Source organism: Jaculus jaculus, chromosome 3 (genome assembly GCF_020740685.1).
Source record: "Jaculus jaculus isolate mJacJac1 chromosome 3, mJacJac1.mat.Y.cur, whole genome shotgun sequence".
Taxonomy (NCBI): Eukaryota; Metazoa; Chordata; class Mammalia; order Rodentia; family Dipodidae; genus Jaculus; species Jaculus jaculus.
In genome coordinates, this window is record NC_059104.1 from 175,968,253 (window position 1) to 176,100,754 (window position 132,502).

Consider the following 132,502-nt stretch of genomic DNA (forward strand, 5'->3'; position numbering starts at 1 on the left):
ATTCTTGTGACTGACTTGAGTAGTTCCTTGTATACTCTGGATACTGGTCCCTTTGTCTTCTATTCTTTTTGTTAAGTAGATTTTTATTTTATTTATTTGAGAGTGATAGGCAGAGAGAGAGAGGGAAAGAGAGAGAGAGAATGGGTGCACCAGGGCCTCCAGCCACTGCAAATGAACTCCAGATGCATGTACCACCTTGTGCATCTGGCTAACGTGGGTCCTGAGGAATCGCCTCAAACTGGGGTCCTTAGGCTTCGTAAGCAAGTGCTTAACCATTAAGCAATCTTCCAGCCCCCTATTCTATTCTATTTTATTTTATTTATTTATTTGAGAGAGCGAGAAAGGGAAAGAGGCAGAGAGAGAGAGAGAAAGAGACAATGGGTGCACCAGGGCATCCAGCCACTGGAAGAGAACTCTAGACTCATGCATCCATCTGGCTTATGTGGGTCCTGGGGAATTGAACCAAGATCCTTTGGCTTTGCAGGCAAATGCCTTAACTGGTAAGCCATCTCTGCAGCCCTTCTATTCTATTTTGTGGGTTGTCTTTTCACTTTATTGGACAAATACCCTTTGAATAAAATAATAAATGACTTTTTTGAAGTGTTTAAACTTGCAGAAGTCTCTTTTTTTGGGATGTCCTATATCACAAAGATTTACAGTTTTTTCCCTAAGAGTTTTATAGCTTTAGCTATCATACTTTCAATCCATTTTGAGTTGGTATTTACATATGGTGTGGGCTAGGATCCAGCTTTGTAGTCTTTTGCATGTGGACAGCAAGTTGTCCCACCACCCATAACTAAAGACTTATTTCCCCCACTGAACTGTCTTGGAACCCTTGCCAAAAATCAATTGACCAAAAGTGTGACAATTTATTTCTGGCTCAATTTTATTTTGTTTGTTTGTTTGGTTTTTCAAGGTAGGGTCTCACTCTAGTCCAAGCTGACCTGGAACTCAACTATGTAGTCACAGGGTGGCCTCAAACTCATGGCGATCCACCTACCTCTGCCTCCTAAGTGCTGGGATTAAAGGAGTGCAGCACCACACCAGGCTTGGCTCAACTTTTAAAATGTATTTATCTATTTGAGAGAAAGAGGAACAGAGAAAAAGGCAGGGATGGAGAGAATGGATGTGCTGGGGCCTCCAGCCACTGCAAACAAACTCCATATGCATGTGCCACTTCGTGTATCTGGTTTACATGGGTCCTGGGTTATTGAACCTGGGTCTTTTGGCTTTGCAGGAAAGTGCCTTAGCTGCTAAGCCATCTCTCCAGCCCCTGACTCAATTGTTTTTAATGTTTTTATTTACTTGAGAAATGGGGAGAGATAAAAAAGAAAAAAGAAAGAAGGAGAGAGAGGGAAGAAGGGAAGGAGGGAGAAATATGGGCATGCCAGGGCTTCTTGCCATTGTAAATAAACTAAACTCCAGACACATGGGCCAGTCTGTCTGGCTTTATGTAGGTATTGGGGAATCGAACTGAGGCCTATAGGCTTTACAAGCAAGCACCCTTAACTGCTGAGACATCTCTCCAGCCCTAACTCAATTTTATTTCATTGATCTTTACATCTACCCTTACACCAATACTGCTCTAACTTGATTACTATAGTAAGTTTTGGAATAGGAAAATATAAGTGTTTCTTTCCAAGTTTGCTTTGGCCTAGTCTGTGTTCCTTGGATTTCCATCTAAATCTTAGGATCAACCTACTTCTTTCTGCAAAGAAGCCAGATGGGATTTTGGTAGGGATAGCCTTGAGCGTCTGGGTCAGCTGGGGAATAATGTCATCTTGGAAAAATTAAGTTTTTTGGTTCATGAACATGGGATGTCTTTTTATCAGTCTTTTCCCTCTTTGAAAGATGTTGGTAATTTTCAGAGCATACACTCTGTACTTCTTTTGCTCAGGGTTTCTCAGTGTTTTGTGCTTTATGATACTATTGTAAGTGGAACTTAATTTGCAGTTTGTTTATTATGACTCCATAAAAATACAACTTATTGTTTGCTTTTTTTTTTTCAAGGCAGGGTCTTATCTAACTCAGGCTGGCCTGGAATTTATTCTGTAGCCCCAGGCCGGCCTCAAACTCATAGAAATCCTTCTACCGCAACCTCCTGAGTGTTGGGACTAAAGAAGCATACCACCATGCCCAGCTTGCTTGATTTTGTTTTAAACAGGATTTTAAATTTATTTATTTATTTATCGGGCTGGAGAGATGGCTTAGCGGTTAAGCGCTTACCTATGAAGCCTAAGGACCCCTGTTGGAGGCTCGGTTCCCCAGGTCCCACGTTAGCCAGATGCACAAGGGGGCGCACGCATCTGGAGTTCGTTTGCAGTGGCTGGAAGCCCTGGCGCGCCCATCCTCTCTCTCTCCCTCTATCTGTCTTTCTCCCTGTGTCTGTCACTCTCAAATAAATAAAAAAATGAACAAAAAAATATTTATTTATTTATTTATTTATGTGAGAGCAAGAAAAAGAAAGAAAAAAAGAAAGAGAGAGAGAGAGAGAGAGAGAGAGAGAGAGAGAGAGAAAGAGAGAAAGAGAGAAAGAGAGAAAGAAAGAAAGGGGAAGGTAGAAAGAGAGAATGGGGCTAGGCCTGGTGGCACACACCCTTAATCCCAGCACTCTGGAGTCTGAGGTAGGAGAATCACTTTGAGTTCGAGGCCACCCTGACACTACAGAGTGAATTCCAGGTCAGCCTGAGCTAGAGTGTGATCCAACCTCAAAAAAAAAAAAAAACAGGAAAGAAAGAAAAAATAAATAGAGAATGGGTGCAGCAGAGCCTCCAACTATTAAAACCAAATTCCAGATGCATGTGCCACCTTGTGCATCTGGCTTATGTGGGTCCTGAGAAATTGAACCCAAGTCCTTTGGCTTTGCAGGCAAATTCCTTAACTGCTAAGCCATCTCTCCAGCCCTCTTTTAATCATGTATCTACTGAACATTTTTAAAATTAATTCTAATAGGGTTAAAAAAATTGAGACAGGATCTCATATAGCCCAGGCTGGCCTCAAACTTACTCTGTTGCTGAGGATGACCTTGAATTTATGTTGCCCCTGCCTTGAGCTCCTGAGTTCTGAGGCTACAGGGATGCATGACTCTGATTTTTGTTTTTTGGTTTTTCAAGGTAGGTTCTCGCTCTAGCCCAGGCTGACCTGGAATTCTCTATTTAGTCTCAGGCTGGCCTCAAACTCACAGTGATCCTCCTACCTCTGCCTCCCAAGGGCTGCGATTAAAGGCATGCATCATCACACCTGGCCTGACTCTTGTTTTTTTTTTTTTCTTTTTCCTGTTTTGTTTAAATCATCTGCAAATAGAGATAGGTTTTTTTTTCCTATCTAGATGCCTTTTATTTAATTTTATAGCCTAATAAGCTCTGACTTCCTTTTGGAAATCATTTATTTGCTAGGCTCTTTTGTGTCCACCACACACCAGTAACGCAGGGCTGATGTGCTTATTTCATACGCAGAAGGAAATGAGGAGGGCATAGTGTGGGTGTGGGGACCTGCTACGGCTAAAACTAAAACTTACCTCTCACCTTTGGTATCCAGCAACATTACTAAGTAAAAAAACAAAACAGAGCCGGGTGTGGTGGCGCACGCCTTTAATCCCAGCACTCGGGAGGCAGAGGTAGGAGGATCTCCAAGAGTTCGAGGCCACCCTGAGACTACAGAGTGAATTCCAGGTCAGCCTGAGCCAGAGTGAGACCCTACCTTGAAAAACCAAAAAAAAAAAAAAAAAAAAAAAAAAAAAAACCAGCCCAAGGTCATCACTTATTTATTTTATTTTATTTTTGTTCATTTTTATTTATTTGAGAGTAACAGAGAAAGAGGTAGATAGAGAGAGAGAAAGAATGGGTGCGCCAGGGCTTCCAGCCACTGCAAACGAACTCCAGACGCGTGCGCCTCCTTGTGCATCTGGTTTACATGGGTCCTGGGGAGTTGAGCCTCAAACCAGGGTCTTTAGGCTTCACAGGCAAGCGCTTAACCACTAAGCCATCTCTCCAGCCCAAGGTCATCACTTATAATTACAAATTCAGTGAAGTAAAATTTTGCAATCAAAACTGAGCACCAAAATTTTAATTCAACCTTCTGATTGCTTTCTGCTAAACAAAGTCATTCAAAGCCACATGGTCTCAAGATGCTAAAAGGCTGAGCTGAGCAAGTTGCACAACCAGGTGACCCTCAGTGGTGGCCAAGGTCACTCAATTCCAGCTCCCACCAGAGGTGCCTCCAAATCCCCAAAGTGAAATAAAGAGGCACAAACACAAGACCAGAATTTTCAGAGTCTTGCAAGGCATCTTGGGTACACGTTTTGTTATACCAACGGGGGGCACGTGCTGGTGACATCACTAAGAGTTCAAAGAGCTGCCTGACCAGTCCTGCCAGCGGGCAGTGGGCTAGGGAAGATACCACCTGCTCTGGCCAGGGGATGCTTGGCCTAGCTATAAGGCTAAGGGATGTAGTAAAGAAATCCATTCAACAGAAACCAGTCTCTGGAGAATTAATTCGGTTACAATAATCCAGTCTATGCCATCGGAGCTAAAGGTCAGAGCCTATAATAAACCTTTTGGAAGTTGAGATCGTTGCAATCCCAGCCTGAGGGCCACCAGGGGAAGTGTCCAGGAAATGATTCACCCGGAAGGAAACTGCAGGCTTTATTTTCAGTGTCAGTGACCTGGAATCCCAAGGCTTCTACTAAGTGCACCAGCCACTGACCTTCCTTGTAAGAGTGTGAAGAAAGGGAAGTGCACAACAGCGCAAGGGTGTGCTCACAGGTGAGGGTGAACCTGTGAGCACAAACATACACGCCACCCCGGATGTCAGCCAGGCTAAAAGTACCAGTCTGTGTTTCAAACTAAACTGAACCCTGAGGACCATGAGGACTAGGGGTCATCCCTAACGACTCTTGTTTCCTTGAGCTTTCGACCCAATGCTTCACCAAGCCCTGTCAGTCACCACTAAGCAGAATCTATTCCCCTTGGGGCTGGAGAGATAGCTCAGTGGTTAAGGCACTTGCCCGCAAAGCCTGCAAAGCCTAAGGACCCAGGTTCGATTCCCCAGGACCCACGTAAGCCAGATGCACAAGGTGGTACATGCATCTGGAGTTCGTTTGCAGTGGCTGGAGGTCCTGGTGTTCCTGTTCTCTCCCTCCCTCTCTCTTTCTTCCTTTCTCTCTTTCTTTTTAAAATATTTTGTTTATTTATTTGCAAGGGGGAAAGGGAGGCAGGGAGGGAAAGAAAGAGACAATGAATGAATGAATGAATGAATATGGGAATGCCAGGGCCTCCAGCCACTGCAAACAAACTACAGATGCATGAGCTGCCTTGTGCATCTGGCTTACATGGGTCCTGGGGAATCGAACCTAGGTTCTTTGGCTTTACAGGCTAGTGCCTTAACTGCTGAGCCATTCCTCAAGCCCTCTCCCAATCTCTCTCTCTTAAATAAATACATTTTTTTTTAAGTCAAAAAGAATCCATTCTCCCTCCTACAGCACCCCAGGCCATGCTGCACTCATCTGCCCTGTGGCTACTAACTGGGACACTCACATCCTTCCTCAGTGCAGTGAACAGGTCACTCTTCTCCAGGAAACCCTTCCACAACTTCTAGGGCTCTGAGGGGGAAGGTACAACTGTGTCTTGTGTCATTGTGACCCTGCACAGTTGGGACCCCCAGCCATGAGACAGCAAAACCTCCCAGAAGCAGCGGGTTCCTGAGGGCTCACCATTCACCTGGAGTGCCTGCGTCTCCAGAAAACTATCTTGCCGTTCCTGCTCAATCACTACAACGCAACCAATGGAGCGGATCTGTGTGCTGTTCTGTGTGCCGTTAAATGGTTCAGACCTCTCCAGACAATGCTGGAAGCCAAGTTAAGACAGCTCTGGGGGGAAAGTAAATGAACATTGTTGTCTGCCGCCCGTGCATGCCAATGTTTCATTGGAACAAAAGACGACACAGATGATTTTTAGACATCAGTAAGACAAGCTCTGCCAGAATGCTCCCTGCAAACAAAGACAGGGCTGAGGTGCAGCTCGGTGGCTGAGCACACACAACATGCTCTAGGCCCTGAGTTCAATCTCGGCAACATAATAAGAAAACAGGGGGCTGGAGCGATGGCTTAGCAGTTAAGGTGCTTGCCAGCAAAGCCAAAGGACCCAATTCCCTAGTACCCACATAAAGGTACAAGGTGGTACATGCATCTAGAGTTCTTTTGCAGGGCTAGAGGCCCTGGAGCATCAGTTCTCTTCTCTCTCTCGCTCCCTTTCTCTCAAATAAATAAATAAAATGTTTATTTATTTATTACAGACAGAGAGAGGGTGAGAAAGAGAGAATGGGTACGCCAGGGCCTCTAGCCACTACAAAAGAACTTTAGACCGCTAAGCCATCTCTCCAACCCTAAATAAAATATTTTTAAAAAGAAAAGAGCTGGGCATGGTGGTGCATGCCTTTAATCCCAGCACTTGGGAGGCAAAGATAAGTGGATTGCTGTGAGTTTGAGGCCAGCCTGAGACTACACAGTGAATTCCAGGTCAGCCTGGACTAGAGTGAGACCCCTATCTTGAAAAACCAAAATAAGAAAGGAAGAAAAAGAAAAGAAAAGAAAAAATGGCTGGGCATGCTCATGTGTGTCTGTAACCCCAGCATTTGGGAGGTAGAGACAGGCAGATCCCCAGGGCAAGCTGGAGCACGAGGTTAGCCAGATAGTGAACTCTGGGTTCAAGTGAGAGATTAGGTCTCAGAAAGTAAGGAGATTTGGGTTGGAGAGGCGGCTTAGCGGTTAAGCCGCTTGCCCAAGAAACCTAAGGACTCAGGTTCGATTGCCCAGGTCCCATGTAAGCCAGATGAACAAGGTGGCACATGTGTCTGGAGTTCATTTGCAGTGGCTAGAGCTCCTGGTATGTCCATTTTCTCTCTATCTGCCTCTCTCTCTCTCTCTTATTCTCTCTCTCATAAATAAATAATATTTAAATAAATAAGAGTGCTAGAAGGAGACACCCAACTTTGTCCTCCACATCCACACACAAGCAAATGTGCCTATAAACATATAGATGCTTTAAAAAGTAGAGGGCTGGGGAGTGGCTTAGGAGTTAACGTGCTTGCCTTCAAAGCCTAAGGACCCATGTTCACCAGATCCCACGTAAGCCACATGCACAAGGTAATGCAAGTGCTCACACAAAGTGCCAAATGCATCTGGAGTTCAATTGCAGTGGCTGGAGGCCCTGGTGTGCCAATTCTCTCTCACACACAAACACACACACACACACACACACACACACACACACATAAATAAATAAATAAATAAATAAATAAAGTAGAAGACAAGTTCAGTCTTCTTGCATTCACTACAAATAAAAATTCACAGCAGAACGGTAGGCCTTCTTGGATTCTGGAAGCTACACATGGCACTCCAAGGAAATTTCATAGAAATTCATAGACACAGAAAATGGCCAGTTTGAAGTGGAACCTTGAATGGACAAGGACTCTACAGGGGGTGCAGGTAGCTGGGCACATGGCCTGGCACTGGGATCTAAGATCCAGCAGCCCCGAGGTGCTGGACATGTCAGGGAAGGGTAGAGATGCAAAACGGAGCTCCTTGTGTAAGCCCCAGACAGAGAGTGACTCCGCAGCAAAGCCAGGCTGTCTAACGAGTGGACTGATTATGCGCCTCTTGTGAACAAGCTCCTGGAGCATGAGCATGCCCTTGACTCTCAAGAGGCAAATGTCCAAATCTGCCCGTTATGAACTGGGTTCCGTCAGACCTGCCAACGTGGAAAGGGTGGCCGAGCTCATTCTGTTACCGATGGATCAGCTTGGTGTGTGGGTGGAAGCCGAATGGACAACGGCTGCCTTGAAAGACAGCAAGTGAGCGTAGCTGTCTCCAGACAGCAGTACTGCTAACGTGCGCCTGCTTCCTGAGGAAGAGGCACGCACAGTGAGCCGTCCACATTCCCAGGCAGGACCAGTGAGCACTGTAATCCTGGCTTTTTAAAATTTCTTTTTAAAATTCTAATATATTTTATTTATTTGAGAGAAAGAGGCACAGAGAGAGAGAGAATGGGCACACCAGGGCATCCAGCCACTGCAAACTCTAGATGCGTGCACCCCTTTGTGCATCTGGCTAACATGAGTCCTGGGGAATTGCAGGCCAATGCCTTAGCTGCTAAACCATCTCTCCAGCCCTGTAATCCCGATTTTGAATCAGAAATATCACTTCCCTGGCTAGCCAGAGGGCAGGAAGGAAAAGGTCCTGCAGCTCGTGGGCAAGAAGATTTGACGCAGTGGCCTGTGGGTAGACACTAAAGATTTTTGTTTCACGCAGTGACACCCAGCAGGAAGCAGTGCCACAGAAGTGGGGAGAGTAAATGACACAGTGCTTCATCCCTGACCATCCTGGCTCTGGGAAAACCAACATCACACAGCCCAGGGTCTTCAGCAGATTAGAAGAAGAAGAAAGGAGTGGACAGTCCTCTTCAAGAATTTTTTAAAATATATTCAGTTTTTCAGAAAGAGGCAGAAAGAGAGAGAGTGAAAGAGAGAGAAAGTATGGGCCAGGGCCTCTAGCTACCACAAACTCCAGATGCATGCACCACCTTGTGTATCTGGCTTTATATGGCACTGGGGAATTGAACCTGAGTCAATAGGGTTTACAAGCATGTGCCTTTAACTGCTGAGCCCTCTCTCCATTCCCCTCCCCTAGCCCAGTGAAATGTTTGGAAATAAGGCTTATGCGTCCCAGGCCAGCCAGCCTCCAACTTGCAATGTCGTCAAGAATGACCTTGAACTTCTGATCCTCCTGCTTCTCCCTCCAGAGTTCTGGGATTACAGGCCACCTTGGCCCGATCACTTCGTTCCAGGAATTATACCCAGGGCTTCCTATATGCTAGGCAAGCACTCTTACCAACTCAGCCACATATCTAGCCCTAATATCAAAACTAAATTAATTAAAGGGCAGTAAGACTATTGTGTTTATAGATGCACGTCTGGGTGATAGAATAAAATCGAGGAAAGGAGTCCTATGCACATCCCGAAGATGGGAGGCAGTCAGCTGGGACAGGGAGGGGACGGGATGTGGAGTGGGGGGGGCAGCTGGCAAAGTTCTATTCTTGAGCTGGGTGGTGATCACAAGGGTGCCTACTTTAACAATTCTCTGAGTTTCTCTGCTTGTTTGCTTGCCAGAAATCTCGAGTGTGGGAAGCACGGGCTCAGACAAGGGGCAGCAGCTGGTGAAGAGCTGCTGGAAAGGCCGCCTGCGCCCCGCACAGGAGGCGGCAGTTCCATGCTACCGAATGGGTCGGTTCCCTCACGTCACACATCATTCCAGAAAGGACCTGCGGTGATCACAAAGCACAGTAGAAAGTGAGACACTCACAGCTGTCGAGAGCAGACGAGCCCTCATCTATGAAACACACTCAGACCCACCCTCTCGGCAACATCTGCTAGAAAGGGTACAAGCTCCTCTTCTGGGCAGCTGACTCAGGCCACCAACATCCTTCTTGAAGCACACAGCTGAGTTCTGGGTGCCTACCTCTACGTCACAGAGCCATGGCCCACTGGTCAGTTGGACAAGTGAGACCCATTAGCACGCTGAGGAATCTTAAGTAGTGTGAGCACCGGCTCAAGTATTTGGTGCCTAAAAGCTGAAAGCAGATGAAAGAATAGACTCGCAGGTTACCCAAATGATACTCTGCCCTGCCCCTGCGTCACGTGGCTCACTTACCGGAGAGCCTGACGGGTGACTAGTCATGAGCTCAGCAGTGACTCACGCAGGCCTCATTATCCAAGACACTGCCAGGACCCTCACACTCACCTTCAAGTCCCACCTTCGTAACACCTACACCCAGAATGAATTATCAGTGCGATGCTTTTAGATAGGAAGAAGGAAAATAGAGTAGAGGAATAAAAACGGACTGATGGAACAGTCTGGTCTTTTGGAGTGATTAGAGTAGGTCTTTCTGAGGAAATCTGAGTAGAGAACTGAATCAAACAAGGGTGTGGTTGTCAGTGGAAAGGTCACAGACTTACTTATGGTAAGTAATTCAGCTTCGCGGAGCCTCTATTTCCTCCCACAACTAGGAGAATGTGTACTTACTTGGCCTGCACTTAGGAAAAGGAAGCGGTGTATTGATAAAGCTGGGTTTTAAGCGACTCTTCTTGCTTGGCCAGACAGTCTCCCCTCCTGTTTAGAGGCCGCAGCCCTCTCTCCCCCAGCTACCACCGCTGAGGACGGTGTGTGTAGCCCGCTCACGCCCCCTGCTGGCTCTCCCGAAGCCTCCCTTCCCTCGTTTCTTCTGCCTTCCCGGGCCTGCGGTGCAAGGACAGAGATGGACAAAAGGACATCTCTGTCCTGGAGGAGCTCAGTCTAGGGGTGACCCAACATGAGGCAGGCAACAATGACCCAGGGAAGAGGCCCAGTATTTAAGAACCTAAAGAACCAAGATGAGAGAACAGCCAACTCCCAAAGTAAACCTCATACGCAGTGAGCAGGGAGTGAGTGAGGGGAAGGGATATTCCAGACAGAATAAAGCCTCACACAAAATCAAGAAAGGGCAAAAGTGGGTCAGACTGCTTTGAGGGACTCTATTTGGTCAGGCCATACATCTAGAACTTCCTGCCAAAGGAAAGTGATGGAAAACTAAAAGTGTGGCTGATTCCCAAAGTCCTGCCATCCCTATCAGAAAAGATGACCCTTCTCTCAAGAAAGGGCTTTTCCACAGAAATCAATATTTTACACAATCATTGTATGCCAATAAGCAATCCCCCCCCCCTTTGAGGGCATACAGGGTCACCTGTGTTCCTGTACTATCTCCCTAACCCTCTCAAGAAACAGCCCAGCCTGTCAATCTCTTCCCCTCTATGCCACAGTCCCCTCTTTGCAGTATGAGGCTAATCTCTTTCCACATCCCTCTTAAAAAAAAAAAAAAAAAAAGCTGGGCATGGTGGTAACTCCTTTAATCCCAGCACTTGGGAAGCAGAGGTAGGAGGATCACCATGAGTTCAAGGCCACCCTGAGACTACATAATAAATTCCAGATCAGCCTGGACTAGAGTGAGATCCTACCTTGAAAAACCAAAAATAAATAAATAAATAAATAAATATATATATATATATATATATATATATATATATGTATATGTGTGTATATATGTGTGTGTGTGTGTGTGTGTGTGTGTGTGTGTGTGTTTAAGCACTTGCCTGTGAGGCCTAAGGATCCCAGTTCGAGGCTCGATTCCCTAGTACCCATGTAAGCCAGATGCACAAGATGGCACATGCATCTACAGTTCATTTTCAGTGGCTAGAGGCCCTGATGCACCCATTTTCTCCTCCCTCCTCTCTGTTACTTTCAAATAAATAAATAAAAATAAACAAAACAAAAAAATTATTTACCTATTTGAGAGAGAGGCAAGTAGAGAGAAAGAATGGGCACATCAGGGCCTCTAGCCACTGCAAATGAACCCTACAGATGCCTGCACCACCTTGTGCATCTGGCTAAGTACTGGGGAAGTGAACCAAGGTCCTTAGGCTTTGCAGGCAAGCACCTTAACCACTGAGCCACCTCTCCAGGCCACTACCCCTCATTAAAAAATTTTTTGTTGTTGTTTTTTGGTTTTTCAATGCAAAGTCTCACTCTAGCCCAGGCTGACCTGAAATTCCCTAGGTGCTCTCAGGCTGCCCTCAAGAGTCACAGTCACCCTCCTACTTCAGTCTCTCAAGTGCTGAGATTAAAGTCGTATGTCACCACACCTGCAGAGTTAAATATTTTTATTTATTTATTTGCAAGAAGAGAGAGAATGGGCATGTCAGGGTCTCCAGATGAATGCACCACTTTGTGTATCTGGCTCTGTAGGTACTAGAGAATTGAACCCAGACCACCAGGCTTTGCAAGCAAGTGCCTTAATCACTGAGCCATCTCTCCAGCCCCACATCCCTTTTTATTTTTTTTTAATTTTTATTTATTTGAGAGTGACAGATACAGAGAAAGAGAAAGAGGAAGGGAGAGAGAGAAGCACGCCAGGGCTTCCAGCCACTGCAAATGAACTCCAGATGCGTGCACCCCCTTGTGCATCTGGCTAACATGGGTCCTGGGGAATCGAGCCTCGAACCTGGGCCCTTAGGCTTCATAGGCAAGCGCTTAACCACTAAGCCATCTCTCCAGCCCCCCGCATCCCTCTTAATTAGCTGCATGAGTTAGCACTATGACAGGTCCAGGTGCCACAGAGGAAAGGACCAAAGAATACCAGGCCCTGGGACCATCATGGCAGTCCACAGCCAGAGCTGGTGCAGAGAGGTGAGGCACTGCCAGGTTCTCACAGGCAGAGCATGCCGCATCCTCCACCATCCACTGCTCACAACCCCCACAAAAGTCAGTGACCCTGCAGCTTTGTTCAGGTGTTTTATTAAGTGGGCCATACTGTAGCTGGTTTCTAAGTTGCAAAACAACATAAATGTAACAATAACACAGCCAGTTAGATTGTGACAAGCTTTTCCTTTTCTTAAAGAAGAAAAAGAAAAACAAATACTTAAAACACACAATGGAGGATTAAATAAATAAGATAGAAGAAGAAAAGAAAAACCTGTTAAAACATGCTCATGTTTACTTCTGTGCAACCGTGTGCCAACAGGAAACGTGATTTTTCCACACGATGATGGCACAATGACATGTCCCAGCACGCCTCCTTCCCAAATAATACTGACAAAAAAAAAAAAAAAAAAATGCGGGGCTGACCGCTCAGTACTTGCTACGGGCACTGCTAAAAATCCCTTGGACTGCAGCATGGGACTTCCTGCTCAGCACACCTGTGTGGCCTTTGAAAGCCAAAGACCCAGAATAATGTTAATATAGAAAACATTAGTTTAAAAACGATGTGGAATGGCCTCAGCGACGTGACGGGGCAGGATGGGGAACAGCCCCACAGGCTCCCAGCGCACGGCCACGCGAGGGCGGCGCCAGCTTCAAAATAAGCGGCCCCAGCCCCCGCTCCCTCTCCCATCACTCTTTCACATGAAAGTGTGTAAAAAGCAAATCAGCAAATAAACTCTAAAATAGATTATTTTTTTCCAAAAATCCTCTAGTTTTCTTTTTACAGTAAGTGTACATCTCCTCTCTGTCCCGCACGACTTGCTGAGGTCCCTTTGGGAGGAAGAGGCAGAGCTGAAGGCAGTCTTTCTGGCCCTGCTGCTGGTGGTGCCGGGACGTCAGATGTCGATGCCCTTAACCAGGGAGGTCTCCAGCGTGATGTTGAACTCCTGCAGCGTCTGCAGCACGCGGATCAGAGAATTGACGAGCGTGTGGTCTTTGATCAGGGCCACGTCCTCGTACATGTGAGCCGTGATGGGGCAGTCAGCCAGCAACGCGATCCAGTGGTGCAGGAGGTGGTCTCTGGTGGGGTGGAGTGGCCCCAGGAGAGGGAAAAGGAAAAGAACAAGGGGACTCCTGAATCGTATCTGAAGCTGACGAGGCTAGTGCCTCCCCACATCCCCCCCCCACAACAGGAGCCACCAACCCAACTTCTCCACAGCCTCCCTCCTCGGCCTTGACAGCCTCACCACGGAGCAGACATGTGGCTCGGGTCAGCGCTACCGCTAGCAACGGCCCTCCAGCTTCTCTCCTCCCCACAGCTGCCACCACCATTACTAAGCACTAACTCACACAGCACTTCCCATGTGCCAGCACTATTAGGCGATCTGGCCTTCAATACAACCTAGGATATCATTATCCCTGCTTTGTCAATGAAGGTGAAATAGCCTGCCCAAGGTCACAATGACTGGCCTGAGATGTGACTCTGGTGACGCCGACTCTAGGGTCTGTGCTTTCTTTCTGCGACCACCTTCCTCACATCTGCCTGCTGCTCCCTTCTAAGGCTCACCACAAGTACCACCTCCTCCTGAAGCTGTCTCTGAACCTCCCCGCCACATCTCAGCCTATCTGATGAGTGGTACTATTTTTGTTTTATTTACTTATTAGAGAGAGAAAGAAAGAGGCATTGAGAGAGAGAATGGTCACACCGGGGCCTCAAGCCACCACAAAAGAACTCCAGATGCATGTGCCACCTCGTGCCTCTAGCTTATGTGGGTCCTGGAAAATCACACCTGCATCCTTTGGCTTTGTGGGAAAGTGACTTAACAGCTAAGCCATCTCTCCAGCCTGAGGGGCATTTCTTTAATGGGTTCCTGCAGCCTTCTAAATTCTAAATGGCAGAGACTGTTTTATTTAGTTCTCTTTTCATCACTTTCCATAAGGCCTGCCACATTCAAATGTTTACCTAAGAAATGACTACATATATTGTTTCAAATTTCCCCAGAGGTTCAAAACTACTCCAACCTTCCTATCAAAATGTGGCCCCACAACCACATATATAATCTGTCATATATATCACCTGCCAACTATATACAACCCCCCCCAATAGGTGCCTACATGTGCACGGGATTTAAGAAGGAAATTAAGAGCCTATAGGAAGCCCTCCGAGAGTGCCTGAGCACCAGCTGGATCTGCACCACACCATGTCACTGTCTGCGCGAAGACTGCCATGCACTCTGGGCTTGGGGTCAGCAGTACCTGGCTCCCAAGCACACCAGCATCTGAAACTTGCCATCCTTGCCAATGTTGCGTGGATTGTTGTTGATTGCAGTGACAAACCGGCAGAAATTCCGGGCCCTTGTATGCCAGTTTTCCTCGGGGACGACATCGTTCTGCTCCAATGTCTCATAGTAGGTTTGTGCTTTTTCTGTGAGAGTAGAAAAGCCTGCCAGTGCCAACGGCTCTCAAAACCCACCTATCCCTGAACGTCCTGCAAGTTGCTTAATGTGGGCACCTCCAAGTTCATGCAGGTGACTTCAGGAGAGTAACACAAGAATGCTGACGGTCAGGGATCCTATTTTAAAATGACCCCAACTTTTAAATTTTTGTGGCCCTTGTTATAAAGATGGTTTTCCCCCTAGTCTGAAGATATAAGAAAAAGCTGAAGATGGTTGTCTGCATAAAAATTCTCCAATTGCATATCACACAGGGTTTAGACTCCAAAACAAACTAACCTTTTGTGGGGGTTGGAGTTTAGCTCAGGGACTTGGGTCCTGAGTTCAGTCCCAGCATTGAAAAAAGAAAAGTCAACTAGCTTTTTGGCTATGTGAGGAGAAGGCATGAGGACTTAGGGCTAAGGCCATTCTAGATGACAGATGCTTAGCATCACCTCAGTTCGCAGGAGGTGAGGGCTCGACAGGAGGGGCAGGTGTCAGGAGTTTCCAGTTATTCCTTTTCGAGAAAAACCAGGACAAACACTGGATCTGCCTTGAGAGTTACTGATTTGTATTCTGTAACCTCACCCCAGGGGCTGGTGCCCTGTTCTGTGTGAGACCCCTGCGTCTCCATGTGTGAGACCCCCAGGTCTTTGTGTGAGACATCAGGTCTCCATGTGAGAGATCCCCACGTCTCTGTGTGAGAGACCCCAGATTTCTGTGAGACCCCACGTCTCCGTGTGTAAGACACCACATTTCTGTGTGACACCCGCAACTCTGCATGCTTTGCCTGGCCTCCTGCCCTAGCCCAACTCACCCAGGAAATCCCAGATGAAGACATTTTTGAAGAGTCGGGGTGATTTAAACCCATGCTGGAAAGCTTGTTCCAGGGCCGAGACGAGACCACACTCTCCACAAAGCAACAGGGTCAGACTGCCCCGCTAGGTAAGAAAGCAGGACAAATGACAGGCAGAGGTCAGCTGTGCTGCCCTCCCTCCACTGGGTGCCCAAACCCAAGCCAGAGCCAGGAGGCAGCCAAAGACCAGGGGCCACAGTGCTGGCTCCAAGAAGCCGTTGGTGAAGAGCTGCTGAAGGGACCTATGAGGGCGCTAGGTCCCAGGGGAGTCATTATGTGGGAAGGCCCAGGCAAACCCAGAAGCAGACAGGAACAGGCACTGTTCACTATGCCATCAGTGTGCAGGGAAACCAAACAAGCGAGGAAGGTGTCTGCTCCATCCCCAAGTAAAGAACACCCTACACAAGACTGCTGGGTGTGGTAGTAGCCGGTCATCCCAGGATAAGGCGAGAGGACTACCATCAGTTCAAAGCCAGCCTGGGCCACACCGCATGGACTTAGAACATAACCAGTGTGACCTTCTACTCAATGAGAGGCTCTGGGTTAGGGCAGGAAGACTCACCTCTTTCTCAGGCTTGTGGAAGTGCTTCACAATACCATTGACTGCCTCCCCGATGGACTCCTGGATCTGCCCGGTGTTCAGCTCTGATAAAATCAAGCAGACAGCCCTGAGCAGTACCAGAGGGTGACGGTGCCTCCTGATCAAGCATCGTGAGGACACCGGGAGGAAGGCTCCCGAAGAGGCAAGGCAGTGGGATCCAGGAAGCCGAGACTCTTGCTCACCCAACTTTACAGAAATAGCTCTTCCAAAATCTTGGGGCGAAGCCAAAGCTAACAGAGTCCCTTCTCTAAGAGACGCTGGTAAAGCTGACTTTCCATGTTACCCTGCAAGTTCTGGCCTTGTGCTTAGACAAGAGGGGAAGGCCAGAAGAGAAAACCTTTCTCTGACAGGAACATGAACAAGTTGGGTAGGGCACAGACGCTCCTTCCACCTGCAAAGGTGAGGGTCACGTGCCCTCACTGGCCAAGTCAGGAGGGGGCTGTGTCAGCAGTGGTGGCTCCTACACGGGCTGGGAATGCACTCCCAGAGATCTGCCCATCCCCAGACTGAGTGGCACGAGGACCCAGCTCCTTCTCTCACTTACTGGGCTTGTTGTTGGGTGAGATGGCTACAAGCCTCCGGATGACACTGGGGGACTGCTGCAGTGGCGGGGTCCGGCACGGCCTCTCGTCTACTTCAGGCAGGGATGTGAGCAGCTCCCCAACGAGAACCCGCTCGAGGCTTCCATCGTCCATGCCTTTCCCCAGCCATCGGCCACATGGGAACCTGCAGGTAAGGCAATGGCCTGTCAGAGCTGCCTGTGCCTCCAGTCTGCCTCCCTTTGCTGCTCAGCAAGAGCCACCACAAAGCTGTCATGACAGGCTACAAAACCAGGGTGAGGCTCCCAAAGCTCCGCTTATCCTATCATTTGTCGCCATAGAAACTACCTCAGAGGGCCTGGCATTGTGCTGCACACCTTCAACAGCATACAGGAGGCTAAGATAGAAGGATCACTATGAGTTCATGGCCAGCCTGGGCTAAAGTGAGACCCTGCCTCGAGAAACCAAAAAAATAAATAAACAAACTACCTCCATGGCATGGTGATCTATGACCTGTGCTCAGAAAAGCCACTCTTCCTCATCTTGCCTTTTTTTAAAAAATTACTTTATTTATTTTGGTTTTTTAAGGCAGGGTCTTGCTCTAGCCTGGCTGACTTGGAATTCACTTTGTAGCCTCAGGCTGGCCTCGAGCTCACTGTGATCCTCCTACCTCTGCCTCTCAAGTGCTGAGATTAAAGGCGTGCGCCACTATATCTGGCCTGCCTTTTTTTTTTTTTGGTTTTTCAAGATAGGGTCTCACTGTGGTCCAGGCTGACCTGGAATTAACTATGTAGTTCCAGGGTAGCCTCAAACTCACTGTGATCCTCCTACCTCTGCCTCCCAAGTGCTGGAATTAAAGGCGTACATCACCATGGCCAGCTGGCCTGCTATTTTTTAAGCTTTTGTTTATTTGCACCAGAGCTAGGGCCTCTTGCCCCTGCAAATGAACACCAAACATCTGTGCCACTTTTTGCATCTGGCTTATTTAACATGAGTGGTTTGAGAACTGAACCAGGGCCATCAAGCATTGCAAGCAAGCCCCTTTAACTGCTGAGCTATTTTCCCAGGCTTATCTTCATTCAGAAACCCTCCTCTTGGTTTTCAAGTGCACAAACTGCCTGGCCTAGGAAAGCTCAAGATATTCTGTGAGGCTGGCCATACCCCGTCGTCAAGGACAGCCCTGCAGGTGAGAACACTCACTTGTAGGTGTGTCCTGTGGTCTCATTTCTGACCATCACGTACTCCACCAGCCACTTGGCATACAGCCCAGAATTATCATGGCCAATCTGGACAGTGGTGAGCTTCCCCAGGTTCTGGCACTGTATGGAAATAGAAAAGAAAACAGATCAGGAAAATAGAATAGGCAATCCTAGAGGCACAAATCTGACTGACCTGCCACCTGGCCCCGTGGTGCCTGCAGGGGCAAAGCTCACAGCTCTGCCTACTATGCCTGGCCATACAGCACTACCTCCTGAGCAGCCCTGGCTAAGGAAGATGTTAGTACTCAGAGGAAGACCAGGACCTGGGTACAAGCCAAGCCTGCAGGGTCCTGAGGTCGCCAGAAACACCTGTTCTCAACAGTTCAAAGAGCTGTGGGGAATTCCTCAATACCCTGGGCACAGGGAGGCATACAAGTCCTGACAAGTAAATGCCTCTAGCCAACAATTAATGGCATAGCACACCCCCTACCTCAGGGCCAATCCTCGGCCCTGGCCTCAGACCATCCCATACAGGTCAAGTAGCTATGATGCCACTTAACACTCTGTAGAGCGAGACCTCCATAAGTCCTACAGAAAGTTCCCCAAAGTATCTGTTGAAAACTCAGGTCCTCACAGAGCCTGGATTGTGATGCCAGACAGCACATACCTCAAAGGTCATCTCCAGCACATTTCTGGGGATCTGTAGGATCTGTGTTTCCCCCAGTTCTCCCGAGATACAGATCCATGGGTTGGCGGTGAACATGGAGCCCCCCAGCTTCTTGCTCGGGACAATCAGAATGTGGTACGGGATCACTGTTTAGACAAAGCCAAAGAGACACTGAGGATTTGCAATCCTCCCAGACCTGACGGGCACCGATCTGCCCCAGGTATGGTCACAGCCCTGGTAGGCTAGTGCCAGCAGAGTCCGGAGCAGCAGAGGCTGGCTGGCTGGCTTAAAATATTAGCCAGATCCAACCAACCAACCAAACAAACAAAATACTCCTGAGCAGGGCATGGCAGCACATGCCTTTAATCCCAGCACTCAGGAGGATCGCCATGAATTCAAGGCCAGCCTGAGACTACATGGTGAGTTCCAGGTCAGCCTGGAATATATAAATATATATATATTAGCCAATCCACCCCTCACTCTTACTCCTTCCAGGGTCAACACCTAAAATATCAAAAATCCAAGCTCTTCTGCAGGTTCAGCTTTAAGAGCCATAAGATCAATGTTTTTCTATGTATTTATTTGTATGTGTATGTGTGTGGGTCACGTATGTGTCATTCATATGCTACTTCACATTCAGTTTTACACAGGTGCAGAGGAATCAAGCCTGTGCCAACAGGCATTGCAAGCAAGTATGTTTAACCACTAAGCCATCTCCCCAACTCCCATGAGCCCCCAGCACCGCTCAATACAATTTCAGAGTATCTGTCCATCTCTCACCCCATGAATCCTAATGAAAAAAAAAAAAAATGGTAACACCTGAGACTCCATAGTGAATTCCAAGTCAGCCTGGGCTTGAGTGAGACCCTATCTTAAAAAAACAGAAAAAAAAAAGAAAAGAAAAAAACAGTAACCATCTCAGGACAGGCCATACAGATATCGCCTCTCTTCCACGGCACAGAAAAGAAAATGCTTTACCTGCGTCTTCTACATTTCAGCTCAGTACCACTTCTATCTACCAGGCCCACAGCCCTAGTGTCCAAGAGGAAGGTGGGCTGTCAGAATGACTCGTGAGCACATGCTGCTGAGGCAGCAGCGTGGCTGTGAGAGAACTAGCTACAGAGCAAATTCTGAAGCTCCCCAGGAAAGAAGCCTAGCTTCAGAGGAAGAAGATCAAAGGGTCCACTTTCTCACTTAGGTAGGAAACAGGGAGAACAGGCCCACGGCAGGGGTGAACTCTGCTCACACACATGCAATGAGGGGTACAACCAGCTTGGAGTCAAACCTCCCACTGCCGGGGGGGGGGGGGGGGGGGGGCTCTTTCTTCCTTCAGGAAGAGCTCTTTCTCCCTGGGGACAGCTCTAAAAACTATGATGCTAAGAAGCTTCTTAGATCAAAACGAAAGGGAGAATCTTTGCAGGGATACAGGGGGAGGTGACTGCACCATTTTATCTGTGTGGGCTCTGGAGCAGTGCCTGGGACAGACAATATGATGGGCAAAAGGACAAGAACAATCAGAGACAGCCCAACCTCTGGGGCAGGGAGATGGTTCTGTGGATAAAGTGCAGTGTCAGGACCTGTGTTCAAATCCGCAGCGCCCACATAAAGCTGGACACTGCAGCATAAGCATCTATAATCCCAGCAAGCATACAGCAAGATGAGATGACTAGATAGAGTCTCCTCAGAAGCTCTCAGGCCAACTAGTAGCCTGGCAAATGCAGACAGCCCGTCTCAAACAAGACAGAAGGTGAGTGCAAACCCTCAGATTATCCTCTGACCACATGCACATCGTGATGCATATACCTGCACTCACACACAAACACATACACACACACGAACACACACAACCTCTTCTAGGCACACGCCTTTAATCCCAGCACTCAGGAAGCAGAGGTAGGAGGATCACTGTGAGTTTGAGGCCAGCCTGAGACTACACAGTGAATTCCAGGCCAACCTAGGTTAGAGCAAGACCCTACCTCAAAAAATTAAAATTAATATTAAATTAAAACACACACACACACAATCTCTAAGAAAGGAGCTGCTCCTCCTTGCCTCTCCCCATAAAAGCAAAAGGCAAATAGAAACTCTAAGGGAAGCTGGGAAGGGAGGCGCACACCTGTAATCCCTTACAAGGATTGCCATTGTGTTTAAGGCCGACCTGAGCTACATGGTGGGACCTTGTTCCAAAAATAAATAAATAAATAAGGCTGGGAAAATGGCTCAGCAGTTAAAAGTGCTTGGCTGCAAATGCCTGCTAACCTGGTTTTCAATTCCTCAATACTCCAATAAAGGTAGATGCACAAAGTAGTGCAGGTATTTGGAGTTCATTTACAGTGCCAGGAGGCCCTGGCATGTCCATACTCACTCTATCTCTTTATCTCTATCTCTCTCTCAAATAAATAAATATTTTTTAAAAAGAAGAAAAATAGGGTAGGGGCAGAAGGAGGGAAGGAAGGAGGGAAAGGAAAAGTTCCAGGGATGGGGTGGGTTCGAGAAGACGGCCTACAGGCCGTGGGAGCAGAGGTACTCACGGATTGTGGTGAAGACGTTGGTGAAGCAGAAGTAGTCGACGGCATTGAAGGAGAGCAGGTGGTAGAGGAACTGCTCCTTCTCATCATCGCAGCGCAGGAACGCGTAGCGCTTGTACAACTTCCTGTTGGAGAGGAGGAACACGTCACTCCTCGGCCAAAGGCAGGAGAAAGAAGCTAGAATCACTCAGTTCCAGAACCGATGGTGAAGAGAAGCACAAGACGTCAAGCCTTGAGCTCCTTGGGTCTTTATAAAGGTTCAGGCCAGTTCCATAAGTGAGGCTAAGGAGAAAGTGGCTCAAGCCACAAGCGGTCTAACAGAGCAAACTGCGCAGCGAGGCTGATGCTGGGGCACTGTCGAGTGGGACAGGTCAGAGTCGCCTTTCCTAAGCCGAGGGCTGGACTGAAAGTCTATCAGGGAGGACACCAGTCCTCTCAGGCTCCTCCTCAGGTTGTCACGCAAGTGTACAGTCTGTGAGTTCCAACAGCAAGAGGTCTGTGCTGACAATTCATCAGCAGGCAGTGTCAAACCTTCAGCAGAACACTGCTTGAGGCAGCGTAGGGCAGGCCTCTGCTCCTGCCTTGGGCCCTTAAGGAAGAGCCGTGCAGACCATGCCCTTCTCCTCCCAAAGCTCACTCCCTTCAGCCCGCTGGCAACTCCTCAAGGGCCAACTTCTTTGCCTGCAATCCTAGACCCTCACAGCTTCATAGCAATGACACCTTCCCCGTATAAAGGGACACAGTCAGATGTACAGGTTCCCCTAAGAATGAGACATCAAAATAGTAGGACTACTTGGAAAGAAAAGAGTTTTCAAGGAAATCGGGGGGGGGGGGGGGACAAAAAAAAGTACCAGTAATAGGATAGGAATACAATTAAATTACAGTGTGTGCATGTATTAAAATTCTTAATAAAAGCTGGGCATAGTGGCACATGCCTTTAATCCCAGTACTTGGGAGGCAGAGGTAGGAGAATGGCCAAGAATTAAAGGCTACTCTTTGAGACTACATAGTAAGTTTGAGTGAGACCCTACCTTGAAAAACCAAAATAAATAAATAAACTTGGGCTGGAGAAATGGCTTAGCAGTTAAGGCGCTTGCCTGTAAAGCCTAAGGATCCCAGTTCAATTCCTAGGACCCACATAAACCAGATGCACAGGGGGCACATGCATCTGGAGTTCGTTTGCAGTGACTGGAAGCCCTGATGTGCCCATTCTCTCTCTCATAAATAAATAAATAAACACATTTTTTAATGTTTTTAAAAAAATAAAGAAATAAACTTGAACAATGTGCAGGTCCCCACCTAAGAGAAATACAACCAGACAACTGTCCCGGTTGCCCACGCTGCAATCACCATGGCCGGAGATGTTTATCCAACGACAGTTTATTTCCTTGTACAGGCAATGCACTGACTGAGGCTTACTACATCCAGGTGCTAGATAGAAGTCCTGTCTTTAAATATGGCTAAGTGATAGAATAAACTGGAAAAGGGCTACGGTATAAAACTAACTATAGTGAATAACCAGACGGAAGCTCTTTCTGGGAACTTAAAAGACCCACGAACTGCAAAGTCCTGAAGAACAAGAGGGGCCTGGAGGAGAGCAAAGCTTAAACAGCTGTCATACAGAATGAAGGGCAGGTGAACAACGTTTGGTTAAGACGCACAGGTGATGTATGCCAAAGTCACACATGCACACAAGGTAGCGCATGCGTCTGGAGTTTGATTGCAGTGCCTAGAGGCCCTGGTGTGCCCATTCTCTCTCTCTCTCTCTCTCTCTCTCTCTCAAATAAACAAGAAAAAATGTCTGGCTAGACTTAAGGGCTCACAAGACTGATCAGCTAGGGGCTGGGGAGATGGTTCAGTGGTTAAAGGTACTTGCTTGCTATAGTCTAACTGGCCAGGTTCGAATCATCTGTAACCACATAAAGCCAGATGCACAAAATGGCACATGCGTCTAGACTGCATTTGCAGCAGCAAGAGGCTGGGCACACACATTCCCTCTCCTCACAAATAAATATACGTTTTTTGAAGTGAACAGCTAGCAATAAGGTTGAAAAGTTAAGAGTGAAATAAAAAAAGATGCTAAATCTTCATGTTAAAGACTGCAATTTGTTCTTTTTTATTTTTGGTGTATGGGGGCATGCACATGCACGTGTAGATGCACACTCACCCTGTGCACACGCATGAAGAAGCCAGAGGAAGGCACCAGGTGTCCTCCTTTATAGCTCTTCCCCCTTATTTCCTTGAGACAGTCTCTCACTGAACCTGGAGCTCAAACTGTTTGTTTGACTAGACTGACTGGCTATGGAGCCCCAGCAATCTTCCTGTCTCTACCCCACTCAGTGTTGGGGTTCCAGGATACATGGCTATACCCAGCTTTCCCACAGATGCTGAGACTGGAACCCAGGACTACACAGCAAGCACTCTTACCAGCTGAGCCACTTCCCTATCCCTGCAATCGGCTTCGTTAAGTAACAGGTTTCTACAATTTACCCTAGAAGTAAAGGGAGAGCTGTGGCCAATTTCAAGCAATTTAAAGTAAGTTCAGTAAAGAGTGAAAAAAAAATAGGGTGAAAATATGGTAGACCAATCTGGACGTGGTGGTGCACCCCCTTAGTCTCTGCACTTGGGAGGCAGAGGTAGGAGGATATAGCCGCAAGTCTGAAACCACCCTAAGACTACATACTACATAGTGAATTCCAGGTCAGCCTGGGATAGAGCAAGACCCTACCTCAGGTTTAAAAAAAAAAAAAAAAAAAGGTACACCACTAAAAACACAAGGCATTTGGGTGAAGGAAAGGCCAAGGACAGAGCAGCTATGTGTGGGAGGTAAAAGAAAGCAAAGAATTCAAAACTGATTTCAAATTTGGATTAAAGATGGGGTGGGGGCTGGAGAGATGGCTTAGCAGTTAAACGCTTGCCTGTGAAGCCTAAGGACCCCGGTTCGAGGCTCCATTACCCAGGACCCATGTTAGCCAGATGCACAAGGGGGCATACACGACTGGAGTTCGTTTGCAGTGGCTGGAAGCCCTGGCGCGCCCATTCTCTCTCTATCTATCTGACCCTCTCTCTCTCTCTCTCTCTCTCTCTCTCTCTGTCACTGTCATATAAATAAGTAAAATGAACCAAAAATACTAAAAAAAAAAAAAAAAAAAGACGGGGTGGGGAAGGGTGCTCAGAGAAGGGATGACACTGCAAACTCTGGAAAGGTTATTCGAGTAAAGACTGTGAGTGACACTTGCTTTTATTCTCCGGAGCCACAGCTAAGACGTCTGAATGGAATCAGGGAGGGGGGTCACAGAAGAGCCATCAGAGGGTGGAGCCACCTGCTTAGAGGTGACAGAAGCACAAGTGAGTGCATGTGGAGAAATGACACAGGAAGGGCATGTATGCAGACACCAGAGGACTGCAGAGCTGACAGCCTGCAGCAAGCAAGGAGAGGCAGAGAACAGGGAGGTGTGGGGTCATGAGAGGGAGCACACGAGGAGAGATCAAGAGAAACACTGCGTTCCCTACACAGGAGCTAACGAATTTGTTCCTTCGGGAGTTAGATGACTCCCATGAAGTCTTGACTCCCTCTACCTTACACTATTCTCTAAGTTGCAAACCATCTGGGAGTGAGCTTGGAAAGCCAGAGAGTCAAGAACATTCTATCAAGATACACTCTTCCAGAGCTGGAGAGATGGCTCAGCAGTTAGGGTGCTTGCCAGCAAAGCCAAGAAAAAAAAAAAAAAAACCCAGGTTCAATTCCCCAATACCAAAGTACAGCTGGATGCACAAGGTGGCACATGCGTCTGGAGTTTATTTGCACTGCTATAGGCCCTGACATGCCATTCTCTCTCTCTCTCTCTCTCTCTCTCTCAAATATATGTAAGGTTTTTTTGTTTTTTTTTTAAATTTTTATTTATTTATTTGAGAGCGACAGACACAGAGAGAAAGACAGATAGTTGGAGAGAGAGAGAATGGGCACGCCAGGGCTTCCAGCCTCTGCAAACGAACTCCAGACGCGTGCGCCCCCTTGTGCATCTGGCTAACGTGGGACCTGGGGAACCGAGCCTCGAACCGGGGTCCTTAGGCTTCACAGGCAAGTGTTTAACCGCTAAGCCATCTCTCCAGCCCTCAAATATATGTAAGGTTTTACAAGGGAGTCTTGCTCTAGCTCAGGCTGACCTGGAATTTACTATGTAGTCTTACAGTATCCTCAAACTCATAGCAATCCTCCTACTTCTGCTTCCCGAGTGCTGGGATTAAAGGTGTGGGTCACCACACCTGGCAGATTTTTTTTTTTTTAGAAGAGAAAGAGAGAATTGGCATACCAGGACCTCGGCCACTACAATCAAACTCCAAATGCTTGCACCACCTAGTGGGCATGTGAAACTTTGCAACTTGCTTCACCTTTGTGCACCTGGCTTACATGGGGTCTAGAGAATCAAACATGGGTCCTTAGGTCTCTCAGGCAAGCGCCGAGCCATCTCTCCAGCCCTCTCTTTTCTCTTTTCTTTTCTTTTTTGAGGCAAGCCCAACAGACTGGCCTTTTTTTAATGTGTGAGAAAGAATTTGCACGCCAGGGCCTCCAGCCAGGGCAATCAAACTCCAGATGCATGCACCACCTTGTGCACATGTGTAACCTTGTGCTTACATCACCTTGTACATCTGGCTTATGTGGGATCTGGCAAGTCAAACATGGGTCCTTAGACTTTGCAGGCAAGCGCCTTAACCACTAAGCCATCTCTCCAGTCCTCTTTTCCTTGTTTCTTTCTTTCTTTTTAAAAAGACTTCTAGTATCCTTTTATTTATTTGAGAGAAAGAGGCAGACAGGACTGGAAAGATGGCTTAGCGGTTGGTGTTTCCCTGCAAAGCCAAAGGATCCCAATTCAATTCTCCAGGACCCGCATAAGCCAGATGCACAAGGAGGTGCGTGCATCTCTCTCTCAGAGAGAGAATGGGCACACCAGAGCCTCCAGCCACTGCAAATGAACTCAGACACATGTACCACCTTGTGCATCTGGCTTACGTGGGTACTGGGGAATCAGACCTGGGTCCTTAAACTTCATAGGCAAGTGCCTCAACTGCTAAGCCATCCCTCCAGCCCCTCTTCTTTTCTTTATAAAGCACCCAGCATTAGATACTCTATAATAGCAATGCAAATTGGACTGACAGAGAGGGACTAATCCAGAAGTACCCTTTGGGGGCTGGAGAGATGGCTTAGCAGTTAAGCGCTTGCCTGTGAAGCCTAAGGACCCCGGTTCGAGGCTCGGCTCCCCAGGTCCCACGTTAGCCAGATGCACAAGGGGGCGCACACGTCTGGAGTTCGTTTGCAGAGGCTGGAAGCCCTGGCGCGCCCATTCTCTCTCTCTCCCTCTATCTGTCTTTCTCTCTGTGTCTGTCGCTCTCAAATAAATAAATAAATAAATAATTTTAATTAAAAAAAAAAAAAAAAAGAAGTACCCTTTGCTCTCCCCCAAGACCCCACAGTGCCATCTGTGGAAGCAAGTCTCCAGTTTTCCATTCAATGGAGTAACTGAGGGGTCAGAATGCAGGGGAAAGAAAGGCCTTTAATCCCAGCACACCAGAGGCAAAGGTAGGAGGATCACCATGAGTTTGAGGTCAGCCTGGGTCCTACCTCAAACTGAGTCCCTACCTCAAAAAAAAAAAAAAAGAATATGAGGGAAAGGTATGAAAGACTAAGTAAGTTCAGAGCTGATCACCTCTAAATAGAGATACAGTTTTAAAAAACAAGATTAGAACTGAGCGTGGAGGAGCACACCTTTAATCCCACCACTTGGGAGGCAGAGGAAAGAGGATCGCTGTGAGTTCAAGGCCACCCTGATACTACATAGTGAATTCCAGGTCAGCCTGGGCTGGAACGAGACCCTACCTCGTAAAAACAACAACAACAAAAAAAAAATAGGCTGATAGCTCAGTGGTTAAGAGCACTTGCATTCAAGTATCAGGACCTGAGAGGGCCTGAGACCACAAAAAGCCGGGTGTGATTATGCACGTCTGGAACCCCAATGGCAGGGGGAGATGACAGAGACTCCCTGGGACTTGTTAAACAAAACAGCAGCTCCTGGTTTTAGAAGGAACTGTGTGAAAGAAATACGCAGTAGAGTGATAGGGAGGAACCCCAAGTTGTGCACATGGCACATGCATCTGTACACACACATGCATACGCTACACAGGCATGCACAAAACTAGGACTGCAGAATGTGGATCCGTGTAGAGTGCTTACCCAGCATGCACGAGGCCCTGGGTTTAATGCTGAGCACTAGCAAAACACCAAACACACCACCACCATCACCATTAAACAAAAAACAGCTATCTGCTAACTTCTCAGGTGAGCTCTCTGTATACTATCAAGTTTGTAAGCCTAAGTAAACAATCTAAATAAGTTACATTTCACCTTGAGGAAAGCCAGATCTTTAATCTACTGGCTTACATATAAAATAGGAATCCTATGGAGATCTCCTTTAAGAAAAAAGTCCAAGAAGAGAAACATGTTATATCTGAAAAAACAGCTAGGTGGGTCATCCAAGATCTAGGAAAGACAACATTATTTTCCTCTAGAAGGTAAGGCACAAGAAGAACGTAGGGGGAAAGGACAGTACGGTTAGTGGCTCCTGGGAGTGTGAGGGCCTTGGACTTCCGCCCTGTCTGGGTGGTAGATGTGGAGGAGAGGCTCTAAGGGTGCAACCTTAGAGACTCTGGTAGTGGCCAGAGAGAAACAATAAGGAAACTGACTGCTTTGGGCTGGACTTAGGCTCAGGGGAGAAGAGAGAACTTGGAAGTTTCCTTTGAATTACTCTCCAATCCTTTGCTCCTCAGGACAAGACACAGAAAACATGCCTTTGACCTATAAGGTTCACATGTCACCTGAGCATAGGAAGGATAGGAGATCTGACAGTTTCAGGTATGCACTTTGAGAAGAAAGAGAAAGCAAAGAGAGCAGATGTGTTCTTCTACAGATAGAGAGAGAGAAGAAAAAAGTACAAAGCTTTATCTGCAACGAGCTTGGCTGAAAGTGGCCGTGCCATGCTGAATGCCCCTCCCACACTGGGCTCTCCAATCTCATCGATCCTGAGGACCCGGTGACGCACTACATGGTGACACTCCAGGTCGAGTGGCCTTACTTGGTGAGCTCATGGTCTGAAAGAAGCTGCTTCAGATGTCTGGAGAGTAACTTTTTCTCCATGGACAGTCGCACCCATGCTCTGGCTTTTCCCACATCGGTCTTGATTTCCCCGATGTTCTGGATGTGCCTAAGGGAGAGTAGGGAGGGAGGTGAGCTCACTGTCAAGGTTTCACCTTTCAAGCCAAAGGAAGCTGGGGTGGAAGCGCTGTCCTACCCAAGGACTGCATCTGTCTGTGTCTGTCTCTGCCTGTCTCTTTCTCTCTCTCTCCCCCTCAAACTCACTTTTCCATGTGGCTTTGCTATACAGGCTCCCCACAATTTGGGTGCAAGAAAAACATTTTGACTTCAGCAAGCAAGACAACCCCAACCCCGGGGCTGGAGATATTCTGTCTCTTCACTTAGTTCTTACAGTTCTCCAAAACTGCCAGGAGACCCATTACTTACACAGCTATACAAAGGCATCCTGAAACACAAGGCTGAAAAGAAGGGCTTCCTAGTTAGCTGAGATGCCATAACGACCACCAGTATCCTGTCATTTCAAGTTGATACCCAAGCAACAACTAACAGAGTTTAAGAGGCTTGCGACCTGTGAGCCCAGACTGACCTCATGTCCTGAATCAGGGAGACCCGCAGAGGAGACATGACTGCACCGGCATCAGATTTTCTCCGTTCTGAATCAAGAAGTATTCCTGAAACAAAAGTTCATCATCTCCAGAGAGACCTGAATATCCAAATAGCTAATCACGCTCCTTCATGTCAAATCACAAATTTTCTGTAGGAAACTGTTGGCTACATCAGTAATACCATAAGTAATCTGATCAATCAATTTCTCTAGTTCCCACTAGAGATCAGAATTGTTGTTTGTTTGTTTGTTTGTTTGTTTGTTTGTTTGTTTGTTTGTTTTTTGGGGGTCCAGTCTCACTCTAGCTCAGGCTGACCTGGAATTCACTATGTAGTCTCAGGGTGGCCTCGAATTCAAGGCTATCCCTATACCCCTGCCTCCTGAGCACTGGGATCCAAGGTGGGTGCACCACACCCGGTTCTAGCATCAGATGGTAATCTCCTCTAATTCTCTAATAATTTGCAAGGTAGCCAAACAAAGTAGAGTCTCCTCATTTCAGAGAGGGGGAAACTGCTTTGCCTGCGTCATCCGGGAGCAAGATGAGAACCGCAGCACCAATACCCGCCCATCCACCACGTGCACATGGAAACAGTACTTCCACCTGCGGCACTCACATCCCACTCTGCCTTCAAAATGGGCGAGAAAAGAGCCAAGAGAACGTGTGAAGAACTTGTTCCAGAACGCAAGGCCCTGTAGGAATAGGGACATAGTGATATCTTTATGTTGTCAGGCCAGGGTCCATGCTTAAAACTTTGGATTCTGTCAGGCATGGTGACACACCTTTAGTCCCAGCACAGAGGCAGAGGTAGGAGGATCTGTGTGAGTTCAAGTCCAGCTGGGAATAGAGTGAGCTCTAGGTCAGCTAGAGCTAAAGTGAGACCCCACCTTGAAAATAAACACCACTTAGGATTATATCACTAAGCTTCCAAGATGGTTCATGGAAGTTTATCACTTAGCAACAATTTCCACAGCCTTCCTGAGAAGACATTTTGCTCTCACCTCCACAAAGAGGAGCAAAACCTCTCCATGTGGCTACCTAGGAAACTTCTGTCCTTGGTTTTCAGCCAATTATATATCAGTGCTAGCTGAGGACTAGTTCAAGACAAAGAGTTCATGCCCATTCTTTTTATTCCACTTGACTAATCTTTACCATTAGGATAAAAATACCTAAAAATCCTGAGACTGCATAGTGAATTCCAAGTCAGCCTGGACTAGAGTGAGACTCTACCTCGAAAAATCAGGAAAAAAAAAAATCACACTGGCAAAGAGGAGAAACAAAGAACAGAGTAAAAAGGAACCACAGCCAAGAAGTAAAGGAGAGACTAGAAAGGATACCATAGGATGGCATAAGGAATGCACACTCTATCAGGACACAAGAGGTCTGCCCCTAGTCTAGACTCTTTCATTAATTCACTGCATGATCTGACTTAAATTCTATTCCTCTCTAGACTCAGGTTCAATTCCCAAGTACCCACATAAGTCAGCTGTACAAGGTGGCACATGAATGTGAAGTTCATTTGCAGTGGCTAGAGGATCTGGTGCACCCATCCCCCCTCCCCCCCCCCCCCCGCTCTCGCTCTCTCTCTTTCCCTCTTTCTCTCTCTCAAATAATAAAATAAAATATTTAAAAAATAAAAATAAAGGGGCTGTCCAGGCATGGTGGCACACACCTTTAATCCCAGCACTCGGGAGGCAGAGGTAGGAGGACTGCTGTGAGTTTGAGGCCATCCTGAGACTACAGAGTGAATTCCAGGTTGGCCTGGGTTAGAGTGAGGCCCTACCTCAAAAAAAAAAAAATAAAATAAAATAAAAAATAAAAGCATAAAAAATAAAGGGGCTAGACTAAATGATCCTGAAGTCTCTACAAACTCCAATTATTTTTAATTAATTTTTTAAATTTATTTATTAGAGACATAGGGAGAGAAAGAGGTAGATTAATAGGTGTGCCAGGGCCTCTAGCCACTGCAAACAAACACCAGACGCATGTGCCACCTTGTGCATCTGGCTTACGTGGGTCCTAGAGAATCAAACCTGGGTCCTTAGGCTTCGCAGGCAAACGCCTTAACCACTAAACCATCTCTCCAGCCCTCCAATTATTTTTGTTGTTGTTCAGTGTTGAGGACTGAACACAGGATGGTGAGCATTCCAAGGTTCTACCAGTGTGCTTCACCCCACCCCTGATGTGTTTACTAAATTAGAAACAGAAAGGAAATATGAAAGATCATTCACACCAGGCCCTTGACTTTTGAGTTTCAAGAACATACACTGACTTGATGGACAAGGTAATCTCCATGTCTGTGTCAGAGGAAAGAAAGACTCAAAAAATAGCTCCTTGCAAACAGAGGATGACAGCACCATCGTTAAACCCAAAACCACTTTCTTATGATTCGTTTATAGCCCACTCTGAAGCTGAAACAGGACTACTAATTTTTATATCGTGCTGGTCACATAATGAAAGCAAACCCATGGTTTTGGGATGCTGTGTGGTTCAGAGCCGGTGGCTCCGCATTTAAAACAGGAAACATTCCAGAGCAAAGGCTTCTCTGGCCTGAATAGTGAGCTAGAGATGATCACTCTGGTGAGGCCTAGGGAAAATGGCCTGAGATTGCTCTGTGCAGAGACCACCTTACCTGAGGTACTGAGGCTCCCTGATGTGAGCTTTCTCTGCCGGTTTTCCTGATAATGTAACAGATGAGACCACAGGGCTGATTTCCCCTGGAAACAGTGACAGAAGAACAGCTCTCAGCTCAGTATTCAGAAGTGCTGGCTTTCAACACACAGACACAGGCTTTGCTAACGAGTGTCTGCTCTGTTTCTTGTTTCAATTCCTTCACGCACGCACACACACACACACACACACGCCCTTACATGGCTTTCAACATACAGACTCAGGCATGTGTTAAAGAGTGTTCTGTTTCTTGTTTCAATTCCTTCACACATACACACACACACACACACACACACACACACACACGCCCTTACATGGCTTTCAACATACAGACTCAGGCATGTGCTAAAGAGTGTTGTTTCTTGTTTCAATTCCTTCACACATACACACACACACACACACACACACACACACACACACACACACACACACCCTTACTAAAACCTAGAGAAACACCCAGAAGAAAAGAAGAGGGCACCCTCTACAGTCTGGTGATGAAAGGTCAGCCTGATATTCACAGCATGATGCACCCAGAAGCTAGCCCACATGATAGCTTCTATTTTCCTAAAATATTTATTTATTTTTTTACTTATTTATTTATTTGCAAGATAGAGAGAAAGAGAGGCAGATAGAGAGACAGAATGGGCACACCATGGCCTCTGGCCACTGCAAACAAACTCCAGATGCAGGCACCACCTTGTGCATCTGGCTTACATGGGTTCTGGGGAATCAAACCAGGGTCCTTAGGCTAAGCCCTTCCTAAAATTTTTAAAGGTATACCTGTCCTTAGTTGCAGGCTGGGAAAACTAAGTCATTATGATGAGGATTTACTATTGAAGGTCAAGTTCAAGTCTGCACGGAAGGCTGGTACTTAGCTGCAGGGCCAAAATAAACTACAGTCAATATACCCAAATCCTGACATTTATAAACACTTTGCAGGTCTGAATATTTTGTTTTAGTTAATGCTTCTGATAATTCTACAAGGCAGACACCTCTATTCTCATTTCCCTTAGAAAAGATCAAACTGAGGATCAGAAAGGTTAACCTACAAAAGGTGATTTGTAAAAGGTTATACTACTAGTTAGTGTTGGGACTCAGGCTTAAATCTATTCACTACCAGAAATTTCCTCTGAGTAATTATGCTGTGAAGACTGCTTCTTAAAGATCATTACACTTTTAAAGTTATATTTTCTACCAAAAATTTGATGCACTGAAATAAATGTGAAGATTCAATACCTCAAAACATCCCATGACCAGGTGTAGTGGTACACCCTTTTAATCCCAGCACTGAGAAGTCAGAGGTAGAAGGATGGCTGTGAGTTCAAGGCCAGCCTAAGACTACATAGTGAATTCCAGGACAACCTGGGCTAGAGACTCTACCTCAAAAAAAAAATAAAAAATAAAAAATCCTGGGCTGGAGAGATGGCTTAGCTGTTAAGCGCTTGCCTGTGAAGCCTAAGGACCCCGGTTCGAGGCTTGATTCCCCAGGTCCCACGTTAGCCAGATGCACAAGGGGGCGCACACGTCTGGAGTTCGTTTGCAGAGGCTGGAAGCCCTGGCGCGCCCATTCTCTCTCTCTCCCTCTATCTGTCTTTCTCTCTGTGTCTGTCACTCTCAAATAAATAAATACATTTAAAAAAAAAAAAATCCTGCTGGAGAGATGGCTCAGCAGTTAAGGTGCTTGCTGGCAAAGCCAGAGCCGAAGGACCCAGGCTAGGTTTCCCAGGACCCACATAAGCCAGGTGCACAGGGGTGCACATGCATCTGGAGTTTGTTTGCAGTGGCTAGAGAGAGACCCTAGCAGCCCATTTTCTCTTCTGTCTCCTTTCTCCCTTCCCTCTCCCCCCCAAATAAATAATTAATTTTGTTTTAATCCCACCATGGGGCTGGAAAGATGGCTCAGTAGTCAAAGGTGTTGCTTGCAAAACCTGATATCCTGGTATCCATAAACCAGTACCCACATAAAGCCAGATGCACAAAGTAGAGGATGCATCTCGAACTTGTTTGCAGTGGCAAGAACCCATGGCATACTTTTACCCCACCTTTCTCTCAAATAAATAAATTAAAATACTCAAAATCCCACTATGCCTATGAGAAAACAGTTTAAAGAAGCCAAGTACTTTATGTAGTGAGACATAATTCACATTACCATAAAGCTTACACTTAAGCTGTACTTTTCTGCACACATACACATCTCAAACTTTTCTGACTTTTAGTGTATTTACAGAGTTGTACAACCATTAATCTAATTTTAAAGCATTTTCAGGGCTGGGGATATGATCAGCAGTTAAAGGCACTTGCTTACAAAGCCGGCTGGCCTTGGTTTGATTCCTCAGTGCCTATGTCAGGTGCGTGAAGCGGCATATGTGTCTAGAGTGAGTTTGCAGTGGCAAGAGGTCCTGGCATGCCCATACCCTCTCTCTCTCAAATAACTAAATTAATACATTTTTGTTAAAAAAAAATTGGGGGGGGGGGCCGCTAGAGAGATGGCTTACTGTTTAAGGTGCTTGCCTGCAAAGCCAAAGGATCCAGGCTCGATTTCCCCAGGACCCACGTAAACCAGATGCACATGTATCTGGAGTTTGTTTGCAGTGGCTAGAGGCCCTGGTGTGTCCATTGTCTCTCTCTCTCTCCCTCTGCCTCTCTTTCTCTACCTCTCTCAAATAATAAATTAAAATAAAAATTTTTTTAAATTTAAAATAATGTAAAAAAATTTTTTTTGATCACTCCTACAAGAAACCATACACACAGCCGGGCGTAGTGGCGCACGCCTTTAATCCCAGCACTCGGGAGGCAGAGGTAGGAGGATCACCGTGAGTTCGAGGCCACCCTGAGACTACATAGTGAATTCCAGGTCAGCCTGAGCCAGAGTGAGACCCTGCCTCGAAAAACCAAAAAAAAAAAAGAGAAGAAACCATACACACAAACACACAGCAGTCATTCTTCAGTTCTCTAGCAAGCCTCATTTGATTTTCTATGATCTGCCAATTCTGGACTATCTATAAATAAGAGGATAAGACATGTGGCTTCCTTCTGTGTCTTTATGTTTTCAAAGTTCATCCACATCGTACCACGTAGTTGTACTTCATCCCCTTTACTGCTGAATCAATGCAACTGTCTGGATATGCCACATCTTGATTATTCACTCACCAGCAGTGAACTTTGGGTTGTTTGCACTTTGGGCTATTATGAATAACACTGCTTTTAACATTTGTGTGTAACTTTTGTGTAGACATAATGCTTTCATTTCCCTTGAGTACCTATCTGTAAATGGTCTTGCTGGGTCACATAACTAATATTCTGAGGAACTGCCAGACTGTTTTCCAAAGTGGGCACAGCATTTTATATTCTCATCAGCAACAAATGATCCCAATTTCTCCACCTCTACAGTAGTTTGAACATGTGGCCCCATAGACTCAAGTATTTTATTAAAACTAAGCTTTGAACTTCAGGCCCTAGCAGGCAGATTCCTGCTATGGGGGGGAGGGGGATGTCACTGGGAATGGATCTGAATTTCAGACTACAGCTGTGTAGAGAGAAAGTTTGAGCTTTTGCAGCGTGTGTGTGCTTGCATGTATGTGTGCTTTTGGTACTTGCTGGCTGACTGGCTCGCCCTCTGCAGCTGCTTCTGCCATTACTGGAGCTACCCTGGGTCTGTAGCCTGAAGTGAACCCACCTCGTCCCTCAACTGTGTCTGGCTGGTGGATATTCGTCCAGCAACGTGGAACTGACTATAACAAGCTCCTTCCAAACACTGACTGGCTGTAGGAGGTGGAGAAAATGATGACATCAAAACAGAACAGTAACTAGTTGGAAAGAAGGGGCTCAGTGGAGGGGTTTGGCAGGGGACGAGGGGGTTATTATCTTGTATACTGTGTATGTGCATGGAGACTGTCAAAGAAATTTTAAAAACAGCCAGGCATGGTGGCACACGCCTTTAATCCCAGCACTCAGGAGGCAGAGGTAGGAGGATCGCCGTGAGTTCAAGGCCACCCTGAGACTACATAGCGAATTCCAGGTCAGTCTGGGCTACAGCGATACCCTACTACCTCAAGGGGAAAAAAAACGCATCACATTTATTTGTTTAGCTATTTCACAAGTCCTTGTGCAAGTGCTGTGCACCACTTCAGAAGGCAAGCTGACTGCTGAGGGGGGGGCTAGCACATGAAACCAGAGGTCGGACCCCATTACCTGTTTCACTTGGAGCCCATGGCTCCAGATCCTTTCCAGGAGGTCACAGAGGCTGGCGATGAGAGTGTTCTCTTCCACACCAGTGATGTTCACCTCCCCGTGCCCAAGCTCCACGGCCTCACGGCCCATCTTCTCCACCAGCATCCTCTTGGTCTAGGAGTCAGTGAGCAGGTTAGACAAACACCGTGAGCAAGATCACCCGGACTGCGGAGCACATCTGCTGAGCCGGGAAGGACAAGATGACTCAGCCCCAGGGACAGTTTATTTATAGCCACAGAGGTCAGGTTATGGGGAATGCTTTCAAGGTTTAGTGAAGAAGAAGATGAGAACACAGCCTTCTCTAGATGACCCTTAGCCAGTGACTGCATCACTCCTGGAAACAGACTTCTGATTTCTGAGATGAAAAGAGTTGAATAAAACCCTTCGCTCATGCCCACCTCTGAGATCCTCTCAGTCTCACTGCTCAAATAAGCTTCAAGCATACATATAACCTAGAAATAAAATATCTGAAATAACTCTCAAGAGTACAAAAGAAGTGCTGAGGATAATTTTAAAATCCTCAAAGGCTTAATGTAAAGCTGTAGCCAATAAGTCAATCAATCAATAAATAAAGGCTGTAAAGTGTTTGTCACAGTTCCTATTAACTGTGAGTCAGGCACTTCAGTAAGTGTTATGTCACTTCCTCTACAACACCTAAAGTGTCTGAGAGAGAACTATACTATAGTTCTCAACTTACCAACGAGGAAATTGAGAATGTAAGTAATCTGCCCAAAATATCACACAACAAAGAAGAGCTGATCTAACTTCGAACTTTCTTGAAATCATAGCAAACCACCTACTTCAGCCTCCCATACTATGATTAAAGGCATGTACCACCACAACCAGCAGATCTACCTTTTTTGAATTATTTTATTTTAGAGAGAGCAAAAAAGAGTGAGAGAGAGGAGAATTGACACACCAGGGCCTCAGCCACCACAATTGCACTCTAGATGCTTGTGTCATCTAGTGGGCTTGTGCAACCTTGTGCTTGCCTCACCTTTGTGTGCCTGGCTAATACGGGATCTGAAGAGAACATGGACCCTTAGGCTTCACAGGCAAGTGTCTTAACCACTAAGCCATCTCTCCAGCCCAGATCTAACTTTTGAACCTACATCCGCCCAAGTCTTGAGTCCAACTTCTTTTGGAGAGGGGACATAGGACTTTGTGAGACAGGGTTTTGCTAAGTAGCCCTGACTAGCCTGGAATGTGCTATACAGACCAGGCGGGCCTCAAACTTCTAGTGATCCTCCTGCTTCTACCTCCCAAGTGCTGGTATTACAGGTACACACCACCACATATGGCTTGAGTCTCAGTTCCTAAGTAATATCTAATTATGCTATAAATTTATGACATATAAAATCTTTAAATCAGGAAAAATAACCACTGCTAACTTGAAGAAGCAATAATTCAACCTCTTGGCATATGTCCAATGTTACTTTATTGTAAGACATATCACATGCACATGTACGGGGAGCACCTAGGCTAAGAAATAGAACACTGACCACCTGAAGCGCTGGGGCAACTCTAGCAGTGACAACTTACACAATAGTGCTACAGAAAACAAAGGCTTCACCACCTGTATTCGTATCCTTAGACAACACAGTTCTATATTTAGCACACCTTTAATCCCAGCACTTGGGAGGCAGAGGCAAGAGGATCGCCATGAGTTCAAGGCCACCCTGAGACTACATAGCTATTTCCAGGTCAGCCTGGACAGAATGAGACCCTACCTCAAAAAAAAAAAAAAAAAAAAAAAAAGAACGCAGTAATATCAGGCTGGAGAGACAGCTTAGCAGTTAAGGCACCTGCCTACAAAGCCTAAGGACCCAGGTTCGATTCTCCAGGACCCACATAAGCCAGAAGGACAAGGTGACACATGTGTCTGGAGTTCGTTTGCAGTGGCTAGAGGCCCTGGTGCAACCATTCTTTCTCTTTCTCTCTCTCTCGCTGCCTCTATTTCTCTCTCAAATAAATAAATAAAAATTTTTAAAGATTTTTATTTGATTTTATTTGCAAGCAGAGAGAGAGAGAGAGAGAGAGAGAGGAGACAGACAGAGAGAGAATGGGTGTGTCAGGGCGTCTAGCCACTGCAAATGAACTCCAGACACATGCACCCCCTCATGCATCTGGTTTGTGTGGGTACTGGGGAATTGAACCTGGGTCCTTTGGCTTTGTAGGCAAGCACCTTAACTGCTAAGTCATCTCTCCAGCTCAATAAATAATTTTTTTTTTAAAAATTTAAAAAGTAGTAATTTCTTCTATAAGAAAAGATGTATTTTATTTCCTTCTACAAGTTAACTAAGCACAATGTAACAGAGACCAAATTACCTGAACTGTTGTGACAATTATGATATGCTGATTTGGTTTAAAGACTTACTGGAAAAGATATTAAATAAAAAAGACATTAAATTAATAACTTAAGCATTAAAATTACTTCTTCTCTTGAAGAAGGGATTCAGTGGGAGGATGGGTAGAAGAGACAAAGGAGGGTGGTGAACAGGGATTATGATCATGGAATATTGTCAATAAAAAGTTTAAAAAATTAAAATTAAGCCAGGCATAGTGGCACACATCTTTAATCCCAGCACTCAGGAGACAGACGTAGGAGGATCGCCATTGAGTTCAAGGCCAGCCTGAGACTACATAGTGAATTCCAGGTCAGCCTGGGCTAGAGTGAGACCCTACCTCAAAAAAAAAAAAAAAAACAGACAAAAGGAAGGAAGGATGGAAGGCAGGCAGGTCAGACTGCTATAAAATTAAAACAGAGACAAAAACATTTTCATGTATAAAACTGATCTGTGGAAGTCAGTGACAATTACTCTGCCAAAGTATGTCACGGTGGGCTGAAGAGATGGCTTAGCAGTTAAGGCACTTGCTGGCAAAGCCAAAGGACACAGGTTCAATTCCCATACACATGTAAAGCTGGATGTACAAGGTGGCGCATACATCTGTAGTTCATCTGCAGTGGCTAGAGGCCCTAGCATACCCATTCATTCATTCATTCTCTCTCTCTCTCTCAAATCAATAAATATTATTTTTTAAAGTATGTCAGGGTAGAGAGATGGCTTAGTGGTTAAAATGCTTGCTTGAGAAGCCTAAGGACCCAGGTTTGATTCCCCAGGACCCACATAAGCCAGATGCACAAGGTGGTGCATGCATCTGGAATTGTTTGCAGTGACTAGAGGTCCTGGCATGCTCATTTTCTCTCTCTTTCTATCAAATAAAAGTAAATTTTTTAAAAAAGTATGTCAGAGTGAACATGAATCTGACTTAAAGTAATATAAGATGTCTGTCAGTTTTAAAGAATATATGTTAAGTTTGTATCAGGCAAAGAATGCTTACCTCTCAATTAATGGTGTAGGCTACATTTAAAATATATAGAATTAATTCCCAATTAGCAGGATTTTGAGATTAGTACCAACCCATGATATTAACAATAATTTTCAATCAAGGCCAGAGCCCAGCAACGACTTCCTTTCTGCTGCTGGGGAAACAGCACCGTGCCAGCATCCACAGCTCACCTTGTTGCGGCATTCCTTTAGCAGACCCTCTACAAACTTCCAGTTGGTTTGGGCAATGACTGACGGAGAGAGGTTGGACAGTTTGGGCTGGCGGATGGTGCTGCCCATATTCCTGGCTTCTTGCACGTACTTCTATACCAAACAGAAAAAGCAAAGATCTTCAAGGTTCACACACACACCACAGGAGCCCAATACTATCAAGCCACAGCCACAGCTCTGCTGTGTGGTTTATTACAGACCCCACATAGTGCAGAAATCAGCACATGGTCAGCTTGGATTCACGAGCAATAATTTCCCTTTCTCCATATTTACTAGAGCAATAGAACTCTGTCCCTATTATGTCTGGCCCCCTACGTTATCTCTACTAGCAAACCATGAGGGTAGGGTTCAATTCCTAACACTTGGACTATTGCCTCCTGCCCTCTAACTATCCAGCTATATTTCCTGAGCTGAAGAGATAGTTCAGTGGTTAAACAAAATTGCTTGCAAACCCTGACGGCCTAGGTTTGATTCTCCAACCCACATAAAGCCAGATGCACAAAGTGACATATGCACCTAGAGTCTGTTTGCAGCAGCAGGGGACCCTACTGCATCTCTCAAATAAAATACACAAATAATAAATAAAGCAAAATATCCTTCTCCTAGCCTGCTTTATACAACACGCATCATGATTTAGACCCACATTCCTTTCCTCTATTCCAAATGGTGTTCTCGGCATGCTCTCACAGGCAATGCATGACCTCGTCAAAGGAATCTTCTGATTAAGTCATCTGTGCACTTGCTTCTGCTCCCTCAATCAACTGGTGCTCTCTGCGGACAAGGCTACCTTCTCCATCTTTCTATGTCAAAGTGCTTACCTCCGTGGTTTGCATCCAACCAACAATGCTGAAAGCACTAATACTGAGGTGAGGCAGAAGATACAGGGGAGACTTAAAATGCTCACAGAAAGCCCAAGCACAGCTGTCTCCCAAAACCGCGCAGTTCATGATTCCTAGCCACACCTTGCAACAAACACTGTTTTGTGTGGAGTAGGAACCAGACTCTCGCTCTTACACAAGCTAGGCAAGTGCTGTACTGGCACTGAGCTAAAACCCCCACACCTAAACTTTTAACTTATTCCTTCAAAAAATAGCAAAGACAAAACATGTCATTTGTTTTCCTCCTCGCTGAGGTGCCAGACACACATGCAAACGGTGTGCTTTACTGGGTTCTATGGGCATAAGATGAACATTCAGGGTCTTTTCAGAAGTTCCTGAAAAGTCTCTGAAGATAAAACCCCATTTTCACAGTAGCTCTAAAGCAGGGTCTCCAATCTGACATTTAAAACTATAAAGTCAACTACATAGTAAATCCAGGTCAGACTGGACCACAGTGAGACCCTACCTTGAAAAACAAAATAATAATAATAATAAATAAAACTAGAAAGTCTACACTAGAACCTGTTACAATATCACAGAGCTCAGCCTGCAGCCAGTACAGGTTCAGGCAATAAGTCCAGCCTTCCTCTGTCCCCATGTACCGGACAATACCCCACCTCTCCTCATTCCTCAAGAACAAAAGTCAAGACCGCTTGTAAGACACAGGAAAGGCCGGGTGTGTTGGTGCACACCTTTAATCCCAGCATTCGGGAGGCAAAGGTAGGAGGATCATCGTGGAGTTCAAGGCTACCCTGGGACTACATAGTGAATTCCAGGTCAGCCTGGGCCAGAACAAGACCGTACCTCAAAAAAAGAAAGGAAAAGAAAAGATACAGAAAGGAGAGGAGAAAAGGCCCCTCCTCCGCTTCGAGAGCGGCGGCGGCGTCACACCACTCACTCCCTTCCTCCGTCCTCATACAATTAGCTCCTCTCCTACCACGCCACCACGCAAAGTCCAATGTTAAAAGAATTCCTCTTCAGGTTCAGACTTCCATCTTCTGACATTTCTGTTGCACTGACCAAGGAGTGTACTACGCCTGACTGAGGGGGAGAAAGAGGACCAGCCAGCTTGCGGCCACTGCAGAAGTATGCTACATCCTGACATCCCTTCTTTATGGGGCGTGGTCGTTGCTGGGACAAATGAATGAGATCAGCCGCGGAGGAAGTGCTAACAAGGAGCGCGTGCGGCGCGGCAGCAGGGCGCCTCAGCAGGCATGAGGACCTCACCTCTCTCTGGTCATTATCCAAGCGCAGGTGCTCTGTGTGCTGCTTCTGCCGGTCCTTCCGCCTCCACTGGGCAGGGGCGTTCCTTTTTGTCCACCTGACAATATCAAAGCAGGCACTTAACAATGTCCACAAGAAAAACAAGGTCAACTGACAAGAGAAACATGAATGTCTAGGGGCAATGCTGAACACAGGAAACCACCAGGAAGTTTCCAAAACCAGTTCAGAATCCTTGAGGCTGGGCAGCCTCAAGAGCAGTGACTGAACAAAAGGAGGGAATTCCCAGGCTGGGGAAATGGCTTAGCAGTTAAGGCACTTGCCTGCAAAGCCTAAGGACCCAAGTTTGATTCCCCATTTCCCATGTAAGGAAGACAAACAAAGTGGTACCTGGTCTGGAGTTCATTTGCAGTGGCTAGGGGCCCTGGTGTGCCCATTCTCTCCCTCTCTCTCTCTCTCTCCCTCTCTCTCCCTCCCTCACTCCCTCCCTCCCTCCCTCCCTCCTTCTTTCTCTCTCTCAAATAAATAAATAAAAATATTTTTCAAAACAGAGGGAACTCCTCAAGGAACAGGCAGTCATTAACTGTCTTGAAACATCCTCAGAAACTTCACATATAGCCAGGAGTGGTGGTGCAGGGCCTGGGAGGCAGAGGTAGGAGCATCACTGAGTTTGAGGCCACCCTGAGAATACAGAGTGAACTCCAGGTCAACCTGGGCTAGAGTGAGACCCTACCTTGAAAAAACAAAACAAAAAACAAAACTTCACATGCAGATCCAAAACTCGGTCTGGACTTCTATCTATGGTGGCGCACGCCTTTAATCCCAGCACTTGGGAGGCAGAGGTAGGAGGATTGCCTTGAGTTCAAAGCCACCTTGAGACTAATTCCAGGTCAGCCTGAGCTAGAGCGAGACCCTACCTCAAATAAAAAAAAAATCCAGCTAAGTTACCTACTTTCAGTCAAGGCTCCAATTATCTAGCTCAACCACCACTTTCTGAGGCCGTAAGATAACAGGTGTCATACCAGATTCATAGATGACTTACCCCATCAGCAGACTGGCTGTGCACATGTTCTGAGAGGAAGCCTGGAAGTTGACAGGCTCTCTGACACCTACGTACTTTGAGTCTTTCTCACACTTGCTTTACAATCTGAGGTTTCTACACAGACTCGCTTGAGCTCTGATGTTAATGACTCTGACCACCGCTGCAGGTGGTCAGGGGAGCACTGGAGTTGACTCACTTGTTGCTGGCTGGTCCAGTGGAAAGTACATCAGACTGCAGCTTAGGGAAAAAGCCCGGCTCGTACTTCCCTTGCCCAATCTTCATGTCAAGTAGGTGTGGGTGAACCGCAGTATGGTCAATTTTTGCCAGGCGCAGTTCAATTGCTTTCTCTGGATGAGATTTTTAAAAAAGAGAGAGTTAGGCATTCTTTTAAGAAGCAGCTACCCTTTTACTTCCAGCTACAGTGAAGTAAAAGGGGACAAGTTTTACTCTCGTGTCTGAAATAACAGGGTGTGGGAGCAGGCTAAACCTATAATACAATAGATTTAAAACACTGGACAATGAGGAGTAATGGTGCCTGCAAAAAAAAAAAAAAAGACAGATGAGGTAATTCCTCTGCTAACTGCCCTAAGAGTTTCCAGGAGGTGGCACAGGAGGGCGTAATCAATGGCAGTACCTTCCCCTGATGACAGAACAAACCCTTCTCCTGAAGAAGCTCTGTGACACTCACTGTCCTGAAAGGAGCCTTAAATGAGGGTCAGTAAATCTTCTCTTATTTCAAGACAGCCCAGGCTGACCTCAAACTCACTATGTAGCTGACAATGAACTTGAACTACCTTCACTGTCTCCCTGGCATGTAAGATGGTCACGTAACCTGACTTTGGACGGAAAAATAAGTTGTAAGTTGTAGAGAATTTCTGGAAAAACTTGCACTTTCTGATAAAAGAGCAAAAAATACAACTGCATCAACTTTCCCCTCTTCTTGACTTGAATGTGAATATAAAAGGCCTCTTGTGGGCTGGGAGGAGGCTCCGCAAGTAAAGCATTTGTATGCGAAGTTCAGTCCTCTCCAGCTCCCCACATGAATCGGGATGCAAAGTGACATGCGTACCCGTGACCACAACCTGCACTCACAACAACGGGACGCAGAGCCGGGTCAGAGAGAATGGCCGTCAGAAGAGCATAGACCTGTCAGGGTGGTCCGCTGGCTTCCACATGGTGGCATAGCAGCCATGCAGCCATAAGCACACGTGGTCCTCTGACTTCCACAAGATGGCATGGCAGCCACATACCCATATGCACACGTGTGCACGCGCACGCACACACACACACCCCTACATATATACACAAACATAAAAATAAATAATTTTCTAAAGTTTCTTGTAAGCATGAGAGAACATTATGAACACAAAAGACAACACACTAAGAAGAGCTGGGAAGAAAGACAGAATCTCAGTTCCTCACTGCGCTGCTGAGAGGCTGAGCAGACACCAACTACCACCAATTCTGCACTTCTTGATACTTTGAGAAAAAAACAAGCCCCTATTTGCTTAGCCTACTGCTATTTAGATTCACTGTTACATCTGTGGCCCCCATTCCTAACTGAGGTGCTCTTAAAGAATGCAAAGACTGAAAGCCGGGCATGGTGGCACACACCTTTAATCCCAGCACTCGGGAGGCAGAAGTAGGAGGATTGTCGTGAGTTCAAGGCCACCCTGAGACTCCAAAGTGAATTCCGGGTCAGCCTGGACCAGAGTGAGACCCTACCTTAAAAAACCAAAAAAAAAAAAAAAAAAGAATGCAAAGACTGTCCGCAAAACCAACACGGAAAAGCACTACCTGCGTGACAATGCGTACAAAGACAGGAACGGGGAAGGAGGCAGACATGTTTGGGAACAGGGATTTGTTCCTGACAGGGTCCAGCCCCAAGGAGGCCTTACCTGCTTCGTCCACAGTGGTGCACTTCTGGTACATGGATGTGCGGAGAGTAGGTGTCCGGACATTCAACAGCCTGATCTTGTCTACCCGGGAATCAAAGACCCGGAGCGCAGGGTCTTTATCATCGTCGTCATGGCACACGATTTTGTTGTCAATGAAAGAGGCAAACATCTGTGTCTCCAGGAATCTTGAGAGGAAGGGCAGGTAGGGCTCAGGCTGATCTGACAGGAAGGATGCCTGGTGGGACCAAAATGGAATGGCTATTGAAGAAGTCAGCCTGGCCAGCAAGGGCAACACACCCCAGGACAAGTCGCAGCAGCTCATTCTTCTCGGGGGGGGCCTCCTGGGTGGTCTTTGTGATGGTTTAAGCTAGGTGTCCCCCATAAACTCCTGTGTTCTGAAGGATGGGTTCCCAGCTGGTGACACTTGGGAGGTGGAGCCTTGCTGGAGGAGGGGTGTGCTGAGGGTCGCTTAGGAGCTTTCTATCCCACTCCCCCTTTCTAAAGTTCAGCTTGCTCTCTGCTGCTGTTTTCCATCTGCTGTGGCACAGGCGATGCCCAGCCTCTGCTCGTGCCATGCTGCCCCTGCCACCATTCCCCTCGAGATCAAACAAAACAGAAACTTTCCTCCCATTATCTGGTTTTGGTCAAGTGCTTTGTCCCAGCAATGAGAAGGTAGCTACGGTAGTCTTTGTGAAAAGCAAGTTATAAAATCCCTTCACCTTTCTCTTTTTCAAACTCTCATTCAGGTCTTTACAGGACAGGGGAAACAGCTCAGTGGTTAAAGGTACTTGCTTGCAAAGCCTGCTGGCACAGGTTCAATTCTCCTGTATCCACACAAAGTGGCACATCTATCTGAAGTTCATTTGTAACAGCAAGAGGTCCTGGTGCACCCTTTTCCCCTCTCTCTCTAGCAAATACATTTTTTTTAAGTTTCAAAAAAGTTCAGACTTTCGAAGTTCTGACACTAGAAGAAACTTACTCTGGTAACCCACTAATACGCAATCGGTCCTGATGGTCCACTTACACACACACTGCTGCCTACAGGGTTTTTGCCAGCAACTCCAAGACCAAAAAAAAAAAAAAAAAAAAAACCCTCTTTGGAGCTGGGTGTAGTGGCACACACCTTTAATCCCAGCACTCGGAGGCAGAGGTGGAAGGATCACCAAAAGTTTGAAGCCAGCTTGAGACTACATAATGAATTCCAGGTCAGCCTGGACTATAGCAAGACCCTACCTAGAGGGAAAAAAATTGTCTTTGGCTAGAGGTAAATCACTTGACAGTAATACCAACATCATGAAGTTTGTTCTAGTGGTACAGGAAAGGGCATGGCAGGACAGGAGATGGCTATAGACATGGCTCAATGGTAAAGTATTTGCCACACAAGCATGAGAATCTGAGTTCAGATCCCCAGCATCCATGTAAAAACACTGAGCATGGTGGCACACATTTGTAATCCCAGTACTAGAGAGACAGTGACAGGCAACCTCTGGGCTCACTGGCTAGCTACTCAGTGAGAGACCCTGCCACACAGAGTAAGATGGCAATCTCAAGAGCAGTACCCAATGTCAACCTCCATCCCCACAGCCCTGTGCCCACTCACTGCATATGAGCATGCAGACATGGATGCACACCACATGCATGCATGTGCATTCTCAGTTACTTCTTCAAGGCATAACTGATGCTCTCATTCCTTGCTACCCCCAGCAGGGCTGCACTCACCTTATCAAAGTTTTGCATCTGCTCCCTGTTGGTAAACCAGGATTCCTTATCCTGGCTGGGCTGAATGACAAACACTTCATAATCTGCAAACATCTGAGTAAAGCGATTGGCAAAAACTTCCCGGATCTGAATGTTTAGCTGGTAAATCCTGAGTTCTTCTTCATCACACTGAACCTTGAGGTCTTTGTTGCTGCTGGGCTCCTCACGCACTTCCAGCTGCAAGAAAGAAGGAACACTGAGAATACTGAAATCCGTACTTTGACTACAGAAATACAACTCATCTGAGTTTTCCCCCACTGGTCTTATTTAAGAGCAAACAGTGAGAGAGTAAGGAAAAAGAAGAAAAAATGGGGACAAAAATAAAAGAAAGAAAGGGATTCTGGGGCTGGAGAGGTAGCTTAGGGGTTAAGTGCTTGCCTGTGCAGCCTAAGAATCCTGTTTCGAGGCTCAGTTCCCCAGTACCCACATAAGCCAGGTGCATCTGGAGTTCGTTTGTAGTGGCTTGAGGCCCTAGTGCGCCCATTCTGTCCCTCTCTCCCTCCTCTCCTCCCCTCCTTCTTTCTGCCCGTGTATCACTCTCAAATAAAATAAAAAATAAATATTTTTAAATAAATAAAAGAAAGAAAGGGATTCTGGGGGTAAGAGATTTAGTTGAGTGAGTCTTGCATAGTAAAGCAGGAGGCCCAGGGTTCAACTGAGGTGGGGCAGGCCAAGGGGGAACGGTGATGTGGAGGAAAGATACAGAGTTCTATTTGAAGGTATCCAGCAACTCAAGATCATTATAAACAGAGAGCAATTTAGCCACAGAAGAAAAGTGCTAATTACCAAAGGATTAGGAGAAAAGAGGGAATGTAGAAAGAAAACAAGGATGCAAAGCAACAGACCAGACGCTGGCTCTGCATGCTGACTTTTTTCCACAACACTTCTTATCTTTCTCCTAAGAGAAGGGGAGGGAACGGGAGAGTAAGAAGAGGAGAAAGAGAAGGGAAGGGGCCTTTTTACTCTCCTTAAATAGTTTCCTTTTTTTTTTTTTTTTTTGAGGCAGGGTCTCACTCAAACCCAGGTAGACCTGGAACTTACTCTGTAGTCCAGGCTGACCTTGAACTCACAGGAGTCCTCCTACCCAGCCCTTCCAGTGCTGGAATTAAAGGCATGAGCTACCTACCACATCCAGCCTTGATTTCTGTTCTTTTCCTTTTTGTTTTGTTTTTCAAGGTAGCGTCTTTGCTCTAGCCCAGGCTGACCTGGAATCTACTCTGTGGTCTCACGGTGGCCGGGAACTCACAGCAATCCACCTACCTCTGCCTCCCAAGTGCTGGAATTAAAGGTGTGCGCCACCATGCCCGGCTTTCTTTTTCTTTTTTTAAAAAAATATATTTATTCATTTATTTGCAAGCACAGAGAGAGAAGAGAGACAGACTGAGAGAATGGATGCACCAGGGCCTGCAACTGCTGCAAACAAACTTCAAATGCATGCACCACCTTGTGCATCTGGCTTTACGTAGGCACTGGGGAATCAAACTCACGTTGCTAGTCTTTGAAAGCAAGGGTCTTAATCCCTAAATCATCTTTCCAGCCCTTATTTCTTTTTATTAAATATGCTGTAGTATGCAATATAAAAAGCATAATGGTTCACCGTAAATAAAGAAAGGAAGGGAGGGAGGGAAGAAGGGAGGAAGAGAGGGAGGGAGGGAGGAAAGAAGGAAGGAAGAAAGGAAGGAAAAGAAGGAAGGAGAGAAATGTCCACAGCCAGGCATGGTAGTGGATGCCTTTAATCCCAGCACTCTAGAGGCAGAGGTAGGAGAATTGCCAAGAGTTTGAGGCCAGCCTGTGACTACACAGTGCACTCCAGGTCAGCTGAGCTAAAAACAAGATGCTACCTCAAAAAAAAAAAAATTATTAACTTACAATGTGAAGGGAAAGCAAAGGGATAGGCTAACATGTACAGAAAGCTTGGTTTCATCAAAATCAGAACATGGAAAGCCAAGTACATCCCTTGCAAGATCACAGCACTAGAATTCAAGAGGACCAGCTCCAACCTCAGCTGAGCTCCTTGCTAGGCACTGAATCTTGGACCAAAAAAAAAAAAAAAGCTTAGATCTCTAAGCTTTGGTTTCTTCAGCTACAAAACAGTTAATGATACCTGCTTTACTAGACTGCTGAACAACTCACAGGGCAATGGATCTGAAAGGCCAGGACAAAAGACTACCTCTGCCTCCCTCCCAATCACTCTGCAGCAGGAGAATGCTGGAGGCACCTGGAAGGCCACCACATTTAGTAAGTAGCGTTAGCTAGTGTACCTGCTAGATAGAGCTGAATCAGCCTCACATAGGAACACTCCTCTACTGCTCACAAGTACACAAGTACTGCTCACAAGTCCTGGTACATCTTTCCTTTATTTATTTATTTTGAGAGAGAGGCAGAGAGAATGGGCACAACAGGGTCTTCAGCTGCTGCAAACTCTACGCATATGGGGAATAGAACCTGGGTCCTTTGGCTTTGCAGGCAAGCACCTTAACTGCTAAGCCACCTCTCCAACCTGCAGGTGATCTCTCGTCCCACATCCAACTTGACCAGCACCACACTCTAACACAGACCAAATTTGTCAGAGCCCCATTTACAGTATCTTACTTTTTCCAAACTCACTCCAGTTCTCTTCACCAAGGCTTGCAACCGGGCAATGGTTTCGTTCTCCTTGAGGAGCTCGTAGGAGTGCAATGGGGAGCCAGCAATGTTGCCATTCCTCTTGTCTGAGACGAGCTCAGAGGCCCGCAGCCTCTTCAGCTTGGAGGCACTCTCGCTGCAGTGAAGGTTTCCTTCCGGGGGAATGCCAAATGCCATGAGGATCTCAGAGACTTCCTGGACAAACTCCAACTTGTTGGGAAATTGAGGCAAGTCCTCTGGCAGCTCAATGAAGTGGTTGTCAACATCCACAAAGCAGAGGTTAGCCTGGAAATCACAACAGGATGAGAGGGCAAAAACCCCAGAGCATCAAGGAAGAAGTTTGAGAAAGGACAACAAACCAGGCATGAGGAAGCTATAGATAGAAGTGGGTACATGTGTGACATGGTATAAGAAGATGGGCTTCTGCACATGCCTTCAGCCATGGAAGATGAGCAGGAGAATCCAGAAGCTCACGGCCAGCTAGCTGGGTACACAGAGCAGCAAAATGAGAGAGACTGTCTCAAAGAAGATAGAAGGAAAGGGCGGACTCCCAAAGGGTGTCCTCTGGCATCCACACACAAACCATGACACACGTGTGCCCTTATACATACACATATATATAACCACAAAAAAATCTAAAAAGAGAATATTAGAAGATGGGGCTCAGACACATGTTCTCTCTCATATGTGGATCCTAGCTACAGATGACTGGGCTTCTGCATGAGAATGAAAATACTTAGTAGCAGAGGCCAGTAAGGTAAAAAGGAGACATAAAGGGTAGAGAAAGGAAGGGAGGAGGATACTTAATAGGTTGATATTGTATATATGTAATTACAAGGATTGTAATGGGGAGGTAATATGATGGAGAATGGAATTTCAAATGGGAAAGTGTGGGGGTGGGAAAGGAGGGAATTACCATGGGATATATTTTATAATCATGGAAAATGTTAATAAAAACTAAAAAAAAAAAAAAGATGGGGCTTAGAAGGGAGATGGCCCTAAGTTCCAAGCTCCCCTGCCACTTTCTAAGTGTGCAACCGTAGGATAATGATACAAGCTCTCCACTCTGCATTGTACAATGCTACGACAGCACTTAGAAAGTAGTAAGGAGCTGGGTGTGGTGGTACACACCTTTAATCAATCCCAGCACTCAAGAGGCAGAGGAGGAGGATCGCCATGAGTTCAAGGCCACCCTGAGACTACATAGTGAATTCCAGGTCAGCCTGGGCTATAGCGAGACCCTACCTCGAAAAACAAAAAAAAAAAAAAAAAAAAAAGTACTAAGGATATTATGATGCTATAGAAGTTAAACACCTAGGGCTGGAGAGATGGCTTAGTGGTTAAGCGCTTGCCTGTGAAGCCTAAGGACCCCGGTTCGAGACTCAGTTCCCCAGGTCCCACGTTAGCCAGATGCACAAGGGGGCGCACGTGTCTGGAGTTCGTTTACAGTGGCTGGAAGCCCTGGCGCGCCCATTCTCTCTCTCTCTCTCCATCTGTCTTTCTCTCTATGTCTGTCGCTCTCAAATAAATAAATAAAAAATGAACAAAAAAATTTTTAAAAAAAAAGAAGTTAAACACCTAATATTAAAGTTCCACACATAGTAAATGCTCATCAAAAGTTTGACAAATTCATGAATTCTTCAGTCAGTGAAAAGAATTTAAGCAGAGAGGGGATCCCTGGGGCAGGCTGGCTGGCTTAGACCAGCTGAGTTGGCAAGCTCTAGGATCAAGTGAGAGACCCTGTCTCTGTAAAATTAAGAGAAGAGGTGACATCAACCTCTGACCTCCACATGCACACCCACCCACACACATGCGCCCACATGCACACACACCACACACAAGCACAAAGACTGCCTCCAGGAAGAGGTAGAGCTAGCACTGGCATGATGCTAAAGGGCAGCTAATCAGAATTAGAATCAGCAAAGGCCTTGACACCACACAGCCGTCACTATGTTACAGAGAAAACGGACGCAGCGAAGCCATGTGTGGGGTCTCTCTCTTGTTACTCCAGCACTTGGGAAGCCACTGCAAGAGGACTGCTGGGAGTTCTAAGCCAACCTGGGCTACCAAAAAGCCATGTTGCAAAAAAGCAAACAAACAACAACCAAAAAGAACCCAGCCAGGTATGATGGCACTTGGGAGGCAGAGGCAGGAGGATTGTGGTGAGTTTGAGGCCAGCCTGGAGCTACAGAGTGAGTTCTAGGTTAGCCTGAGCTACAGTGAGACCCTGTCTCAAAAAAAAAAAAAACTAACACAGAATAGTAACTAGTAGTAGAGCTTGATTTGAACTCAGCCTGATTCCAGTCATCCCCTACTCTGCTGACCCTTCAATCTGCTGCTGTTCAGAGGCCTTGCATATTTCTTGTTTGATGTGACTTAACAGTTTGTAATTCTTGTCCCTGTTACATAGTCTTGCAGCTATAAATTAAAGGAGATTTTTAAATATTTATTTATTTAAGAGAGGAAGTAGGGAGGAGGATGGGCACACCAGGGCCCCTTGCTGCTAAATATGTACTCCAGAAGCATGTGCCATTGGCTCTATGTAGGTACTGGAGAATCAAACCCAAGCCATCAGTCTCTGCAAGCATCTCTCCAGCCCCAAGAAGTTATTATATGCTGTCTCATAGCCATTAACCTATTCTAGATAACACTGCTTTCATTGCAATAGATTAAAAGGCTAAGGGTGTGTTTGTCTCAGTTCCATAATAGGGATAATATGTTAGAGTTGTTTTGAGAATTAAGTAAATGCCAGGAACATAACCCAGTGCCAGGTAGAGCTCATAACATGAACAAGCAATTTTCTCGCACAGTTACTAAGCAGCCCTTCCCTGGCAAGGCATCCCACTGTGCATCAAAGCGCTATTCCACTGACCTATGTGCATCTTCCTGGGTCATTAAACTTTATTCTGAAAATAAGAGACAAGAGGACAACGTGATCAGCCCAGCTGACATAACTGCACGAACACTAGGTCTCTTACACGTGCATGTTGTAATAGGTCTTGTGTGGGTCCTTCAATACACATTTCCTGAGTGCATACATTATTCTATCAAACAATAACTAAAGAAAGCTTTCCTGTCTCAAAAACTGAAAGACTAAAAGAATCATCCTAAACTTTCTGAGTTCCTCCACTAGATAACACTTTGGAGTCCTGCCTGAGTTGAAGGCCAATAAATGTTTAGCACCTAAAAATATGCTTCTTTTCGCTTATTCCATTAAGATTTTAAAATTATAAATGCTCTCACGCCAACTGGTTAAAAGGAAAAAAGATCCTACCCTCATAATTAACTCATCTCATGTGAAGATCACCTGCCTCAAAAGCCCATGCCAGCAGAGCGCATACTGCAATCATTACCCCTTGGCTCACAGTTTCTCCATAGGAAGCACAGAGGTGACTAAAAATAGCTAAACCCCCTCAAGTGCTTCGTTGGCTTTGCTCCCACTGCCATGAGCCAAATATAGTGTCTATAAAGAATTTGTAAACTCCAAATTCTCTGTCCACATCTGAGGGCTACCATGGTCAGGCACGGCCGAAGACAGAAGGCAGCTCGGACACTCTCTGATGAGCTGGATTCAGGTAGGACAGGAACCTCCAGGCAGAGCTCACTAGTCATTCTTTGCACAATTGGGCTGAAGGAGGGAAGGGTGAGAAGGCAAATAGAAAAGGCCATTCAAGTTTTAGGCCTATAAAAGAGCCTCATGCTGTTTTCTTCCAGCACACAGATGGATCTGGCCAACAAAAGCAATTTACAAACCAACCATTAACTTCTCAGGCACCCCTTCCCTTAGCAGAGAAGAGGCCAGCTCCTGCACAACAGCCTGGAAAAGATACTGACTTCCAAGAGATCCGAGTTCCCCTATTAACCCTCACCTTGCTGAGAGGGCCCATGGAGACCTAGCTAATCCTGAGGGTAGTATCCACAGAATCCTCCAAATTCCCTTTCCCCCCCCCCCACCAAAAAAAAAAAACTCCCAAACTCTTCCTTCAGAGTCACAAAGCCCTTTCCCAGCCAAATCACCACCAAGCCTCCCCGCCTAGTTTGCCTTGTCACTGAAGGGGGGCTACACACACAGGATACTGGGTGAAAGCTATTTAGAGTTCTGAGAAAGGACAAACAGAAGAGAAGAAAATAGGAGAGGCCAAGGAGAAGAGGTGACCCTGGTTCCTTTTCTAATACCCTGGCTTACTTCTTGACATGCCTGTGGGCTCAGAAAACAACTCCCCAAAGAAAAGCAAGGACAAAGGACGCCCACAAGGGCAGCTCAGCACTCACTTGCTCAGGGTCGTTGAGCTCATGAGTTGGTGTAAAGAACAAAGGGCTTTTTATAAACTTTTGATGGCCACAGATGGGACAGCAACTGATGAATTTTTATTTCGGGGGAAGCTAAGAAATTTGCATCCTCTCCTAAAAGTCCTTTTTATAAACCCACCTCACTATCCTGATGTGCCTGGTGCAGGCCCAGGCCCAGGTGAACACCCCTTAGGACCTCATGCTGCCTCAAAGCTCCTTCTAACAGCACAGCTTGAAGATTACCGTACAGTTTAAAGATGTGAGTCCAAATGCTAAAATTAAGTTGTCTCTGAGTAACAAACTTTGAAGTAATTCTTTACTTTTTTTCACTTAGAGTGAAAACTGAAACTTGTGTTTCAAAAACACTGTCACTCTCAATTCATTATACACCCTTTGCTCCTTTTAAAAAGCCAGGTCAAAAATACTATAAAAAGCCAGGCATGGTGGCGCATGCCTTTAATCCCAGCACTCGGGAGGTAGAGGTAGGAGGATTGCCATGAGTTCAAGGCCACCCTGAGACTACATAGTAAATTCCAGGTCAGCCTGAGCTAGAATGAGATCCTACCTCAAGAAAACCAAAAAATAAAAAATAAAGAAAATAAAAATATAAATTTGGGCTGGAGAGATGGCTTAGCAGTTAAGGTGCTTGCTAGCAAAGCCAAAGGACCCAGGTCCATCACCACATAAAGCCAGATGCACAAGATGGCACATGCATCTGGAGTTTGTTTGCAGGGGTAGAGGCCCTAGCGTGCCCGTTCTACCAGCTTCTTTCTCTCCATCTCTCTCAAACAAAAATAATAATAAAATTTAAAAGGAAATTATCCTTTTGGACTAGGCATAGTAATACATGCCATTAATATCATTCAGGAAGCTAAGGCTAGAGGATCACCATGAGTTCAAGGCCAGCCTGGACTACAGAATAAGTTCCAGGCCAGCCTGGGCTAAAGTGAGACCCTGCCTCAAAAACAAATGTTTTATTCTTTTGCATACTTTATAATTTTACATAATAAAATTTCTACTAAATTTCCCTTAAAGGTGCAAATGGCATACCTGAAAATAACACTTAAGATTGTCCTCTGGTCTCTACATACACATGCATACACACACACATACTTGCACAAAATAAGAATAATAAAAGTCCTTTAAAGTATGTATAATACCATGTTGGGAAAAATGTGTATAAAAAATACAACTCATAAAAACAAAAAAATCTTGATGTATGTCAGGTAGTAAAGATGACAATTACCTCTGGAATGAAATAAATTGAATTAAGGGTTCACTGTACTTTTTCCTAAAGAAAAGTACATATCTATGTTTCTCAAAAACAAACTAACCAAAAAGCTTAGTGACACCATTCTGGGCTCCTCCCAAAGCCCTGTCTCCCCAGAGCTGGAGGAGGCGAGAGGCACAAGCCTCAAGTTCTCACCTCCTGAGGCAGCTCCAGCTTTGACCGGTCGTCCAGCCCGTTGGAATGCAGGCCCATCAGGTACGGAACGGGGGCATCTAAGAAATGCAGAAGGGAAGCCGGGAGAATGGGAACATAGACGTGCTGCCACTGGAAAGGAAACATGAGCGCTGTAATGGTCTCCGCCACGGTCATCAGCCTCTGGTAATCTAGGTCAAAAGGAAGAAGAGTCACACTCAACAAGCCGGCCAGAAGAGGCACTTGCTTCTCAAATGCAAAGTTCAAACCTGCAGCTCAAGTTCACATTTAGAGGCCTGAGTGGCTCCCTAGTGGATGTCGGACAGACTCAGACCCTGGTGAATGAAACATCCCTCCCTGTGTACACACAGAGACCCATCTAGTAATAAAATTTAATATCTAGAAATACAATAGAAATAATAAATGGGAGCCGGGCGTGGTGGTGCACGCCTTTAATCCCAGCACTCGGGAGGCAGAGGTAGGAAGATTGCCGTGAGTTCAAGGCCACCCTGAGACTACATAGTGAATTCCAGGTCAGCCTGAGCTACAGTGTGACCCTACCTCAAAAAAAAAAAAAGAAAAGAAAAAAGATCTTTCTAAACTGGTGAGCACACTGACAGGTGGTGGACGGTGGGGCACCCACAGACAGCACAGAGGCTCCAGACTCTTGTCCCATATCTTGCCTGATGAGTCTCTTCTGTTTCGCTGCTCCTAAACTATATCTTTGAGAGAAAGAGAATGAGAGAAATAGAGAGAGAGAATGAGCGCACCAGGGCCTCCAGCCACTGCAAACAAACTCCAGATACATGCACCACCTTGTGCATCTGGTTTACATGGGTACTGGGGATCAAACCTAGGTCCTTAGGCTTCACAGATAAACACCTCAACCACTAAACCATCTCTCCAGCCATGGACTGTATCTTTTATAATAAATGAAAAGAGTAAGTAAAATATCATTCTGAAATTATCAAATATGAAGCATGAGCTGTGGAAACCCCCCAAATATTACCCAGTGAGAAGTACAGGTGACCAAGACACCACTGACATCTGAAGTCGACTGAGCCTGTCCTGCTGGGTCTGAGCTAATGCCACATAATTCATGACAGAAATTAACAGTATAACACATAGAAGTGTCTAGAAAATCAGAGGAAAAAATTTACATGTGAAGTCTGAATGTTGTAGTTGAAGCATACCAGAATTAGTAATTCAAATAAACAGAAATTGATGCTTAAGATTATTTAAAACATTTTGAATACTCTATGAAAAATTGCCTACATGCACTTGACAGATCAGTGATATGAGCAATCAGTGGGAACACTGATCTCAGAGATCCTGATGGTGCGGGCCACTCAAGAAGCTGAGGTAGGAGGACTGCTTGAGCCCAGGAGATGGAGGCCAACCTGGACTACAGGAGAGGTCTATCAAGAAAAGAAAAAGAAGGGCTGGAGAGATGGCTTGGCGGTTAAGGTGCTTGCCTGCAAAGCCAAAGGACTCAGGTTCAATTCCCCAGGACCCACGTAAGCCAGATGCACAAGTGGGCGCATGCATCTGGAATTTTGTTTGCAGTGGCTGGAGGCCCTGGTGGGCCCATTCTCTCTCTCTCTCTCTCTCCCTGCCTATTTCTGTATCTCTCTCTTTCTCTCCCCTCTCTCAAATAAATAAAATATTTTAAAAAAGAAGAATAGTCCAGGGTTAGGGTCATTGGTAGAGTGCTTGTCTACCATACATAAGAATCTGAATTTGATACTCAACATCACAAAATAAATAACCAAAAACTGGGCTGGAGAGATGGCTTAGCAGTTAAGGCGCTTGCCTGCAAAACCTAAGGACCCAGGTTCGATTCCCCAGGACCCATGTAAGCCAAATGCACAAGATGGTGCATGCATCTGGAGGTTGTGTACAGTGGCTGAAGGCCCTGCCATGACTATTCATTCTTCTCTCTCTCTCTCAAATATATGCCAAAAAAAAAAAACAATCCAAACTCCTCACTTGGGAACTAAGGAAGAAGACTGCCATGAGTTCAAGGCCAGCCTGAGTTAGAGTGAGTTACAAGTCAGCCTGGGTTAGAATGATAGCCTGCATTGAAAAAGAAAGAAAGAAATCACAAATAACCAAAAACTCAGTGAAGAAGCCTACCCCCATACTAACAGAGGAAAGGGAAAAAAATATCCAAATCATAAAAATGACTCATCCAAGGATCAAATTAGATAATATACATATCATTTCAAAAACTTCATTTAGTCTTACATGAAAGAAAGAAAAAACTAAATAAGGGGCTGGAGAGATGGCTTAGCGGTTAAGGCATTTGCCTGCAAAGCCAAAGGACTTTGGTTCGATTCCCTGGGACCCATGAAAACCAGATGCACAAGGTGGCATGGACATCTGGAGTTCATTTGCAATAGCTGGAAGCCCTGGCACGCCCATTCTGTATGTGTGTATGTGTCTATCTGTCTGTCTGCCTCTTTCCTTCTCTCACTCTCTCAAATAAATAAATAAATATATTTTTTTAACTAAAAAAATTTAGACCATCCCAAGTTCTACCTCTGTTTCTTCTGTAATGCCTAAGTTCTATGGGAGCACTTGGATTCCTCTGCTTATTAACCGGCTTTTGCTACAATTCTCTCACTCTGTTGCTCTAACAATTATTACAAAGAATTCTAATGATTCTCAAAGTAAGATTTCATTCATATTTTCAACATTTTTCTGGATATGAATATCTATAAATAAACCATTCAAAAGCAAAAATGCTAAGAGTCTCCAACATCTTATTCAAAGGAAGAATCAAAAGAATGTTAAATCATAGGCGGGGGTTAGGGGATCAACTGATATTGAAATCTAGTCCTACTGTGCCTAACATGGGCCTTAAACATACTCTAAAGAAATATTCCACAGAATAAGCCCGATATGAAAGAGACAGAAAGGAAGACAGAGAGAACAAAAGAGAGAAAGGTGGAAGGGGGGTGGATATAAATCAGAGGGCTTTTTCTTCCTCCCTTAGCCAAACTCAGTGATGCAGGTACCACCACTTTATGTGGCTGGCATCTCTGACAGGCCTGCTCAGGGATGACATTCTACAGTAAACCAAAACATACCAAAGGCAGTCTGAGGTTTTCCTGTGCGTGTGTGGGTGGGTGCATGTGTGCGTGCGTGTGTTATTTGTTTACTTGCTTTTGAGGCAGGTTCTCACTCTAGCCCAGGCTGATCTGGAGCTCACTCTGTAGTTCCAGGCTGGCCTCAAACTCACAGCAATCCTCCTACCTCTCTGCCTCTGAGTGCTGGGATTAAAGGTATGTGTCACAATGTCAGGCTGTATGTAAAGTTTTCTACACTCTATACCTGCAACCATCTACTTGATCACAAGACAAGACAAGGCATGTTAAAGAAGGACTTTCTGTGTTCTATGAAAGCAGGGTTCCTTTTCCTTTCTTTCTTCTTTTTTTTTTTTTTTGAGGTAGGGTCTCTATGGTAGTTTGAATAGATAGCCCCCAATATATTCAGTGTTTTATTAATTTGTAGTTTGCATCTGTAGCCACCTGGCTGGAGGCAGTGTTACTAGGCGGATCGATATGCAGTGTCCTAGCTGGAGTTCCTGAAGTGTGCTGTGCTGTATGCTCTGTGGCTTTTGGCTTTTAGGCTTGTACTTCTTGATGTGTTTGATCCTGTGAAGGCAGGCCAGCTTCTTCTGCCATTATGGAACTTCCCCCAGATCTGTAAGCTTCAATAAATCCCTTCCTCCATAACTGTGCCTGGTCTGGAAGTTCATCCCAGCAGACCTGAAGTGGTCTGCTAAAATCTCACCCGAGACCAGGCTGACCTGGAATTCACTATGTAGTTTCAGGATGACCTTGAACTCACGTGATTCATCTACCTCTGCCTCCCACCCGAGTGTTGGGATTAAAGGTGTGTGCCACCACACCTGGCTCAAAGGTAGGAGTCTCTTTTTTTTTTTTTTTTAAAGGAACTTTATTTATTTGAGAGAGAGATAGAGGTAGATAGAGGAGAGAGAATGAGTGCACCAGGGCCTTCAGCCACTACAAATGAACTCCAGACACATGTGCCACTTTGTTTATCTGGCTTATGTGGGTCCTAGGGAATCAAACCTGGGTTCTTTGGCTTTGCAGGCAAGTGCCCTAACTGCAAAGCCATCTCTCCAGCCCAAAAGCAAAGTTCTTAACAGTATAGAAATCTATGTCTAGCCAAGCGTGGTAGTGCACGCCTTGAATCCCAGCATTCAGAGGTAGGAGGCTGGCCGTGAGTTTGAGGCCACCCTGAGACTACATAGTTAATTCCAGGTCAGCCTGGACCAGAGTGAGACCCTACCTCAAAAAACAAAAAGGAAAAAAGAAAAAGAAATCTATATCTATTTTTCTCCTCTTCTTCAGGATGAATCTCATCTAGCATCTGAAACTCAGGCTACTAGTTTCTCATAGAGTAAGTACTTTTATTTCCCTCAGATTCAGATGTCTGAAGAATTTTGCAGCGTTTTTGAAAATGTGGCATTCTTAGAAATAAGACTCTGGAGAGATAGCTTAGTAGTTAAGAAGCATGCCTGCAAAGCCTAAGGACCCAGGTTCAATTCTCCAGGTCCCATGTAAGCCAGATGCACATGGTGGCACATGCGTCTGGAGTTCCTTTGCAGTGGCTAGAGGCCCTGGCATGCCCATTCTCTTTCTTTCGCCCCTAAGCCCCCCCCCCCACCTCAAATAAATAAATAAATCTCAGAAAAAAAGGAAAAAAAGACTCTGGGAGTAAAAAAAAAAAAAAAATCTCACTTTCAAGGCTATTCATTTTTCCACATAATTTATGAGGGAAATTTGAGTTCTCTGAACTTCCTGGACTGTGTGAGTTGTGGGTTTCCTTCCTCTGCCTTTTTAAAAAATATTTTATTCATTTATTTTTATTTATTTGTTTGAAAGAGAAAGAGGGAGGGAGAGAGAGAAAGAGAGAATGGGCACACCAGGGCCTCCAGCCACTGAAAACAAACTACAGATGCGTGCACCCCCTTCTGCATCTGGCTAACGTGGGTCCTGGGTAATCAAACCTGGGTCCTTTGGCTTTGCTGGCAAATGCCTTAGCTGCTAAGCCATCCCTCCAGCCCTTCCTCTACCTTTTTTTTTTTTTTTTAAAGCAACAGCCCACCTTGAAGGATGGCCTAATAATTCCTCAGGAATCTAGATTCTGTGGTATTCACGGGGATGTTAACCTCCAAGAGCTGTCAGCAAAGTACAAAACCCTTTTGTGTACACAAAGATAAAATCAGGGCCTCCTTTGCCAGAGCCAGTGTGTGCTCAGCGTTCCAAGCCACTCAAAATCAACTACAGACACTCGAGCTCCAGGCAACTGTCTGGATCCTCTCACTGCTCCCATCACATTGTAATGAGCAATTACTTTTAACAATAGGAGATAATGCAAAAAGCCCTGTGGGAGTATAACCACCACCAAGACGGAATGAGCCCATTTTAGTGACTGTTGTGTACAGAGAATGACGACTTGGGATCACTCTGCAGATAAGCCTACTCCTAATAAACTACAAGGCAGTATGTTCATTACAAAATGAATTTTAAACTACCCTTGCACACTTTCAGGAACATTCTTAAGGTAAAGGATGTTTCTCACAAGAGTCTTTGTTCTTAGAAAAATCTGTGTGTCTTCATGTATGCACTGAAAAGCACAAGGTGCAGAACAAAATTAGTATGCAGTCACCTGCTCTTTCAACTTTCCTCTGTATTATTTATTTATTTAACAGAGAAAGAAGGGGGGAGAGAGAGAATGAGCACGCCAGGGCCTCCAGCCACTGCAAACTCCAGAAGCATGCGCCCCCTTGTGCATATGGCTAACGTGGGTCGAACTTAGGTCCTTTGGCTTTGCAGGCAAACGTCTTAACCGCTAAGCCATCCCTCCAGCCCTGTATTATTTATTTTTAAAAAACTATTTTTTCAGCCAGGTGTGGTAGTTCACACCTTTAATCCCAGCACTGGGGAGGCAGAGGTAGGAGGATCGCTGTGAGTTCGAGGCCACCCTGAGACTACATAGTGAACTCCAGAGCCAGTGTGTGCTCAAAAAATATACTGTATATATTATTTTCACTAATGATAACTGAAAACTTAACCTTAAGCACCATAGGAGGGAGAGCAGGGAAACAGAGTTCATTTTATTCCCTTTCGAATTGTTTTGAGTTGATGCCTGAGTACGCATTTTTGCAATTAAGATAAGCCAGGTTAGGGCTGGAGAGATGGCTTAGCAGTCAAGACGCTTGCCTGTGTAGCTTAAGGATCCATGTTCGACTATCCAGAACCCCACATAAGCCAGATGTACAAGGTGAAGCAAGCACAAGGTTGCACATGCCCACTAAGTGGCAAAAGCATCTGGATTCTGATTGCAGTGGCTGAGGCCCTGATAAACCAATTCATTTTCTCTTTCTTTAGCTCGCTCACTCTCTCTAAAATAAAAATTTTTAAATTAAATATTAAGTCACAACTGATTTCTTCCTAACCTCTGTGTCGCTGCATTTGTTGATACTCCACATTCTCATGAAGCTTGTATTGTTCCCACTCACTGAACTGCCTAATGAGTCAGTTACTGGGGCTGTAAAGATGGCTCAGCAGTTAAGGTGCTTGCCTGCAAAGCCTAAGGACCCAAGTTTGATTCCCCAGAACCCATGTAAGCCAGATGCACATGGTGGCACATGCTGGGGTTCACTTGTAGTGGCTAGAGGCCCTGGCACACCCATGCTCTCTCTCTTTCTCCTTCTCTCTCAAATAAATAGTTAAAAGTCAGTTACTGACTGAGTTTTCAAATGTGTACTATGTAAGCTTACTACTTGATACACAGTTTAATCAATGCCATTATATACAAATATATAACTGGTTAAATAGAAAGGTAAAAAGAATAGTTGTTTATCTAAAAAAAAATTAAATGTTTAGAAAACAGACTTGGCAATGCTAGTTTGACAAAATATACTATAACTGGGCTGTAGAGATGGCTTAGTGGTTATGCGCTTGCCTGTGAAGACTAAGGACCTGGTTCAAGGCTCGATTCCCCAGGACCTACATTAGCCAGATGCACAAGGGGGTGCATGCATCTGGAATTTGCAGTGGCTGGAAGCCCTAACACATCCATTCTCTCTTTCTCTCTCTCCCTCCCTCCCTCCCTCTTTCTGTGTCTGTCACTCTCAAATAAATAGATAAAAATAAACAAAAAATATACTGTACCTGCATGAAATGAATATCACGAAGCAATTAAGGAGAAAAAAAATCCTAATGGAAATTGCAAAAATCTTTAAATGGAGCCAGGTGTAGTGGTGTATACACCTTTAATCCCAGCACTTAGGAGGCAGAGATAGGAGGATCACCATGAGTTTGAGGCCACTCTGAAACTACACAGTGAATTCTAGGTCAGTGGGGGCTTCAGCAAGACCCTACCTCAAAAAAAAAAAAAAAGAAAAAAAGAAAGAAACCTCAAATGGTTAAGGTGTTGCTGGTAAAGCCAGATGCACAAAGTGGTTCATGCATCTGGAATTCATTTGCAGTGGCTAGGGGACCTAGTGCAACCATTCATTTTTTTGCTCTTTCTCTCTCTCCCTCTCTCAGATATTTTAAAGTAAAATAAATAAAAATATTTAAAATTAATTAAAATAAATTTTAAAGCCAGGTGTGATGTTTCATGCCTATAGTCCCAGAACTCAAAAGGCTGAGTGGTAGGAAGATTGCTGTGAGTTTGTGGCCAGTCTTGTCTACAGGGTGAATCCAAGTCAGCCTGGACTAGAGTGAGACTCTACCCCAAAAAAAAAATTAAATTAGCCTGGCATGGTGGCACACACCTCTAATCCTAGCACTCAGGAAGCAGAAGTAGGAGGATCTCCAGGAGTTCGAGGCCACCCTGAGACTACATAGTGAATTCCAGGTGAGCCTGGGCTAGAGCAAGACCCTACCTTGAAAAACAAATACTTCTACTCTGGAAAACATCAAGGCTCTGGCATCAGAATGATGTCATTCCCTCATACCCATCTTTCCACTTTAACCTTAGTGCAGCATCTTCTAAAGCCCCAACTATCCAAGGTGGCGGCTTCTTTGTTCTGTTCTAAACCAGACAAGTTGCACCATTCATCCAAACTCTGTTTTCAAGTTTGTTTATCAAACTGTATCCAAGAAAAAGTAGCCACGAAAGGAACCTGACTTGTTCAAAGCTGCTTTCTCCACAGACCTAAGTCTGTAGTCCATACGGTATAATCACATGACTGTTAATGAGGGGATGTGGTCTGAGGAAATCGTCACTAGGTAATTTTGTATTTGTGCAACATCAGAATATACATTCATTTTTTTTCTTTGAGGCAGGGTCTCCAGCTCACCCAGGCTAGTTATGAACTCATGGCAATTCTCCTGCTTCAGCTTCATGAATGCAGGGATTAATGGTGTGTACCACCACACCCAACTCAGAGTGGACTTTCAGAGTGTACACAAACTAAGACTGCTACGACCAGGTGACACAACCTTGGCGGGGGGGAGGGGCACCTCTGTGTGCACACCATTTCACACGTGTCCCACTTTCTGGGTCAGCCCTGGCCATCCACCTCATCTTGAGGCAGTCTCTTGTTCATGTTGTTCAATGCTGCATACACCAGGCTGGCTTCCAGGAAATTCTCCTATTTTGTAGTAGGCCAATGAAATTATAGAAGCCCGCCACAGCTGCCAGCTTTTACATGAGGTCTCAGGACCCAAACTCAGGTACCTCACACATGCACAGCAAGCACTTTATCCACTGCGCTGTTGTCCCAGCCCCTGGTAATGAAATCTTATGGAACCACCGTATGCAGTCTGCCATTAACCAAAAGTCATTACACCAGAAGTCACACAGGGAAACCTCAGGAACCACACTGTTTGGTCTTAGTGTTTGGCAAGAACACTGTGGTCAACATTCAAATCCACAGATTTCATCTAAGAAAGTTTGAGTCCGCAGGGAAACTGCCTTCCCGCCAGAAATGATTGGAATGAATTGACTGTCTACTTTAGCAGGATATAAGTCGTGTCATGGTGTGGTGGCTCACACCGGCAATTCTGGCACTTGGGAGTCTGAAGGTGAAGGACTACCTAAGGCTCAAGGTCAGCAAGAGGTACAAGAGACAGGAAAGATGGCTCAGTGGTTAAGTGCACTTCCAATGCAAGCATGAGGGTCTGAGGGGGGCTCGAGACCACCCAAGCACAGTTGCACAGCACCCACGTAAACAGCCGGTTGTGGCCACATGTGTGGCCATCCGTACTCCTATGGGGAGCAGAGACCAGGAAATCACTGGGACTCATGAAAAACAGCAAGCTCCAGAATCAGTAAGAGACCCTGTCTCAAGAAAAAACAGGACAAGTGATGGAGAAAGGGACATCCCTGGTGTTCTCCCCTTGTTCCACGATGCAAGCAATGGGCACCTAGCAGCATATACACATGCACACACCACACATCACATACTACACACATGCAAAAAAAAAAAAATCTCCTCACAACTTACTTTCTAATTACACATAGAAAAACAATGGCATTGCATTAATAAATTTAGCAGACTGTGCTCCCAGCACTTGGGAGGCAGAGGTACAAGGACTGCTGTGAGTTCAAGGCCACCCTGAAACCACAGTGAATCCTAGGTCAGCCTGGACTAGAGCAAGACCCTACTTTAAAAAAAAAAAAAAAAGGCCAGGTGTGGTGGCGCACGCCTTTCTTTAATCCCAGCATTTGGGAGGCAGAGGTAGGAAGATCGTCATGAGTTTAAGGCCACCCTGAGACTACATAGTGAATTCCAGGTCAGCCTAGACTAGAGTGAGACCCTAACTCAAACCCCCCCCCAAAAAAAGGGAGGGAGGCTGGATGATGGCTTAGTGGTTAAGACACTTGCCTGCAAAGCCTAAGGACCCAGGTTTGATTCCCCAGAACCCACATAAACTAAATGCACGAGGTGGCATCTGCATCTGGCGTTCATTTGCAGTGGCCAGAGGCCCTGGCATGCCCATTCTCCACCCCTGTCTCAAAAATAAATAAATAAAATGTCAATGCAGGGCTGGAGAGATGTCTCAGCAGTTAAATGCACTTGCTTGCAAAGCCTGCCGGCCCAGGTTCAATTGCGCAGTACCCATATAAACGCAGATATACAAAGAAGTGCATGTGTCTGGAATTCATTTACAGCTGTAAGAGGTCCTGGCATGCTCATACTTTCTCTCTCATTCTTTCTCTCTCTCAAATAAATTTTTTTAAATGTATGTTTTAAATATCAATGTCTAGGCTAGAGAGATGGCTTAGCAGTTAAGCGCTTGCCTGTGAAACCTAAGGATCCTGGTTCAAGGCTCAATTCCCCAGGACCCACATCAGCCAGATGCACAAGGGGGTGCACGCATCTGGAGTTTGTTTGCAGTGGCTGAAGGCCCTGGCAAACCCATTCTGTCTCTCTTCTCTCTCACACTGCTTGCAAATAAATAAATAAAAATATTGCCAGCCGCTGGGTGTGGTGGAGCATGCCTTTAATCTCAGCACTCTGGAGGCAGAGGCAGGAGAAGCGCCATTAGTTCAAGGTCAGTCTGAGACTACACAGACAATTCCAGGTCAGCATAGGCTGGAGTGAGACCCTACTTCAGAAAAAAAAAAGTCGAGGCTGGAGAGATGGCTTAGCTAAGGCACTTGCCTGCAAAGCCTAAGGACCCAATAGGCCATCTCTCCAGCCCCTGCATACGGTTTTAATTACTCCTCTTGTCCCAATAAAATGAGTTCTACTATAGAAAGGATTTTTCTTTATTTTTATCCATCACTCTTACCGCCAGCCCTTTGATCAAGGCCTAGCACACAGTATGCACACTCAATAAATAAGTGTTGAATGAATGAATTGTAAGTTACCTGACTGGTCATTTAATAAGCATGTTTCCTTTTGAATTTTTTTTGGGGGGGGATGGTTTCAGTATATAAAGTATAGATCCGGGTAAGGTGGCACACGCCTTTAATCCCAGCACAGGAGGAAGAGGTAGGAGGATCGCCATGGGTTCAAGGCCACCCTGAGACTCCATAGTGGATTCCAGGTCAGCCTGAGCTAGAGTAAAACCCTACCTCAAAAACAAAGTATATGCTCCATGAAGCATAACTGCAGAACAATAGAATGGAATTGGACCATCCTTCTGGTGACCATCACCTCCCACCCCTCTTTTCAACTTCAATCAGAAGGGATTTCAGAAGACAGGGCTCCCCTTTCCAAATAGCAGTCCCTACCAGAAGGCCACAGCAGCCAGTCAGAGATATACCATCCATTTGCTATCCACCACCTACCTGTAGAGTCCACTCCACTATGTGTGAATATGGGAAGTAGGGAGGCCCTATGCAGGCAGACAGGCAGAGAGCTCTAGTAAACATGGACTTACGCTGTGAGTAGAGCAGAATTTGAAACTCCAGAAGGGCACAGGTAAAAAGCTGAAACACATTCTCCACTCCAAGCAGTTCAAAGACCTCTCTGACAGGAAAGTCAAATAAAGGAAGCTCATTGGTACTTGGTCTCTGGCAGATTATTGGCCCATAGACCCCAGAAAACTTCAAGGACCGGCCAGGGGGAGGGAGTGGCACCTCATAGAGTACGTTGTAAATGTAGCTCTCAAGGGGCAGAGGCGGGGGCTGAGGTGAAGTGACTGCCTGGTGGAGCTGTTCCAGGACATTCCGGCATGCCTTCATGAAAGACATGGGCGTGATGAGGCAGATGCACTTGGAGACGTACAGTGTGTCCCGGCTAATGTCATAGGAGTTAAAGCGCTGCAGCTTGGTCCCAGGAATGCCTTCAACATCCTCCATGCCACTCTGGTCTGCGCCATCAGCAAGGGGAGCATGGAGGACATCATACTCTGCATTGTGCATGTGGTAGAGGGTCTGCATTGCGCTACAGATCTGCTTGCTGGTCACTTCTTCATAAAATGTGAGGGCAAACCCAAATGTCCGAGAGCCATCCTCCCTTGTGATGATAAAGGCATGGAACTGAGGCTCCCTGGGATCGGCCTGGGTCTTGAATGCCAGCCCTTTGGGCATGCATAGCTGCAAAAAATAACAAGAAAATAGACAATGAGAACATAACTTGAACACCTATCTAGCTAACTAGAATCTCTGCCCTAATCCTCTCCCATGAGAACACAGCAGACATAAGTAAACAGAATGACAATTCAAGGATGGAGAAATAGCTTAGCAAAATCAGGTCAGGTGACATACACTTTTAACCCCAGCACTTGGGAGACAGAGGTGGGAGGATCGCCATGAGTTCAAGGCCACCCTGAGATTACAGAGTGAATTCCAGGTCAGCCTGAACTATAATGAGACCCTACCTGGAAAAAAAACCCAAGAAAAGAAAGAAAGAGAGAGAAACAGAGAAAGAGGAAGGAAAGGAAAGGAAGAAGGAGAAGGAGAAAGGAAAGGGAAAAGAAAGACAGAAGGGAGGGAGGGAAGGAGGGAGGGAGGGAGGGAGGGAGGGAGGGAGGGCTGGCTTAGCAGTTAAGGCACTTGCCTGCAAAGCCTAAGGACCCAGGTGAGATTCTCCAGTACCCACATAAGCCAGATGTACAAAGTGGCACATGCGTCTGGAGTTTATCTTCAGTGGCTGGAGGCCCTGGCACGCCCATTCTCTCTCTATATATATCTGCCTCTCTTTCTCTCTCTCTCTCAAATAAATAAAATAAAACTTAAAAAAAAATAGCTGGGTGTGGTGGTGCACACTTTTTTTTTTTAACTGAATGAAACTTTTATTGTGTTTTTTAAACCACAGAAGTCATACATGAATATGGTGCACACTTTTAATCTCAGCACTCGGGAGGCAGAGGTAGGAGGATCACCATGAGTTCGAGGCCACTCTGAGACTACATAGTGAATTCCAAGTCAGCCTGGACTAGAGTGAGACCCTACCTCAAAAAAAAAAAAAAAAAAAAAATTACAATTAATGACAATTCAGTCATTAGGGCCACATGGAAGTATAGGCAAAGCACCTGACAACACTGCCTGAGAACATCAGAAAAAGCTTCAGAAATGAGGTCATGCTAGAATTCATCAGGTAAACAAGGGAAATAAAGGCATTTCTGGGACAGAACAAAAATGTACAAAGATAGAAAGTGAAAGAAACCTTGGAGGATTCAGGAAAATGTGGGGGGGGGGGGGCAAGCAAGACGGTGTGACAGTAAGACACGCATTATGAGATGATGCAAGAAATAGATCCAAAAACCACAGAGCTGCAACTTCATAGCTAAAAATAAAATAAACTTGTAAATAGTTTCAGGTTCTACCAGCTCACAAAATTCTGTCATTAATAAAACCTCTTCCCACATCAAAGAAAGTTCTCATCTCATCTAAACCAAGGAGATGACATAATCAGGATAAAGACATCCTTGTTTCACATTAACTCATATGCATTATATAAAGAAACTCAGACAGTTAATCAAACTGACCTGAATCAATCAGTCCCCATTTTCCAGTTTTATAGGAACCTGGCTGTACAAATGAAATGCTAATAGGATGGGTTAATGCAAGGACCTACATTAATCTATGTAAAATTCTTGTCATAATACCTAGAACAAGGTGAATACTCATTAAGGTTAATTTACAAGCCATCCTATCCAGAATGATGATGATACAAAAAGATCCATTTCTGTCATATTGCTCAGATATATACCATGCAGAACAAAAGAACACTACTTTAAGCTTCACTCACCATGTGATCTCAATGCAATAATCAATCAATAGCTCAGTACTCCAAAATAAATTCACTGACTCAATCTACATCTTTGGCAAGATAGAAGCATGTGACTTTCAGTGTATCTGATGTATTCTAAATGCTTACATACTGACTACAATGCACAATGCTTCTTCAAAAATTACTGGTACTTAGGGGCTGGAGAGATGGCTTAGCAGTTAAGATGTTTGCCTGTAAAGCCAAAGGACCCAGGTTTGATTCTCCAGTACCCACGTAAGCCAGATGTTCAAGGGGGTGCAAGCATCTGGAGTTCATTTGCAGTAGCTCTGGTGCACCCATATTCTCATTCTCTCTTCCTCCCTCCCTCCTTTCCCTGTCATATAAATAAGTAAAAATAAAATATTTAAAAAAAAAAGAATTACTGGTACTGAGGCCTCGGGTATACCCCAGCGCTGCCTGCCTCTAGCTTTAATACCCAGTGCTTCAAAAAGAGAATACAGGGGGCTGGAGAGATAGCTTAGCAGTTAAAGCATTTACCTGCAAAGCCAAAAGACCTAGGTTCAATTCTCCAGGGCCCACGTAAGCCAGATGCACAAGGTGCCACATATACTTGGAGTTCATTTACTGTGGCTGAAGGCCCTGGTGCACCCATTCTCTGTCTATCTACCTGGCCCCCCTTCAGATAAATAAAGTTAAAAAAGAAAGAAAAGAAAAAAGGATTAGAGGGATGGCTTAGCAGTTAAGGCATTTGTCTGCAAAGCCAAAAGACCCAGGTTCTATTTCTCAGGACCCATGTTAGCCAGATGCACAAGGGGGCGCATGCATCTAGAGTTTGTTTGCAGTGGCTGGAGGCCCTGGTGTACCCATTCTGTCTGTCTGTCTGTCTGTCTGTCTGTCTGTCTGTCTGTCTCTGTCTCTCTCTCTCTCTCTCTCTCCCCGCCTCTTTCTTGGTCAAATAAATAAATAAAAATAAAATATTTAAAAAAGAAGGGAGATTACTGGTACTTAGTGAAGCACCGCTACCACATCCTAAACTCATAACCACACTGTAAATTACCCTGTAAACAATCTCATACTCAGAGCTAATAGATACTAACCATTCCCACTGCATCTTGATCAAAGGGATTCCATTCTACATTCTCAGGATATCGGGCAAGGACCTTAGACTTGAATGTTCGTCTCAATGGTGTCTGCTCAAAATTTTCTCCTGTAAGAAAAACAATGAAGTAAATCATCTCCACAAAGTCCCTTTAAATCACAGTCATGAATATCAGAGCTTAGTAGTCCAGCAAGGTACAGAAATAAAGGCAAGAGAGTTAGTATGCCAACCATTTAAGAGTAGGAGAAGCTTTAAAAGTTATTATGTCAGTAAAGAAGCTGAAAAAGTGTAGCACGGTTAATAGGAGACACTGCTGCCTATCTTAGCCTCTCTCTGAATTGAAATTATTATAAACTTGATGGTTAATTTTTTTTTTTTTTTTTTGGAAGAGGGAACAAAAACACAAGGAATGATACTGGACTAGCCATCTTTTCTTTTCTTCTCGAGGTAGGGTCTCACTCTAGGCACAGGCTGACTTGAAATTCACTATGTAGTCTCGGAGTGGCCTCGAACTCATGGTGATCCTCCTACCTCTGCCTCTCAAGTGCTGGGATTAAAGGCGTGCGCCACAACGCCCAGCAGGACTAGCCATCTTTTCCTCCTGAAAAATCACATTTAATTTGCCCAATGTCAACTACTAAACATCACAGAAGTATAACATTTTAAATTTAGAATAAACTATACATTTCTGTGATAACAAAAATATACAAGACACTAAAAGATAAAAGAACATTAAGAAAGACTTCAGGGTATACCTAATGGGCTATATTGTCAGTTCAGAAACATCTGAATTCTGAAGAAGGGAAACTTCCTTCTCCTCCTAAAAGCATGAGAAGATACTGAAAAAAGTAAGGAGGAAAAAAAGAACCAAAGAGCCCACGGCCTAGACACACAAATCTGCAAAATCTACTTGTCAGAAAAGGAACTAGAGGTTAGGAGGTCAAAGGGCACAAAATGCCACTGGAGAGACGCGTGTAAGAATCGCCAGGAAGCTTTGGGTGTTCTCAGTTGTGTTGTATTTTTACCTTCAGTCGTACTTGAAATGAAAGTGCTGGCACCATCCCTGGCTTTAGAAGCCTGAATGTACTGGCATAATGCTATATGGTAAATGAAATAACAGAGTATTACAATAAAGCAGTGGTATTCAAACTTTTTGACCATGACTTTGGTACAAAATAAATTTTACATCACAAAGAAATGAACACATATATCCAGGTGTATATCTTATTTACCCAAAATAAACGTTATACAGAACGATACTTACAAACCGGGCTTGGTGGCACACGCCTTTAATCCCAGCACTCAGGAGGCAGAGGTAGGAGGATTGCCATGAGTTCAAGGCCACCCTGAGACTACATAGTGAATTTCAGGTCATCCTGAGCTACAGTGAGACCCTACCTCAAAAAAAAAAAAAAGATACTTACCCTTACTATATGTGTTGTTATTTCCTATTTTCTATTCTGTATCATTAAAACAAAATATAATGATTGCAAAGCCAGGTGTGGTGGTTCATGCCAGTAACAGCAGCACTCAGAAAGCTGACTGCCTCATGCTCAAATCAGCCTGGACTACACAGAGACTTTGCCTCAAAATACCCACCTCCCCCAAGTTGACTGCAGACCTACATTTAGACACAGTTCATAGTTTGAAATCCCTAAGTTAAAATAAAGACACAAAATTACAGACTGGGGTGCTGGCACACTCCTATAATCTGAATATTTGGCTTGGTTTGATAATTGTTGGTTTTCTGAAACAGGGTCTCATGTACCCCAGGCTGGCTTTGAACTAGCTATGTCACTGAGGCTAGCCTTGAGTTCCTGATAATCCTGCCTTGTACCAGAATTATAGGCAAATGCCACCATGCCCAGCTGTAATCTCAACCCTTGGGAGGAAACAGGGGGATCAGTGGGTCAAGGTCATCCTCAGCTACATATTTATTTTCTTTGATACATTTATTTATTTCTGAGAGAGACAGAGTATGAGTGCACCAGGACTTCCTGCCACTGCAAGCAAATTCCAGATGTATGCATCACTTTGTGCATCTGGCTCATGTGGGTCCTAGGTATCAATAGAGTAGGGGCAAATTAAATGCACCTAAACAGCTCAAAGAAATAAATTTGGTAGGTGTCATGGAAAAAACATACAGTAAACATGGTCAAAAGTATTTCAGTGGGAAGCCGGGCATGGCAGTGCACGCCTTTAATCCCAGCACTCGGTAGGCAGAGGTAGGAGGATTGCAGAGAGTTTGAAGCGACTTTGAGACTACATAGTGAATTTCAGGTCAGCCTGGGCTAGAGCAAAACCCTACCTCGAAAAACCAAAAAAAAAAGAGTAATTCTACACTTAAGAATTTACAGAGTAGGGCTGGAGAGATTGCTTAGTGGTTAAGCACTTGCCTGTAAAGCCTAAGAACCCCAGTTCAAGGCCTGATTCCCCAGGACCCACGTTAGCCAGATGCACAAGGGGGTGCACGCGTCTGGAGTACATTTGCAGTGGCTGGAGGCCCTGGCGCACCCATTCCCTCCCTCCCTCCCTCCCTCCCTCCCTCCCTCCCTCTCTCTCTCTCTCTCTCTCTCTGTCACTCTCGAAATAAATAAATAAAAATAAACAAAAAAAAGGAATTGACAGAGTAACCATGTTTTTATATAGGAGACAGTGGTACTATGGGAGTTAGAGATAAAAAGCACCTACAGCCAAGAATCTTACAGTCAAGCGTACAAGAAAAGAAAAACACACAAGTCGGGCATGGTGGTGCACACCTTTAAACCCAGCACTCAGGAGGCAGAGGTAGGAGGATCACCATGAGTTCAAGGCCACCCTGAGACGCCATAGTGAATTCCAGGTCAGCCTGGGCCAGAGTGCCTCGAAAAAAGAAGAAAAAAAGAAGTAAAGAAAAAAAAGAGAAACACAAGTAACTATTCACAAGGAACCTTTTCTCTGGAAGGCTCGTGTTCAGCCACACGGTCTAACCATGAGGGCACAACTGCACAGGATCTTTTTGTATGCACTCACTGACAGAATTCTGTTCCAACAGAATTTCAGTATTTCTGAGGTGGTTTAGAACTCTAAGAGGTTGAGATGTGCTGTATATCATTACAGGATGAGATGGACCCAAAGTCAGAAGGCTCCTCACCCCAAATCATCTCAGAGGCACCTCATAGGTTTCTTTTTAAAATGAAGATTTTAGCAAGGCATGTTAGCACATGCCTTTAATCCCAGCACTTGGAAGGCAGAGGTAGGTAGATTACTGTGAGTTCAAGGCCAGCCTGGGACTACAGAATGAGTGCCAGACCAGCCTGCTCTAGAGACCCCACCTTGAAAAATTAATAATAAACAAAAAATAATAAGAGTTTATAGCAATCCTAAGGCATTTGTTCCAAAAAAAAAACAATAGGTGAAGTTAAAGCTACTGCTTTTATTAAAACCTCTCCCCTGGGGCTGGAGAAACGGTTAAGGCGCCATGTAGCCAGGTGCAAAGTGACGCAAACAAGCAACGCCACACATGCGCACAAGGGGCACACACATCTGGAGTTCGTTCACCGTAGCTAAAAGGCCCTGGCCGCATCCATTCTGCCTCTCTCTCTGCTTCTCTCTCTCTCTCAAAAAATAATTAAAAAATAAAAACAAAAACCTCTCCCTTCTTTACTCAGAATTTATATCTACCCTCAGAAGCAGCAGCTTACTTATTCATAATTTTCAACTTCTGACAAAACACAACCTTCTTTCCTTTAGTAAAACCACAATTTCATTTCCTCCCAATCTCTTCTTCCAAATCGATTCTCCTGAATCATTCTTTCTTAGAACATTTAATCTCACAAAATATATTTGGTAATCTTCATTCAGGAAGACTGGCAAAATCAGCAGGCAGCTGGCAGGAGCTACATCAAAGGCGCAGCGCTCATGTCGAGCCGGCCTCTGCTTTCAGCGCACCTGCTGAGAACTGCCCATGGCCGGCCTGCACTAGAGCATGAAGTAATCCAGCAAGCAGCTGACATGCCGATCCTGGCTGCAGGCTGGGATTCTCACCATGTATTTTTAAGCTGCCTTCAGTTCTGAGAGAAGATAACTATTTCTTGCTCCCCTGTTTCTTCACTGTTGGATGTTAATCATTTCTTCCTCACTCACCTAGAAGAATCCCCTCAATAAAACCCAATGGCTGAGCACACACAGGCAGCAGGATGGCTGTCACCATCTTCTGTGAAAGCTTCTGGAGAAATCGACACTGTCCTAAGGTGGCTATGAGGTGCCCTATGACGTAATGAGCATTCTGAGGAAGGATTAAGGACCAGGAGGGCCCCAGCTGCCAATGGACTCATGAATGGAACCAGGGCTGATGCAGTGTGAGTGAAGAGTGAGAGGTCATGACTCCCAGGAAGAGGTGGCCCTCATGTGCCTCTGTCCTCTCCGCCACCTCTCCACCTCTTGCCCTTCTTTCAACAAGGGAAGCAAGTCTTGGGAAGAGCCAGGTGCTAGTAGTGAGCTCTCTCAGGTGAAGCCAGTGAGCCAGACTGGGCGAGCAGCAGGAGCACACACACTGCTACCAGTGCAAGGGGGGGAGGAGATAACAAGAGACCAGGGTCCTGGGAAGAAAACGCATCCGCATCTGCCACTCCATGAAAAATTAGAAGCCCTAAGGATACAATGCTTCAGAAACACCTACACAGATCTACTTCCTGAAACGCGTGGTACAGGTCCCTTAATCCCTCAATTATGCAGCCCTTCAGAAACAGGAATATGATGTCCCAGTGTTAAGTGTCCTGTTGTATTATAAACCTGCCTCTAGGAAAATACGGTTTGGAGAAACCATAACTTTTATTTTTTATTTATTTTTTTTGGAGGGGGGGCTTTTCAAGGTAGGGTCTCACCGAGCCCAGACTGACCTGGAATTCACTATGTAGTCTCAGGTGGCCTTGAACTCTCGGAGATCCTCCTAGCCCTGCCTCCTGAGTGCTGGGATTAAAAGCATGTGCCACCACACCCGGATCATGACAGGTATTTTTTAAAACCTGCATGCCTTGGGACTTCCAGTGGGTTCTTCGTGTACCTATTCAGCTTTTTTTTTTTTTTTTTCCAAGGTAGGGTCTTACTCTGGCCCACTCTGTTCAGCTTTTGCCACATCAAAAACAAACTAGCGGGCTGGAAAGATGGCTTAGAGGTTGAGGCATTTGCCTAAAAAGCCAAAGGACCCACATAAACCAGATGCACAAGCTGGCGCACGCGTCTGGAGTTCGTCTGCAGTGGCTGGAGCCCTGGTGTGCCGTTCTCATTTTCCCGCTCTCGCTCGCTCACTTGCTTTCTCCCTCTCTCTCTGCCGCTTTCTCTCTCACTCTCTCAAATAAGTAAATTTTTTAATTTAAATTTTTTTAAAAAAACTAGCATTTGCACTGCTACTAGTGTGTATATCACATTGATCTGAACAGCCCTAAATGAGGGGCTGATGCTGGAAAGTTTCAAAGGAACCCGTGAATTTTCTGAAATGATTTTACCAAAATATTTCATGGCAATATGACTAGTTTTCTGAGAAGAGAACCACAGTTCTCATCAGATTCTCAAAGGGCCCACAATTCATGAAAGTCAGAAAGCATCCCTCCCATTTTGGGTAGGCAACACTTGACTATGACAGATTAACCTACGTGGGCAGCATAACCACATGCACTACCGCGTACCTGCTTTCCAGGTCAGCAGTGACCCACATTAGGGCAACGTTATTGTCTCCTTTCCTGTCACTAGAAGCCTACATTGAAGTTGATATGGTGACGAATGCTTGTAACCAGCACTTGGGAGGCAAAGGTAGGAGAATTAGGCTGTTTTTGGCTCCATAACAAATTTGAAATCAGCCTGGACTACATGAGGCTGTGCCTTAGAGAGAGAGAGAGAGAGAGAGAGGAAGACAGAGAGAGAGAAGGCAGACACACAGAGAGAGGGGGGGAGAGAGAGAGAGAGCGAGAGAGAGAGAGAGAGAGAGAGAGAGAGAGAGGGAGAGAGGGAGGGAGGGAGAGAGGGAGAGAGAGGGAGAGAGGGAGAGAGGGAGAGAGGGAGGGAGATAGAAAAAGTTAACACAAGTAAAACTACGTTGGTAAAGCTCTACTTCTAGTCAGAATGCCAGAGCAGCTCCTACCACATCAATTTTCCTGCAAACACCACGGAACTTGACAAAATATTTTTTAAAAACCAACTACTTGAAGTACCATAGAACAAAAAGCAGGCAGATTTTAACAGAGGAAAAAGGGCCAACACTTCAAAGAAGATAATGGCTCTGGGTAAATTTCCCTTTTTATGGCTTCTAGCCAAACAAGTCCCAGTCTGCCATGAAAAGTGGCTAAAGCTCAGACAAGGAAGGCCACAGTCCTCCAGTTTAACTAGAGGGAAATTTTAAGAGACCCCACAGCAAGGGAAGGAGAACCCAAAAATCTGTATATAAACCCTGCCTACGTTTTTGGCCTACCCCTATATCTCAGAGCCACACATACACAGTGCAGGTACCAAGCAGCCAAGTTAAGAAACCAACAAAAAGAAATGCTCTTTGGAAGAAGAAAACAGAATCCAGACCCTGTCAATATGTGACACTCAAGCTCAAGAACACAATCTAGGGCCACGCATGGTGGTACAACACCTTTGATCCCAGTACTCAGGAGGCAGAAGTAGGAGGATTGCCGTGAGTTCAAAGCTACCCTGAGACTACATAGTGAATTCAAGAAAAAAAAAAAAAAGGGAGAGGATTTTGATCAAAATACATTTTGTATATTTATGAAAAGTTTCAATAAAAATTTTTTAAAGTTTTTTTAATACATTTTTATTTATTTATTTGAGAGTGACAGAGAGAGAGAATGGGCATGCCAGGGCCTCCAGCCACTGCAAACGAACTCCAGATGCATGCGCCCCCTTGTGCATCTGGCTAACATGGGTCCTGGGGAATCAAGCCTCGAAACAGGGTCCTTAGGCTTCACAGGCAAGTGCTTAACCACCAAGCCATCTTTCCAGCCCATCAATAAATTTTTTTAAAAAATTACGTAGCCAGGTATGGTGGCACACGCTTTTAATCCCAACACTCAGGAGGCAGAGGAAGGAGGACTGCCATGAGTTTGATGCCACCCTAAGACTACATAGTAAATTCCAGGTCAGCCTTGGGCTAGAGGTAGAGTTGGAGAGATGGCTCAGCAATTAAAGGCACTTGCTTGCAAACCCCGAAGGCCCAGATTGTATTCCCCAGTACTCACATAAAGCCAGATGCACAAAGTGGCACATGCATCTTGGAGTTTGTTTGCAGTGTCAGGAGGCCCTGGCTCACCCATTCTCCTCCCTGCCTCCTCTCTGTGCTTGCAAAAAAAAACTAAATAAAATATTTTAAAATTAAATTAAATTAAAAAAAAAGAATACAACCCAAAAGTTTGGAATGGTGATATGAGTTTGAGGTCTACCTGGCAAGACCCTGTCTCCAAATGCACACACGCATGCACGCACCCTGGACTGGGAAAGATAGCTCAGTGGAACCTCAGTTCAGGTCCGCAAGCACCATGTAAAAGGCAGTTGTGGTGGTGTGTGTCCGTAGACACAGTGCTAGGGAGGTGAAGACAAGAGGATCTTGGGCCTGGTGGCTAGCTAACCTAGCTGAATCTGAGAACTGGGAATTTAGTAAAACCTTGTCTCAAAAATGAGGAGGGAGATGGGTGTGGTGGTGAACACCTTTCATTCTAGCAATCAGGTGGTAGAGATAAGGAGGATCACCATAAACTCGAGGCCATCCTGAGACTACATAATGAATTCCAGGTCAGCCTGGGCTAGAGTGAAACCCTACCTTGAAAAACTAAAAAATTAAAAAATTAAAAAATGAGGGTGCCAGGCATGGTGGTACATGGCTTTAATCCCAGCACTCAGGAGGCAGAGGTAAGAGGATAACCATGAGTTCAAGGCCACCTTAAGACTACATAGTGAATAATTCCCCGTCAGCCTGGTCTAGAGTGAAGCTCTATCTAGAAAAAATAAAAAAAGTGAGCAATTGAAAAGATACCAGATGTCAATTTCTGGCTTCCACAGGCATACACTCACATACACGCCCACACATATACAAACATGCATACACATATGCACACCATGCATGCATATCCATGCAAAATTAGTGATCATTTTATAATTTTTTTTTTTCAAGGTAGGGTCTTACTCTAGCTCAGGCTGACCTGGAATTCACTATGTAGTCTCAGGGTGGCCTCAAACTCATAGTAATCCTCCTACCTCTACCTCCCAAGTACTGGGATTAAAGGCGTGCACCACCACACCCGGCTCCTAATGATCATTTTAAAATTCATCTTATGACAGAAAGAGAATTGGTGCACCAGGGCCTCTGGCCACTGCAATCAAACCTCAGACACGTGCACCACCTTGTGTGCATGTATGACCTTGTGCACCTGGCTTACGTGGGTTCTAGAGAGTCAGACGTGGGTCCTTAAGCTTTACAGGCAAGTGCCTTAACCATTAAGCCATCTCCATAGCACAATAATCATTTTTTATAGGGTCTTACTATATAGGACAGACTGGAGTCAAACTGGTAATCCTCCTGCTTCAGTGGCCTAAGTGCTAAGATTTATAGGCATGCACACCATGCCCAGCTCAATCTACATAACTGCGTTTCTCTTGATCTAGTAAAGAGATTTTTTAATCTAGGATTGAAAATATTAAATTAATTCATTATTTCTACACTACAACAACTTAACTAATTTAGTACTATTAAAGTGTGTTGAGGTTCAAGACAATATGACCTTAGGAAACTCTATTTACCACCCCAAAACATTGTTTGACACATTTCTAGCTGGCTATTTGGAGATACTTCAGATATAAGAAAAGAGCTCTGGAAATCTGCTTTTATGTAAAAGGAATTTATTCTACATGGGAAATCTTCATTAGCAAAATGGTCTGTATTAGGAAAAAGGCTGCTACAGATAAACTACTTCAGAGACACTCTGTGTAACAAAACTACATTTATTCATGTCTTCTTTCCTCCCCTTCTACCTCGTTTCCCCTGTTCACCAGAACCCTAAAGCCAAGTCCTCTCTGTAGCTCAGGGTGCTATACAAACAAGCATCAATTGTCTCAAGTGTCATGTTTTTTAAAAATATTTTATTTACTTATTTATTTGTATATTTAACAGAGAGAAACAGAGAGGTAAACAGAGAAAGAATGGTTGCTCCAGGGCCTCCAGCCACTGCAAACAAACTCCATGTGCCACTTTGTACATCTGGCTTACATGGGTCCTGGGGAACTGCATCTGGGTCCTTAGGCTTTGCAGGCAAGCACCTTAACCACTAAGCCATCTCTCCAGCCCAAGTCTCACTTTTGGAGACACACATGTGTATGCATATAATGAAAATGATTTTCCCACTAACAGATTTGTTTTTGTTTTGTTTTGTTTTTTCTGGTTTTTCAAGGTGGGGTCTCACTCTAGCCAAGACTGACCTGCAATTCATGATGTCATCTCAGGGTGGCCTGAAACTCACAGCAATCCTCCTACCACTGCCTGCCAAATGCTGGAATTAATGGTGTGCACCACCATGCCTGGCTCCAGATTTTGTTTTTTTTTTTTTGTACTCTAGGCTGGCCTAGAATTTGCTATGTAGCTAAGGCTGGTTTTGAACTACTTAGTGATGATCTTCCTGCCTCTACATAATAGGACTGCAGGTATGTGCCTCCATGCCCAACTTCCCACTGACAGTTTTTCAAAGTGATACTGGGCATACAGGTAAACAAAGGCATATCTCACTGATGAACTGTCATCCTTATTTGGCTGTCTGGACAACAGCACACTGACGTATGTGTATGTCCTTGTTTCTCCAGCCCAGTTTTGTTGAGGTGGACCTTAACACGTGTGCGTGGAGTCCCCTAGTCCTTCACATCAAATTCCTCATCTCCGAGTGTCCAAAAGGCACACCTGAAGCCCACTCCACAGATACCTGATGACAGTGTGTGTGCGTTCTGGTTCACCTCACTGATGGCAGAATGGCCCTTTTTCTCACCATCTGGCTTTGCAGGAGACATTTTATAGGGCCCAAGTTAAACAGAAAGAGAAAGGATTCATTCTAATTTTTTAACTTATTTATTTAAGAGGGAGAGAGAGGGGGAGGGAGACATACAGAGAGAGAATGGGCGTGCCAGGGCCTCCAGCCACTGCAAACAAATGCCAAACGCTTGTGCCACCTTGTGCATCTGGCTTACATGGGTCCTGGGGAATAGAACCTAGGTCCTTCAGCTTTGTAACCCCTAAGCCATCTCTCCAGCCTCTAAATTTTCTTCTTTTTTAAAAAAAAAATTTACTTATTTAGCCAGGTATGATGGTGTACATCTTTAATCCTAGCACTTGGGAGGCAGAGTAGGAGGATCACTGTGAGTTTGAGACCACCCTGAGAATACAGTGGATTACAAGTCAACCTGGGCTAGAGCAAGACCCTACCTCGAAAACCCCCTCCCAAAATTATTTAGTTAGAGCCACAGAAGAGAGAGATAAAAACAGAGAGAGAGAATGAGTACACCAGGACCTCCAACCACTGCAAATGCACTCCAGATGCATGTGTCACCCTCTGAATCTGACTTTATTTGAGTACAGGGAATCAATCCCAGGTTGTTAGGCTTTACAGGCAAGTGCCTTAACCACTAAGCAATCTCTGCAGCCCTCATTCTAATTTTGTTTTGCTTTGTTTTGTTTTTCAACGTAGGGTCTCATTCTAGCTCAGGCTTAAGTGGCATTCACTATGTAGTCCCAGGGTGACCATGAACTCAGGGTGATCCTCCTATTTCTGCCTCCCAAGTGCTGGATTTAAGGTATGTACCACCATGCCCACCCCTACATTTTGACTTGAAAATAATCAAGCTCTTCCTTTCTTCCCAGTCTTGAAATATGTCTCTTTTTTTGTGCGGTAATTCTATGACTCCTTAAAGGTTACTGACAGTGACTGATCTCATCCCAAAACTGGAATTCTAAGGTCAGACTTTAATTCACTCACAGCAATTAACTGCCTCTGATAAATGCCTAATGCCTTACCAATTTAGTTCTTTCCAAGCTATAGATAACTTATCCTGACAATGGACAGAAAAGACAGAAAGACAAAACTTCCAGGGTTAAAGTCTTGATTTACTTCTTTCAAATGTGTATGGATTTTTTTTGTTGTTGTTTGGTTGATATTCTTGTTGTTTTAGGTCTCATGTAGCTAGGATGGTTTTAAACACACAATGTAGCCAAGTATAACCTTGAATTCTTGATCCTCTCTACCTCTACCTCCCACATACTGCAACAATAAGTGTGTGCCACCATGTCTGCTCTCAAGGGTAGTTATTTGGAATTCATATTTAAACATTGTCTAGCATAAAATACACTTCTTGAAAAATTATTGAGCACAATTTAAAATTTTTTAGGTCCTTCGAAACAAGTCAATGAAACTGTAGAGAAAGCTGAGACACTATTTCTAACACAGTTCTTATCGTAGCAGCAAAAGCCAGATTAGCTAAACCCATCATTAGCATGAGCTTATAAAGCTCCAGTTCTGAATTCCAACATGACCAAAAATAAGTCCTGGAAATGCACAACCTTCTGCCACCTCAGAGAAAGAAAAAAAGGCTGGAGATATAACTAAGTGGAGAGGTGCTGACCTAGCATGCATAAGGACTTGGGTTCCATTCCCAGGCCCCAAAGAGAAAGAAAAGAAAATATCAACACACCAGTATCTATGGAAAGCTTCATATCATGATCACACATTACACCTCCGTAAATAAACCCAAGCCATAAAAATAAGTACTCTGGCCGGGCATGGTGATGCATGCCTTTAATCCCAGCACTCGGGAAGCACAGACAGGATTGCCATTGAGTTCAAGGCCACTCTCAGATTATATAGTGAATTCCAGGTCAACCTGGGCTACACTGAAATCCTAAAAAAGATACTCTGGGAGTGTGGGGACCGGTGGGAAATGGCTCAGCCAGTAAAATACTTGCCATGCAATCATGAGGACCTGAGTTAAATCCCCAAAAGCTAGACATGGAGGCGCATGCTTGTAATCCCAGCACTGGGGAGTCAAGACAGGAGGATGCCTGGAGCTGTCCAGACAGTCTAGACTAATTGCGAGCTCCAAGCAATTGAGAGACCCTTTTTCAAAAAAAACAGATAACAAGCCAGGTGTGGTGGCTTAGCGGTTAAGGCGGCTTAGTGGTTAAGGCATTTGCCTGCAAAGCCAAAGGACCCAGGTTTGATTCCTCATGACCCACGTAAGTCAGATGCACAAGGTGGCGCACACATGTGGAGTTCATTTACAGAGGCTAAAGGCGCTGGTACACCCATTTTCTCCCTCTCTCTCTTCCTCCCTCTTTCTATCTCTCAACTAAATAAAATAAATAGTTAAAATATTTAAACAAAAGATGCCAGGCTGGAGAGATGGCTTAATGGTTAAGACACTTGCCTGCAAAGCCAAAGAACCTAGGTTCTATTCCCCAGGATCCACATTAGCCAGATGCACAAGATGGCACATGCATCTGGAATTCATTTGCAGTGGCTGGTGCCCTGGTATGCCCATTACCCCTCCCTCCCTCTCTCTCTCTCTCTCTCTCTCTCTCTCTCTCTCTCTCTCTCCCCGTCTTTCTCAAATAAATAAATAAATAAATAATTTTAAAAAGATATCATATGACATAAAAACCCAAAAGGCTTTAAATGACACAGCTGAGGAACTCTCCCTTCTAAGTACTGAAGTTCAAATAATGAGAAAGGCTATTATACAAAACATGGTGTATTTGTCAGGGCTGGGAGATGACTCAGGAGTTAAAGGTGCTAGCTTGCAAAGCCTACTGGTCTGGGTTCGATTCCCTAGCACCCATAGAAAGCCAAATGCACAAAGTGGTGCACACATCTGGAATTTGTCTGCATCAGAGGCCCTGGTACACCCATATTCATTCTCTTTCATCTACACATATAGTTGTATATATATAGTTGTTGTTGTTTTGTTTTTAGAGGTAGGGTCTCACTCTGGCCCAGAATGATCTGGAATTAAATATGTAGTCTCAGGGTGGCCTCAAATTCATGGCGATCCTCCGTCCTCTGCCTACCAAGTGCTAGGACTAAAGGAGTGTGCCACCACACACAACAAAATATTTTTTAACTAATTAATTTTTTGTTTTATTTTTATTTATTTATTTGAGAGCGACAAACAGAGAGAAAGAAGCAGATAGAGAGAATGGGCACGCCAGGGCCTCCAGCCACTGCAAACAAACTCCAGACATGTGCGCCCCCTTGTACATCTGGCTAACATGGGTCCTGGAGAATCAAGACTTGAATGGGGGTCCTTAGGCTTCACAGACAAAAATATTTTTTTAAGTGTCTCTCAGGCTGGAGAGATGGCTTAGTGGTTGAGACACTTGCTTACAAAGCCAAAGGATCCCAGGTCCAATTCCCTATGACCCACATAAGCCAGATGCACAAGGTAGTACATATGCATGCAATTTGTTTGCAGTGGCTAAAGACCCTGGCATGCTCTCCCCTTCCCTCTCAATAATAAATATATATTTTGGGGGATTTTTTTCAAGGTAGGGTCTCACTCTAGCTCAGGATGACCTGGAATTCACTATGTAGTCTCAGGGTGGCCTCGAACTCATGGTGATCCTCCTACCTCTGCCTTCCAAGTGCTGGGATTAAAGAAGTGCACGACCACGCCCGGCTAGTTTTTTAAATTTTTTTTCTAAACTTTTTTTCTCCCTTTGGATTTTTTTGTTTGTTTGTTTGCTTTTATTTGAGAGCGACGGACAGAGAGAGAAAGAGGCAGAGAGAGAGAATGGGCACATCAGGACTTCCAGCCACTGCAAACTAACTCCAAATGCGTGCACCCCCTTGTGCATCTGGCTAACGTGGGTCCTGGGGAATCGAGCCTCGAACCGGGGTCCTTAGGCTTCACAGGCAAGCACTTAACTGCTAAGCCATCTCTCCAGCCCTAAATATTTTTTTTAACTTAAAAAGAAAAAAGTGTTTCTCAACTGGGCATGGTAGCATACGCCTTTAATCCCAGCACTAGAGAGGCAGAGGTAGGAGAATCACTGTGAGTTTGAAGTCAGCCTTTGACTACATAGTGAATTCTAGGTCAAGATGGACTAAAGCAAAGACCCTACCTCAAAAAAAAAAAAAAAAAGTGTCTCTTCTATAAATCTGTTCCCTCGTGTGTATGTATAGTGGAGATAACCATACCTACCTTATCTGGTCTATTGAGAGGCCTGCATAATTTTTTTCCACTACTCGAAATGAAACATATGCTTAGCAAGCATGCTACCGCTGAACTATATGCTCAGATCTCTTTTTATTTTTAGAGACAGGGTCGCACTAAGTTACCCTGGCTGGCCTTGGACTGACTGCAGCCCAGGCAGACCTTGAAGTTGCAACCGTCCTGCCGCAGCCTTCTGTACAGCTGAGCAAGCAGGCCTACACCACCAACTATGATTTAACATAAGTAAAGCACTTGGGACATATTTGTAGGAACACAAGAGATACTCAACAAGTATTAGTTCCTTTCTTTCCAAGGAGTCACCCCCAATCTTTAGCCCTGAAAACAAAACATAAGAATGCCCTCCCCTCTACCCTGGGAGATCTCATATGCTTTCTAAGCAAGAATCCACACCATGGATGTGGTAAAATATGCTCACCTCATAGAATGGATACCAGAACAGAGCTCCAGGCATGCCACACAGCTATCTCAAAAACAATGGCATGCACCTATTAAGTAAAAATTTTAAATTACAGCTTATACAGAACCACCCAGCCTCTCCCTACAGCACATAAAGAGATTTAAGATTCTGGGTGCCTAGCATTAATTAACCCTCATTAACAGAAGAGAAAATTCCCTTCATCCCTAAGATCTTTTACAATAATAAATTATTCTATATGTATGAAAGTTATCAATAAAAAGTTAAAATAATAAATTCCTTTTAGAAACTGTTTTCTAACTAAAATTTTATGAATTGGTACTATCAAAGCACAAAGACCAACATTTGTTTTACAAAATATGCACTTGAGGCACTGTACCGGTCATATCAAAGCCCTGTTGTGTTTCAGGCCCAGCTGTGAGGAATGGAAATGTCTCTCTTTCACGCTGTAGAATACTAAAAAACAGCCAACACAAAAAGAAAGTGAGGGAGCTTTTTCAGCCACTGCAGTATTTAAAAGGGCTAGCTGCACATCTGAAGCTGAAAGGCAAAACAATACAGCCTTTAGAAGAAAACCCAGAGTGTCTTCACGATCCTGCAACACAAGGATGCACTACATGCCAGGAGAAACAGAGAAATACTATTTAAAACTTCTGCTCCTTGAAAGTCTCCATCGGGAGAATGAAAAGGGAACACAGAGATTATGAGACGATATCTGCAACACGCACAACTAACAAAGCTTCAGTTCTACAATATAGAAGAATTCAATAGATTAGTAAGAACAAACTTTAAACTACCTAGAAGAAAAACAGCAAAATTGTCTGGATATTTAAAAGCAAACAAATGTCAGTTAAACTGTGGAGAGGTGCTCAGCTTCATCAGTCATCCAGAAAGTCAGTAGTAACGCAGCAGCACTGAACCACCCCCAGCATGGCTGAGATGAAAATTGAGGCAGGGGCGCATGTGTCTGGAGTTCCTCTGCAGTGGCCGGAGGCCTTGGTGTGCCCATTCTCTCTGTGTGTCTCCTTCTCTCTCTGTCCGTCTCTCTCAAATAAATAAATGAAAATAAACAAATGTGCCGGGCGTGGTGGTGCATGCTTTTAATCCCAGCACTCGGGAGGCAGAGGTAGGAGAATCACTGTGAGTTTGAGGCCATGCTGAGACTAAATAGTGAATTCCAGGTCAGCCTGGACTAGTGCAAGATCCTATCTCAAAAGACCAAAAAAAAAGTAATTCTAGATTTCCTTTATTTTATTTAGGAAGGTTGATGAATTATGACAGAAGTAGGGAGGGTAAAGGAATGTGGTTTGGAGGTCATATTAGTTTCCATGGCTGCTGTATCATATGACCACACTCTGCAAAGCTGAAAACAGTACACTTGTTCTGGAAGCTGGAAGTCCACAAACAATGTGCCAGTGGGCCATATGCCTTCAGGGACTCTTGTGGAGAAGACTCCTTGCTGCTTCCAGTGCCTTGGGCCATTCCTTGGCCTCTGGCCACAGTCCTCCCACTGTCTGCCTTCTTTTAACTTTAAAAAAAAATTTTTTTAAACAGGGTCTCATGTAGTTCAGACTGGCCTCAAACTCAAACTCACTATATAGCTAAAGCTGCCTTTAATTCCTGATCCTCAGGCCACTTCCTCCCCAGTGCCGAGACAACAACATGGGCCCCAAGTATTCATTGCACACTAGTCAAGGATTCTACCAACTAAGCTACACTCCCCTGTCCTCCCTTCACCTTTTTCCTGTATATGTTTGTTTGTAGGGATTCGTGTGTGTGTGTGTGTGTGTGTGTGTGTGTGTGCGTGTGTGTGTGTGTGTTTTAAGGCAGGGTCTCACTCTAGCCCAGGCTGACCTGGAACTTACTCTGGAGACCAAACTGGCCTCGAACTCAAGGTGATAGTGATTCACTTACCTGAACCTCCTGAGTGCTGGGATTAAAAGCGTGCACCACCATGCAGGGCTGGGACATCTTTTAAGATGTCATTTGTCATCTGAAAATTGAACATGGTGGTGCATGCATGCCTTTAATCCCAGCACGCAGAAGGATAAGGCAGGAAGATCACCATGAGTTCAATGCTAGCCTGATCTCCAGAGTGGATTCCAGGTCAGCCTGGGCTACAGTGAGATCCACCTTCCTCCTTGAAAACAAAACAAAGTAAAATAAAAACTTTGAATGTTAGCGTCGAGCTAGAGACAGTCGCCAGGATGGACGTGTTTCTTATGATCTGGTGTCACAAGACCACCATCTTCACGGACGCCGAGGAATCGAGCACCGTGTTGGAGCTGAAGCGCATTGTCGAGGGCATCCTCAAGCAGCCGCCCAACGAGCAGCGGCTGTACAAGGATGACCCGCTCCTTGATGATGGGAAAACGCTGGGAGAGAGTGGCTTCACCAGGCAGACGGCGAGACCGCAGGCCCCAGCCACAGTGCGCCTGGCCTTCCGAGCAGATGATGCCTTCGAGGCCCTGCGCACTGAGCCCTTTTCCAGCCCCCCTGAGCTTCCAGAGGTGATGAAACCTCAGGACTCAGGAGGCAGTGCCAATGAGCAAGCTGTGCAGTGAGGGCCCCAGGCCCACTTTGAGGCCCATTCCTCCTACCCCCAATAAAAGGATTTGGGTGTCTGCCTGGTTGGTTGCTGCCTCTTTCTGTGCCCTCCTTCCCAACTCCAGGCGTCAATCTGTGATGGGTCCTGCTCCGTCTCCCACCCGCCTTCTTCAGGCTTGTGCCAGATTGCCTGCCATGCTGCCAGCTGAAAACGTACCCCCAGAGCGCCACCCTCACTAGCCAGACGCAGTGACTGAGAACTAAAGGTCCCGAGCCAGCCTGTCTGGATAGGGATGAAAGCACCACGCTAGCCCACCACGCTCAGGAGACTTTTTCCTGCTGCAAGTCTTTCTGGATGTCAGAAAAGACTATCTTTGCAAACCACGTTCTATGAGAACCACAACCTAGAGGAATGAATGAGTCCACTTCCCAATTACTTGCAGCTTGGGGACTTGTGACCACAATTCAAGTTAGTTCCCCATCTATTTCTGTATTTCCACACCTCAAAAAATAAAGTATACAGACCCATAAAAAAAAAAAAAAAACTTTGAATGTTATATTTAACTGTTTATTTATTTTGGGGTTTTTGAGACAAGTTCATTTAGACAAGGCTGGCCTTGAACTTTTTTTAATTTTTTATTTATTTATTTATGTGAGAGAGAGGGAAGGAGGGAGAGGAAAAGGAAGAGGCAGAGAGAAGGAGAATGGGTGTGCCAGGGCCTCCAGCCACTGGAAACGAATTCCAGAAGCATGCGCCACCATGTGCATCTGGCTTATGTGGGACCTGCAGAATCAAACCTGGGTCCTTAGGCTTCACAGGTAAGAGCCTTAACTGCTAAGCCATCTCTCCAGCCCTAGCCTTGAACTTTTTATGTAGCCAAGCATGACCTTGAACTTCTGATAGTCTGTCTGTACCTCCCAAGTGCTGTGATTATGGATATGTGCTGAGATGCCTGGTTTATATATTACTGAGGATTGAACCCAGGGCCTTGATGCCAGGCAAGCACTCAACCAACATAGCTACAACCTCAGCCTTTTGACACTTTGTTTTTAAATAAATCCCATTTCATATTCTCATTACCTTTTCTTTTCCAACCTTCAGATTCTGATTTATACAGAGGCACCTGGGAGCTTCTGCATATATTAACTACTGAATTAATGAATAAATCAGAGAGACTTTTTTGTTCAGCCACACCTAGAACTAAGCTCTCTTCAGTCTATTTTGCAAGCTATAACGTGTAAAAGAGATAGAGCATACTATTCTCCTGCTCTTGAACCCCAACCACATGCCATTAGCTGCTCCTCTCTGAAGGAACTGCCGTTTTCCTACCCGGCTCCCAGCACGTCTCTTCTCCAGCTCTCTCAACCAAACCTGATAAGCTAAGACTCAGAAGACACTGAGTGGAACAGGGCAGGAAGGAGGGTAGTGAATGATTCACCAATTTCAAACAGAAAAAAAGTCAGGACTAGAGGTGGTGATGTCTCAGCACAGGGTCATACACCCAGTAATTTAATGTTTGTGTGTGGGCGCATATATGCACGTAGTATGCGTGTTTTCTCCCTCAAGTGAGGTCCCACAACCGGCAAGGGAAGGAGCCCCAGTTTGAAAGCAAAAGTGAGAGACTCCAAAGCCTAGCTGGGCGGTTATCAGGTGCTTCCCTCAGTCCCAGGTCAGGACCAAGGGGAAATGGAGGAAGATACCTGAGTAAGGGGGAGAAACTGGCTCAAGCTTTAGCATGCAGCAGGGTTAACTAGTTTGATAAAACACCAATTTCTAAGTCGTACCCCAGGTTTTCTGATTCTGAAGGTGGAAAAACAGGGCCTGTCCAGATACAGTGACACATAGCTTGTAATCCCCACACCTTAGGAGTCCCTCTTGATCAAAGCCAGACTGGGAAACGAATGAGGACCAGCCCCATGCAAAAACAAAAGCAGAGGATTCATAGTTCTAACAAGTTTTCAAAGACCACACTCTCAAAACCACTAGCTAAAGCCAGGCGTGGTGGCGCATGCCTTTAATCCCAGTACTCGAAAGGCAGAGGCAGGAGGATCGCTGTGAGTTCAAGGCCACCCTGAGACTACACAGTTAAATCCAAGTCAGCCTGAGACAGAGTGAGACCCTACCTTGAGGAAAAAAAAAAAAAACACTAGCTAGGCTGGGTGTAGTGGCACACACCTTTAATCCCAGCACTCAGGAGGCAGAGGTAGGAGGATCGCTGTGAGTTCAAAGCCACCCTGACACTACACAGTAAATTCTAGGGTCAGCCTGAGCTACAGTGAGACCCTACCTCAAAACAGGGAAGGGAAGGGGGAGAGAGGGGAGGGGAGGGAAAGGGAAGGGGAAAGGGAAGGGGAAAGGGAAGGGGAAGGGGAAGGGGAAGGGGAAGGGGAAGGGGAAGGGGAAGGGGAAGGGGAAAGGGAAGGGGAAAGGGAAGGGGAAAGGGAAGGGGAAAGGGAAGGGGAAAGGGAAGGGGAAAGGGAAGGGGGAGGGGAGGGGAGGGGAGGGGAGGGGAGGGGAGGGGAGGGGAGGGGAGGGGAGGGGAGGGGAGGGGAGGGGAGGGGAGGGGAGGGGAGGGGAGGGGAGGGGAGGGGAGGGGAGGGGAGGGGAGGGGAGGGGAGGGGAGGGAAGGGAAGGGAAGGGAAGGGAAGGGAAGGGAAGGGAAGGGAAGGGAAGGGAAGGGAAGGAAAGGAAAGGAAAGGGGAAAGGAAAGGAAAGGGGAAAGGAAAGGAAAGGAAAGGGGAAAGGAAAGGAAAGGAAAGGAAAGGAAAGGAAAGGAAAGGAAAGGAAAGGAAAGGAAAGGAAAGGAAAGGAAAGGAAAGGAAAGGAAAGGAAAGGAAAGGAAAGGAAAGGAAAGGAAAGGAAAGGAAAGGAAAGGAAAGGAAAGGAAAGGAAAGGAAAGGAAAGGAAAGGAAAGGAAAGGGGAAAGGAAAGGAAAGGAAAGGAAAGGAAAGGAAAGGAAAGGAAAGGAAAGGAAAGGAAAGGAAAGGGGAAAGGAAAGGAAAGGGGAAAGGAAAGGAAAAGGAAAAGGAAGGGAAAAGGAAAGGGAAGGGAAGGGAGGGAAGGGAAGGGAAGGGAAGGGAAGGGAAGGGAAGGGAAGGGAAGGGAAGGGAAGGGAAGGGAAGGGAAGGGAAGGGAAGGGAAGGGAAGGGAAGGGAAGGGAAGGGAAGGGAAGGGAAAAGAAAAAGGAAAGGAAACTCACTGGCTAAGCTCTCCAACTTCTTTTCCCCACTCCTCAGCTCTCTGGCTCAGCGCTCCCAGCACATCCAGCACATTCCCATCTCCACAGAGCTTACATCAGCCCTTGCAGAAGCAAGCCTCTGTGCCAAAAACATTTTCTCCACAAATACACATGGCTTGCTCCTTTGAATGCTTAAAATTTTCCTCAACTTGTCACTTTTTCAACACTCTAACCACCCTATTTAAGTGCCACATCTACCTAAACCAAGGATGGCGGCCCAGAGTTTGGGCTAGCCGGGGCTACACAGCCAAACCTCTCAAAGAAAAAAGTAAAAACAGTCTTCTCCAGCCTGCTCTGATGTTCCTGATCCCAAGAACCCTTTATATTTCCTTCTACTCTAAACGAGTTACTTAAGTAAGTTGTGGGTTGTTGCTCTTTTTGTTGTTGTTGTTGTTGTTTTTGTTTTTGTTTTTGTTTTTCGAGGTATAGTTTCACTCTAGCCAAGGCTCAGCTGTAATTCACTATGTAGTCTCAGGGTGGCCTCGAACTCACAGAGAACCTCCTACCTCTGCCTCCCAAAAGGGTGCACCACCACACCTGGAACTTTTTTTTTTTAATGACAGGGTCTTGCTTATATTATAGCTCATTCTGAATTCACTACGCAGCCTAGGCTGACATGGAACTCTGAATTCTCCTGCCTCTCAGCCTTTCATATTCTGGCATGCATATACACACAGAGTGTGCATGCATGTTCATGTATGTGGGCACACATGTTCATGCATATGGAGGCCAGAGGTCAACATTAGGTGTCTTTCTCAGTTGCTTTCTACCTTATTTATTTATTTATATTTATTTTATTTATTTGAGAAACAGACAGAGAATGGACAGGCCAGGACCTTCAGCCGCTATAAACGAATTCCAGACACATGTGCCACCTTGTGCATCTGGCTTAGATGGGCCTTGGGGAATCAAACCTGGGTTCTTTGGCTTTTCAGGCAAGTACCTTAACCACTAAGCCATCTTTCCAGCCCTATTTATTTATTTTTGTGTTTTGGATTTTCAAGGTACAATCTCTCTCTAGCCCAGGCTGGCCTGGAATTCACTATGTAATCTCACACTGGCCTCCAACTCCTACCTCTGCCTCCTGAGTGCTAGGATTACAGGCATGCACCATCATGCCTGGTTCCACCCTTTTTTTTTGGGGGGAGTTCGAGGTAGAATCTCACTCTAGCCCAGGCTGACCTGGAATTCACTATGTATTCTCAGGCTGACCTTGAACTCTCGATGATCCTCCTACCTCGGCCTCCTGAGTGCTGGGATTAAAGGCATGCACCATGATGCCCGGCCCTTTAATTTTATTTATTTGAGAGAAAGGCAGAGAGATACAGAGAATGGTGCACCTGGGCCTCCAGACACATGCTCCACCTTATGCATCTGGCTTATGTGGGTACTGGGTAATTGACCCTGGGTCTGCAGGCTTTACAAGCAAGCACCTTAACCACTAAGCCATCTTTCCAGCCCTCTATCTTATTTTCTGAGACAAGTTCTTTCATCAAATCTGGAGCTCACCAATTCTGTCAGTCTATCTAGCCAGCAAACCCCAGAAGTACCTGTCTCTAGCACCCCAGAGCAGCATGCCCAGCATCTGTGTGGGTGCTGGAAATGTGAACTCAGGCCTTCATGCTTACACTGAGTCAACTTCCCTGCCCTCATTTATGGTGAATGTGTTCCCCTCCCTCCACCTAAGACAGAAGATCCACAGAGAGAATTGTATTCACTGATGTGTCTCAAGTTCCTCACATAGTGATCACCAAATAACTGGAACTCCACAAGTAACAGCAGAATGAGGGCTAAGAAACAAAAAGGACTAACTTTTGTTGTTGTTGTTTAGTATTTTCGACACAAGGTTTCACTCTGCCCAGGCTGACCTGGATCTCACTCTGTAGTCCCAGACTGGCCTTGAACTCAGTGATTCTCCTACCTACTACTGCCTCCCAAATGCTGGGATTACAGCATGTGCCACCATTCTCGGCTAAAGGGGACTAACTTTGAAGTCCTCTGCTGATACTCACGTATCCATGCTAGGAAGCAAACCCAGACCTCTGTGTAGGTTAGGCAAGTAACTGAGCAACACACACTCAGTTCAACTTTGAGATCTTTTGGACAGTCACTGCCTACAAGAGTGCCACTCAAAATTATAATATATCTTCATCTGTGGCTTATTGTTTTGTATGCCTAACTCCTCAGAATGCCATAAACTCCTAAGGGCAAGATTGTGTCACATACATCTTTGCAAGTAAGTGTCCTATTGTTAAACTGGACTTGCAGTAATATAAAGGCATGTAGCAGAGGATTTTAGAGACAAAGAGAATAAGTTTCTAATACTTTTTTTTTTTTTTTTTTTTTTGGTTTTTCGAGGTAGGGTCTCACTCTAGCCCAGGCTAACCTGCAATTCAGTAGTCTCAGGGTGGCCTTGAACTCATGATGATCCTCCTACCTCTGCCTCCCAAGTGCTAGGATTAAAAGCCTGCACCACAGCACCCAGCTCCTGAATTTCTAATTCTTGCTGATTAATTTTCTAATCTGCATTATGGAGATAATGTCAGCTGGTGCCTGGCATTGAGCTGTATTCAGAAAACAATTGGTAGGAAGGTACAACAGGGACAGCAGCCTTACTTTCTTGCCTCCCCATGAATCACAGTATCCTTGTGAGCAGGATGGTTAGCTGAGGACAGTACAAAAGTGGTCCTTATGAAGAACAATTCAATGGCCTTGACCTTATTAAGCACACCACACTCATAGCCAATAGAGCTAGAGCAGCAGACCAACAATCCTGCACAAAACATAAACATTCTTCTAGCAGACAAAGCTACATATGCAGCACTTTCCATACCAGAGAACTGCCACGGAAGAATGTGATGCATACAGACCATGTAAGAAGATGGGGAAATCTGACAATATATAACCAGTATTGGGAAAGGCATTAGACATTATTGGACATCCAGAACTTTGAAGTTTAACTCCATGACATCACTTTAGCAGATGGTATCTTTTGGTATTTGTTTTCTTTCTTTCTTATTATTATCCTCTCCCCTCCCCCGAGTTAGGGTCTCACTCCAGCCCAGGCTGACCTGGAACTCACTCTGTAGTCTCAGGCTGGCTTCGAACTCACAGAGATCCTTCTACCTCTGCCTCCCGAGTGCTGAGATCAAAGGCATGTGCCACCATGCCCAGCTTATTTGTTTGGTTTTTATGGTAGGGTCTCACTGTAGCCAGGGCTTACCTGGAGCTCTTTAACCCCAGGCTGGCCTTGAACTCACAGCAACGTTCTTACCTCAACCTTCCAAATGCTGGGATTATGGACATGCACCACCATAGTGGGCTAAGATATTGGTTTTATTTCTGCATTACAGTGTTCACAACAAAATCCAGTGTCAGCAATGAGACATAAAGAATCAGGGCCATAAAGAGGTGGCTAAGGCATAGGGACTACTCTCTCATTAATGGGATTTTGGTTAAAAAAAAATGCTTCATTTGGCATTAGCCTTTTGCCATACATGAGGGTACAGCAAAAGGCCAAACCATCTGAAGCTTGGACATGCCAGTGTACAGAACTTTGAAAAATAGCTGTGTTACCTGCCTGTGGCAGTCTCTTAAAGCAGAACAAGTGGAATGGGACAAATTCCAGACAGTTTTTTTCCCCAAAAGAGCTCTTACTGGGCTGAAGAGATGGCTCAACAGTGTAAGGCATTTGCCTGCAAAACCTAATGACCTTGGTTAGATTCCTCACTACCCACATAAAGCCAGATGCACATGTGGAGATCACCTGAAGCTCCTTTGCAGCAGCTAGGGGCCCTGGCATACCCGTTCCCTTTCTCTCTCTCCCTCTCCTTGCAAATAAACAAATAAATTTATTTTTAAAAAAAGAATTCTTAGCCAGGCGTGGTGGTGCACGCCTTTAATCCCAGCACCTGGGAAGCAGAGGTAGGAGGATTGCATGAGTTCAAGGCCACCCTGAGAATACAGAGTGAATTCCAGGTCAGCCTGAGCTAGAGTGAGACCCTACCTCAAAAAAAAAAAAAAAAAAAAAAAAGAGAGAGAGAGAGAAAAGAAAAAGGGGAAAAAAAAGACTTCTTACTATAGTACTGGACTAAGAGAGCTGGCCTACTGGATGCAAGGCCCTGATTTAATATTTCTAAGTCATTTCCTCCTGTGTCATGACTTAAAATCCTAAATTTCTTAGTTGTTTTCCATATCCTTTTATTACAAGAACACAATTAATCAGAAGTCACAGTTAAAACCCAAACTACGGGTTACCCAGGGATTACTGAGGTTAGCAGATGCAAATCTTTATCTTCAGTTCTTCAAAGAAAACCAACCTCAAGCAAAAAGCCTACACATCCTGAAAGTAGACAGAGAGATAACCCTTCTTAGAACCAGAGTCCTACTCACTGTCAAAGACAGAGATTTCCAGAAGTGATAAAGATGCAGTGGGAGAAAAAGCAATAGACAGCCTTAACTACAATTCAAGAAACAAGTGGCCCACCTTCTCTCCAGATGCAGTATCTCTACTGAAACACAGGTTGAAGACTGAACCACAAGGAGGCCATAACACACCACGCTGTGCCACACCCCTGGGATTCAATGACAAAGCAACTGGTTTAATGTCCCCCCATCTATAACTTTTTTTTTTTTGAGAGTGACAGAAAGAGGGAGAGAGACAGAGAGAGACAGAGAGAGAGAGAGAATTGGTGTGCCAGGGCCTCCAGCCACTGTAAACGAACTCCAAATGCATGCGCGCCCTTGTGCATCTAGCTAACATGGGTCCTGGAGAATCGAGCCTCGAACCAAGGTCATTAGGCTTCACAGGCAAGCACATAACCAGTAAGCCATCTCTCCAGCCCATAACTATTTTATTTAAGTTTCAATTTAAAAATAAAACCACATTGCCAGGTGTGGTGGTGCATGTCTTTAAACCCAGCACTCAGGGGAATCACCATGAGCTCAAGGCTACCTTGAGGCTACAGTGAATTCCAGGTTAGGTGGGCTAGAAAGAGACCCTACCTTGAAAAAAACAAAACAAAATAAAAAAATATTTTAAAAAATCAATAGTGAAATGAAGTCAGAAGACCTGGATTCTTTTACCTTCATTTTTAATTCATCCATTCAAGAGTGAATGCATGTGGGTATCGGGGTATGCCAGTAACCCTTACTGCTGCAAATGAATGCATGCTCACATACCACTTTGGGTCCAGCTTTACATGGGTGTGGGGAACTGAAACCAGGCCAGCAGACCTTGCAAGGAAGCATCTTTAACCACTGAGGCATCTCCACAGCTCTAACAATTCTTTTATATATATATATATCCCTTAATATCTTATTACTTATTTATTTGAAAGAGAAAAGGAGGCAGATAGAGAAAGAGAGAATGGGCACGCCAGGGCCTCTAGCTACTACAAACAAGCTCCACATAGATGCATGTGCCACCTAGTGCATCTGGCTTACATGGGTCCTGGGTAGTCAAACCTGTGTCCTTTGGCTCAAGCACCTTAACCACTAAGCCATCTTTCCAGTCCTAACAAGTAACACTGGACAGAACCTTTTATTTCAAGTGAAGCTGAAAAAAGTCATGTATAGATTAAAAGTACATTGCAGTTGGCCAGACATGGTGGCACATGCCTTTCATCCCAGCACTCAGGAGGCAGAGGCAGGAGGACTGCCATTTGTTCAAGGCCATCCTGAGACTACATAGTGAATTCTAGCTCAACCTGGACTACAGTGAGACCCTACCTCAAAAAAAAAAAAAAAAGTACACTGCACCAGGCCGGTGGCACACACCTTTCATCCCAGCACTCATGAGGCAGAGGTAGGAGGATTGCTATGAGTTAAAAGGCAGCCTGGAGACACATGCCTTTAATCCCAGCACTCAGGAGGCAGAGGTAGGAGGATCGTCATGAGTTTGAGGACACCCTGAGACTACAAAGTGAATTCCAGGTCAGCCTAAGCTAGAGCAAGACCTTACCTTAAAAAACCAACAAAAGAGCCAGGCATGGGGGCGCACGCCTTTAATCCCAGCACTCGGGAGACAGAGGTAGAAGGATTGCCATGAGTTCAAGGCCACCCTGAGATGACAGAGTTAATTCCAGGTCAGCCTGGACCAGAGTGAGACCCTGCCTCAAAAAACCAAAAAAAAAAAAAAAAAAAAAAAGCAGCCTGGGACTACAGAGTGAGTTCCAGGTCATCTTGAGCTAAGGTGAGACCCTGCCTCAAAAAAGGGAGGGAGGGAGGGAGGGAGGGAGGGAAGGAGAGAGGAAAGATGGTAGGAGGAAATAAATTAAAAGCATATTACAAAACTAGTCATTTACAATTTTGGGGGTAAGGGGAGTTAGGGTCTTGCTCTAGCCCAGCCTCATCTGGAACTCACTCTAGTCTCAGGGTGCTGTCAAACTCACGGCAATCCTTCTACCTCTACCTCTGCGTCCCGAGTGCAGGGATTAAAGGTGTGAGCCATCAAGATCAGGGTTTGGTTTAGTCTGGACCACTGAAATGACTCAAAGGGCACCATTCTGCTAAGAAGACAACAGCTCAGCACTGAAACGTCTCTATCACACCCTCCAAGGCTCAGGGTCCATCGTGGAAGAGGTGGCAGAAAGAATGTAAGAGTCAAAGGAAGGATAAGACTGCTTACAATGCAATCTTCCAAACACAATTTGGCCTGGATATCCATGACCTCCCAGTGCCTACTACTACCTACACAAGACCTTCATAACAGGAAGAAAAGATGATGACATCAAAATAAAAGAGAGGCTAATTGAGAGGGGGAGGGGATGTGATGAAGAGTGGATTTGTGAAGGGGAAAGTGGGAGAGGGAAGTGAATTATCATGGTTTATTGTCTATAATTATGGAAGTTGTCAATAAAAAAGTTTAAAAGGGCTAGAGAGATGACTTAGCGGTTACAGCGCTTGCCTGCAAAGCCTAAGGACCCATGTTCAACTCTCCAGATCCACATAGGCCAGACGCACAAGGTGACACAAGCACAAGGTCTCACACGCACACAAGGTGGTGTACAAGCCTGAAGTTCAATTACAGTGGCTGGAGACCCTAGTGTGCTGCTTCTCTCTCTCCTCTTTTTCTCTTTCTCATAAAAAAGTTTTTAAAAATAAGTATTTTTAATATTTATTTATTTATTAAAGAAAGAAGTCAATCGCTCGCGGCCGCCACCATCCCCACCGCCACCACTGCTGGTCGCCCTCAGCCAGCAGCTCGGTGCCACCTCGGGCCAGCTGGCGTCTCTGGCAGGCGGGCGCGAAGTGGCTGACAGGTGCGGCCGCCAAGCGCTCCTCAGGCTCCAGCACACGCACGAGCAGCATGTCCATGGGGCCGGCCCGCGGTGCCCAGGCCTGATGAGCAGAACATTTCCACTGCTGCTCCAAGGACACAAAGTTTGAAATTCCCGGATAATTGCCTTTGAGAAGCTGGAAACAATTTCCTTAACTCCATCTCTTAGTTTCCATAGGCATACTGAGAAACCATGAACAATTTTAATAAGGAAGAGATTGACTGCCACATCCTTGATGAAGGCTTTACTGCCAAGGACATTCTGGACCAAAAAATTAATGAAGTTTCTTCTTCTGATGATAAGGAGGCTTTTTATGGTGCAGACCCTGGAGACATTCTAGAGAAACATCTAAGGTGGTTAAAAGCTCTTCCTCGTGTCACTCCCTTTTATGCAGTAAAATGTAATGATAGCAGAGCCATAGTGAACACCCTAGCCGCCATTGGGACAGGATTCGACTGTGCAAGCAAGATTGAAATACAGTTGGTTCAGAGCCTTGGGGTACCTCCAGAGAGGATTATCTATGGAAATCCCTGTAAACAAGTGTCTCAAATTAAGTATGCTGCCAGTAGTGGAGTCTAGATGATGACTTTTGATAGTGAAGTTGAGTTGATGAAAGTCGCCAGAGTACACCCAAAGGCAAAGTTGGTTTTGAGAACTGCCACTGATGATTCCAAAGCAGTCTGTCGCCTCAGTGTTAAATGTGGTGCCACACTCAAAATCAGCAGACTTCTCTTGGAACGGGCAAAAGAGCTAAACACTGATGTCACTGGTGTCAGCTTCCATGTAGGGAGTGGCTGTACGGATCCTGAGACGTTTGTTCAAGCAGTGTGTGATGTCTGCTGTGTCTTTGACATGGGAGCTGAGACTGGTTTCAGTATGTATCTATTGATTTTGGTGGTGGTTTTCCTGGATCTGAGGATGTGAAGCTTAAATTTGAAGAGATCACCAGTGTGATGAACCCAGTGCTGGACAAGTACTTTCCATCAGACTGTGGAGTGAGAATCATAACAGAGCCGGGCAGATAATACCTTGCATCAGCTTTCACACTTGTAGTCAATATCATTGCCAAAAAAATTGTGCTGAAGGAGCAGACTGGCTCTGATGATGAAGATGAATCACATGAGCAAGGCTATATGTATTATGTGAATGGTGGAGTATATGGATCGTTTAATTGCATCCTTTGTGATCGTGCACATGTGAAGCCCCTGCTATAGAGGAGACCCAAACCAGATGAGCAGTGTTACTCCTCCAGCATTGGGGACCGACATGTGATGGCCTTGATCGGATCCTTGAGCGCTATAACCTGCCTGAAATGCATGTGGGTGATTGGATGCTCTTTGAAAACATGGGCGCATACACTGTTGCTGCTTCTTCTACTCTCAATGGATTCCAGAGGCCTACTATTTATCATGTGATGTCACAACCAATGTGGCAACTCATGAAGCAAGCTCAGAAGCACGGCTTCCCGCCTGCAGTGGAGGAGCCGGGCGTCGGCTCTCTGTCCATGTCTTGTGCTCAGGAGAGCGGGATGGACCGTCACCCGGCAGCCTGTGCCTCCACTAGTATCAATGTGTGGATACCATTCTTGTAGCTCTTAGCTGCGAGTGTAGCTTGAATTAAGGGGTTTGGGGGTCCACTTACCTCAATGACTGCTAGTTCTGAAATGTCTCTGTAAGAGTAGGGCTGGCGCAGATGCAGCACTGTGGAAGGCTAGGCAATGGGGTCACACTTATCTGTGTTCCTATGGAAATTATGTGAATATTTGTTTTATATGGATTTTTATTCACTTTTCAAACATACTAAAATGTGCCCCCTCAGTTGCTGAGCAAGCATTTGTAGCTTGTACGATGGCAGAATGGGCCCAAAGCTTAGTGTTGTGACCCATTTTGAAAATAAAGTATCTTGAAATAAAAAGAGAGAGAGAGAGAGAGAAAGAAGCAGATAGAGAATGGGTACACCAGGGCCTCAAGCCACTGCAAATGAACTCCATACACATGCCACCTTGTGCATCTGGCTTTACGTGGGTCCTAGGAACTCAAACCTGGGTCCTTTGGCTTTGTTGGCAAACACCTTAACTGCTAAGCCATCTCTCCAGACCTGATTTTGGGTTTTGTTTTATTTATTTATATATGTATGTATGTATGTATTTGATTATGAGAAGGAAAGAGGGGGAGAGGGAGAAAGAGAGAATAGGCACACCAGGACTTCCAACCACTACAAATCAACTCCAGATGCATGTGCCACCTTGTACATCTGGCTTATGTGAGTCCTGGGAAATCACACTGAGGTCCTTTGGCTTTGCAGGCAAGCGGCTTAACCACTAAGTCATCTCTCCAGCCCATGATTTTGGTTTTTTTAAGGTAGGGTCTAGCTCTATCCCAACCTGACCTGGAAGTTACTATGTAGTCTCAGGCTGGCCTCGAACTCACATTGATCCTCCTACCTCTGCCTCCCAAGTCCTGGGATTAAAGGCGTGCGCCACCACATCCACCCTTGTCCAGTATTTTGTCACAGCAACACGAAGTAAACTAGAACATCTGTCTATTGTGGTAATGGAGACTACAAAAAAAAAAAAAAAAAATTAAAAAAAAAACATTTTCATAGGAAGCCAAGCTGTAAGATCCCACAGATGACAACTGTGGTGGTTTGATTCAGGTGTCCCCCATAAACCTAGGTGTTGTGAATGCTAGGTTCCCAGCTGATGGAGATTTGGGAATTAACACCTCCTGGAGGGAGTGTATTGTTGGGGGCGGGCTTATGGGCTTTATAGCCAGTTTCCCCATGCCAGTGTTTGGCACACCCTTCTGTTGCTGTGGTCCATCTTATGTTTGCCAGGGGGTGATGTCCACCCTCTGCTCATGCCATCGTTTTCCCCTGCCATCGTGAAGCTTCCCCTCAAGCCTGTGAGCCAAAATAAACCTCTTTTTCCCAGAATCTACTCTTGGTTGGGTGATTTCTACCAGCAATGCGAACCGGACTGCAACAACAACCAAGCAAATACCCTAAGGATTCTTTAGAAACGATTCCTGTTACTCTCGTTTCCTGGACTTACAGATGGCCCCCTGAAAACAGCTTGACATCTGGCACAAACTCCCCCTTTATACCACACCAGGACTCAGCCCAGTGGTTCTGAATACTCCAAACTAAAATATATCTCGGGCTGGAGAGATGGCTTAGCGGTTAAACGCTTGCCTGTGAAGCCTAAGGACCCCGGTTCGAGGCTTGGTTCCCCAGGTCCCATGTTAGCCAGATGCACAAGGGGGCGCACGCGTCTGGAGTTCGTTTGCAGAGGCTGGAAGCCCTGGCGTGCCCATTCTCTCTCTCTCCCTCTGTCTTTCTCTCTGTGTCTGTCACTCTCAAATAAATAAATAAATAAAATTTAAAAAATAAATAAATAAAATAAAATATATCGCCACAGAATATATGGAAAATGGACATGCAACTAATATCTACCTCACATAATTTTTTAAATTTTTATTTATTTATTTGAGACAGAGGAGAGAGAGAGTGAGAGAGAATGGGCATGCCAGGGCCTCCAGCCACTGCAAACAAACTCCAGACACATGTGCCATCTTGTGCATCTGGCATATGTGGGACCTAAAGAATCGAAACTGGGTTCTTAGGCTTCACAGGCAACAGCCTTAATCATTAAGCCATTTCTCCAGTCAGTCACTTAATAATTTTTAACTAGCAAATCTAAAGGTGGGCCAAGGGGCACACGCCTATAATTCCAGCACTCAGAAGGCTGAGGTAGGAAAAATGTAATGAGTTCAAGGCCAGCCTGGACTAGAGTGATACCCTACCTCAAAACAAAAACAATCCAGAGGGATGGGAGAGATGGCTCATTTGATGAGGGATGGCTCAACTGTTTGAAAAGCCTGCCAGCTTGGGTTCAATTCCTCAATATACACATAATGCCAGATACACACAGCAGCACATGTGTCAAGAGTTCGTTTGCAGTGGCAGGAGGCCCTGGTACACCCACACTCACTTTCTCTTTATATATTTCTCTCGCTCTCTCTCTCTCTCTCGCTCTCTCTCTCTCTCTCGCTCTCTCTCTAATAAATAATATTTTTTGGGCTATAGAGATGGCTTAACATTTAAGGCAATTGCCTTTAAAGTCTAAGGACTCAGGTTCAATTCCCCAGGACCCACATAAGCCAGATGCACAAGCATCTGGAGTTCAGTTGCAGTGGCTGGAAGCCCTGGCATACCCACTGTCTCTATCTTTCTCTCTCTCTGTTTTCTCTCCAATAAATAAATAAAGCCGGGCATGGTGATGCACACCTTTAATCCTAGCACTCAGGAGGCAGAGGTAGGAGGATCACTGTGAGCTCGAGGCCACCCTGAGACTGTAGTGAATTCCAGGTCAACCTGGGCTAGAGCGAGGCCCTACCTTGAAAAACCAAATAATAAAATAAAATAAATAAATAATTTTTAAAAAATAATATGTTTTAGCCAGGCATGGTGGCACACACCTTTAATCCCAACACTTGGGAGGTGGAGGGAGGAGAACTGCTGTGTGTTCGAGGCCAGCCTGAGACCACAAAGTGAATTCCACGTCAGCATGGGCTATATTACCTCAAAAAAAACAAAAGAAAATAGTCATAGTAATAATTTTTTAAACACACACACAACAAAGTAAAGCTGAAATGTTGGTAATGGCAGACTGCTGCATCACTGGATTCCATAAGAAGACACCATCTTCCAAAAGGGAAGCCTCTCCATCTCATTCAATCCCGTGTCATCTCCTGCAGGAACCTAAACCAAGTACAGGTTCCCACATGGGAGCCCAAAGTCCTCAGAGACTCCCAAGACCAACTGACAATAATTCTAATCCAGGAACAACAGTTAGGGAGGTAAACTGAGCCTAAGTACACCTTCGGCTCAGCTCAGCCAAAAAATAAACTTAGGAAAAGAAATAGGCCTGGAAAAGGACGCTGCCAAAGGAGGCCTTAGGCAAAGGAAATTTTATTTTTATTTTTAACCTAGGAAGGAAGGAAGGGCCGAACAGAGTGTAGGAGACTCTGGTTCAAGCACCGTGACTCAGGATTTCCTCCTCAGAGAAGCCAAGCCCCAGCAGCGTGCTATTCCCACCACAGAGTCAAGTGAGGCCACCTGATGTGCAGGAAGACAGTCCCAATCAATTCAGCACTGCTTAAAGTTGCCTCGGGCTGCTCTTTCACTGTTTCCTGTGCACTGGTCTTCTCCAAACTTCTTCCAGGTTCTACCTTGCCAAACACAACACCTGACCTAATTAGGAATCCCCTACCACCTACCACAGCCTTGACTTCCGGGAGGCTCCACAAGTGCCTGAGGTAAACAATCTTTCATGATTTGAGTTTTCTGCAGCCAGGAATCTGGGCTTCTGGAGAGATGCCTGAAAGAATCTACCCAGAACTAGACTGGTAGAGTAGTGTCAAAACTAAGGTGGGTTGTTTTTTGTTTTGTTTTTTCAAGGCAGGGTCTTACTGTCACTCTAGCCCAGGCTGCCCTGGGTCTCACTCAGTAGTCTCAGGCAGGCCTTGAACTTGCAGTAATCCTCTTATCTCTGCCTCCCAAATGCTGGGATTAAAATCATACACCACCACACTTGGCCCAAATTAAGTTTTGTTCATAGTGACACTCAACTTCAAACTAGTTCATCCAACTTTCTGAAGTAGGGTCTTACTCTAGCCCAGGTTAACCTGGAATTCACTATGTAGTCGCAGAGTGGCCTTGAACTCGCCGTGATCCTCCTACCTCTGCCTCCTATGTGCTGAGATTAAAGGCATGCACCACCATACCCAGCTTAAATTCCAGACTCATGTGCCACTTGGTGCATTCAGATTTAAGTGGACATTGGAGAATCAAACCTAGGCCATCAGGCTTTCTAAGTAAGGGCCATTAACCACTGAGCAGTCTCTCCAGCTCTCATCTGGCTTTTTTTTTTTTTGGGGGGGGGGGTTGGGGTTTTTTGTTTTTCAAGGTAGGGTTTCACTCCAGCCCAAGCTGACCTGGAATTCACTATGTGGTCGCAGGATGGCCTTGAACTCAGTGATCCTCCTACCTCTGCCTCTCTTAAAGGCATGTGCCACCATGCCCAGTTTTCATCTGTTTTTTTACAGCCACTTTATCTCCATAAAAAGAGACAGCTTTTTCTCCTTTTAAACAAGATATCCTACTTTAGCAACCAGGGATAAGAAATCAAAACCCCCAGGCTGGAGAAATGGCTTTGTGGTTAAGGTGCTTGCCTGTGAAGCCAAAAAGAACCCTGGTTTGATTTCCCAGGACCCACGTAAGCCAGTTGCACAAGGTGGCGCATGCATCTGGAGTTCCTTGAAAGTGGCTGGAAGCCCTGGTGTGCCCACTCTCTCTCCCCCTCTCTCTCTGCCTCTTTCCCTCTCTCAAATAGATAAAAATAAAATATTTTTTAAAAGAAGAAATCAAAACCACAATATACCACAACATGCACACTAAAATGATAATAATAAAAAAGTCTAGCCAGGCGTGGTGGCGCACGCCTTTAATCCCAGCACTCGGGAGGCAGAGGTAGGAGGATCGCTGTGAGTTCGAGGCCACCCTGAGACTCCAGAGTGAATTCCAGGTCAGCCTGAGCTAGAGTGAGACCCTACCTTGAAAAAAAAAAAAAAAAGTCAGATAATTCAGATAGGTGGCTCATACCTATAATCCCAGCGCTCAAGAGGCTGAGAAAGTAAGAATACTGGGAGTTTGAAGCCAGTGAGTCCTAGAAGAGCCTGAGCTACAAGAATAAGTCCTTGTCTGAAAGCACACAAAACAAAACAAAACACAACACCACACAATAAGTGGTGGTGAAGATATGGACTGCTGGTAGAAATGTCAACTATAGCAGTTTAGGAAAACAATCCAACAGGCAGTCACTCCCAAGGTTAAACAGAGTCACCATATGCCCTAGCAATTTCTCCTAGGTATATAAACCAAGAGAAATGAATCCATATGCCTACAAAAATATACACATGAATATTCACAGCAACATCATTTATAATAATCAAAAAGTGGAAACAGGGCTGGAGAGATGGCGTAGCGGTTAAGCGCTTGCCTGTGAAGCCTAAGGACCCCGGTTCGAGGCCCGGGGTCCCACATTAGCCAGATGCATGCATCTGGAGTTCGTTTGCAGAGGCTGGAAGCCCTGGCGCACCCATTCTCTCTCTCCCTCTATCTGTCTTTCTCTCTGTGTCTGTCGCTCTCAAATAAATAAATAAATAATTTTTTTAAAAAAAAGTGGAAACAACCCAAATGTTAATCAACTAATGGATAAACAAAATGAGGTACATGTGTGCCATGAAATCTCAACCATTCGTAAAAAGGAGTGAGACAGCTGGGCAGGCTTTCGGCAGTGCTCAGAAAGTGGAGGCTGGAAGATCGAGAGTTTGGGGCCAGGAGCCAGTGTGGTGGCGCAAGTCTTTAATCCCAGCACTTGGGAGGCAGAGGTAGGAGGATCACCATGAGTTTGAGGCCACTCTGAGAATACAGAGTGAATTCCAGGTCAGCCTGGGCTAGGGTGAGACCTTACCTCGGGGGGCGGGGGAGGGGGGGGGGAGAGTTTGGGGCCAGGGGCTGCAAAGATAGCTCAGAGGTTTAAAGTTGCTTGTTTACAAAGCCTTCTGACCCAGGGTCCAATTTCTCAACCATCTGACATTCTTTTGTAGTGGCCAAAGGCCCTGACATGCCTCCCCACACACAAATGAATACATGTGTCTGGGTTCTGCTTGGTCATTCTAGATTAGCCAGGGCTACATAATGAGACTCTTATCTTTAAAAACAAAAGAAAGAAAGAAAGCTAGGAAGCTAGGGGCTGGAGAGATGGGTTAGGGGTTAAGGCACTTGCCTGTGAAACCTAAGAACTCACATTCGAATCTCCAGGCCCCACATAGCCAGTCACACAGTGAGACAAATGTGCAATGTCGCACATGCGCACAAGGGGACACAGTGTCTGGAGTTCATTCACAGAGGCTAAAAGGCCCTGGTGTGCCCATTCTCTCTCTCTCTCTCTCTCTCAAAAATAAAATTAAGAAAAAAAAAAAAAAAAAAAACATTGCTCAGGCCAGGCACAGTGGCACATGTCTTTAATCCCAGCACTCAGGAGGCAGAAGTAGGAAGATCACTAAGAGCTCGAGGCCACTCTGAGACTACATAGTGAATTCCAGGTCAGCCTGGGCTAGAGCGAGACCATACCTTGGGATGGAGGGGGGGTGGGGGTTAGGATGTTGAAAGAAAATGGGAATTGCTAATGGGTGTAGGTTTGCTAACTATATCCTAAAGTTGGTTTTAGTGATGACTGTATCACTTTAAATTCACTAAAACTTCACTGTACTTCAAGTAGATGAATTGTATAGCATGTGAGCTATACCTCAGTAAGTTGTTTACATGCACACAAAAATGAGGGACATATAAGAGAGAAAGCACATGGGGCACAATGGTAACTGAATATGGCTAAAAGGTGAACTGGAATGCTTTGTTTTTATTCATGGCAACGTGCTTGTTTCTTTTTTCAAGGCAGGTCTCACTCTAGCCAAAGCTGACCTATAGCCCCAGATCAGCTTCAAACTCATAGCAGTCCTCCTACCTCAGTTTCCTGAGTGCTGGGACCAAAGGCATGAACCACCATACCTGGCTCAGGCCAATATTTTTATTGTCTTTTTTTCTTTCTTTTGTTTTTTTTTCCAGGCAGGGTCTCACTCTAGCCAGAGCTGACCTAGAACTCACTATGTAGCCACAAATTGGCCTCAGACACCTGGTACTCTCCTGCCTCAACCTCAAAGCATTGGAATTAAAGGCATGAGCCACCACACCCAGCCTTATGCCAATGTTTTATTAAGTATAAATTTATACCAGAATATAATTTTTTTTCAAGGTAGGGTTTCACTCTAATCCAGGCTGACCTGGAATTCACTATGTAGTCTCAGGGTGGCCTTGAACTCATGGCGATCCTCCTACCTCTGCCTCCCGAGTGCTGGGATTAAAGGCATGCGCCACCACGTCCGGCTTATCTTTTTATTTCGTAAAAATTTTTTAAAAAAATGTTTGTAACCATAATCATACATAGTCTCTTAACATGAAACAGAAACCTGGCCTAGAATGAGCCACCCTAGTATGTTTCTGTCCCATGAGACAAGTATTTCAACCCCTCCCCCCTCAGATCATTGCAAAGCAGTCAAACAACCACTCAAGTTGCAGGGGGAGAGAATGCAATGGCAAGGAAGACAAACATTATCTTTCTCAGGACCTCAGTTTCCTCACTTGCAAAGTTAGAATGCTAATGATCTCTAAACTTCCATGTTTGACATGCCATGATTTTCAAGTTCTAACTTTAGCCAGGCGCAGCGGCACATTCCTGCAATCCCAGCCCTGGGGAAGCGGCAGTGAGAGGATCACCAGGTGAAGGCTGAGGAGGACGTTGTTGCAGTTACCTTTTCATTGCTGGCACAAAATGCCCAACCAAAAGCAGCTGATGGCAGGAAAGATGGCTTGGACGCTCAAAAGGAAGTTCCACAACGGCAGGTGAAAATGTGGCATGAGCAGAAGGTGGACATTAATGGCTGGCCAACATCAGGTGGATAACAGCAGCAGGGGAGTGAGCCAATCAACACTGGTAAGCTAGGCCAATAAGCCATCAAGGTCTACCCCAACAACACACCTCCTCCAGGAGTCTCTACCTCCCAAGCTGCTATCAGCCCACCAGGGATGAAGCTTTCAGAACACATGATTTTACGGGAGGTAACTGCCCCAAACCACCACATTCCGCCCCAGGCCTCCAAAAGCCCATGACCATTCATGCTTTAAAATACAATGTATTCATGCCAACTTTAAAAATCCCCATAGTTCTTTCAATTCCAGCTTACCTGAGCTGTACAACTACACAACATAATGGCACAGAACTCACACTGCAAATGATGGCTCTGGGCATAGCAAAGAAAGACTGAACCAATACAAGATTTAAAACAAACAGGGCAAACATCAAATTTTGTAGCTCCAAGTCTGACATCTCTAGTGACAAAGTATGGAATTCCAATCCTGCCCTCCAGCTGGGCTGCTTACAGGCCTAGGGAACAACTCATCCCAAGCCAGCAGCTCTCTTTGGCAGCTGTCCCATAGTCTTGGCTGGGGTCTCCACTGCAATCCACAACCTTCATGGCTCCATTGGGTCTCCACACAGGGACTTCCAACAATCCTACCTCACATTGCCCACGGCCATTTCCATGTTTGTTGCAAATCCAAAAACCCTCTCTTTCCTGCATTTGTTATGTTCCATAGTACTAGGTAGACTACCAACTTGTTAATCCAAGGGAGAAAAAGCCAATTTTGAAGAGCAGGACACTCCTTCAGCATTCAGGGCCCGTACTTTCAAGAGCCCACATTTTCCTGCTACCCCAATGCAGAACAGCTGTCCCAACTGTCTTTAGGTAGTAGCTTTCATTTCTTTCTGTCATATCTGTCTACTCACACCAGTCCATGTCGACACAATGCAACACTGCACAAGTTATCAGGACACAGGCAGGCAGAATCCAGCAACCCTCTCACACAAACTGCTTCTAGTCCAGTCCCTACAAAGTCCTTTCTTCCCCTCATAAAGCAAACTTCACAGTCTGTAGTTTTCACTGCTTTCAGGTCCTTCAACTCTGACCAGAATGGTCTATGCAAGCTCTACTTACAGCACTGCAAGGTATCTTTTAGACCAAGGTTTCAAATCCTTCCATATATCTCCCACAAATCGTTCTAAAAAGCCAAAAGCCGCAGTCAGGTTTCTAGCATCAATGACCCCAATCCACTGGTACCAATTTTACTGTTACACTTAGTATATATAGAAAGTTGCAGACCATTCTTCAAAGGATAACAAGTAGACATCATTTCAGTGTATTCTCAGTGTGTTAATTAAGTTCATACAGGATAATAGCCAATCTCTCATCTATCCTTTGGATTTTCTGTTTGCTTTGTTTTGCTTTATTTGTTTGTGGTGATATTCTGTATTGTTGTTTTTAACTATTTTTATTTATTTGTGTATAAGCTGAGAGAGAGGAGAGAGACAGAGAGAATGGGTGTACCAGGGCCATTGCAAATGAACTCCAGACACAAGCGCCACCTGGTGCATCTGGCTTTATGCGGGTGCTTGGGAATCACACCTGGGTCCTTAGGCCTTAAAGGTAATTTCTCCAGCCATTTCTTCAGCCCCTTGTTTTTGAGTCAGGTTCTCCCTATGTAACTAAGGACCACTTAGGATGCACCCTAATGGAAGACCTGAAGCACCTCCTCTGGACTTGCTTATCTAAAAACCAACACGGCTAGGCATGACGGTGCACACCTTTAATCCCAGCACTGGGAGGCAGAGGTAAGAGGATCGCTGTGAGTTCGAGGCCATCCTGAGAGAGCATAGTGAATTCCAGGTCACCCTGCAGTACAACAAGGCCCTACCTTGAAAAAACAAAAAAAGAAAAGAATATTGAGCAACTTTTTGGTTTTCTTTTCTTTTTTTTTTAGGCAGGATATCACTATATAACTGGAACCTCCTCCTTTCCCTACCTCCCAAGTTCTGCAAGTACAAGCAAGAGCCACCATACCCTGAGGGAGAGCTTTTTTTTCCCCCCTATTTCTTTTTCCTTTTCTTGAGACAGGATCTCAGTGTATCTTAGGCTGGCTTTGAACTCCATTATGCAGCCATGGATGACCCTGAACTTCTGATCTTCTGCCTCTACCTCCAAGTTGCTGGGACTACAAACATGCACCTCCACAAATGGATAACCGGGTACATGCTAGGCAAGTACTCTACCAACTAAGCTATATCCCGAGCCCAGTCGGGGAGGAGGGGTGAGAGAGGGTCTCATGTAGCCCTCCTGAGTATACTTTCTGAGAATTCAGGGGCTATCTGAGATATACAACTTAATTTGGTTGGAGAAAAGAACACAGGCTCCTCAGTGCCTCCCCAGAGAACCTGAGTGCAATTCATAACTTCCTATAGTTTCACTGACTATGATATCATGGGTCTGTGAGAAATAAGGCAGGCTACAAGAGAAAATGTACCCTAGAGAGTCTCAGCATGGACTGCACAGAGCCATTTGTATTCTGTTTTGTTGTATCCAAAGATTCCCCCTGGGTCGTCCAGATTCCCCTATTAACCCACCAGCAGCGAAATGAAGGGTGAAAAAATCCCTCAATCAGTGTCCACTCTAACAAAGGCTATCTACTGGATAAATGGTCTTGGCATTACACCACTGCAACCACACTTAAAACGACAGAAAACACCCTTCTTTACACATTTATACAACTCTTAACCCTTTCTCTATTCTCCCAATAAGCTTGCACAAAGACATAATTTTAGCTTGCTGAAGAGCCAGATAATTAACAGATATTCAGAGAGAGAATAACATTTCACTTAATGAAAAGTTGAATGTTTCTTTTTTTAATGTTTTACTTAATTGCGCAAGTGTATGTGTGCATGCATGTGTATGGGTGGGCCAGGATCTCTTGGTCACTGCAAGTGAGCACCAGATGCTTGTACCACTTTTTGTGTGTGTCTTTATGTGGGAAATCCAACCTAAACCAGCAGGTTTTACAAGCAAGCACCTTTAACCAGTGGTTCACCTCCCCGGCCCTGAATGTTTTTTTACATGGTTTGAGAGCCAGCTGCTGGGAGGGTCTTTAGTTACATTCTCTCTTCTTTGGCAGTACCAGTGACCTAACTTGCCCCAGTCACCACAGTCAACAGCAAAACAGAAATATTGTATCCCAAAATCTAAGCCTTCGCTATTTTTGTTTATTAATTTATTGTAGCTGAAAATGACCTTGAACTCCAGTTCCTCCTGCCTCCACCACCCAAGTGCTGGAGTTACAGGAATGTACCACACTCCAGGCTCTTTGTTTGTTTGTTTGTTTGTTTTTTGGTTTATGGAGGTAGGGTCTCATTCTTGCCCAGGCTGACCTGGAATTCACTATGGAGTCTCAGGGTGGCCTCGAACTTACAGTGATCCTCCTACCTCTGCCTCCCGAGTGCTGGGATTAAAGGCGTGCGCCACCACGCCCGGCTGTTTTCTAAGTGTCTATACAATTCAACAGACATCCAAAAGGATGGAATAAAAATAACAATCTCAGCCTAGACTAGAGCAAGACACTACCTCAGGAAAAAAAAAAAAAAAAGCAATGGTTCAGGATTGGAGAGATGACTCAGTGGTTAGGTGCTTGCCTGTAAAGCCTAATGACCAGAGGTTTGATTCCCCAGTACCCACATAAAGGCAGATGCACAAAGTGAGTGAAGTATGCATTTACAGTTTGCAGCAGCTAGAGTCCCTGGCAAGCTCATGCTAATTCTCTCTCTTTCTGCTTGCAAATAAATAATTTTAAAAGCAATGGTTCATTCCCCTTTTAAGTTTCTAATGTATTTTAAGAATGCCTTATTTTTTCCACCTTTCTAAACATATGTATTTTGTTTGGGGAAGCAGTTAAGACAGTCTCTCACTATGTAGCCCAAACTTGTGGTGATCCTCCTGCCTCTGACTCCAGAGTGCTGGGATTACATCCCTAAGCATATCCATGTTTTCTAAAACCCTCCAGCTAGTCCACTGGCTCTGTCACCAGAAGAGTCACTGGACCAAGAATCAAAACATGAACTAGGGCTAGAGAGAGATGGCTTAGTGGTTAAGGCACTTCCCAGCAAAGCCAAAAGACCCAGGCTCGATTCCATAGTACCCACATAAGCCAGATGCACAAGGTGGCACATGTGTCTGGAGTTCATTTGCTGTGACTGAAAGCCTTGGCATGTCAATTCTCTAGCTGCTTCTCTATCTAAATATAATTAAATAAACTTTTAAAATAAAGAGATGAAGCCAGGCATGGCAAGCACATGCCTTTAACCCCAGCATTTGGGAGGCAGAAGTAGAAGGATCACCATGAGTTCCAGGCCACCCTGACACTACATAGTGAATTCCAGGTCAGCCTGGACTAGAGGGAAACCCTACCTCAAAAACACAAAATAAAATAAAGAGATGAACGAGCAGAATATTGTCCCTACTGTCCTTCCAGGCCTCTCTATCCTCTACGGTCCCTTTCAGCACCAATATCTAGTGAATTCCAACAACAAAGTCACACACTTTATAAATATGAAATGGATGACATCAGTATTGTAAGAATTTGAAAATCACCTAAAAACGTGAACTTGGAATACTAAGGCTACTTCCAACAAAAGGCCTAAAACTAAATACATTACTGCCTCATAATTTTTTTCTCCACTACTATTAATTTAAGGAAATAACCAATTTGTGACCTTGATAAAGTATCAGTTTGTCATACTTCTTTTTTAATTTTTATGGAAAGGGTTTAATTTGGTACACTTTTTTAATTAAAAAAAATACATATAAACATATACAGTATTTGTTATATCCCCTTTCCCAGACTCCCATTACCCCGGGGGCAGAGGGGAGGGGCCTCCTTAATTATGATATTCACTGTAGGGTCAGTCTGTCCCTATGGGGTAGGAGGGGAAGTTTGTCATATTTCTTAAAAACAATACTTTTTTTTCATTTTAAGTTCACACCTAATTTTTTCATACAAAACAATGGATTATTATTTTTCTGGTGACAAAAAAAAACAAAACAAAAAAACTGTCCTGTCATTTCTGAAACAGAGTAAAATTAGTCAACAGGATGATCACTTTCAAGAGAGAAACTTTACAGTGCGCAGTAACCACACCGTGACAGAACACTGAAAAGGAGTTTCCCCCAAAATCAGCATGACATAATTTCAAAGTATAACACAACAAACCTCCACCCACTGAAACCTAACTGGACACTCCACACACACATACCAAAAAAAAAAAAAAACAAAAAAACTTCTCAAAACTGTTGCAATGCAAAAAGGTTTCGGTGACTGTGCGGAGGAATTCACCACGGGGATTTTGTAATTCTGACACACTGCAGCAATGCGCACCAAATCTGGTCAGGGCCCCACGGTCACTCCCCTCTCAGCACTTCCCCTTTGAAAGATAACTTGAGAAACACAACATAAACCTCTCCAGCCTCGGATGTTGGTCCTTTGATTTACAAATGACCCTGGCAAATTACTTTTCTTAAGGAAGCATAGGCTTGGGGGGGAGGAATGTGTAAATTCTTTTTGGGTGGCAAGGGAGTCATCACACTTTCTTGGTACAGCCCAAGTTCACTGCGGGTCCCCCGTCCAGATGCAGTGGAGAAGGCACGGGGGGGGGGGGCGCCCGGGCCCAGGACGGAGTTTATAACGGTTTCGTGGAGTTGATCTCACAGGCCAGATACATTGCCCAAGTTTTGTTTTGTTTTCTTTGGCTCTCCGGAAAAGTCTGCGTGGAACTTTCTTTTCTTGGGACGTGGGAAGCCTCCTCCTCCTCCTTCCCTCGCGAACGGGTGTCAGCAGCAGCAGCTCCCCGTTCTTTTCTACTACGACCGCCGAGCACCGGGAGCCTCCTCTGCGTCCCCCGCGGCGCCCGCGGGAGCCCCCCACCTCGTCCCTCGCGCGTCCCCCGGCTCGGCGTCGCCCCCCTCGCCCGGCGGCCCCGGGGACAAAGCGGGCTGACGTGAGGTGGGGGGGAGGCTGCTTGCACGCTCACGATTCCCTCCTCCCGAGCCCCGGACGCAGCTCACTCACCCGACAGCTCGTCCGGCTCCAGCCCGGTCTCGGTGTCCAGCCCGCAGATGACAAAGTAATCGGCGAAGCGACTGGGCGCCGAGCTCCCTCCGCCGCCTCCGCCGCCGCCGCCGCCGCCGCCGCTCATGGCGCCCGGGGCCGAGCCGTGCGGAGCGGAGAGGCGCGGAGCCCCCGCACACCCGGGCGCTCGGCCGCCGCTGCTACCGCGGCTCGGGTCGCCGCCCCCACGCCGGGCCCGGTCCCCGCGGCCGCCGCTGCCGTGCCGGGGTCAGGGAGCACCGGGCCGCCCCGCGCGGCATCCTGGACGTCTTCCCTCGGCGCCGCGGGCCCCGGCCCCCGAGAGAGCCTGGCTGGCCCAAGGGCGGAGAGCGCCCGCCCGCCCGCCCGCCGCGCTCCTCCTCCCGCCGCCCGCGGCCCGCCCGCCCGACCGCCGGCCCGCGCAGGCGCAGTCCGCGAGGGGGCGCGCGCCCGGCCCAAAGGATGACGTGATGCTCTTCAGGCCGCGCGGACACGGCTCCCCCGCCCCGCGCGCCCGCCCGCCCGCCCGCCCGCCCGCGACGCCCGCAGCCTCCCTCCATCCACCCTTTCCCCCGACACTGCCATTCCCTTTGGCCCCGTCCCGCACACCCGCGACCCTGGCCCATGCCGTCCAACACGCACATTGCGGTCCACTAGAGGTCCACAGATCTCGGCCTGACCCTGTCGGTCCCCGGCCACGCGACTGAGCCTGCCCTCCCCCATCCCCACCCCACGAAGCCGATCGGGTCTCCAGATGTCACCTTACACCCGCACAGCGTCTTCTCTTTGTCCCCCCCCCACTCCTTTGGTGTCGGTGACGGGCCTTTTCCCCAGCAAAGCTCAGGAAACCCTTTCCTTCGGAAGAGGTGGCCCCGCTGCCTTTATCCTTAACTTACACACAGAGAAACTGAAGCTTGAAGGAAAGGAAGGAGTTCTCCAAGAACTAAAATCACAAAACCTGGGGCTGCGGAGATGGCCCAGAGGTTGAAGTGCTTGCTTACAAAGCCTGGTAGCCTAGGTTCGATTCCCCCGTACCCTTGTCAAGACAGATTGCACAAAGTGGTGCATGCACCTGGGGTTCCTTTGCCTTGGCAGGAGGCCCTGGTGAGTCCATTCTCTCTCTCTCTCTCCCCTCCCCAGGCCCTTGCAAATAAATAAAATCTGCTAGCCTTTAATCCCAGCCCTCAACAGGAGGCAGAAATAGGAGGACTGCTGGGGCACGTGCATGACTTTCATACCAGCATTTGGGAGGCAGAGGGAGGAGGATCACTGGGAGTTTGAGACCACCCTGAGACCCTTGAGTGAATGCCACGTAGAGTTAGACCTTGCCTCAAAATAAAAAAAGAAGAAGAAGAAGAGGAAGAAGAAATCAGTAACTTTTTAAAGAGACAAAACCTGCACTAGGATCTAGTGACCATAGTCAGCTCTCAGCTCACAGTCCCACAAGCAGGGCTTTTCCCACGTAGTCCAAGCTCTTCCTGACCCCTGTTTTCTGTCAAGAAGCCCCCAGAGGGCTGGAGAGATGACTTAGCGGTTAAGGTGTCTGCCTGCGAAGCCAAAGGACCCAGGTTCAATTCCCCAGGACCCACGTAAACCAGATGCACAAGGGGCACATGTATCTGGAGTTTATTTGCAGCAGTTAGAGGCCTGGCATGCCGATTCTCTCTCTCTCTGTGTCTCTCTTCTCTCTATCTCTCTCTCTCTCTGCTTGCAAATAAATAAAATTTAAACCACAAGTGGTGGCTCATGCCTTTAAAAAAAAAAGCATCCAGAGGATCCTGCCACCTAGAAGCGCCCCTTTTTTTCCTCCCTGTGAGAATTCTCCATCCACCAGTGGTCTAGTCTTCCTGCTTGGGAGAAGAGGATGAGGCAATGAAGCTTACCTACACTACAAGTCCTTGTCTCCTGGCTCAAGAAAGTGCCCTCTGATTTTGTTTCCCACGGAAGCTAGGCAGAGGTGCCTTTTCTTGTTGAGCGTTTTGTTTGGTTGGTTTGGTTTGTTGTTTTAATGAGGCAGTGGCTCACTGTGTAGCCCTAGCTGGTGTGGAACTCTCGCTACACAAACTTGCTATGTTTTTTGCCTCTGCCTGTCAAATGCTGGGGATTTCAGGAATGTGCCATGGTGCCAGACTCAGGTGTATTTTCACAGTCTCATGTGACGTAGGCTAGCATCAAACTCTGTACATAGCAATGGATGGTCTTGAACTTCTGATCCTCTTGCCTCCTCTTCCCAAATGATGGGATTATAGGTGTGCAACACCAGCTGGTATAGGGTCTCGCTGTGGCTCATGCTGACCTGGAATTTACTATGGAGTCTCAGGGTGGCCTCGAACTCACAATAATCCTCCTACCTCTGCCTCCCGAGTGCTGGGATTAAAGATATGTGCCACCATGCCTGGCTCCAAGCTGGGTTTTTATGCAATGCTAGGGGTGAAAATCCAGCTTCCTGCATGCCAGGCAATCCCTGTATCAACTGAGCTAGGACCCCAGCCCTCAGAGGCCATGAGAGCCATGCAATATTGTCATTACCAGCATGGACTCTGGAAACAATGCTCACATTTGAATCCTGACTTATTTATAGTGTGACCTTGGACAACTTAACCTGTAGGTGCCAGAAGGCATTGTGTGTGTGTGTGTGTGTGTGTGTGTGTGTGTAAATTAGATTGCAAATGCATATATCAGTAAAGTGGTGAGATGCATGTCTGAAACATGTAGATTTAGTAAATACTACACATCATCATTACTGTTCCAAAAAGGTGTGCTCAGGATCTGCTCTGGCCAGCTGCCACTAAGGACTGTGGAAGCCAATTGGCTTTCCCAAGGGTTGAGCCTGGGCTTTCTCCTAGGTAATGTCCCTGGGGTTTTTCTCAAGTGCTGGTTCCCTTGGGGAGGGTGGCCTGGAGGTCACAATTAACGTCACTGGAAACCATAGTACCTGATCCTCTTTCCTCTTTGTATCTGACCTGCCTGAATTGATGATAGAGAAGTGGACAGGACAGGAGGAGGAAGCTTCACAAAGCCCACTTAAGGAGGTGTCCAGCTCTCCTGCATGCTGGCACTGCATGTGCAATGCAGGGGGCTCCAGCAGCTAAGTAGAGCAGGAAAGGGAGGACCCTTGAAGATGGACCATAGCTAGGAATGCTTCCAGAGACCTGGAGGATCAAGAGGACTTTCTCAGGTCAAAACAAGGAGGGGAAAAAAAAAAAAAAAAACAAGGAGGGAAAGAGGACACTTGATGGATGATCACATGTGTCACAACAAAATGACAGAAAGAGTAGTTCTTGTGGATAACAGCAAGGGGTACATCAATCAAGACGAAGATGAAAAAGACGTGATGATATAGCCTGAAATCCCAACACTCAGAAAACTGAGGTAGGATTGTTAGTTTGAAACCAGTCTGGCCTGTACAGAGAGAGAGAGAGAGAGAGAGAGAGAGAGAGAGAGAGGGAGAGAGAGGGAGAGAGAGAGAGAGAAGGAGAAGTTAAAAGAGTTGCTGGAGAGATGGCTTAGTGGTAAAGGCACTTCCCTGCAAAGCCAAAGCCAAAGGATCCAGGTTCAATTCCCGGGACCCATGTAAGCCATATGTACAAAGTGGTACATGTGTCTGGAGTTTGTTTGCTGTGGCTGGAGGCCCTGGCACTCTCACTTTCTCTCTCTCTCTCTCTCTCCCTCTTTGTCTCTCTCAAGTAAATTATATAAAATAATTTTTATTTATTTACTTGCAAGCAGAGAGCAAGAGAGATAGAAGAGAGACAAAGAGAGAATGGGCACTCCAGGGCTTCCAGCCACTGCAAACAAGCTCCAGATACATAGGTCCCCTTGTGCATATGGCTTGCATGGTCCTGGGGAATTGAACCTGTGTCCCTGGCTTTGCAGGCAAGTGCCTTAACCACTAAGCTATATCTCCAGCCCCCCCATTTTTTTAAGTTAAAAGAGGGCCAGGTGTGGTGGCACATGCCTTTAATCCCAGCACTCAGGAGGCAGAAATGGATCACTGTGAGTTTGAGTCCATCCTGAGACTACATAGTGAATTCCAGGTCAGCATCTGTCTTAAGTGGGTACTGGGGAATGGAACCTGGGTCCTTAGGCTTTGAAAGCAAGCACCTTAACTGCTAAGCCATCTCTCCAGCCCAAGTCCAGAAACTTTTGGACTTGTCTAGGGTAGCCAGCTAATAAAAGGCTTCTCATACTAACTCAACCTTAAAATATAAGTTAAAAACAAAATCATGGGTTGGAGAAATGGCTTAGCGGTTAAGACATTTGTTTGCCTGCAAAGCCAAAGGACTAAGGCTCAATTCCCCAGGACTCACATAAGCCAGATACACAAGGAGCACATGCATCTGGATTTGTTTGCAGTGGGTAGAGGCCCTGGTGTGCCCATTCTCTGTCTGTCTCTCTTCTATCTCCCTCTCTCTCTCTCTCTCTCTCTCTCTCTCCTAGCAAATAAATAAATTTCATTTAAAAAAAAAAAACATGCCAGGCATGATGGCACACACCTTTAATCCTACACCTTGGGAGGCAGAAGTAGGAGGATCAATTGCTATGAGTTCAAGACCACCCAAAAAAAAAAAATGCCAGGTGTTGCAGTCAGGTTCTCATTGTTGGTAAAAATCACCCAACCGAGAGCAGTTTGTGGAAAAAAGAGGTTTATTTTAGCTTACATGCTTGAGAGGAAGCTCCATAATGGCAGGAGAAAAGGATGGCATGAGCCAAGGGTGGACATCACTCCCTGCTCACATAAGGTAGACAATGGGAACAGGAGAGTGTGCCAAACACTAGTATGGAGAAACTGGCTATAACACCCATAAGCCCCAACAATACACTCCCTCCAGGAGGCATTAATTCCCAAATCTCTATCAGCTGGGAACCTAGCATTCAGAACACTTAAGTTATGGGGGGACACCTGAATCAAACCACCACATTATGCCCCTGGCCCCCATAAACTGATATCTATACATGATACAAAATACAATATATTCAGTCCAACCTTAAAAGCACCCATGGTTTTTATCCATCCAATGATGTTCATACATTCCCTTAGTCCAAGGTCTTTTAACTCAGCCATAATACTAAAAAATCCCCCCCAAACCCATAATGGCACAGAATAAACATCCACACTGCAAAAGATGGCATTGGGCATAGCAAAGAAATATTCAACCAATATAAGATTTAAAACAACCAGGGCAAACATCAAACTCTGTAGCTTCAAGTCCAACAACTCTAGCCAGTGACAAATCTCCAAGGTCGATAATTCTGACTAGCAATAAGTCTCTAGTATTCCAACTCTGCCCTTCCAGCTAGGCTACTCACAGTCCTGGAAAACTTTATTGGAGCTAGCAGCTTTCCTTAGCAGCCATCTCACGGTCCTGGCATCTCCACTGGCCTCCACTGCAACCCACGTTTCAACCTCACAGCCCCATGGGGTCTCCATGCAGGTAACCAGCAAACCTGCTTCACACTGCCCATGGCCACTTCCAAAACACAAGACTGTGTTGCAAACTCAGTGATCCTCATGTTCCTGTGTTTTTTTGTTTGTTTGTTTGTTTTGGGGGTTTTTTGTTGTTTTTTTTTTAATTTTTTTTTAATTTTTATTAACATTTTCCATGATTATAAAATATATCCCATGGTAATTCCCTCCCTCCCCACCCCCACACTTTTCCCTTTGAAATTCCATTCTCCATCATATTACCTCCCCATTACAATCATTGTAATTACATATATACAATATCAACCATTAAGTATCCTCCTCCCTTCCTTTCTCTACCCTTTATGTCTCCTTTTTAACTTACTGGCCTCTGCTACTAAGTATTTTCATTCTCACGCAGAAGCCCAGTCATCTGTAGCTAGGATCCACATATGAGAGAGATCATGTGGCGCTTGGCTTTCTGGGCCTGGGTTACCTCACTTAGTATAATACTTTCCAGGTCCATCCATTTTTCTGCAAATTTCATAACTTCATTTTTCTTTACCACTGAGTAGAGCTCCATTGTATAAATGTGCCACATCTTCATTATCCACTCATCTGTTGAGGGACATCTAGGCTGGTTCCATTTCCCAGCTATTATAAATTGAGCAGCAATAAACATGGTTGAGCATGTACTTCTAAGGAAATGAGATGAGTCCTTTGGATATATGCCTAGGAGTGCTATAGCTGGGTCATATGGTTGATCAATCTCTAGCTGTTTTAGGAACCTCCACACTGTTTTCCACAATGGCTGGACCAGATTGCATTCCCACCAGCAGTGCAGAAGGGTTCCTTTTTTTCCACATCCCCGCCAACATTTATAATCATTTGTTTTCATGATGGTGGCCAATCTGACAGGAGTGAGATGGAATCTCAATGTAGTTTTAATCTGCATTTCCCTGATGACTAGTGACGTAGAACATTTTTTTAGATGCTTATATGCCATTCGTATTTCTTCCTTTGAGAACTCTCTATTTAGCTCCAGAGCCCATTTTTTGATTGGCTTGTTTGATTCCTTATTATTTAACTTTTTGAGTTCTTTGTATATCCTAGATATTAATCCTCTATCAGATATATAGCTGGTGAAGATTTTTTCCCATTCTGTAGGTTGCCTCTTTGCTTTTTTCACTGTGTCCTTTGCGGTACAAAATCTTTGTAATTTCATTAGGTCCCAGTGGTTAATCTGTGGTTTTATTGCTGAGCAATTGGGGTTGTATTCAGAAAGTCTTTGCCAAGACCCACGTTTCAACCTCACAGCCCCATGGGGTCTCCATGCAGGCAACCAGCAAACCTGCTTCACACTGCCCATGGCCACTTCCAAAATACAAGACCGTGTTGCAAACTCAGTGACCCTCATGTTCCTGTGTTTTTTTGTTTGTTTGTTTGTTTTGGGGGGTTTTTGTTGGTTTTTTTGTTGTTGTTGTTGTTTTGTTTTGTTTTGTTTTGTTTTTGTTTTTTTTTTTTTGGTTTTTCAAGGTAGGGTCTCACTCTGGCCCAGGCTGACCTGGAATTCACTATGTAGTCTCAGGGTGGCCTCAAACTCATGGAGATCCTTCTACCTCTGCCTCCCAAGAGCTGGGATTAAAGGTATGTACCACCACACCTGGTTTATTTTCCTGTATTTCTTATACTCCACAATACCAGGTTGGGTGCCAATTTCTTAATCCAGGGGTAAATAAAGCAGACTTTGAAGAACAGGACACTCCTTGAGCACTCAAGCCCCTTCAAAAGAGTCTACATTCTTCCTGTTGCCCCAGTGCAGGTCAACTGGCCCAATCTCAAAGGTTGTAATCTCTCAATTGCAGCTGAACGGGCAGCAGTTCACCCAAAGATAATTTTTTCCTGTGCCGTATCCCTCTGCTCACATCAGTTCATTTCTACGCAAAGCAACCCTGCACAACTTCTCAGGACACGGGCATAACAGCAAGCCTCACACAAACTGTTAGCCCAGTCCAAGCAAAGCTCTTTCTCACCCTCATAAACCAAACCTCACAGTCCATAGTTCTTACTGCATTCAAGTCTTTTAACTCTGACCAAAATAGTCCATTAAGCTGTACTTACAGCACTGCAAAACATTTCAAATCCTTCCACATTCCTCTTGAAAATCAGCTCCAAAAGGCCAAAGCCACACAGTCAGGTGTCTAGCAGCAACCCCACTCCTCAGTACCACTTTTCTGTTGTAGCCAGGTTCACATTGCTGGTAAAAATCACCCAACCAAGAGAAGCTTGTGGGGAAAAGAGGTTTATTTTGGCTTAAGTGCTTGAGGAGAAGCTCCACGATACTAGGGGAAAACGATGGCATGAAAAGAGGGTGGCCATCACCCCCTGGCCCACATAAGGTGGACAACGGGAACAGGAGGGTGTGCCAAACAATGGCAAGGGGACACTGTCTATAACACCCACAGGCCTGTCCCTAACAATATACTCACTCCAGGAGGCATTAATTCCTAAATCTCTATCAGCTGGGAATCTAGCATTCAGAACACCTAAATTTATGGGGATACCTGAATTAACCCACCAGGTGTGGTGGTATGCAGCTTCCTTTAATCCTAGTACACGAGAGGCAGAGGTAGGAGGGTCACTGTGAGTTTGAGGCCAACCTGAGACTTCATAGTGAATTCCAGGTCAGCCTGGGCTAGAGTGAGACCCTACCTAGGGAGGAAATAATCATGACTGTATTAATCTGCCTTGGGAAATGTCATGGCTCTGAGGCCCAGAATACTCAACTGTAAAATGATCTCCTTCCCAGTAGGAAATATGCTTGGCAGAGTGATTGCTTCTTAGACAGTGAGACGAAATAGAGAACTGGATGCTCTTACTACTTAACGTTTAATCCCTTCTCCCATGCTTGCTAGCTGTATAAACGAAGGCTCACCAGTTATCCTCTTAAATGAAGACAGTCATCATTGTCACTCAACAGATTGCATTGAAGCTTCAGAAATTAACTTAAAAATTAATGAAAAATGAGTTTTAAATATCTAGGACATCATATAATGGTTTTGTTTTCTTTGGGACACCTTATTATGAAGCCCAGGCTAACTTGGAACTGACTATGAAGCCCAAGCTGGCCTTGAACTTGCAATCCTTCTATCTCAGCCTACCAAACACTGGGATTACAGGCATGTGCCACCATGCCTGACCATGATAAGCACTCTGTTTTGTTTTGTTATTAGAGGTAGGGTCTCGCCCTAGCACAGGACCTGGAATTCACTATGTAGTCTCAGGGTGGCCTCAAACTCTGTAATCCTCCTACCTCTGCCTCCTGGGTACTGGGATAAAAGCTTGCATCACCACACCCAGTTCAAATATATACTCTTTTTAAAGTATTTTATTTACTTATTTGAGAGAGAGAGGGGTGGGGGAGGGGCAGAGAGGGAGAATGGGCATGCCAGGGCCTCCAGCTAATGCAAACCCATTCCAGATGCCTAAGCCACCTTGTGCATCTGGCTTGTGTGGGTCCTGGGGAACCTGGATCCTTTGGTTTTGTAGACAAGCGTCTTGACCACTAAGCTATCTCTCCAGCCCATAATATATCTTTTTTGTTTCTTTGTTTATTTTTAATTTTATTTATTTGACAGTGACGGACAGAGAGAGAGAGAGAGAGAGAGAGAGAGAGAGGCAGATAGAGAAAGAGAGAGAATGGGCACGCCAGGGTCTCTAGCCACTGCAAACGAACTCCAGACACGTGTGCCCCCTTGTGCATCTGGCTAACGTGGGTCTTGGAGAATCCAGCCTCGAACCAGGGTCCTTAGGCTTCACAGATGAGCGTTTAACCACTAAGCCATCTCTCCAGCCCATAAGATATCTTAATAAGTGTAACTTGGAGTACCCATTTCAGCGTGAAGAACACAAGAGCAAGTGAATATCTGAGGGGGCATAATTTCCAGGAAAGGGTACAAGGCAGAACGTACTGTCCTAGGAGCCAGGCACATTTCTCAGTCCTACTTGGGTCCAGACGTGGCCACGTGCCTAGTTCTCACAAATACAATGTGTGCACAAATATATGATGTGGCCAAGAGATTTAAAAAACTAGAAGTTGGGCTGGAGAGATGGCTTAGCGGTTAAGGCACTTGACTGTGGACCCTAAGGACCTGTGTTCTGTTCTCCAGGTCCCATATAAGCCAGACGCACAGTGACGTAAGCGCACAAGGTTGCACATGCGCACAAGGGGGTGCACGTGTCTGGAGTTAGATTGTAGTGGTTTGAGGCTCTGGTGAGAAAATTCTCTCTGTATTTCTCTCTCTCCCTCTCTCTCACACATACACACACACACACACTCCTATTCTTGCATTAAATATATATATATATATCTAGGCATGGTGGTGCATACCTTTAATCTCAGCACTCAGGAGACAAGAGGTAGAGGATTGCTGTGAGTTCAAGGCCACCCTAAGACTACACTGGGAATTCCAAGCCTGAGCCCAACCTCAAAAAACTAAACCAAAAAAATAAAAATAAATAAATAAAGGGGTTGGAGAGATTGCTTAGTGGTTAAGGTGCTTGCCTGAAAAGCCAAAGGACCAGGTTCAGTTCCTTAGGATCCACATAATCCAGATGCACAAGATGGCACACATGTCTAAAGTTAGTTCACAGCAGCCAAAGGCCCTGAAGCACCCATTCTCTCTATTTGCCTCTTTCTCTCTCAAATTAAAAAAAAAAAAAATTCATTTGGAATCACAAAAAACCTTGAATATCTAAAATAATACTGAGCAACAAAAATAATGCTGGTGGTATCCCCATACCTGATTTTAACCTATACTACAGAGCCATAGTAACAAAAACAGCATGGTACTGGCACAAAAACAGACATGTAGATCACTGGAACAGAATAGAGGACCCAGATGTAAGCCCAGGTAGCTATAGCCACCTGATATTCGATAAAAATGCCCAAAATACTCATTGGAGAAAAGACAGCCTCTTCAGCAAATGGGGTTGGGAAAACTGGATATATATCTGCAGAAGGATGAAAATAGATTCTTCTCTCTCGCCATGCACAAGAATTAAGTCCAGAGCTGGAGAGATGGCATAGCGGTTAAGCGCTTGCCTGTGAAGCCTATGGACCCCGGTTCAAGGCTCGGTTCCCCAGGTCCCACGTTAGCCAGATGCACAAGGGGGCGCTCGCATCTGGAGTTTGTTTGCAGAGGATGGAAGCCCTGGCATGGCCATTCTCTCTCTCACTCTCTATCTGCCTCTTTCTCTCTCTGTCACTCTCAAATAATCAAATAAATAAATAAATAATCTTTAAAAAAAAAAAGAATTAAGTCCAAATGGATTAAAGACCTTAACCTCAGACATGAAACTCTGAAACTGCTAGAGGAAGAAGTAGGGGAAACCCTTCAACATATTGGTCTTTCCTAATACAACCCCCATTGCTCAGGCAATAAAACCACAGATTTGGGACCTCATAAAATTACAAAGATTTTTCACTGCAAAGGACATAGTGAAAAAAGCAAAGAGGCAACCTACAGAATGGGAAAAAATCTTCGCCAGCTATATATCTGATAGAGGATTAATATCTAGGATATACAAAGAACTCAAAAAGTTAAATAATAAGGAATCAAACAAGCTAATCAAAAAATGGGCTATGGAGCTAAATAGAACATTCTCAAAGGAAGAAATACGAATGGCATATAGCATCTAAAAAAATGTTCTATGTCACTAGTCATCAGGGAAATGCAGATTAAAACTACATTGAGATTCCATCTCACTCCTGTCAGATTGGCCACCATCATGAAAACAAATGATCATAAATGTTGGCAGGGATGTGGAAAAAGAGGAACCCTTCTGCACTGCTGGTGGGAATGCAATCTGGTCCAGCCATTGTGGAAAACAGTGTGGAGGTTCCTAAAACAGCTAAAGATTGATCTACCATATGACCCAGCTATAGCACTCCTAGGCATATATCTGAAGGAATCATCTCATTTCCTTAGAAGTACGTGCTCAACCATGTTTATTGCTGCTCAATTTATAATAGCTGGGAAATGGAACCAGCCTAGATGTCCCTCAACTGATGAGTGGATAATGAAGATGTGGCACATTTGTACAATGGAGTTCTACTCAGCGGTAAAGAAAAATGAAGTTATGAAATTTGCAGAAAAATGGACGGACCTGGAAAGGATTATACTAAGTAAGGTAACCCAGGCCCAGAAAGCCAAGCACCACATGTTCTTTCTCATATGTGGGTCCTAGCTACAGATGATTGGACTTCTGCGTGAGAATGAAAATACTTAGTAGCAGAGGCCAGTAAGTTAAAAAGGAGACATAAAGGGAAGAGAAAGAAAGGGAAGAGGGTACTTAATAGGTTGATATTGTATATATGTAAGTACAACGATTGAGATGGGGAGGTAATATGATGGAGAATGGAATTTCAAAGGGGAAAGTGTGGGTGGGGGGAGGGAGGGAATTACCATGGGATTTTTTTTTATAATCATGGAAAATGCTAATAAAAATTTTAAAAAATAAATTTAATTAATTAATTAAATACATAAAGGGCTGGCGACTACACAGTGAATTCCAAGACTCTACCTGTAAAAACAGAGTTGAAGAGATGGTTTAGTGGTTAAGGTGCTTGTCTGCAAAGCCTAAGGACCCATGTTTGACTCTCGAGATTCCATTAAGCCAGATGCACAAAGCTGAGGCAAGCACAAGGTCTCACATGCCCACTAGGTGGTGCAAGCATCTAAAGTTTGATTTCAGTAGCTGAGGCCCTGGCACGCCAATTCTCTCTCTCTGTCTCTGTCTCTCTCCAAAATAAAAAATAAAATAAACAAACCAAAAAAGAATATATATCATGGTCAAGCATTGTGGCACATGCCTGTAATCCCAACATTTGGTAGGCTGAGATAGAAAGATCTCAAGTTCAAGGCCAGCCTGGACTTCATAATAAGGTGTCTCAAAGAAAGCAACACCATTATGTCCTAGATATTTAAAACTCATTTTTCATTGATTTTTAAATTATCCACCCAAGTTTGATTCTTCAGTATGCACGTAAAGGTGACACATGTATCTGGAGTTTGCTTGTAGTGGCTGAGAGCTCTGTCCCATTCTCTCTGCACCCTCTCTCTCTCTCTCCTTGCAAATAAATATTTTTTTTAATTTTTTTTATTTATTTGAGAGCAACAGACACAGAGAGAAAGACAGATAGAGGGAGAGAACTCCAGACGCGTGCGCCCCCTTGTGCATCTGGCTAACGTGGGACCTGGGGAACCGAGGCTTGAACCGGGGTCCTTAGGCTTCACAGGCAAGCGCTTAACCACTAAGCCATCTCTCCAGCCCATAAATATTTTTTAAAATGATAAAACAAGTAAAAAGCCAGGGCTGGAGAGATGGCTTAGCGGTTAAGGCACTTGCTTGCAAAGTCAAACAACCCAGGTTTGACTCCCCAGGACCCACATAAGCCAGATGCACAAGGGAGTGCACCCATCTGGTGTTCATTTGCAGTGGCTAAAGGCCCTGACATGCCCATTCTTTCCCTCTCTCTCTCTCTCCTGCCTATTTCTGTATCTGTCTCTCCCTCCTTCTCTCTCTCTCTCTCTAATAAGTACATAAAAATTTAAAAAAGCCGAGCATGGTGGTGCACACCTTTAATCCCAGCATTCAGGAGGCAGGGGTAGTAGGATTGCTGTGAGTTCAAGGCCACCCTGAGAATACAGAGTAAATTCCAGATCAGCCTGGACTAGAGTGAATCCCTACTTCGAAAAACAAAACAAGACAAACAAAAGCCAGGTGTAGTGACACATACCTTTAATCCCAGCACTTGGGAGGCAGAGATAATAGGATTGCTGTGAGTTTAAGACCAGCCTGAGACTACATAGTAAATTCCAGGTCAATCTGGGCTAGAGCAAGACCCTACCTCAAAAAAACAAAAATAAATAAAGGGCTAAAGAGATTGCTCAGTGGTTAAGTGGGAAAATGGCCAATGAACCCTTCTTTTCTATTGCTCAATGAAGACTTCAGCTTATGCAAACTGAATGGAATCCACTGATCCTCCAGAAAAAATGTAAGCTTCACAAATATGACATTTTAGGAATGAGGGTTTTTTTTGTCTACTTTTGTACTTGAGATATGATACCTCACTATGTAGCCCAAGTTGGCCACAGCTTTGATCCTCTTGCCTCAGCCTCTGGAGTGCTAGGGCTACAGGCATGTGATACTGTGCCCAATAAACCCTAGCTATCTCTGGTCTATCTCTCCAAAAAAAGTCACACATTTTAATTTCCCAGATCCTATTGTCCCACTAGTCCTTAATGCCCTGCTGATAATCAGCATGCCTCATGTCTCTCAATGAAACATGCTCCCGGAAGTGGTTGAATTGAAAATCAGCCATTGTTTCAACCACCATAAGTGACAGCAACAAGGAAGGCTCTAAATCAAGTCAGCCTCGGCTGCTGCCCCATGCGGGAGGAGCCACAGTTGAGCAATAGCCCAAATACTGATAATGTCTCCAAGTGATGCAATTTGCCCCAAAGCTGGTGTGAGCATGTGGGTGCATTTACGTATGTATCTGAGTATATTTCTATGTGATAATGTGTGTACAGGGGTGATCATGTATGTAGATGCTTAGACATATGTTGCAGTCAGGTTCGCATTGCTGGTAGAAATCACCTGACCAAGAGCAGCTTGTGGGAAAAAGAGGTTTAATTTGGCTTACAGGCTTGAGGGGAAGCTCCACGGTGGCAGGGAGAAACGATAGCATGAGCAGAAGGTGGACATCACCCCCTGGCCAACATAAGATGGACCACAGCAACAGGAGAGTGTGCCAAATACTATAACATTCCATAAGCCCACCCCCAACAATACACTCCCTCCTGGAGGCGTTAATTCCCAAATCTCTATCAGCTGAGAAACTGGCATTCAGAAGACCTAAGTTAATGGGGGACACCTGAGTCAAACCACCACACCATAGCTGCATTTGCACATGTCAATACTTTGTGTGATGTGCGTGTGTATCGTGTGTATCTGAAGGGGCTAATGTAAGCTAGGAGTGGTCAGCAAGAGGTAGGAGACAGAGGAATATCTTTGGCTCTCCAAGGCAGGAATAGCTCGACATTCACTTCTTTCCTCTCCACTCCCCGTGTCCCCTTAGAGAAAAAGCCTTTTCAGAATCAGAGTGGATGGCCTTCTACGTGTGCACCCAGACTCTTCCCTTAGACTGTGAACACAGTGGCCTCGTTATTCCCATCAGCTTGAGGCCAACAGCTTCCTGGGAAAGGCCGGATGGTCTGGTGAGGAAGAAGTGAAAGGCCTTTGGACCAGATCCCAAAGAGAAGATATATTTAGCTGCAGCTGAGCCGGCAAGGGTTTTGAGGAGTGATGGAATTGTTATATATCATGCTTGTAGTGGTGGTTTGACAATTGGCTGTGATTGTCAGAACTCTTAAAACTGTACACCAAAATGGTATATTCCAGTGTGCAACAAAAATGCCTTAATAAAAAGTAAAGAAGCACCTTTAATTGCAGCACTCGGGAGGCAGAGGTAGGAGGATCGCCTTGAGTTCAAGGCCACCCTGAGACTGCATAGTTAATTCCAGGTCAGCCTGAGCCAGAGGGAGACCCTACCTCAAAAAACCAAAAAAAAAAAAAAAAAAAAAGGAAAAAAGGAAAAAAGGGCGCTGGGTTAGAGGTTAAGGCTCTTGCCTGCAAAGCCAAAGAATTCAAGTTCAATTCCCTAGGACCCACGTAAGTCAGATGCACAGGGTGGCACATGCATCTGGAGTTCATTTGTAGCAGCTGGAGGCCCTGGCGCACCCATTCTCTTTCTCTCTCAAGTCAATAAAAATAAATATGTTTTAGCCAGGAGTGGTGATGTACACCTTTAGTCCCAGAATTTGGGAGGCAGAGGTAGGTGGATCACCGTAAATTTGAGGCCACCCTGAGATTACATAGTAAATTCCAGGTCAGCCTGAGCTAGAGTGAAACCCTACCTCGAAAAATAAAAATAGAATAAATAAAATAAAATATTTTTAAAATAAATATAAAATTCATAGTTGAATATACTAGGATTTTATTTTATTTTACAACAGGATCTTATTTGTCACAGGCTGACCTGGAACTGGACTCAGCTTGTGAGTTAAGATTTGTGCTTCTGGTTCCCAAGGCCCTAAGGGTGACAGGCAAGGCTGCCCACTCACTTTTGTAAACTGTACCATAAGATACTGTCATAGGAGTCATGATTAACTTAGCCGCAATTAGGCGTTTGGGTGGAATGTCCAGACTCATCATGAACTAGTTATTATGACAGTCGTCCAACAGGGGGCAGTAAAGTACCTTGAACAAAGGGCCATCCTTTTCCGCTCACTCAGTCAAGATAGCAGCAGAACTGAGGGTTCTGTGTTCCCCAGGGACGGGGCTGGCAAACAACAGGAAGCAGATTTGCAGAAGTAAAGAAAGTCAACACGGGCTGTGCTCCTTCATCACTACTTCCTGAGTGCTGCCACGCCACTGTTCTCCCTCCCCTTCCGTCCTCACTCATCTGGCTACACGCACTCTGTATTGGATAAGGTCAGTTGGCAGGTAACAACTATTCCAATCTCCTTCTTCCATGCCCAGGCCTGTCTGTCTTCATTGCCATTCCCGTCACGCACAGGAACTGTGCTAAGAGCTGCACACTTGGTTTCGTTCTTTCCTGTTGTTATCTTAAAATTCTAATCTTGGGGCTGGTTAGATGACTCAGTGGTTAAAGGCACTTGCTTGTAAAGCCTGCTGGCCTGAGTTCAATTCCCTAGCCGTTCACGGAAAGCTAGATGGGCATTCATTTGCAGCAGTAAGAGACCCTGGCGCACACATACACATATATTCATACCTATTGGCGGGGGAGAGAGAATGGGCACACCAGGGCTGCCAGCCACTGCAAATAAACTCCAGATACATGTGCCACCAGGTACATCTAGCTTACATGGGTTCTGGGGATTTGAACCTGGGTCCTTGGGCTTTACAGGCAAGCACCTCAACCACTAAGCCATCTCTCCAGTCCATAACTATTTTTTTTCAAATTTTTATTAAGAACTTCCATGATTATAAAAAAAATCCCACGGTAACACCCTCCCGCCCCCCACTTTCCCCTTTGAAAACTCCATCCTCCATCATATCCCCTCTCTATCTCAATCAGTCTCTATTTTATTTTGATGTCATGATCTTTTCCTCCTCTTATGATGGTCTTGTGTAGGTGTGTCAGGCACTATGAGGTCATGGATATCCAGGCCATTTTGTGTCTGGGGGGAGCACGTTGTAAGGAGTCCTGCCCTTCCTTTGGCTCTTACATTCTTTCCACCACCTCTTCCACAATAGACCCTGAGCCTTGGAAGGTGTGATAGAGATATTGCAGTACTGAGCACTCCAGTCACTTCTTTCCAGCAACACGATGCCTTCTGAGTCATCCCAAGGTCACTGCCATCTGAAAGAGAAGATTCTCTACCAGAAGTGAGAGTAGCATTAATATAAGGATATGAACATTAAGAGAAGTACTTACTGGGAAGTTTGATGAACATAGTATATACAATACATATATTTTTTTAAGGTTTAGGAAGACCTTAGACTGAGAGAAGGAAAGAGAAGGTACCGAGAGCTCCTACCATGTGGAATGCAGGAGCAGGTAGAGCCTCACAAATACCTCCAAAAACTCTGCTCTTCCTGTTGAAAGGTTTGTCAGTGCCATCTGATGGGGCAAAGCATGCACACAGGCTGATGCTCTACAAGCTTCATGTCTGCTGCACTTTTCTGACTTCATTCCCTCCTAAGTTTTGCACAAGTGCACAAGCCGAGAATTCCAGCAGAAGTGTGATGCGTGGGAGTTCAGGGAGCTTCAAAGCCAGCATGGGATAAGCATCTATGTCTACAACTGCACAAGCAAGGGTGTGGAAAATCTGACAGGAATACTTTTGCATTCAGGGGCTGGGAATGCATCTCAGTGGTAGAATGTTTGCCTAGCATTCAAGATGGTGATGTATTTCCTGGGCCAGAGCATGCTGGGACCACATATTTGCTGTCTTCTGGCAACAATACCTGAATCCCCATAGCAAAGAGGTCTTATTTATTATACCATCATCATCATCTTCATCATTATTATTATCTTGGGTTTTCTGGCCCAGGCTGAGCAAATGTGTAGCCCAGGCTGGCCTCAAACTCCTGATCCTCCTGCCTCCACCTCTTCAGCAATATCCTACCGGCATGCACCACCACAACCGGGTACTTTTGTTGTTGTTGTTTTCTTTCTTGCAAATGTCTTGACTGAAGACGCAGTGTCCCAGGAGGTGACTCCTAATCAGAAGTTTCTGTACTGGAGACTCCTGACCAAGATGGACAAGATCCCTCTTGCTGGTCAGAGTCAGTTTCCCGCCAATGTTGCTCACTGAGTGGCATCCTGCAGGACTCCATTGTAGACTCACAGAATCAGACCATGCCCACCTACACCTGGCACCTCAACCACACCCAGCTGCTGGTGGTGGAGGAGTGATGTGTTTACTGGGTGAACTCTGACAATGGCTGGAATGAAATCTACCAGGAAGCCTGGGTCTCTTACAGCTTGAGAGCTGTCCAGGAATTTTGTCTTGCTCAGTTCAAAAACAACATGAGGGGGCTGGAGAGATAGCTTAGCGGTTAAGGTGCTTACCTGCAAAGCCAAAGGCCCTAGGTTCAATTCCCTAGTACCCACATAAGCCAGACACACAAGGTGGCACATGCGTCCGCAGTTCATCGGCAGTGACTAGAGGCCCTGGGCTGCCCACTCTGTCTGCCTCTTTCATTCTCTCAAATAAATGAATAAATAAAACAATGTGGCCAAGACAGTGAAGGGCTTTGGATACAGCTTGGCCAAGCTACAAGGTTAGACCCCCTCACAAACACTTGAGTCAGCCAAAGAGAAAGTGAGAGATGGCACTAACCAAGGACCTTGCCTACGATGCCATCACCCAGTGGCAGCAACAGCAGCGACGATAGTTTACGTAGCCCGCCAGCCAATGTAGTTCAGCCTTCCTTCCCTTTGTCCCGTGATACTTTGCTAAGAATCATTTTCCAAAGCCAGGTGTGGTGGCGCACACCTTTAATCCCAGCACTAGGGAGGCAGAGGTAGGAGGATCGCCGTGAGTTCAAGGCCAGTTTGAGACTACATAGTGAATTCCAGCTCAGCCTGGGCTACAGCGAGACCCTACCTTAAAAAAATCCAAGCAGAGAAAAATCATTTTCTAGGAGCTGGGGAGATGGCTCAACAGTTAAAGGTGCTTGCTTGCAAAACCTACCAGTTAGGGTTTAATTCCCAAGCCACCCATGTAAAATGGACACAAAATCCAAGCCAGGCTGACTTGACACTCACTCTGCTCTACCTTAGCCTTCTGAGTACTGGGTAATAGGCATGAGCCACTAGGCCCAGTTGCCAGACCCTTTTTTCCAAAGAGGTAGGAAGTGTTCCTGAGAAATGGTACCTCAGATTGTCCTCAGGTCTTCATATAAATGTACACACATACCTGCACACATATATGAAAATGCATCCACATACACACATTCACAACATCATATATATTTAAAAAAAAAAAAAAGCCTTCAAGCTGGGTGTGGTGGCGCATGCCTTTAATCCCAGCACTTGGGAGGCAGAGGTAGGAGGATCACCATGAGTTCGAGGCCACCCTGAGACTATATAGTGAATTCCAGCTAGAATGAAACCCTACCTCAGAAAAAAAAAAAAAAAAAGACTGGGAGGTAACTCAGAAGTTAAAGGCACTTGCTTTCAAACTCTGATGGCCCAGGGCCCCAGGTTCAATTCCCATGTAAAATCAAAGTGGTACATGCACCTGGAGTTTGCTTGCAGCAGCAAGAGGCCCTGACATGTCTATATTCTCCCAAATAAGTATAAATATTCAAACAAATAAATAAAAGTAAATATAGACTGGGCTGGAAGTGTAGTTCAGTGGCAGAGTACTTTTTTTTAGTTGACAACTTCCATAATTGTAAACAATAACCCATGGTAATCCCCTCCCTCCCCCAACTTTCCCCTTTAAAACTCCACTCTTGGGGGGCTGGAGAGATGGCTTAGCGGTTAAGCACTTGCCTGTGAAGCCTAAGTACCCCAGTTCGAGGCTTGATTACCCAAGACCCACGTTAGCCAGATGCACAAGGGTGCGCATGCATCTGGAGTTCATTTGCAGTGGCCTGGTGTGCCCATTCTCTCTCTCTGTCACTCTCAAATAAATAAAAACAAACAAACAAAAAAAACCCTCCTCTCTCCATCATATACCCTCCCACTCTCAGTCGTTTATTTTGATGTCATGATCTTTTCTTCCTATTATGGTCTTGTATAGAAAGTGTCAGGTCATGGATATCCAGGCCATTTTGTGTCCAGAGGAACACGTAAGGAGTCCTACCCTTCCTTTGGCTCTTATTCTTTCTGCCACCTCTTCCGCAATGGACCCTGAGCCTTGGATGATGTGAAATTGTGTAGTATTTGCATATAACCTGTAAAAA

General features: G+C 45.4%; 2 protein-coding genes and 2 pseudogenes across 3 annotated transcripts; 3 read left to right on the forward strand and 1 right to left on the reverse strand.

The window, feature by feature from the left end:
- Nucleotides 1–12,363: 12,363 nt before the first annotated feature.
- Dennd5a (DENN domain containing 5A) lies at nt 12,364–112,696 on the reverse strand. Of its 2 annotated transcripts, XM_045145202.1 has the most exons (23): nt 112,570–112,696; nt 70,252–70,323; nt 69,225–69,334; nt 65,831–66,488; nt 54,453–54,640; nt 48,704–49,021; nt 46,073–46,288; nt 44,354–44,588; nt 42,652–42,802; nt 41,420–41,513; nt 39,276–39,407; nt 35,716–35,868; nt 31,487–31,571; nt 28,839–28,923; nt 28,233–28,361; nt 21,109–21,230; nt 18,578–18,723; nt 17,912–18,030; nt 16,717–16,898; nt 16,134–16,216; nt 15,533–15,656; nt 14,540–14,708; nt 12,364–13,363 (listed from the first exon to the last, which is right to left on the reverse strand). In XM_045145202.1, exons 1-23 carry the CDS (start codon nt 112,694–112,696, stop codon nt 13,180–13,182), a joined length of 3,882 nt encoding a protein of 1,293 aa, XP_045001137.1. In that variant the 3' UTR covers nt 12,364–13,179. The 2 variants fall into 2 exon arrangements, with proteins under 2 accessions (XP_045001137.1, XP_045001138.1); XM_045145203.1 differs by lacking the exon at nt 70,252–70,323.
- Nucleotides 86,087–86,443, forward strand: LOC101600782 (elongin-B-like). The gene has a single exon (XM_045145205.1). The coding sequence runs from the start codon at nt 86,087–86,089 to the stop codon at nt 86,441–86,443; it is 357 nt and encodes a 118-aa protein (XP_045001140.1).
- LOC105944418 lies at nt 97,522–112,497 on the forward strand (annotated as a pseudogene).
- A 17,288-nt stretch (nt 112,697–129,984) lies between the features above and the next one.
- LOC123459501 lies at nt 129,985–131,408 on the forward strand (annotated as a pseudogene).
- The last annotated feature ends 1,094 nt before the right edge of the window (nt 131,409–132,502 follow it).

What these genes read in the sequence shown, in the direction of transcription:
- LOC101600782 (XM_045145205.1), top strand. Translation starts at nt 86,087, where the DNA reads ATGGACGTGTTTCTTATGATCTGGTGTCACAAGACCACCATCTTCACG.
- Dennd5a (XM_045145202.1), bottom strand. Translation starts at nt 112,696, where the DNA reads ATGAGCGGCGGCGGCGGCGGCGGCGGCGGAGGCGGCGGAGGGAGCTCG. An exon ending in CTGGAGTGAGTTTGGAAAAA is followed by an intron (nt 46,289 to 48,703) that starts GTAAGATACTGT and finishes TCTTTCTTGCAG; the next exon opens with CTGGAAGTGCGTGAGGAGCC. An exon ending in ATGGGCTCCAAGTGAAACAG is followed by an intron (nt 31,572 to 35,715) that starts GTAATGGGGTCC and finishes CACTGTTTCCAG; the next exon opens with GGGAAATCAGCCCTGTGGTC.